Here is a 144,179-nt window from a genome sequence, read left to right as displayed (position 1 = left end):
TGGGAAAGGGGGGCGTGGTGCCAAGTGGGAAAGTTGTTCTGTTGTCCTGGCCACGAGTGTCAGGCGGGATGGACGCCTGTGGCCAGCTGAGGTCTGAGACCCTCTCAGGCCCTGGGTGGTGAGGGCAGTGGCCCTGGAGGACAGAGTGGTTTGGGAGAGGCCTGGAGGTGAAATCAAGGAAGTCAGCTCATGCAGAGTCCAAAGTGAGTTCAGGGTGACTGTACAGGGGGTGACTGCCTCAGGAGAAGGTGGGAGGGTTCTTCCCCACCCTGTCCTCACCCTGACGGCCACGCGGGTCACGATGGCTCAGTGAATGTGCAGAAGGACAGCAGGCTTTGGGCAGGGCTATGTGGTTTCTGATGAATGTTTGAAGGTCGGGGTGCCACCAGGGGGTACAGAGACTGAAGGCTGGGAGGGGCCTGGAGGTTGGTGTGGAAGAGACAGGAAGGGACAGATGAGTGGACGGAGCAGAGCACAGGAGACGGGGAGACTCAGGACAGGACATGGGGTCTCTAGGTAAGCCATAGAGGTCACCAGCACAAAACCCCAGGAAGAGCAGGCAGTGATCCAAGGGGACCAGGAAGGCGCCTCCCGGGAAGCGAGGGAGACGGTTTCTAGGGGCTGCTGTGGGGGGGGGCTTCAGGGGCTGCAGGGGAAGCCTCAGGGGGTGTCAGCAGATTCAGCAACTAGATTGTGACCAGTGCCACCAAAGGCCTAGAAAATGGCACGATTTGTCAAGTGAATCGAAATGTAAGCTAAGTAACCGCACCCCAGCTCCATCCCAGGAGGCCTTCCTGGGCCTCGCCATGGACGAAGGCAGAGACGCGGGTGACAAGAAGTGTAGTGCTGCTCGGCTCGTGATCATGTTCCACAGCCAGGCCCTGGACACACGTGAGGGCCCTCCCACAGCAGTGAGAAGTGCCTGGGAGGAGGTCAGAGGGCAGACCCCCCATTACAGGCCACAGTTCAATCTCGGTGAACTGAGCTGTGTTCCGTGTGCACAGCGGAAAAGCGAGTGCTCGATGGTGCGCATAGTACCCTTCCCTTTCGTTAACACACGTACAATAAGAATACCAATGGTTTACTTTGCCCAGCAGTGCAGAGTGAGAGGGACAGAAGGACAGGGAAGAGCAGGGGGGACAGAGGGACAGGGCAGAGTGGGGGGGACAGAAGGATGGGGCAGAGTGCGGTGGCATGAGGATGGGGCAGAGCGAGGGCTGCCCGCGCCAGAAGCCCAGCTCTGGGAAGTGCCCGCGCTACGTGAGCCCCAGGAGCTTTAGCCCCTCTTTGCCTTGGCTTCCACACCTGTGAAGTGGCAGGGAGATAGCCGTGCTAACCGGTGGTGTCATCCTGAGGGCCTAGTGAGCAGCTGACGGACCCTCGGTGGGGGACTGTCAGTCACCGTATGCAATAAATATACTGCAAAAGAGCTTTTTTCAAATCTCTATTTTCTAAAATAAAAACAGATTTAAGTTAAATTTTGGAAAAGAGCATAATTATTGTTGACATTGAAGAAAATGATTTTTGGTCTAAGGGCTAGAGAATGTCTTTCTCAGGGTCATTATCATTTGGAGTGATATCTTTGCTAGACCTTGGGTAGCATTAGGTAGTTGAGACCTAACCATTTTCAGATGCTGATTAGAGAATATCTACTATGAAATTGACCACTTAATTTAAGTTCCCCTAAATTGTGCATAATTTTTAGCAATTAAATTTCAGGTATTCTTTCATCTTAATTAAGATCTATTCTTCCAAAAATACAAATATGATTTTTTAAAGTAACAGAATTCCCTCATACAGTTTCATATTCCAATTTAAAAAGAGAAGATAGAATCTGGAGAGGTTTTATTAATTCCTGTGGGTTTAAAACTAATCTTCATTTCACTGTTTGATGACTTCAAATCCAGGTATTCCTGTGGCATTGGTGTGAGCAGCAATACAAACCCAGAGTGACCTGGGTGTATGCACTGCACCTGGCACTTCCCTGTGTTGGGGAGCAGTTGGTAGCATCTCCAGCCACGCGCCTCCTGAAGATCCCATTATGAGATGCGTGGGATACCTTCCGAGGCCATTATTTGGTACATCTAAGAAAGAATAAATATCAATACTGTGCTGTTAAAAAGAGAAGAATGCAGTGACTCAGGATGGTTTTCTTCATAGAAAACCTTTTATAATCTGAATGTGAAGCCTGCACTGTTCTGTGGGTGCTTCACAGCCCCTGACGTAAGGCACCCACCCCACCCCACTCCCACCCCCTATTATAATAGCCTACAGTCTTTCCTGCAGAACTTCAAGCTCACAGCAAAAGCGAAGATTGAGCTTCATTTTGTGAATCTATCACAGTGCCTCACCCACCGTAAGCTTTGGATAGGCATTGGCCACATGGGCTAAATCCCCAAGGCCCTTCCAGGGGGACACCCAAAGTAAGGCAGAGTGCTCCCAGTGGCTCCTGAGCCATGTACTATTCGGCACCATGTCTCCGTTCCCTTGATCACTCTCAGGGCTGGCCTCATGTATGAGGCTGGGAACCCACCACCCAAGGAGGCAGGAAGGAATCTGCCCAGAAATTGGGCACTTTGCATAGTCTCTCTTAGGAACCAGCTGGGAAGTCAAGGGGAAAGCCCAGAAGTTAACTGTGGTTCTGCATTTTACTTCTAGCATTCCTTGGTTGTTGATAAGTCTTTGAGAATAAAAGTGGGAGAAGACAATTAAAATATTCCCACTTACAATGAAAATGAGAGTTCCTGAGTGGAGACGCTTTCAGTTGGAGTAGAAAGAAGGGCCGAGAGTCAAAGGTCACCATTTCAGCATTTCACTGGTGCCGCTATTCTTTATCCTTCTGAGCCGACTTTATTTTATCATTTTCAATACCTATTTAAGTAATTCAACCCACTCAATTATTCCTTAACAAATTTTATCGATGACCTCTCTCAAGTGTGGTGTGTGGGCTGTGTGCTATTAGCCTAATGTGGCACAATTAATATCTTCTCGGTATTCCTTCTTTATTCAACAAGTAGTACTGGTAAAAGCCAACCCATCTTTTAAAGGTAAACCTTGTCCAGTTAAACACGAGAGTGAAATCACTATAGATCTATTATTTCTCGGAACAGAATATCTCCATTTGCATAAAATACTTTTCCTTTGACAAGGTGCCAGGAAGACGCACCTCGTGCCCGCTGCTCACAGTGATCTTTCCATGGCATTAAGAGTAGGAGAAATTACCATGGTGGCCTTCAAACTATTATTCTCTCCCTTGGCTCTCCTTAGCTCCTTCTGATTTGCAGTACCATGACTCTCAGAGAGCTCGGTCACCAAAATGCCCAGGATAATGGACAGAGGGGATCTCCTACATGATGTAATTTCACAGCGGGAGACCAGTTCACGGGTTGTAATATTAAGGTCATATGCTGAGACTATAACCCTTGAGTTGGTTGAGAAATAATGGCTGGAGTCAAAATTTAAATAAAATTTAAATCTGAACCAGTCAAGTGATCTACAAGCTGTAGGAACAAGTGGTCTAGCAGACCAATACACTTAAATACCAAGAAAAAATAGTCGCACTCTCAGGGGTGTGCTATAATGTTAGAAATAATACAGCTGGTTACAGCGAGCATTTTTCTTTAAAGCATAAGCAGACAAGGTGGTGTGTCTAAATAGAAAAGTCCCCATGTAATGGAGAAATGGGAGAATTGAACATTCAGGAAAAAGACTTTGTCCATCAATAAACAGATGTGATGGTTAATCTCAAGTGCCCACTTGACCAGCCCACAGTGCCCAGATATTCTGTCAAGCATTTTCTGTTGAGAGTGTTCCCTGAAGAATCAGCATTTGACCTGGTGGAGGAATGAGCAGGTGGCATCCCCAGTGAGGGGAGCCTCGTCCCATCGTCCCGTTGATGGAAAGCTGGGTTAGAACAGGCAGGCTCACCGCCCCTGGTGAGCAGACTTCCCTGTCGGCCTTCCCGCAGGGCCAGGGTGTGCCCGCTGTCTTCTGGATCTGCAACAGCTCTCCTGGGTCTGCAGCCTGCTACCTCCAACTGGAACTCAACTGTCAGCTCTCTCTCTCTCTCTCTCTCTCTCTCTCTCTCTCTCTCTCTCTCTCACACACACACACACACACACACACACACACACACACACACACACTCTTGACTCGGTTTCTCTGCAGAAACCTGACTGATAATACCGTGGGGCTTATCAATCAGGACAAGAAGGAGAGCCGTCCTGCCCACATCTTGTGAGAGGCTTCCAGCCTGCAAGGCCCAGGAGCAGCAGCAGGAAAGTGGCCCTCAGAACTCGCCGGGGCCTGGCCAGGGGCGTTTGCCAACACACATAGGACACTCCGGGGCCTCAGTACGCTTCACGTTTTCTGTGGGGCTCTTCCCCCGGCTGTTGAAGCACGTGACCATCATTTCCTGTTCTAAAGGGTCTGAAGGAGGTTTTGCCAGAATGAAGCTCGACATCTGAAGTGTCTTCCGCCTCCTGCTGCCACAAGCCCTGTCCCTGCCCAGTTAGAGAATAAAACCTTATGCTGCTGGCTTCCTGAAATAAAATGACTGTTTTCAAGCATTCAGCAGTCATGAGTATTCCTCCTTATTTTGTCAGTAATCTCTGTGTGTGTGTGTGTGTGTGTGTGTGTGTGTGTGTGTTTGTACATGTAATGAGCAAATATCTCTGTCTCCCTTCTTAGTCCTCTGTCATGCGACTCGGGATGTAATGACATTGCTAGGATGTTTATGTGCTGTTCCTGCCATCACAGTGTCTAAGTTCTGACACACCACAGTAAAGAGCAGCGTGGCTTGAGGATCGGCCTCCTCCTCTGGGGCGGGGTTAGTGTGCTGCCAGCTGGAGGCAGGATCACTATCAAGCCAGGTGGAAACAGGACCTTGTTGCTGTCTCCATCTAGACACCAAGTGTGGTTTAGGGAGAAGTGTGGGTGACGGGCTGTCAAGGGTGGACTTGGGATGGTTAACTTGACTGGGCCAGGGGGTGCCCAGCTATGTGGTTAAACATGACCTTGGGTGTGATGACGAGGGTGTGTCTGGAGATGCCAGTGTTTGGACTGGTGGACTTAGTAAAGCAGATCACCTCCCCCTGTGGAGGGGCATCGTCCTATCCACTGAGGGCCGTGAGAGAACAGAAAGCAGAGGATAGGACTTGCTCTTCCTGGTTCACTGGGGTCTTTTCCTGGGCTCAGATTGGAACTTGTACCATCTTCTCTCCTTGCCCTCAGCTTGCAGATAAACTTCTAGGGGGCATCTTAGGCTCCATAATAGCATGAACCAATTTCTTATAATAAATCTCTTTCTTCTCAGTGTGCGTTTATTCCATTGACTGTTACTCTGGAGGATTCTTACTTATACATCTGTCCTGACAGCTTAAAAAATGGTACAAAACATAGATCACAAAACGAAACTTCTTGACTCCTGCGCTTCTTATTTCTGGTGTGGGTAGTCCTCAGTAGACACAAGAGTTAAGGGGCCCCTTGTCTGTCAGGACAACTTGTCTAGAGGTCTGGTCCCATTCATCCTTATCCAGTCACATGAACTTGGACAGTTACGGAAGCTCTCTAAGCCACAGGTTCTTCTGTAAAGTGGGAGTTTAGCTAAGCTAGTTTCCTAGGCCTGCCACAGTGAAGTCCCACGAACAGGGTGCCTTCAACTACGGAATACGACCAGTCACCAACTGGAGGCCAGCGGTCTGAGGTCAGGATGTCAGCAGGGGGTTCCTCCTGAGGACTCTTGGGGTGGACGTGCCCCGTGTCTCTCCTGACCTGGTGGCAGCAGCCTTCCTTGGCCACTTTGGTTGGTTTGTGTCACTCTGCGCTCTGCTCCTGTCACCACATGGTTTTCCTCTGGCCTCTCATCCAAGGGTCCTAGTGACTACGGTCTGTGGGGCCTCCCTCCCCAGGTCACCTCTCCTTGCCTGGCTTCCCCTCTCCTTCCCAGCCCTTCCTACCACCTGACAGGTTGGATATTTGGTTTTTGAGTTTTTAAAATAAATTTTATTTTTTATTCAAGATTCAAAGTTTACACCTTGCACTTGGTTGGTATGTTTCTTTTTTTCCTTCTTATTCTTTTTTCTTTAGTTGTCAATGGACCTTTATTTTGTTGATCTATATGTGTTGCTGAGAATCAGACCCTGTGCCTCCCACAAGCCAGGCAGGCGCTCTTCCACTGGGCCACCACCCCAGCCCCATATATTTGGTTTTAATTTATGGATTTTTCTTCCTGCAACAAAATGTATGCTCCACGGGACCAGGGATTTTTACCAGTGTGGCTCACACCTGGGACAGGATGAAAAGATCAGTGAACAAAACAAAGAATGAACAGATAGACTGGGAAATTGAGAAGCTAAATAAAATGCTTAAAGTCTGAAATGTCCATGATTCACATCGAGGTTTTCCTATGTTGGAGCCCATGTTCCATATTAGTTCTGTCTTTCAAATCCTGCTAATGCTCCAGGTCCCCCATCATACACACGGGCACCATGGCTACAGAACTTGGGGACTCAGTAGAGTTGCTCCCAGAATGAAGGGGGCCCGGGTGCCGGGCTCTTCCTTTCCTTTACTCACCAGAGTCCCTAAATACTGCAATAGGTAAAACCATTACTTTTCCAGGATTAACATTTCTAGGAGAAAAAAAATAGCCTTATTGTCTGGGGCAGCTGATATTGTTTGTCCAAATACTTTGTGTGAAATGTCAGAAACCATATGCACAATTTACTGTCAGAGTTGGAAAATATCTGAGAGATTATTTTAGTCTAAAAATCCTCATTCGCCAATAGGAGTGTGCAGGCTTCCTCCCAGATGGTTGAAACACAAGCAATGCAGACGAACACTGCACACACAGTCTTCTGTATTTTCTTTTTCTGATTCATAAGATTCTTTATTTTTGTCTTCCTTAAAAAATCAGAAAGCTCTTCTATACTAGAGATTGTTCTACACTTCTTTTGTGTTTCTCGTATCAGTTATGAACATCAAGTACTAAATTATTTCTTAGTCATTTATTATTCAAAAAAATTTATCACAAGTCGCTTGATTTTTTATTTTATCTTTTCAGGCTCAGGAAATAGGACCTTTGTTACTATGTTTACTGAGCAATATTTTTTTCTTTTTGCATTGGAAGTACAATGGTAGGAACGAATCTATATACCATAGATTTGTGCCAGAGGAAGCGGCTGCCTTAATTGCACATATGGACATGCAATCAGCGCCCTGCAGGCATAGGTTCAAGACCTGGGGACCAGGTAAGGGACAGGCTATGGCTGTTTAGCCTGGACAATTGATTGGGATTGGCTAGTGATCCCTGGACATTGATTGGAAAATGTCTCCTAAGAAGAAAAGAACATGCATGGATGTTTGGGGTCAATTTCCCCTCCCAAGAGCAGCAACCTGTGATACTTATGAAGTAAAGGGAGCCAGGTGCCTCCACACCGGACACCCTCCCCCCAGTGCTGTGCTGGAAGGATGAACAGCGCCTCCTGCAGATGCTCATGCGGTGCGTGCGTGGGAGGGGAACTCTCTGGGCATGGCTCTCTCTGTATTTTGCCGGGCAGTCCTGTCGGGAGCCTGAGGAACAACAGAGAGGTGCCCTGGAGGCCCACCCGGCCACTGCGAGCCTGGGAAGCCCTGGGCTCCCGTTTGCCCTGGCAGCCCCAGGAGGGGATGCTCCCATCCTGGATGGGATCCTGGCTGTCATCACAAGCTCAGGAAGGCCTGTTAGGCCAGAAGGCTTTGCCAAATTTGTTGTTAGAAACATTTAGATTCTATATTTACTATCTGGAGCTCACCATCCCTGCCATCCCATGCACACAGAAAATCAGAGATGCCAACAGACGGGAGGGTGGGACAGTCCCTTTCAAAAATCTGGCCGGTTTGGCTATAAATGCCTGGCAAGCCTAGAGCTTCTCTGAGCCAGGCGGGTTCGGCCCTGCCTCCCGCCCACTGAGGATTCTGCCAGGGATTCAGGGTCCCTCCTTCCTGGGGGAGCCAAGTGCTTGTCTGCTTGAGCCTCTAAGAGAATCGAATTACCTGCTAACTGCCTAAACCTGTCCTGCGAGGACAGGGGGGCTCTCTTTCATCTCCACAGGCCAGGAGGGGACAAAGGTGACCGAAAGGGCAGATGTGGCATGGATCCCTGTAGAGGAAGGGCAGGGTGCTTGGCCAGGCTCCTGCTCTACCAGGCTGGTCCTGGCTGGAGCTCCATCCGGCTCCTGGGCGAGGCAACCCAGGCCTGGTTTCCATGGCAACCGTTTCCCTGGTTACAGAAGGGGCCAGTCTGAGGATCCTGGAGTGCAGGGTTTGGGGGGTGAGTGAGGCAAGGCGCTGGGTGCTGAGCCTATGTGTGTGATGGTGTGAGCTTGGGAGGAGGTGAGGCTGGTGCAGAGGCCCACCCGGGAACCTTGCGGGAGAGGGGTATTTGGAAGCAGGGCCATGGCACTCACGGTTCTGCAGGGCAGGCAGAGTGCCTGGTAGAAAGTGCTGCACACCTGCAGGCAGGAGCCCAAGGGCCAGGCTATGTGGCCAGGGTTGGGGCCCCCACCACCTGCTGTGCTCTGAGCCTGCTCTGTCCTGCTTGGATGGGAGAAGCTGGTTTTCGAGGGAATAAGCAGTCTTTGAAGAGTATTTCCTAGGTGCAATAGAGGTCCTAAAATCCAGGGCTAAGGCTCTATGACAGGTGATCACCGTGGGACCTTCTGAAGATCTCGCCAAGCCCTTTCCTCGGTGAGGCAGGAAACATCCGTAACACCCAGGTGAGAAGATGAAGCTCAGAGGTTCCTGCTGACCTCCCAGGGCTGGCTGCTTCCCGTCTGCCTGCCCCAGCCCATGTGCCCCGAGCCTTCCCTCACCCTCAGCCTCTGGCTCCTCCTGACATGGCTGCTGGAGGGGGCAGGAGCCCGCGAGTGGCAATTTCCTAGGAGTTTCTAACTATTTTCCATTTTTTCCAGTTATTTCCTATGATTTAAACCAAGCACGACAGAATAGAACAAACCTGCGCGGCCTAGAAGCAGGCGCCACTGGCCGCCCTGGGTGGGCATTTCCCTTTCCGGCAGCGGCAGGGCCCGGCTCTGAGCCTCTTGGGCTGTCAGATGGGAAGCAAATGTGTCCAGGCAGATTGGAAAGAAGGTGCATGGACTCCACCCACGAGTCCTTCTCCTCTCACCCCCATCACCTCCCATTTCTCTTGGGCCTTCCTCAAACAGCACCATCTGATGCCGCCCCTCCCCAGTGAGAGGCCAGACTTCCTCCTGGGCTGTGCCTGGGAGGCTCTGGAAGCACCTGCTTCCCTGGAGGTTGTTTCCTGTGGGAACCTCTTCACAGTGGCTGGGCAGACCCCAGGGATCACCCCTCGCCACCTTGACTCTCAGACAACCAAATTCATCCACAGAGCAAACCGTGGTCCAGATGGCTCTGAGGTTCAGGGAACCTGAGGCTTTGGTGGTCTCTGCAGAGTCCACAGATGGCCAGTAGGGAAATTCCTGCTGCCATGGTGAAAGCCCTTCACCACACTGGGCCTGAGGCCCCATGCCATGGCTCCCCTCATGCCATGGCTCCCGGGGCCTGGGCATTCACAAGATCTTCACCGCAGCCCTCATTGCAGACAAAGAGCACCCCCTTTGGAAATGAGAAAGGTGAGGGAGGAGTTGAGCTCCTTTCCCTGCTGTAGCCAGTGGAGACTCGGGGAGCCAAATCCTCTGGTTGAGTGAAGTCAAAACCGTGAGAATCTGCCACGTCTATATTTAACTCTCACCCACCTACACACACGGCTTTCACAGAGGTGCAATGAAGCTAATCAGTTAATGTTCATAAAAATATCTGGAGAATAAATCATTACTCATAAATGCTAAGTGCTATTAAGGATTTGGATAATAATATCATGATAAAATAAAAAATACCTTGAATTTGTTGCATGTATGAGAAATGAGTTTGGGGCTGCCTGTCTGCAGCAGAATGAGGCTGTGGCCGCATCAGGCTTCATGCTGCAGTTGTCGTAAGTGACCTGAAGAGACTATGAGTAGAAAGGCGGTCAGTACTCCTTGCTGTCCAGAGGTTTGAATGACACAGGTGTAGATGCCTTCAGTGAAGCTGGTTTTGCAGGTACCTTTGAGATGGTCCAGAGGCTACTCAGGCCAGCAACAGAGCAGGGTTTGGCCTTCCCATGCTCACGCTTCATGTCAGGATGCTCTGCTTCTTTACACTGGCATATGCTGAGACCTGGAATCAATAGACATGAATTTACTTAAGCTAACCACTAGTCACTCTCATTAATCCCAGTGTAAGCAAATGGACAATTCAGATTTTCTAATTGTTTCTCTTTTTGTAGGGCCTGAACTTTAATATTTCATTAAGTTTCAGGGCCAATCAAACAAGGGATTATAAATAAGAATTACTACAGAATTTATTAAAGACCCATCACTTTAGACTTTGTTAAATACAAACAGACTGCCCCCCATTGAAGTGAGTTTGCAACTTACAGAGCTCTTAGCACTTGCTAGTGACAAATCACTGTGCCAGTGGCATTACCCCAGATGATCTGGGGTATCGGGTCACTGTGAAAGCCATCAAGTCTACCCCTCCATGCTGAGGTCTGCATGTATAAAAGTTAGTGGCTCACTGGGAAGAGACTTCTTGAACCAGCTGCAAAGTGAGCGCGCGCGCGCACACACACACACACACACACACACACACACACACACAAAGAAGCAGAAGAAGAAAAGAGAAAATGGGTAGGTTTCGAGCAAACCCGTTCACATATCCATGCAAACAGCTCCTATTCTGAACCAGACCCACTCTGTTTTTAATACACTCCTCTGCAGAGAACAGAAGCCAGCCACGAAATGCCAGAGGCACAAAGGTTCCTTAGATGGAGTCAGGACTGGAAACCCACTTCTGAATCATGCATGTACCTCCACCCTCCAGGGAGCAATGAGAAGCTGCTGCGTGGGCGGGCTGGCATGGGTTTCAGATCCCGCACACTCTAAGGGCATGGAACAAGCTGGCAGAGAGAAAACGGATCCTCAGTCTTCTAAACAGACCAGTTGAAAAATGAATCCATCCCCTAAGAGCTCACAGGCCTAATTAAGATTTTCTGAACCTGATCAAAACGTTAATTACTTTGCACAAACTGAGCAAACATATAGATGTCACATCCTATGAATGTTCCTTTCTATTACTGTCCCGGGAAGACAGATAGAAATTAAAATAGAACGTCATTAAGTGGCAACGGGTCTCTTTTCTCCCTGTTCTTACGCGTATTGGATCTTTACTGATCATTGTGTTTTCTTTACAGCCGACCAGATAGGTTATTAAATAAAATTACTAATATTTATTGAACACCTACTCTTCTTGGGCACTTTACCTCTGCCCTATTATTTAATTTGTCAATAAACTACAAAATAGATTTGAGAATTTTCCTCTATGGGCATTTAAGCTCAGAAGGGCCTAGAACCTGCTGAGCTGTGCAGCTCAACCACAGGGGTCCAAATGCAGGCTTCTCTCACTCTGAGGACATAGGTTCCCATCTCCTTGTGCCACCTAGTCCTTACCAAGGGAGGGCAGGTTCCACTGTGACCAGGCCTGCTGGAAATGCCTTGGGACCTGGGGCTTGGCTGTGGCACCAGGAGAAGACACTTATTTGCACCTAAATAACACTGTTGCCTGTGTCTTCATTTTCCCTCACCTGGGAGTGGGTGAATGAGTCTTTAGAGAGACTGCAGCTACGAATCCTGGAAATGCACAGAGGGCCGTTCACAGAAACTAGTCCTGGCTCTGAGGCCACGGGTTTCCATGAAAGCCCGAGACATCGCCAGCCACAGGCTAGAGCTGGGAGTGCCGGCTGACCTCCATCACCCCTGCACAGCCAGGCCTACAGACGCCTCTCCTGTGCACACGGCACGCTTGCTCCTCTCTTCATAAATGGAGCTCTCTCCCTGACCCTTCGGGTCCTGAAACGACATTCTCCTTCTCTTCCCTCCTGCATGGAGGTCCAACCACCCACTTCCGCATAGCTCTGGAGCCCACCGAGCTGCCCTGAGAACTCTCCTATCTGGAGTCCAGCTGTGGATGGAAAGTGGTCTCCTGTCCCGTGGCTCCTCCAGAAGCCAGGACCAGCACACGGACTCACTGATTCCTGGATTTCGTGTAGATTGCAGAGAGTGAGAACTGGAGTCCTCTGGATGTCTGACCTGGATAACCCAGGGCCACAGGTCAGTTTGATGTCCATCTTCAGCAACCCACAGGCGTCTGTCAGAGCCTGTTTATGCTTGTTTTATACACGGTTCTAACAGACGTTAGAATTTGCTTTTTCATCCTTGTTATCTGGAACACACCTAATTGGAAGGGAGGAAGATGTGTTTTCATTCAGAAGCAGGCAAGCATCAGTGAGAAAGGAACCTAAAAACAGAACAAGAGGCAGAATATGGGAAAAGAACTAACAGCACTCCTAACACATCTGAGAAAGCAACTTGGATCCCGCGTGGTCCTGGGGGAGCGAGCACTGCGCTGAGAATCAGCACACCTAACCATGAACCAGGGGCGAGGTGGCTTCCCTATCCCTTTTTCAAGAGAGGAAAGGGTGCCACAGTTTAGCAAAAAGTGCCAGTCCCGAGGATGAGGCCTGTGTTACATCAACCTGCAGAGAATTCCTTGCTGCTTCCCTGTTTTTCTCACCCAAAGAAATGACTTTGGAATCTGTTCTGCTCTGACAGAAGGCTGGGACAGCAGAAATGGCCACACTGCGGCTTCCACACTGCGGCTTCTGCCCACTTGGGCCTTCCGTCCGCAGCGGGCACTCATTAGGAGACAGAAGCCATCGTCACCGGGCTTCAAACACAGGTCCCGTGGTGGTTTGGTCTTCATAAGGCACCACAGGCACTTTCTCTCACCCTCAACATGAATCATTTATGTGGCAAGAAAGGATCAGTCCCTCACACACGCGTGAAAGTGATAAAATAAAGTATGAAATTAGTATTTCTGCTTAGCCACGGCTGAGCCTTTTATTCACAGCTATTCTTTATCCAACAGGGACACTAAAACACTCACCTTCGTAGCTACCATGTGTCCCCACAATTGTCCTAGTTAAAGCTCACAGCCCTGGAAGGGCCAGGGGGCCACTGTTCCCATTTACAGATGAGGACAGTAAGGCCTGGGGACCCATACGACTTCCACAGAAGTCCAGTAAGGAGTTACCCACGGCGCCACACGCTGCCTATGAATCTGGCACTGGTCGGAGAGGGGAGGCCTAACGGGACGGGAGTCACCCTGCAGCCACATCTGGGTGGGAAGGGAGGTCCTCCAAATGTTGAAGCCCCTCCTGGGTGCAGACGCATCAGTGAACATGCTCCCATGTGAACACCGTCGGGCCCTGTGGGAAACACGGTTCCGGTGGGCAGCATAGTTGAGGGGTCTGGGAGAAACCCCGAGGAAAGGTGCTCTTGGTACAGCGTGCAGACCCCTGGGCTCAGGTGTCAGGGAACACAGACAAGGCCACTTCATCCCGCCTGGAGAGGGGTTAATCCTGGAGGCTGTGTGGCACCAGTGGATAAAGAATTAGTGCCAGGAAGAGACTAGGATACAAGGGCCTGGAGGGTAAGGACGTGGGGGAGTAACAAGACTCCCCGTTGGCTCTCCGAGGGGAGCCTGGGCTTTTCCCTGGGGCCCAGAGTTTCTCAGCCCTGCATTGCAAGCATTTGGGGCCAGGTCACCCCTTGCTGGGGCAGCCATCCTGTGCACTGCAGGTTGCTTGGCCCCTGCCAGACTGCCCTCCTTGATCCTAGGAGAGAGGCCTCTTCCTGCTGGTGGCAACCAAAGCCATCTCCGATGTCTCTGACATCCCCTTGGGGCAGACGTTCCCATGGACAGCGGCTTCCCTGGGTGGTGGGCCATCCCTGCAGACTGCTCAGCAGAGCAAGGCCACCAGGCTCCTTTGTCTTGCCCCTGTGGCGGCTTTGAGGAGAAGGATGTTCTGGAGGCCCAGGCACTGGTAGAATCCCGCTGCAAAAAGGGGTGGTAGCGGGTGTGCAAGAGGAGTTAGACGAGGCCGTGTGGGGAGATAAGAATTGGCAGCTCCCTGTTGATTGGGTGTTGACCAGGAATAGAGAAAGAAGCTCAGTTAGAGAAGAAGAAAGACTGCAGGACAACGTCGATGGCATGGCTGGGCAGATGTCATTGGGGCAAAGAGTGTGTGAGCAGGTTTGGAGGAGGAGCCATGAAGACCTAGAGACTGGGGCCAGGAGTCACGTTTTGGCAGTGGTTTCAGGGGCAGAAAATACTTCTCAAACTCAGCCAGAGAGCACCCTGGAAAGTCTCTGCCGGCCATGCAGCAGGTGGACACCACCTTTGTCCAGGGCTGGTTGCTGCCCGTGCTGGTGCCCCATGGCTACCGTCCCAGGGTCAGCACACACCCAGCTTCATCAGCCTGCAGTCAGACCCTGGAGAGGAAGAGAGCTCCTTCCGGGAAGCAGTGCTGAGTCAGAAGAAAGGAGAGTCAGACCTAAGGCGGCCCCGCAGGCCCGGGCTAGCTGCCTCTCTCCCCACCGGCACCCGGGGTCGCCGTCTGCCCTGACAAGCCTGTCCTCACCCTCATCCCGGCGCGCTCTCGGCCATGCTCTGATTCCCTCTCACACTCGTCTCATGGCCGTTGCACAATGGCGGTCGCCCATCCGTCTGTGGGCTCTCAGTGACACTTCGGTCTCAGCCCTGGGGGGCATCCCCCGAAGGCAGGGGCCGCGACTTCCATCTTTCAACGCTGCCCCACGTTCCCAACTCAGTGCCGGGAACAGGTCGGCACTCAGTCAGCCCTTGACAGCTACTTGTCGGTGACCTTGTCGGTGACCTTGCTGAACACGTGCGTGAGTGACTGAGGGCACAAGGAGCCATAGAGGGGGGGGCTGAGGGCACCTGGAAAGCCACCTCCTGTGGCTGCCCCTCGACCCCAGAAGATGGAGGAACGGGAGATCTGACCCGCGCTGGCCAGGGGCAGATTTGGAGGGACTCCAGCTTCCCCCTCATGATGAAGGCATAGCCTTCCAGGGAGCGGAATCTGGGAGCGGCCACCTTGCCTGCCATCCTGGGGGCCGGTGGCGTTGGGACCACTGACTCTGTGTCACACTCTAGAGGAGAATCCTCTCGTGTGAAAAAGGCCGGAGAACGATGGCTGACGGAAATGGGAGAGATAAAATAAGAGGCAAAAATATATGTCCTTGGTCTTATTTGTAATGATTCAACTGTGATCGCAACTTATAAATAATTCTTAGAATAAAAGTGTTTGGCTAAAGCGTTTTTTGGAAAGATGTTCAGAGTGCGTTTCATGGTTGGATGGGATAGCCTCTTCATACCTAATCTGCTCCACGAGCACAGGAAGGGTCGTGTTTCCAAACAAACGTGTTAGGTCTCCGTCAGTCTTCCAGAGGCCTTGCTAGTTAGCCAAGAGTCATTATGCCAAGGTCCCCATGTCCCCATGTCTCTAGGGTGGAGCCCTCAACTGCTCACAGCCAGACCCCCTTGTAACTATCTTTGTAAGAGAGTTCACTTGTCCTTCCTGTCCCTCTGACTGGCTTCTGGAAGTTCTATGTGGTCTATAATGTCTGCACTTTCTCTTTGAAATTCAGCTGCATTTTCTTGGCACTGCCTGGGTCGGAGCCTCTGTCAGTCAACACATGAGGCACCATCGACAGAGGGAACCAGCAAACCTTCAAGCTGAACAACAGCAACTGATTCACAGTGGGCAGACGGAGTGGGCACCTCCCTGTGGAAGCCTTCTCCGCGTGAGCTGGCAGCCCTCCTCTCAGTCTCTGCCCTGTTGGGGACGCCCTGTTTCTCAAGTGCTCCTTCTTCCATGGGGCTTTCCCTAGTCCACCTCATGGATCTGCGTTCACTTCTCGATCTTCTGCTCTCTTGTGCTTATCCTCCTTTTAACCCCTGTGAGATGAACAAATACAAATCCTTTAATGTGGTAAGAAAGAAGCGGTATTTGCTCCCTGGGGCTGACCTTTTTCAATCCCCATCTCCTACATGACTCTCAAATGAAAGAATAAATCCACTTAGAGACCTCCAGAAAATGCTGCTTGCCCCAGTGTCTTGCCCATTTATACACATTGTCTGTCTATTCACAAAGGGACACACAAGCACACACACACACACACTCTACCACTTTTGCTTAAGTTAACAATAATTCACACTAGTGTCTGTGGGTCTCCCATCTGATGACCAGTCCCTGTCATCAACTGACTGGGAGACAGACCCACAGCTCTGCTGGGTAAATCCCTGTGCCTACCACTTTATGGTGATGTACTGAAATAGATTTTAGATCCCTGCCACATGTTGGTCACATTCAGAGTTCTTTAGGGGAAAATACAGTCATACTTTTCTTTAAATGCCAAATATTTAACATACAACAAGTGCTTACAAAGTGTTCATTTAATTAAGTAATGAATGGATATGGGCTTTTAAAATTATGATTATGTTGGTAAGATCATCCTAAGCTGCAAACTCCTGAAAAGTGCCAACCACCCTCAGTGAAGAGGCAGCTCGGGGACCCGTACCTCCGAGGTGGGAGCTCCGGCAGGGACCTCCCCTGTGTCTGCCTCAGTCTCACTGGCCCCTGAGAGTCCGCCTGGTAGTGGACTCTCTTGGGTGGATCCTGAACCAGTGTCCATCACCCACGAAGTAATAGGGCTGCACTAGCTTGTCCACAGAGGCTGCTCCCACCCCAACACCCTGTGAGCCACCCCCTGAACAAGACATCGCCGTCTGATCATGTACCATTCTGCCTTTCCCGCCCCCGGGGTGACATGCTCCTGTGCCATCCTCCTTGTAGTCCAGTGCTGGGCTGGTGCTGGTTTTGCTTCTCTGATGAATGGAGAGGGTGAGGTGTTCAGGGGACAGTGACTTTCCAGGGGTACAGTGGGCGCTGGATCCGTATTTTTTCAAATAGTTTAATCTATTTTCGTTAGAGGAACCTAATGAGTTCACATGTCACTGAGATCCAGGAAGTGCCAGGCGTTCTCCCTAGGGAGACACCAAGCTCGACGGCTTTACGATGGAGGTTGTGTAGAATGGAGGCCACGGCAGGGCTTCCTCTTGCTGCTGGAAGACACCACCATGGCCCCTTGTTTCCTTTATGGGTGTGTTCTCACCATGTGGTGCCCAGAACCAGATGGCACCCTGGTTCAGCTCTGGAGACATGGCTTCAGGGTCAGGGGCGAAGGCCGACCTGAGGCCTGGGCACTGTCCAGAGGGGAGAGTCAATTCCATGTCCATGTCTCCAGAGAAAAGCAGGGCATCTAGATCCCAGCCAGTGTGCCAACTCTAGGGCTTTATTTGATGCAAAGAAATTCAGAAAGTTCAGCAAACCCACAAGTGAGAACTTGGCATTGTAAAGGAAGCTATGTCAAGAGCAAGAGATTTTGGCTACCAGGCGGACCCGAGAGGAGGGAAGATGTCCAGGGTGATATACAGTCATCCTATCATGTCAGGGCAGAAGAGATTTTGAAAAGGTCAGAGATTGGGCCCATTCAAATACATGATTAACTGTGCAGATGACGGCTGAAGAGTTAAATTTAGACCAAGAGACTGCCGCTCACGTTCGGAGGAGAACTTGAACATGAGAAAGTTTCTGGGAAGACTCTGCCAGGCGCTTTGAGTGACGAGCAGAAACAACAGTGTCTTGACATTCGTTCTGATCTTCAGAGGGAGCTGGATCAAATGGTGCTTTGCGAAGGAGCGCGTAAGCGGGAAGGAGCCGAAAAGCCGAGGGTCGTAGGAGAGCCGGCTCCGCCTGCAAGCACCTCTGCCAGCCTCGCTGCCCCGAGCCCAGGCACGTTAGTGAGCCCGTCCATGTGCACAGAATCACGTCAGGCCCAGTGAGGGCTGCACTACGCATCACAAGGACTGCATCCCTTCTCCCCAGCCACTTAAAACACAATGAAGGAAACCAAGAGGCCATCGTCGCAGACGCCCCCACCTACCACAGGAAGCAGAGTGGGAAGCGCCCAGCAGGCCAGCACCTCCACGAAATGTCCAGGGCTCTCCAGAGGCGCCTCCTGTGCTTCTCCACATGGATGGCACGCTCAACTTCTTCCACCAGTGGTGGTTGAGGTATTTTGAAGACACTCTGGAGCCACCTGACTCATGTCACTGATATGGTCAGTAATAACGAGGTAAAATAAAAAGTCAAACACACCTTCAGGAACCGAGATTTCCCACTGCTGAGGAGAGCCAAGAAAAGGTTTCGGAATTTGATGGGATTCCCCAAACTGCTCTGTCTCCAGCTTTCAGCTGGTGCTGAAGGTAGAAGGACACTCGTCTGCCCGCCATTTGTGGGTACACGATGCTCACAGTGGTTGAGCCTCACCACCCAGCATCATGGATGTGCGCCTCAAGTCACTCAAAAGTCTCATGCTGCATTCCTACTGTGTGCTGGACCTTTGGGGAGCTTGATGGGTGTCTGCACCTGCTTAATTTTCATGAACAATCAGCAAATCAGTGGATTCCACACTGACACTTATATTTGAACCTGAAGGCTTATTTATTTTACCATCCACATTAAGGAGACATTATAAAGAGCTTTTAAAAAGAAAACAAATAGCTCTGAGGACAAGGGAGTAGAAAGAGTTCCAATTTATCATTCGGCCAGGTTCAGCAAGCACCTCGTCAGAAGTCAGTAGCCCCTAATGAGGACAGCCTTGGTACTCTAAATAAATGCACCATCATACTTCATTAACCAAGACAGAAACCTCCTGATTTCCTGACCATGGGCTTTGGCCCACTTAGGGCTGGCGATGGTCTGTGTATGTGGGCGTTTGTGACAACCATGAAGCGATACCTTAGAAATTAATGGTAAAGTGAATAAATTTTATTGTGTGCAAGAGTGGCAACAAATTACCACTCGACACTGCCTTGCATTCATTCTAATTCAGAACAGAGTGACATTAAGACCGATACCGTTGCATAGATGCAGCCTGCATGTACTTGGGAATTTTTATAAATGTAGAATGCACCAAGTACATAGTGATCTGAATAAAAAATTACTAGATGTAGCCAAGAGGAAAGCATAAATGAGGACATGGAAGAGAACCATATAATTTACTGTGTTACATACTTTCAAATAAACTGATGTTAAAGCTATCACAGTGATGATGAGAATCAACTAGCGAAGTATCTGATTTATGATTTGCGGAGGATCCCCTCATTATCCTATGTTCAAATGACTACTTGAAGGGCCCATGCCTTTACATGAAGGAAAAGCATTTAAATTTAAAAACTCCCAGCAAGCCAACAACCTGTGTGGTTTTCTGAATAAATTGTTTCTGTTCTATTGGGCTTTGCCATGAATTATAATACCAATGAATAGTGAATTTAAAAGCCCCTTGTTTTATTTGTCTTCAAAAATTTAGCCAGTCGTTTTAATACAGTAAACAATTGTCTTGTTTTGGAGTATATTACAATACAGCTTAAACATACAAAGTAACAATTTTATAAATTCTAGACCCTAAATCTACCTCGGAGGTCATTTTTGTTAATTATGGCATATCACTTGTTGCTTTAGATATTTGAGCTCTTTTTATAGAGAAAAATGAAGAAAAGTTGACTTACACAGCTCATAATAACTGATTGTAAAGACCTAAAATGCTAAACATTAGCAAAATGAGTTGTAGAAGCTACGCACCAAATGCATCCTTTGGTTAAGGTAGTGATTGGGACTTTCTCTTTGGAGGGAATCACTATTTTATGGTTGTAATGGGTTATTTGAACAAAATTGCCAATCAAAATTCCCATATTTATGTCATGAAAGAGCATGAGATATTTTAAATTAGCAATGATGTCAGTGAATCCAATTGGAAAAGAAACTTTTATAAATGAGGTGTTTGATATACACAATGCTTACATTTCTTTCCTAATTTTTTGATGGTGTTCACGGGGGTAGGTGGCAGGTGGGCTGTGATTATACTTGAATTACTTTATCAAGTTCAGGCAGTTGTGAAGGAAGATGGATAGAAAATTGCACACAAAAATAAACCAAGTAACAATCATTGTATTAAAGCATTGCCTCCATTTAAGGAGGCAGCATAAATTAGGCGCACGGCTTCACCTTGGGAGCTATGCTGCCAAAAGAGGAAGGAGATTAAGTCCAGACAAAAGGGACATGCGCTTACACCAAAGAGAAAGGATGATTTGATGCCTAAAAACTTAAAGCCAGAATTCCTAAGTCAACATAAGAGTTCCTGTGTCACTGGAGGAGGCCGAGGGAGCCTCAGCTGGGCCCTGAGCATCCTGCCAGTCACTGTCGTCCTGGGAGGATGACACTCCTGTTGTGATTGGGCTCCCATTTTCATGCCTAACTCCACCCTTCTGCTGAGAGAAAGCCCTCCTTCTAGCACAGTAGGGGAAAACACCTCTCGAAAGACCCTGGCGCCATGGGCGGGTCAGGAAAGAACCATTTCAGCTTCAGCTGTTGAGAAGCCTTCCTAACAAACAGGAGAACACGGTCACTTTCATGTTCTTCCTGACTCACAAAAGGAGGCCCTTCATCATAGCAGGTGGCGAGTGGGACTGTGGTGCAGATGCCCAGTTGACCGGCTGTGAGGTAGGGATCTGAAGCTGGGGGAGGCCACCCTGCCTCGAGTGTCCATAAGCCCCCATGTCAGCACCGACACCTGTTCACCCACACACTCCGTCTCCAGTACATCTGTGTCCCCTCAGGACAGCCCCCTGCGCCTTGCACCAGCAGGCGCTCTGTCTGCTCTGCAGAAGGTGTGTTCCCGGCGCTCTGAGGCTGGAGACGAGGTGCCAGCCATCTCAAAGTTGGTTCCATTTCCCACTAGCAGAAAAAGAGGGAAACTTAGAACAGGTCTCACGAGGCTGCATGGCAGTGATTCATGTGCAGATATGAGATTAAGCAACCTGCACAAAATACCAGCACCATGAGCAGCATTCAGAAGTAGAATCAGCAAATCGCCAAGATGAGATAAGCCAATGTGGGTAATTTAACAACTGCTTAATATACATTAGAAATATCTACTCTCATCTCAGTGTAATTTGTTGGACATTTGATATTTGAGTCTCGTGGAGGAAATCTAGATAAATTACTATAAAATAGAATCAACAGGAACCAACAATGATACATTCACAGCAAGCTCAAGTGGATGCCTGCTTTTAAAACCACTTCAAGTTCATTGAGCAGACAAGTTTTTAATTTTAATACATGTATTGATTTGAGAAGGGCTATAAAACCATAATGAATAGACTTGGCCATTTGTCTAAATTATCCTCACTGTAAACCTATATACATAATGAAAAGACACTAATTGTGCATATTTGTGAATTAATTCTTTCAACTGATCAAGAAAATATTTTAAAAGTAAGTTAATTTTTACATAATACTTTTTACAAAATCCAATCCTTCCATCAGGAAATTATCCTGTGGTTCTGGGGTGCCACTGAGCCCTTTCTATGAAAGAAGGGTCACAGCAGCAATGATCCAGGACACAGAGTTCTCCTCTGAGCTCTGTTAAGTCACACCTCATCCCTCTCCTGGGACAGCAAGGAGTGTGGGAGTCCAAGAATGAGAGGGCGCTGGGGGTAGCGCATCTTTACCAAGGCACACGTGGGCAGGACTCTGAGAATCAGTGAGGCCCGGGATCCTCCTCTCAGCCTGCAGAGGGAGAGGAGGACACCTGGAGCCTCACCTAATGCCTTCAGAGTCCATGGCTCACTAATACAATGCTTGACTTGCACACTTAGGATCGAAGTGAACTACTTCAGACGGCAAAAGTCGAAGTTTTAAATTCCCCGCTGAAGAAAGACCAAAGCTAAAGTTCCCATCAAATGCCGTCCAAGCAAGAGACTTCTGATAACGTGATTTCTACGTTCCTTCAACCAGCGCCCATTTTACAGAAGATGCTAGGTGACTTTGGTGAAGTCACATCAGCTACTTGGTCGCAACGGGCCACACTGCCACCGTCAGCCAGAACACTGAGAAGTCAAGGGAAAGCAGGCAGGGAAGGCCATGTCCATGGGAAGGACATTCCGTGGAGAGCTCCGTCGCACGGAAGAACCTCACCGTGGTAACCTGGGGACTTTGCCCACCTGCAACAAAACGGCAATGGCCGTAGCTACTTAGGCATATTTCTATTAGTAAGGAGAGGGTTTTAAAGCATTTTTATGTACTGGTCGCAATTCATTGCTTTTTTTTTTCTTTACAGTAAGACAAAAATCAATGAACACTCTTTGAATTTTATGAACTCTCATGAAGGCAAGCGTGAATGTGTACACAAACACGCGCACACCAGCGTGCCTGCATGATGTCTGGACTCGCCCCTTCACCATGAGGAATGAGTCACCCTCTTGCACCGATTGCCCAAGGTTTCTAGGTTCACAGGTACCATCCCATTTCTCCCACAGCATTCTGGAACCATGAGTTGGGCGGTAAGTTTTCCTGCTGGGGCTACAAACTGAGAGCCAGGGCCCAGGGAGAGTGGGCGGCATGCCTGAGGCCACAGAATACCCCAGAGTTCACGGAAGGCAGCAGCAGGACTCTTTCTACCGGCAACCTCGCCTTTTAAAAAGAAGCAGAACTCTGTGTTCCAGGAGGCTAGATAACTTGGTGGAAACTGGGGGTCTCCAAGGTTTCCCCACATTCGTCCATCATACGTTCAAAGAAAGATCTCCTCATGTGCATGTCCTGCTGGCTACCAGTCATCCCGTCACCATGACAAGGGGTACACACGGCCCAGAGGGCATCTCACCACCCCACAGCAGATCAGAAATGAAGTGCACCGCATCTTCACACAGCTGGGCTTTGGCCGGGGGACAGAGGCCCCCGGGAGGATGCTCCCAGGCCACCTCCACCCCCTGGGACTCTGGGGAAGCCGGCCTCTCCAGCGGGTTGGCAGCAGGCCATTCTCACACTTGGATCCTTAGGTTCCAGTAGGGTGTATATAAAAGCTGATCTTTTAAAACTTAAAAAAATAATAATTTGACATTTACAGAAAAGCTGTGAAGGCAGAGCAGAGTTCTGAAGCCCAGGCGGCTCCCCACTGCTGACTCCTGCAAGAGCAGAGAGCACCGTCAGGCACCCTGCATCCCAGCCACTGGGCTCCCAGGTCCCCACGGCTTCGCTGACCTCCCAAATCAGGGCCCCTGTGACAGGCAGCTGCCAGTCTCCCCAGGCTCCCCTCCCCTGTGACAGGCAGCTGCCAGTCTCCCCAGGCTCCCCTCCCCTGTGACAGGCAGCTGCCAGTCTCCCCAGGCTCCCCTCCCCTGTGACAGGCGATCTCTCAAGTTTCCCTTGTTGTGTTTGTGCAGTGCTGGGGCTGGAACCCAGGGCCATGTGCCTGCCATGCAAGCGCTCTACCACTGAGCTCTACCCATGCCCGTCCCCACCCCCTTGTTGTGGTGACACGATGTCATCATGGGGAGTACTTGTCAGGTATTTTGCAGGAGGTCCCTCAATTTGGCTTCAATATTTTTTGTTTTTCATGGACAGAGTGGGATTTGGATTTTTGAAAAGAGGATCTTAAAAATAAAGGGTCAGTCCTGCCACCACTGTCAGGAGCAGAGTGTCACCACAACACCCCACAGTGTCACCTCACTGGGGCATGTCCCTGGGTGTCCCCGCTGCAGGGTTGCTCTCTTGCCTCTTTCATTCTGCAACTTGGAAGGACATCGCTGCATACAGCCCGCCCTTAAGATGAGGGACTTAGCTTCTTTCTCCCTGAAGAAGGAGTAGTGCATAACTTTTTGAGATCAAAAAAACAAAATAAAATGCCAGGGTGTGTGTTCCCGTTCTGAGGCTCCCACACTGTGTTTGCAGGACCTGGTTAGGGTCCCTCTGGTGGCCTCAGAGAATGGATGTGTTCCCCACCTCCCAAGCACCCAAGCCCACAGGAACAAGGTGGTGCTGTGCAGGTGCAGGGCCGGCAGAGCTGCAGGTGCTCGGTTTTGGAGCCCTGATGGTTTTCAGTCATCATCCTCCTATCCAGGGGTCTTAAGGACACCTGAGCAGGTCACAGCAGCCTTTACCTGGCACCCGGGACATTGTGCAGCCAGAGCGTGGTGGAGTTCAGGTTCCAGCACCAGCCCCACACCCAGCCCTAGGTGTGCCCCTTAACTCTTCCTGGAGGGCACAGAGCCCAGGTTTGCAGGGGCCAGAGGGTGGAAAGGCAGCAAGGAAAAGGCCAGGGCCACTTACCCTGTCCACTTAGCTGGAGTCCAGGGGAGAAGCCAGCTGCTTCCCACCTCGTGAAGCTGTGGACACAATCACTACAGCACACCTACTACTTTCCTACTTAGATAGAAGGAAGATTTCAATAGGCACCAGGGAGCAAGATAACCTCTGTTGGCCTTGAGATCTGACTCATGCCACAGGGGGACACATTGCTGTGGTCACTGGAGAGCAGAGTCTTTAAAGTCTCTTGGATCCTTGTCAGTGTGGTCTGCTGCTCCTCTGGTCACTCAAGGCCACTCGCCAACCCTAGCATTCCTCTCTGGATGTGGTGTCCTCAGTCTGTGACAGACACCCACGAGCCACCTCAGCCATTCCAGCCCCCTGAGTGTCCCTTCATGAGAAGGTACCTTATCCTGCCGTTCAGTCACTTGTCACTCTGTCCCCCTGCAGGGCTGAGTGAGGCCCCATGTCCCCCATGAAACAGCACAAACCCCCTTCTCTGAGCTCAGATTGCATTCGGCACCCATTCCTTCCCCTTCTGCATTCTACAGTAGTCTCACAGAGGTACAAATCTGGGAGAAAAGATTTTCTAAACAGTTCTCCAAATAGCTTAGGCAAACGTAGACAGGAACCCTGCAGTCACTCAGTGCCCAGAAGTCGGTGGAGCAGGCGAGTCAGGGAGAAGATCGTTGTGGTCAGATGAGGAAGCACTTGAGGGACTCTTTCTGAAGCACCTTCAGGTTCCTGAGCACAAGCAGGGCAGGCGTAGACATGGGCTCTCTCCATGCAGCTTCATCTCAAGGTGGGAGGAGCACGGGAAAAGCACCCACCTCCCCACACCTTTCTCTCTGGCAGACAGCAGCGGCCAGGTCACAGGCAGCACTGGAAGGGCGGAGGAGCTGAAGCCCCAGGTTTTCTGGAAGGCTTTGGCTTCCTTGATCATGACACTGTCCTCCTGCTGTCTCCTTGCTGAATGCAAGAGTGAGGTCTAGAAGGAAGGCACTCCCTGACCATGCATGGCCAGCGGGAGGATAAGCGCCAACATGCCAAGGTAGTGAGTGGACGGTTGGAGGAGCAGCTCCGTCCCTGGCTGCACCAGAGCTGCTGACCCGGTCCTGGTGCATCTAGGTCACCAAGGTCAAGACTTGGGCAGGTGCAGCCAGATAAGACCCATTCCACGGGGTGTGGATGCGCCTGACCCCTCCTCTCCACCCAGTTCCCAGCAGCCTCAGGACAACCAACGTGTCCTGTGGGCAAAGCTGTCAGCAGTGCTCCTGCCACTCCTGACTCTCTTCTGCACCTGCCCCCTGTGCTGGGAGTCCCGGATGTTTCATAAGGTCCCAAGGATAGTTTCGTTTTCTCCAGGTGTTGCCAAGGCCTGTTGGTTTACCTGGGATGAATCACATCCTCTCACTTTACTCTCACTTTATCCTTTACAGAGGAGAACAGCCAGCCCGGAGCAGCAAGGCCATCTCTGGGGGTCAGTCAGTCCTTCTTCCATCCCCTTAGAGGTCCCCTGGGGTGTCCCCAGGTGTGTGTCCACGACTCGCAGCCTCGGCACACAGATCAACCCGACACCTCAGCACGTGTCAGGGCTATGGACCTTCTCCTTGCTGCCATCCCATAATTCTCACCCGTAAGTGCCCCTTGACAATTAAAGTGAGGGCCACCAAGGGATGGAGTCTGCAAGTGGACACCTGTGGAGCTCTGGAGTGAGGTGCACATCGGGCTACACACAGCCCAGCCAAGCTGCTGCACACGCTGGGTGGGAGGACCTTTCCTGATGGCCAGAGGGTGACCGCCAGCATCTCGGGCCGCTGCCGAGCCCTGGGCCAGAGCTGAGCTGCGCCCCGCCCCGCCCCCCTTGACCCATTGGATTGCTTGCACTGGTGAGCCCACTTTCAAACCCCTCTTGAACAGGTGACAGAACAAAGGTCACTGTTGGAGGTCTCCACACAGCTACATGCAGATGTTGTGATTAATTTCATTGGAAATGCCAACTGGGTCCTCCCAGGCCCTGGGGTGTGGGGTGTCTGGGAGGCTGCAGGGCCACGTGGAGTCCCCTGCTGTAGCGGTAGCTGGGAGTGGCTCTCCCAAGGCACTGGGGGCTCCACTTTGTAAAAGCCCAGTGACACTAGATTATTCAGGTCACAGTTCCCTAGAGCTTGGCAAATAGCAACCGTATTTCCATTTTTTTTCCTCCTAAGCTTAACACTAGACTTTGGTCTTCCAGTTTTATTTGTTTGTTTTGATATTCTCTAAATCCCAGTCTTTGAACAATCTTTTATAGCAAAAAATGATCTAACCAGATACCTTCAGGTCTTCATAGGCAGCTGAATGCATGGACCTCGGTTCACCATCATGAAGCTTAGGAGAGATTGGTCAATTTTCTTTCTAAATAATTGCTATTTGAATGTCGAGTGTGGCTCCTGAAGATTAGCTTACTGGAAAGTCAGTATGGGAGAAGGCCGGGCCAATGCAGCTGAGCTTCTGAGCCCAGGATCAAGGCAGACATGCTTTCTTCAGGCGAGTCTTGACCAGTTCTGAGAAGGCCAAAGCCATTCTTCTGTTAGGGAACTCAAAACAATGAAGAAGTAGCCAAATCTGCAGTGTATGCCTAACACCCACACCTGCAAGGGGAGAAACCTCCTGATCCACACGGGGCCTCAAGCCCCGACAGCCAGGCAGGAAGGGAGTGGGCATGACCAGCATGCTGCCCATCACGGTCCCATCCCATCATCCTCAAAGATCCTCCCATCACTGTGGAGTCACCTGTTCAGTTAAAGATGTCAGCAGAGCATGCTCACACAGAACACACCACCGCGGAGGGCAGACACATGGCACAGCGTCCACACCCCCTAGAAGATAGCCCTCTACCAAGGAGAAACACAGTGGCCCCAGCAAAACCCACTGCTGGAGAAGAGTCACAGAACCTGCCAGCGCGCCAGGAGGGGGCAGCTGGGTGGTGGGCACAGCTGCTGGCCTTGCCGTCCACCAGGCTGCGACCTCCCTGTGTGTTGCAGCACAGCCCCTTCATCACCCCTGGAGACGAGGGCTACTATTATCCTGATTTGAGAAATCGTCTGCGAAGGAGCTTAAGTGGCTTTTTCAAAGTCGTTTAGCTCCAGGAAAGCCCTTCAGGAGGAAAACTGCGGAAGAGAAGGCCGTGGCTCTGTGAGGTGGACATGTCTGTTGGTGCACAGCAAATCACCGACCTCCGCGGCCTACATCACTTTTCACGTTTTTGAGGTGGTTTCAGGAATCGAGGGGCTGGGAGGTTCCGCTCTGGGGTCCTTCTTGAGGACAGTGAATATCCATCCCGCGTTATTCACCAGAGGCGCAGCCGCCTGCATCCCCAGTGAGCGGTCCAGGCAGGAACCTCCCCTTCCTGACACAGCCACACGAGTCACGTAGCGTCCCTTACCCACGTTCTGCTCATTGGAAGTGATCTGCCAAGTCCAGAGGGGAATTAGTCTCTACCTTTTGAAAAGAGGAATGTCAACAAATTTGCAGGTGTATATTAAACACACCACAGGGACCAAACATAGGCTAGGCAGGGAAGTCACCTTGAGACAGCAGCGTGTGGCAGAGGCCGGTATGGAAGGGGAAGTGGAAGTCACAGCTGGAAAGCTAACTGACCACCCAAAGGGTGGATCTTGAGTTCCCGGTTTGATGGGGATAGCTTGGGAAAGGCAGAGGATTTCTACTGAGGATTTTTAAGGAAGGAGAAAGTTCGATTAAGACAATTACATAATAAAAGTGACCTGGCGAGTGCATTTGGAGTGTATGAGGTGACAGGTCGTCTCCGTGATGATTGCAGCTGCATGGACCAGTGTCCAGTGTGGGAAAGATGAGAAACACTGTCCCTGACCCTCTCCAGCTCTGCCTCAGCATAGCCTCCAGACCGGCTGCTTCAGGGCCTCAGGTCTCCATCTCAGCTCCAGACTCCGCTATTCTTATGAAGCAAAGCACGTAGTCGGATATGTGTGGGCTGTGGGGCTGCTGACCGTGGTCCACCTAACCTGCCCTAAACCCCCAGTGGCACATCAGGAATTGTGAGTTTTATCATGTCAACCAGAGGGTCTCTCAGATCCTCAAAGACCATGAGATAGGAGGGCACAATAAAGGACAGAGTGTGCAACAGGGAGGCAGCAAGTCTGGTGGTGAGGACTGTGCCAAGGCTGCTGTGGGGCCAGGGCCACTGAGGCAGTCCCTGAGCTTGCCTGGGGGCAGCCTGGCAGTCAGTCACATAGGACAGCTAAGTTAGAGACTTCCTTGTTCCATGTAAGCCGGGAGCCGCCACACAGTGTGCTCCACCAGGGCGGCGCTAGAGTCTACAGGGAAATGACGGAGGGAGCAGGCAATGCACAGCAAGATGGCCACCAAGTCCACGTCGGGGGCCACCATCACCACTCCAAGCATCTCACCAGCTCCTGGCCAACGCCCACTTTAGAGAAATGGATGAGTCTCGTTTCAATAACTCCTGAGGTTCCTAGGTCGGTATTCCTGGCACCATGCGAAATTATAAAGTGTTTGAAGTGTCTTTCTCCATATTCAAAATGCCTAAAAGGAACTGAGACAAACATGTAAGATGATATAAAAGTTGAAACTGACACGGAATCTTTACAAGTATAGATGTGTATGCATGTACTACATCATAAATATTGATGTATAGCTATATATGTGCAGGTACGTCTATGACATCCCCATGCATATTCAGAATCTCCGTGTCTGTGTGGAGTCACCAACAGAATCACAGTGGCTGAGGTAAAATGGTTCACCAGTCAGAAAACTAGAAAAGGTCTGGACAGACATAGTTTTGATTCCAAAATAGATTTTGGATCAGTTTCTATGTTATTAAACTAAAGTGCACTATGAATACACAGGGTTTTTCATGAAAAAGGAAATAAAGTTGCAAAAGAATACATTCAGAGTGTTCAAGTCTTTGTGTTCCTTAATTTTTTAAACTTTTGATATTTAGTCCGTATTCTTTCACTCAGCTATGGAATTTCCACATCTTTTTATTAAGAAAAATGTAAGAAAAAGCCAAATGAGGATTTGGTGTGTGATCTTGGAAACTGCCGCTTTCCTCCTTGACCGCGTGCAGAGTGCTGGATTTCAGGCTGCTTCTTTCTAGATTCATGCCGGCGGAACCCAGAGCAGAACCCAGAGACAGCTGGCGAGCTCAGGCCTCTGCCTCTCCAGGAGGCGGGGAGGAACACATCTCCATCATGGCTGGCCTTCATGTGCAGCCTGTTCAAAACCGGAACTTGGGCTGGCAAATTCTGGCCCAGGGAGGCTCCCAACGCTGAGCCCTGAGCAGACCTACCAATGTGGTGGGAACAAGGGTGTGTCCAGGTCAGCACAAGGACAAGAGGACCTGCCCAGTGACTGTTCCTCACCATTCCTGTCAGCATCCACTCTATTCTTAGGGACTTGCTCTTTATTCTGAGACAATAGGTCACACTGGTTTTGACCTTTGGTTGTGTGCACAACTTTCCACTGTGAGATGCACATTCTCTTCCAAAGAAATGGTCAGTGTCTCTGGAAGTGATGTGTTTATGAGACCAACACAGGTGTGGACATTTTTTTAAAGAATGCAGTGAATTCATATAACGTAACTTGATCAATCCCACTCTTATGTATGATTGTAACACACCAATAGAAAGGGTAATAAAAAAGTAGCAGTGTCTGGGAGTGGGCTAGGGAGACTCCTACCCGATCCTGCCTGCCTGGCCTGCAGAGGACGGTCAGCAGGGCCAGCGTTCTCCAACCGTCATGGGGGAAAGACCAGGAACTGGGTGAAAATCAGAGTCACACATTTTGAATTTCTAAAATGTTTACTTCTTAAATTTGATGATATTCAATTCCCTAGGCACCAATTCACTAAAATTTAAACCATAACTAGAAGATTGTTTACTTTAGAATATAAAAATATTGATGACAAAGTAATAATAAAAGCCCCACTGCTCTTAAATTGTCAAAGAACAGAAGCACTTCTGTGCATTCCATCCATTTCCAGGAGAATAGCCTCCTACGGAAAAGAAAAAAAAAAGACTGTGCGAGGACAGGATGGTCCCCGCTGTCTTGCAGAGTCAGAGGTCAAAGCTGTGCTACTGAGAGGCTGCAGGACTCACTGGGTTTAAACGGGTGGATAAAGGCTCATGGAGAAGCCTGAAGAGATCGTGCAATTTTAATGCTAAGTGGCTTCGCAATGGGACAATGCCCAAGGGCCATGTCTAACATGACCACCGGCTGATGACTGATGCGAGATCGATAGGGACAGACAGGCAGCTGGGTCGCTGGGATGCTCTTGTGCCACCAGCATGAAGCAGTGCTGGTCTGGGCGTGAACCCAGGGCCAGTGCTCTGATCCACCTTTCTACCACAGCCTCCACTGCAGCTGCGTGGCCCGTGGTGCCCACCAGGACGGGAAGCCCCCAGGAGGCAGTGCCAGAGCCGCCCATCGGCTGCACTGCAGCAGGAAGAGGTGTTCCCAGAGCTCTCTGGGGTGGGAGCAGGGCAGGCACTTCATGTCCACTCTATCTTCGTGTCCACACTGCCTGAGGTCAGCTCAGAGAAGCCCTCACTGTGAAACCAGGGATGCAGCACAAAGGGTTTCCAGACCAGGCATCAGAGGGAGCGGGCAGTGTCACAGAGGGCCCGAGCCCTCCTTTCCTCACCTTGTGAAGCCCGAGGCCACAGGGCCAGTTAAATCCTGCGTCCTCGCCAACATACACTCAGGCCCCGCTGCTCTCGGAACCCGCATCTCTCTTGTGGATCGGAGTTTCTGCCTGGAAGCCGACGCCCGGATGGGGTCCTGGGACAGAAGAAGTCAGCACAAGTCTGGTGAGAGTCAGGGTGAGGCTGACAATGACCGTGCCCACGCGCACACAGGCCCTCGCGATGGCCGACCTCCAGTCAGGAGGGGAGAACTGGGCACCGTTAGCCCACCTTTCCCATCAGTCCATCTCTGAACTTAAAAGCTGGCCATGAAGAAGACGAGCAGGGGCATGTCAGCCAGAGGGCAGGCAGGTCCAGGGCCAGGCTGCGGCCGACACCCCACCAGGCAGGGAACCCTTCAAAGGAGCAGCTCTGGGGACGCTGGGCCACAGGGAGGGACATGTGGTCTGTTTCCAGCTGCCCCTGAGTCTGCCTCAAATCTTATCAAACTGGAAAGTTTTCTAGAGCCAATGGATCTCCCTCGAATTCCTCTGCCCAAGTTCCAACGGAAGCATTTCCTTCCTCCAGCACTGGGGAAATCTCACCAGATTCAGAACGTGCACGAGCTGCTGGCTGTGTTTCTACCTTCTGGCAACAGAGACACGGACGTGGCCACTGAACTCAGCAAAGCAGAATTAATTCCTAAAATACCGTGTGACCTCTGAAAAAGAGGAGCTGTCCTCCCAGGTCTCTGTCTTAGCTACTCCACAAACCAGTGGTCCCCAGTCTAATCCACACAGCTCACCTTTAAACACACACCTGGAGCCCAAGGTCTAAAACAGGCTCAGCAACGGCCTCTGTGTGTGTGTTGCGCACTTCTTCCACCTGACCCCACCTGTGCTTTCCCACTCCCCCGTAGGCCTGAGGTGTGGCTCCAGAACCTTCCAGACAGCTGGAGAGACCCTGCCTCAGAGCACAGGAGGTGAGTGGAGATTTGAGGAGCATTCTACTGAGGATGGGAGCAGCGGGTATGACGGGGCCACGCAGGCAGTGGCTTCCCAGAGACCCAGGAGCACCTTCTCCCCTGGAGCCCTGGTCCCTCTCTCTCATCTCTCTCTGGATCTGACGAGGACACTCCTGCCCAACAGAGGAAGGACACATACACACTGTCCTCCCTGGGTCTCGCCGGCACTCAGTGGCCAGGTGGTGGGAGTGGGGTGTGACAGTGCTCTTGCTGCTATAAAGATTAAATATAAGGACTGTATTTTGTGAGTTTTTTTTATCTATTAAAAAAGAGGGAGTCGTGCAGCGTGGAGTGAGTGCTGAAGGAAGGCAGGGCCCTGTAGAAATCAATCTCCTGCTTTTATATACCCCCAAATTATCCTCATAAAGAAGGAGCCTCCAGCAGCCCTGTCAGTCACGATAAGGCGATCAGTCTGAGATTTATTATGAGTTTCCCTTTCATGTGTTCAGTGGAGAACATCCCACAGGTGTGTTTATATCACTGGAGATAGATGGAGATTAATTGTGTGCCCAGGCGCTGAAATGCATTGACAGATTTTCTAAGATTTAAGCTGTGTGAGGTCTAATGTTGTTGTTTTTCAAGGATTGTCCAGAATGCTCACACGGAGAAGGAATATGGTGATCTCAGGGCCCCAAAGGAAAAGCTAACTGACTTCTCATGTACCTCTAGGAAATGGAGATCCACCTTTCACCTGGAAGCCCAAGACTGTACTTCTAGCGACCCTGGAAAGCAAAATGAGAGAGTCTGGGGTTGAGGCTGTGCCCAGAGAGCTCTTCCATCAGCCCTTCCCACCCAGTGCGACGTACTCACCCCTAAGCTCTAGTCCACAGTAGCCTGGACCCCAGAAGGGAAGTGAGTTAGCATTTAAATGCAAGTAACTTCAAAACTTCAACCCAAAAGAAAGTTAGGCTGGAACTCTGGGCCTCTTACCTCCTGGCGTGGGCATCCCATGTGCGGGGGAACGGCTCCCTTTTGTGCCTGTTGGCTTCATTTGTGCGCAAAGACTGTACTTTTGCATGATGACCTTGCTTTACATTGTGCAAAACTCATTTCTTCTGACAGCTCTTGGGCTCTTGTAAAACTTTAGGAGGAGCCCTGTATCCATGTCTGCTTTGGTCACTCTGGGGAAGAACATACCCAGTAGGTTAGCCGATGGGCAGGGCCTCGAGGCCATGTGGGAAGGCTCTGTGGGTCTCCTAATCAGCCCACTCAAGGTCAGTGGAATGAAGATGTTTTCAAAGCTTTTCTTTGTGCACAAAGAAAACTGTGAAATTAACTGTCCAACCCCAGGTAGGGGTGCAAAGATGAGATGTCTGTTCCCAGGGGCTGATCCTTGGAAGAGCTGGAGACATCGATTCCTGCAGGTCAGAACAGAGACAAGCCTCCCAGGTGTTCAGCACACCCAGGTGGGGGCACCCCCCATTGATGGCCCATAACACATGGGGCATGCGCTGTCCTGGGGGCTCCCTGGGACTTCCCTGAGCAGAGGCTGCAAACCTTATCAAAGAGACTCCACACAACAGGATTTAGAATTCTCCAGGTATGCTTCACAAAATGGACACCCAGCTCAAAAGCTTTTTCTGGGTTAATGACCCAATTAGGCAGGTGAATTAAACAGAGAAAGAGAAGTGACCCATCTCCTGCTTCAGTTATGAGCTCATCCACAGGACAGGATGGAAAATAAAGAGGAGAGATGTGCCATTGCCTTACCTTTTCCTCTCTGATCAGGTTGCTCACTTGAGTCGGTAGAGGAGGACTGAGACAACAGCAGCCGTTTTGCAGCCATGAGGTATCCATGAGGAGGCACAGTTATGGCAAAGATGGCAGGAAGGAAATAAAGAAAGGGTTAGATAATCTAGGTCCCCGGTGACACGGAGCGCTGCTGTCCACGCTGTGCCACTTTACAGTGTGTGCAATCCCTCCATTACTTAGCCATGTCAGGCAAGCATCCTGCCATTTGCATCAACATGCCTGCTGTTGGGATGGTTTTAATGGACCATGAAAGCAAGTGCAGCTTTTGGAGGGGGCAGACGCTGGTGAACATTTTGAAGGGAACAGATGTGCAATCTGGGGTTTAAAATGGTAAGTGAGTCACCACTGAAAACCCCTCATGACTGCATACTTTAAAGCTTAGAAACAGAATCCTCTGATATGCTTATCAGATTCCCCCAAATGGCTAACAACAAAACGGCATAGTAGTTCATGTTTTCCAGGTGCAGCCAGAGGTTGGGCAGGGAGATGAGGTCAGCAGCCCAGGCTGAACTGTCGCTGCGCGGAAGGTAGAGACACCAGCAGTGTGGCTCCTGGGAAGGACCCTGGGGCCTGGCTGAGCACCGTCTCCATGCACTTTCTCCATGTTGCTTCTGTGTGGAATTAAGTGACTTTGTGTGGTTTTGTTCATTTTTAAAATTTTTAGTTGTAAATAGCCATTAAATCAAGTAGCAAAATAAGCTAAAATCACAAAAGCACATCCTGATTGCTGTAAGATAATCCTTAAACCAAACTCTTCAAAAATAACAAAACATTGTTCTCGCTGCTATATTGTTACCAATCTTATGCAATTATATGTGTGTGTGTCTGTGTGTGTGAGAGAGAGAGAGACAGAGAGAGAGTTACTTAAACTACTGCTTTGAAATTCATCTTGCATTTTGCGTCTTTTGTGAATGTTTCATGTAATACATCACTTTTACGTTGAGAGTGTCCTCAAAAGCTCTTGCTGGACGCCTCCCATCCCAAACCTTGGTAATTACGTTGTCTGTTCCCTACTGAGACCCGAGTTTCCACGGGTGCCTACCTTCCCCTGCAGGGAGGCTGAGGGAGAAGACTTTTCTCTGCTCCAAACCTGCTCCTTCCTGGCCCATCACCCCGACGCCCCCCTTCCCTAGTGCTGCCCTGTCTTTTACGCCCACTCAGTACTGTTTAAAAGTATTGAAAGAGAAACGAGGTTGTAATAGCAGCAGGTGGACAGCAAGCCCTTTAGCTGGTGTTTACATTAAACCATCACCCACTGTTCCCACTTCATCACAACTGCAGTGTCCAAAACCCAAACAGTCTTTGGATGCTGAATCAAGGGTCCCTCCACTCATCTCCCACCCTGGATGGAGTCTCCGAGGGTCGAGCGAGCAGAGGTAGGTATGGTTCTCAGCGGGCTTTGGGAGTCAGGTTCTGCTTGTTCTTCCATTGGTCCATGTCTTGGAACAGGCTGATGTGGAGGAGATAAGACCCTAGAAAAGCACTGGTGGAAGTCCCCACCTGTGTCTTCGTCACTCCAGGTTTGCAGGGTGGTCTGCAGTCTCCGTTGGCTTTGAGGAGGTCCCGCCGGAGAGTGCTCTGTGAGGCCAGGCCAGGACCCAGGGAGGTCCCAGCCTTGCATCTCTGGACAGATGGCATCCTCCAGGAGCCTGGTCATCCCACGTGGCTGGCACTGCCTGGGCGTCTCCAGGGGCTGTTCTGTGCCAGGCGGCTGCTTTCCGCAAGGGCTCACCATTCTCACCTGCACTGGACTGGAGATCTGGGGAATGTCCTGTTCTTCACTCTCCTGCTGGCATGCCCGATCCATCACCACGGGGCATGATAGAAACTTTCAGAATGCAGCTTCCCCTCCCGCCCTCCATTGCTCTCAATAGAAACCCTGCTCTTTAAAACAGGCAGTTGTCCAATAGCAGCAAAGGCTGTTGACCAGAGCCTACAGTAGGCCAGGCTGAATGTGCCCACTTTCTCTTCAGCAGAGACAGCCCCAGGCCCTTAGGAGACAAAGGCAAAGCTGCAACTTCTGCTCCAGCAGAAAGGTGCTCATCTGAGGAAATGGACCTGCCACGCAGCAGAGAAGCTGCACAGGAGCCTCTGGCTGCAACACCCCTGAGGCCAGGTGCTTCTTGAGATGTATCAAATGACAAGTGGAGTCCTGGGCTCAGTGAGATGAGGTAGCAGAGCCCCTGGAGGAAGGAGAGGCCCGGGTGATTTGGCAAGTCTAGAAGCCGGCCTGCAGCTCAGCCTGCCCTGACGAGGTCTCTGACCAGCAGGTTCCACATGGTGTCCAATCCACCTGTCCAGGGAGGGTCCAGGGCTGATCCGTGCCAGCAGATCAGCACCTCCTGGCACACCACATATCTCCTCTTCTGAAACTTATTTTTTTTAGCCAGAGAGACTGTCAAAAAAGGCCTCAGAAATGATGAGGAGTGTCCCTAGCACACCAGCTCAATTATCAAAGAGGAAGGGAATCACTCTTCCTCCAATTGACCTTTCTACCAGGAACCCTGTTTAACTTTGTAATTGTTTCAAAATTACTATAATTTTACAAAATGGGCCATGATTTTCTTATAAAAAGCTCAAAGACAGGCTAAATCAGTAGGCCAACTTTAAATATTTACTGTTTTGACATGGAGCAGTTAAGGCTCTGTTTTGATCTGTTACCCTCTGCTCTATTTTAATCTGTTAACATTGAGTAGTTCAGTTCTCTGGTCTGTAGCAAGCAGGAGCCAATCAAGTTGCAAGTTCAAGTGTAATCTGAACGTCTGGGTCCTTGGGCAGAACACTTAACCCCGGGGGTCTGTAGGAAGAAAGGATAATACTGACCCACCCTGTGGGGCTGGCAGGAGATTAGCCAATCAATAACTGTTGAGTGGGTTGAGAGTACGAGGTGCTATGCAAATGCTGGGTAGCATCATTATTAATGCTTCACTTAAAATTAGAGCTTGCAAAGATAATAATTTTTTATCTAAGAGCATAGTGGATATTCCAGAAAGAATCCTTTATTTTAACACCTATTTAAATCATAAAGGAAATGTGTAACGGATACTTTGATCCTACTGTGGAATAGGTACAATAGTAAAGCTACCATTTATCTCAGAGTGGACAAGCTAATAAAAATCTCCGGAAAGGAAAAAAAGGAGTATGTTTTAGAGGTTGCAAGTCCACAAGGGCCAGGGTACCACTCAGTCTAAACATATAGTACCATTTAGATTAGTCAAACTTTAGAATAAAAAAAAAAAGGAATAAACTTTTGCTAAAGATTTACTATATGATTACTTGCTTTCATTACTTCTTGAATATTCTAAAGCTGTTTCATATATCATTGAATGACATAGCTACTCTAAATATATATGGCAGAGCTGACCCTCACACGACACACGAAAGAGCTCTCATGCAAAGAGCTCACAGATGTAGGAAGGAAAATTCACCAGTGGCCAGATTCTAACCGCAGCAGACAACCCCTCCAGTGGATTTGATGTATCATCTATACTTTACAAAGAACAGTTTTAAAACTGACATTTAATTATACCTTGTATTCATCTGAACTTAGCAAATGTGGGTGGGTAGAATTAGTTTATAAAGTCCTGTTGAAAATGGAGCACAACATTTTTTTTCTTGAATATTCCCCAGAAGAATGTGTTGGTAGAATGCTTGATGTTGATGCCCTGGAGAACCTCTAGCTGTCTTCTTCAATGGGTGTTCTGTAAGACACACCCATGTTTCCTCGGGGACTTCTACTCTGTGCACTTGGGACCTTGGGCTGAATCCTGCTTCAGTCCCCACGTGTCTTCAAGAACACAGGTGGCGGTGAACCAAAGAGGAGGCCTAGAGCAGGTCCTCATTGGGGCATGCTGAGAGACGCCTACAGCAAGTGCGTGTCTGGCACTTCTACCCGTTACCCGTAGAATGACATTCAAACCCAGGCATGAGCGCTGGGGGAAGTCACAGCATCCCCTACACCACAAGATGCAGAAATTTGTCCCCTTCTTCACGTGGGCTGAGGGTCAGGGGAAAAGCCATGCCGGCTTCTGAGAACTCGACGTGGGCCAGGCAGCAGTAGGTGTTGTCTCATCCCCATGGTGACGTCCTGTGAGTGAGGATGTCGGACCCGGAGCCAGCCGCGTGCTCGGCTGAGGTCAGCTCCCCAGTGCTAGGCCGAGGGATGCCACCCCGCTCCCGCACAGTGGAGCGACGGAGCTCTTCTTGTTTTTATTCTAAACCAAACTGCAGCACAGCAGTCCCTCTTTCCACAGCTCAGGGGCCTGAGGCTAACCTGGTCTAAAACTATCCCATGGAAACTCTCAGAAACACACAATCCTGAAGTATAGAGTAACTGCTACTATATTTACACGACAGTATTTATTCTATTGTTGGTTGTTGCTGTTGATCTCTTACTGGGTCTAATCTATAAGTTGAGCTGTATCACAGGTACATATACAGAGGACACCCAGTGGGCTCAGGCTGGCTGCTGTCTGCATACCCTGGAAGGTGCACCTGTGACACAGGTGGCTGCGGCGTTGTCTCCTGTGGGAGTGTCAGTCTGCAGGGTGGGCAGCCTTTCAAACCACATGCTCCGTTCCCTTCTAATGTGCCTGGTGTGACGGATACCTGCTCCTTTTTTTGCTAACAGGAAAAGAAATCCAAACATTCTCTAATGACTTGTAACGTTGCCTTCATAGTCAAGCAAATAGTCTTAGCTCCAATTACATTTACTACATCAGAAAACAGAATATGCTTGATTTTGTCCTTTAGACATAACCTAATGACAGACCAATATTGAAAGTAAGCAATTGCCTGAAGTCCATTTCAATTCACAGCATCCAATATGTCTAGTATAAAATAATAAAGTGTTCCTAGAAATATTAGAAGGAACACCATTATTTAATTACCATAAGGCCTTCCGGGACAGAAATAAAACATGATTTAGGGGGATGAGCAGTGGGGGCCGGGGCCGATGGAACTGAAAACACATTATACAGATGAAACGTGAAATGCTAGTGGAGAGAGCAGATCGCGGACCAGCCAGCAATGATAGATGGAATGCTAGAATAAAATAAAACAATAAAAAAGGAAGAGTGAATTCTACAATGATGTTTTGTATTATTGAGGCTGAAGCAATAGTAAGTCATGAGGGAGACAACACTTGAAAGATTAAATAACGTTCTTCAAAACCAGCAGGGAAAGAGTTCGTGGGAAACTTTCTGATTCTTACTTCTGAGAAGATGACAAACTCCTTTTAGTGAATCAGGTTAGCTGATCAACCGCTTTGACCATGAAGGGCACTGGTCAACAGTGGTCATTGACCTTGAAGGGAAGGGCACTGGTACAACAGTGGTCCTCGACCATGAAGGGCACTGGTACAACAGTGGTCCTTGACCTTGAAGGGCACTGGTACAACAGTGGTCATTGACCATGAAGGGCACTGGCTACAACAGTGGTCCTCGACCATGAAGGGCACTGGTACAACAGTGGTCATTGACCGTGAAGGGAAGGGCACTGGCTACAACAGTGGTCCTCGACCATGAAGGGCACTGGCTACAACAGTGGTCATTGACCGTGAAGGGCACTGGTACAACAGTGGTCCTCGACCATGAAGGGCACTAGTACAACAGTGGTCCTTGACCATGAAGGGCACTGGTACAACAGTGGTCCTTGACCATGAAGGGCACTGGTACAACAGTGGTCATTGACCATGAAGGGCACTGGCTACAACAGTGGTCATTGACCGTGAAGGGCACTGGTACAACAGTGGTCCTTGACCGTGAAGGGCACTGGTACAACAGTGGTCCTCGACCTTGAAGGGCACTGGTCAACAGTGGTCCTTGACCGTGAAGGGCACTGGTACAACAGTGGTCCTTGACCATGAAGGGCACTGGTACAACAGTGGTCATTGACCATGAAGGGCACAGGCTACAACAGTGGTCATTGACCGTGAAGGGCACTGGTACAACAGTGGTCCTCGACCATGAAGGGCACTGGCTACAACAGTGGTCCTTGACCTTGAAGGGCACTGGTCAACAGTGGTCCTCAACCATGAAGGGCACTGGTCAACAGTGGTCCTTGACCTTGAAGGGCACTGGTACAACAGTGGTCCTCGACCATGAAGGGCACTGGTACAACAGTGGTCCTCGACCATGAAGGGCACTGGTACAACAGTGGTCATTGACCATGAAGGGCACTGGTACAACAGTGGTCCTTGACCTTGAAGGGCACTAGTACAACAGTGGTCCTTGACCTTGAAGGGCACTAGTACAACAGTGGTCCTCAACCACGAAGGGCACTGGTCAACAGTGGTCCTTGACCTTGAAGGGCACTGGTACAACAGTGGTCCTTGACCATGAAGGGCACTGGTACAACAGTGGTCCTTGACCTTGAAGGGCACTGGTACAACAGTGGTCCTCGACCTTGAAGGGCACTGGTACAACAGTGGTCATTGACCTTGAAGGGCACTGGTACAACAGTGATCCTCGACCATGAGGGGCACTGGTACAACAGTGGTCCTTGACCATGAAGGGCACTGGTACAACAGTGGTCCTCAACCATGAGGGGCACTGGTACAACAGTGGTCATTGACCTTGAAGGGCACTGGTACAACAGTGGTCCTCGACCTTGAAGGGCACTGGTACAACAGTGGTCCTCAACCATGAAGGGCACTGGTACAACAGTGGTCCTCAACCATGAAGGGCACTGGTCAACAGTGGTCCTCGACCATGAAGTGCACTGGTACAACAGTGGTCCTCGACCATGAAGGGCACTGGTACAACAGTGGTCCTTGACCTTGAAGGGCACTGGTACAACAGTGGTCCTCAACCATGAAGGGCACTGGTACAACAGTGGTCCTTGACCTTGAAGGGCACTGGTACAACAGTGGTCCTCAACCATGAGGGGCACTGGTACAACAGTGGTCCTCGACCTTGAAGGGCACTGGTACAACAGTGGTCCTCGACCTTGAAGGGCACTGGTACAACAGTGGTCCTCGACCTTGAAGGGCACTGGTACAACAGTGGTCCTCGACCATGAAGGGCACTGGTACAACAGTGGTCCTTGACCATGAAGGGCACTGGTACAACAGTGGTCCTTGACCTTGAAGGGCACTGGTACAACAGTGGTCCTTGACCTTGAAGGGCACTGGTACAACAGTGGTCCTTGACCTTGAAGGGCACTGGTACAACAGTGGTCCTTGACCTTGAAGGGCACTGGTACAACAGTGGTCCTTGACCTTGAAGGGCACTGGTACAACAGTGGTCCTCGACCATGAAGGGCACTGGTACAACAGTGGTCATTGACCATGAAGGGCACTGGTACAACAGTGGTCCTCGACTGTGAAGGGCACTGGTACAACAGTGGTCCTTGACCTTGAATGGTACTGGTACAACAGTGATCCTCGACCATGAAGGGCACTGGTACAACAGTGGTCCTTGACCTTGAAGGGCACTGGTACAACAGTGGTCCTTGACCATAAAGGGCACTGGTACAACAGTGGTCCTTGACCTTGAAGGGCACTGGTACAACAGTGGTCCTTGACCGTGAAGGGCACTGGCTACAACAGTGGTCATTGACTGTGAAGGGCACTGGTACAACAGTGATCCTCGACCATGAAGGGCACTCGTACAACAGTGGTCCTCGACTGTGAAGGGCACTGGTACAACAGTGGTCATTGACCATGAAGGGCACTGGTACAACAGTGGTCCTCGACCGTGAAGGGCACTGGTACAACAGTGGTCCTCGACCGTGAAGGGCACTGGTACAACAGTGGTCCTCGACCGTGAAGGGCACTGGTCAACAGTGATCCTCGACTGTGAAGGGCACTGGTACAACAGTGGTCATTGACCATGAAGGGCACTGGTACAACAGTGGTCCTCGACTGTGAAGGGCACTGGTACAACAGTGGTCCTCGACTGTGAAGGGCACTGGTACAACAGTGGTCCTCGACCATGAAGGGCACTGGTACAACAGTGGTCATTGACCATGAAGGGCACTGGTCAACAGTGGTCCTTGACCATGAAGGGCACTGGTACAACAGTGGTCCTTGACCTTGAAGGGCACTGGTACAACAGTGGTCCTCGACCTTGAAGGGCACTGGTACAACAGTGGTCCTCGACCATGAAGGGCACTGGTACAACAGTGGTCCTCGACCATGAAGGGCACTGGTACAACAGTGGTCATTGACCATGAAGGGCACTGGTACAACAGTGATCCTCGACCATGAAGGGTACTGGTACAACAGTGGTCCTTGACCTTGAAGGGCACTGGTACAACAGTGGTCCTCGACTGTGAAGGGCACTGGTACAACAGTGGTCCTCGACCATGAAGGGCACTGGTACAACAGTGGTCCTCGACCATGAAGGGCACTGGTACAACAGTGGTCCTTGACCTTGAAGGGCACTGGTACAACAGTGGTCCTCAACCATGAGGGGCACTGGTACAACAGTGGTCCTTGACCATGAAGGGCACTGGTACAACAGTGGTCCTCAACCATGAAGGGCACTGGTACAACAGTGGTCCTCGACCGTGAAGGGCACTGGTACAACAGTGGTCCTCGACCATGAAGGGCACTGGTACAACAGTGGTCCTTGACCTTGAAGGGCACTGGTACAACAGTGGTCCTTGACCATGAAGGGCACTGGTACAACAGTGGTCCTTGACCTTGAAGGGCACTAGTACAACAGTGGTCCTTGACCTTGAAGGGCACTAGTACAACAGTGGTCCTCAACCATGAAGGGCACTGGTCAACAGTGGTCCTTGACCTTGAAGGGCACTGGTACAACAGTGGTCCTTGACCATGAAGGGCACTGGTACAACAGTGGTCCTTGACCTTGAAGGGCACTGGTACAACAGTGGTCCTCGACCTTGAAGGGCACTGGTACAACAGTGGTCATTGACCTTGAAGGGCACTGGTACAACAGTGGTCCTCGACCTTGAAGGGCACTGGTACAACAGTGGTCATTGACCTTGAAGGGCACTGGTACAACAGTGATCCTCGACCATGAGGGGCACTGGTACAACAGTGGTCCTTGACCATGAAGGGCACTGGTACAACAGTGGTCCTCAACCATGAGGGGCACTGGTACAACAGTGGTCATTGACCTTGAAGGGCACTGGTACAACAGTGGTCCTCGACCTTGAAGGGCACTGGTACAACAGTGGTCCTCAACCATGAAGGGCACTGGTACAACAGTGGTCCTCAACCATGAAGGGCACTGGTCAACAGTGGTCATTGACCATGAAGGGCACTGGTACAACAGTGGTCCTCGACCTTGAAGGGCACTGGTACAACAGTGGTCCTCGACCATGAAGGGCACTGGTACAACAGTGGTCCTCAACCATGAGGGGCACTGGTACAACAGTGGTCATTGACCTTGAAGGGCACTGGTACAACAGTGGTCCTCAACCATGAAGGGCACTGGTACAACAGTGGTCCTCAACCATGAGGGGCACTGGTACAACAGTGGTCCTCGACCATGAAGTGCACTGGTACAACAGTGGTCCTCGACCTTGAAGGGCACTGGTACAACAGTGGTCCTTGACCTTGAAGGGCACTGGTACAACAGTGGTCCTCGACCATGAAGGGCACTGGTACAACAGTGGTCCTCAACCATGAGGGGCACTGGTACAACAGTGGTCATTGACCTTGAAGGGCACTGGTACAACAGTGGTCCTCGACCTTGAAGGGCACTGGTACAACAGTGGTCCTCGACCTTGAAGGGCACTGGTACAACAGTGGTCCTCGACCTTGAAGGGCACTGGTACAACAGTGGTCCTCGACCTTGAAGGGCACTGGTACAACAGTGGTCCTCAACCATGAAGGGCACTGGTACAACAGTGGTCCTCGACCTTGAAGGGCACTGGTACAACAGTGGTCCTCGACCATGAAGGGCACTGGTACAACAGTGGTCCTCAACCATGAGGGGCACTGGTACAACAGTGGTCATTGACCTTGAAGGGCACTGGTACAACAGTGGTCCTCGACCTTGAAGGGCACTGGTACAACAGTGGTCCTCGACCTTGAAGGGCACTGGTACAACAGTGGTCCTCGACCTTGAAGGGCACTGGTACAACAGTGGTCCTCAACCATGAAGGGCACTGGTACAACAGTGGTCCTCGACCTTGAAGGGCACTGGTACAACAGTGGTCCTCGACCATGAAGGGCACTGGTACAACAGTGGTCCTCAACCATGAGGGGCACTGGTACAACAGTGGTCATTGACCTTGAAGGGCACTGGTACAACAGTGGTCCTCAACCATGAAGGGCACTGGTACAACAGTGGTCCTCAACCATGAGGGGCACTGGTACAACAGTGGTCCTCAACCATGAAGGGCACTGGTACAACAGTGGTCCTCGACCTTGAAGGGCACTGGTACAACAGTGGTCCTCGACCATGAAGGGCACTGGTACAACAGTGGTCCTCAACCATGAGGGGCACTGGTACAACAGTGGTCATTGACCTTGAAGGGCACTGGTACAACAGTGGTCCTCAACCATGAAGGGCACTGGTACAACAGTGGTCCTCAACCATGAAGGGCACTGGTACAACAGTGGTCCTCAACCATGAGGGGCACTGGTACAACAGTGGTCCTCGACAATGAAGGGCACTGGTCAACAGTGGTCCTCGACCATGAAGTGCACTGGTACAACAGTGGTCCTCGACCATGAAGGGCACTGGTACAACAGTGGTCCTTGACCTTGAAGGGCACTGGTACAACAGTGGTCCTCAACCATGAAGGGCACTGGTACAACAGTGGTCCTTGACCTTGAAGGGCACTGGTACAACAGTGGTCCTCAACCATGAGGGGCACTGGTACAACAGTGGTCCTCGACCTTGAAGGGCACTGGTACAACAGTGGTCCTCGACCTTGAAGGGCACTGGTACAACAGTGGTCCTCGACCTTGAAGGGCACTGGTACAACAGTGGTCCTCGACCATGAAGGGCACTGGTACAACAGTGGTCCTTGACCATGAAGGGCACTGGTACAACAGTGGTCCTTGACCTTGAAGGGCACTGGTACAACAGTGGTCCTTGACCTTGAAGGGCACTGGTACAACAGTGGTCCTTGACCTTGAAGGGCACTGGTACAACAGTGGTCCTTGACCTTGAAGGGCACTGGTACAACAGTGGTCGTTGACCTTGAAGGGCACTGGTACAACAGTGGTCCTCGACCATGAAGGGCACTGGTACAACAGTGGTCATTGACCATGAAGGGCACTGGTACAACAGTGGTCCTCGACTGTGAAGGGCACTGGTACAACAGTGGTCCTTGACCTTGAATGGTACTGGTACAACAGTGATCCTCGACCATGAAGGGCACTGGTACAACAGTGGTCCTTGACCTTGAAGGGCACTGGTACAACAGTGGTCCTTGACCATAAAGGGCACTGGTACAACAGTGGTCCTTGACCTTGAAGGGCACTGGTACAACAGTGGTCCTTGACCGTGAAGGGCACTGGCTACAACAGTGGTCATTGACTGTGAAGGGCACTGGTACAACAGTGATCCTCGACCATGAAGGGCACTCGTACAACAGTGGTCCTCGACTGTGAAGGGCACTGGTACAACAGTGGTCATTGACCATGAAGGGCACTGGTACAACAGTGGTCCTCGACCGTGAAGGGCACTGGTACAACAGTGGTCCTCGACCGTGAAGGGCACTGGTACAACAGTGGTCATTGACCATGAAGGGCACTGGTCAACAGTGATCCTCGACTGTGAAGGGCACTGGTACAACAGTGGTCATTGACCATGAAGGGCACTGGTACAACAGTGGTCCTCGACTGTGAAGGGCACTGGTACAACAGTGGTCCTCGACTGTGAAGGGCACTGGTACAACAGTGGTCATTGACCATGAAGGGCACTGGTCAACAGTGGTCCTTGACCATGAAGGGCACTGGTACAACAGTGGTCCTTGACCTTGAAGGGCACTGGTACAACAGTGGTCCTCGACCTTGAAGGGCACTGGTACAACAGTGGTCCTCGACCATGAAGGGCACTGGTACAACAGTGGTCCTCGACCATGAAGGGCACTGGTACAACAGTGGTCATTGACCATGAAGGGCACTGGTACAACAGTGATCCTCGACCATGAAGGGTACTGGTACAACAGTGGTCCTTGACCTTGAAGGGCACTGGTACAACAGTGGTCCTCGACTGTGAAGGGCACTGGTACAACAGTGGTCCTCGACCATGAAGGGCACTGGTACAACAGTGGTCCTCGACCATGAAGGGCACTGGTACAACAGTGGTCCTTGACCTTGAAGGGCACTGGTACAACAGTGGTCCTCAACCATGAGGGGCACTGGTACAACAGTGGTCCTTGACCATGAAGGGCACTGGTACAACAGTGGTCCTCAACCATGAGGGGCACTGGTACAACAGTGGTCCTTGACCATGAAGGGCACTGGTACAACAGTGGTCCTCAACCATGAAGGGCACTGGTACAACAGTGGTCCTCGACCGTGAAGGGCACTGGTACAACAGTGGTCCTCGACCATGAAGGGCACTGGTACAACAGTGGTCCTTGACCTTGAAGGGCACTGGTACAACAGTGGTCCTTGACCATGAAGGGCACTGGTACAACAGTGGTCCTCGACCGTGAAGGGCACTGGTACAACAGTGGTCCTCGACCATGAAGGGCACTGGTCAACAGTGGTCCTCGACCATGAAGGGCACTGGTACAACAGTGGTCCTTGACCATGAAGGGCACTGGTACAACAGTGGTCCTCGACCATGAAGGGCACTGGTACAACAGTGGTCCTCAACCATGAAGGGCACTGGTACAACAGTGGTCCTCGACCGTGAAGGGCACTGGTACAACAGTGGTCCTCGACCGTGAAGGGCACTGGTACAACAGTGGTCCTCGACCATGAAGGGCACTAGGTTCAACAGTGGTCCTCGACCATGAAGGGCACTGGTACAACAGTGGTCCTCGACCTTGAAGGGCACTGGTACAACAGTGGTCCTCGACTGTGAAGGGCACTGGTACAACAGTGATCCTCGACCTTGAAGGGCACTGGTACAACAGTGATCCTCGACCTTGAAGGGCACTGGTACAACAGTGGTCCTCGACCATGAAGGGCACTAGGTTCAACAGTGGTCCTCGACCATGAAGGGCACTGGTACAACAGTGGTCCTCGACCTTGAAGGGCACTGGTACAACAGTGGTCCTCGACCTTGAAGGGCACTGGTACAACAGTGGTCCTCAACCATGAAGGGCACTGGTACAACAGTGGTCATTGACCATGAAGGGCACTGGCTACAACAGTGGTCATTGACCGTGAAGGGCACTGGTACAACAGTGGTCCTTGACCATGAAGGGCACTGGTACAACAGTGGTCCTCGACAATGAAGGGCACTGGTACAACAGTGGTCCTCGACCTTGAAGGGCACTGGTACAACAGTGGTCCTCGACTGTGAAGGGCACTGGTACAACAGTGGTCATTGACCATGAAGGGCACTGGTACAACAGTGGTCCTCGACAATGAAGGGCACTGGTACAACAGTGGTCCTCGACTGTGAAGGGCACTGGTACAACAGTGGTCCTCGACAATGAAGGGCACTGGTACAACAGTGGTCCTCGACCGTGAAGGGCACTGGTACAACAGTGGTCATTGACCATGAAGGGCACTGGTACAACAGTGGTCATTGACCTTGAAGGGCACTGGTACAACAGTGGTCATTGACCATGAAGGGCACTGGTACAACAGTGGTCCTTGACCTTGAAGGGCACTGGTACAACAGTGGTCCTTGACCATGAAGGGCACTGGTACAACAGTGGTCATTGACCATGAAGGGCACTGGTCAACAGTGGTCATTGACCTTGAAGGGCACTGGTACAACAGTGGTCCTTGACCTTGAAGGGCACTGGTACAACAGTGGTCCTTGACCTTGAAGGGCACTGGTACAACAGTGGTCCTTGACCATGAAGGGCACTGGTACAACAGTGGTCCTTGACCTTGAAGGGCACTGGTACAACAGTGGTCCTTGACCATGAAGGGCACTGGTCAACAGTGGTCATTGACCTTGAAGGGCACTGGTACAACAGTGGTCCTTGACCTTGAAGGGCACTGGTACAACAGTGGTCATTGACCATGAAGGGCACTGGTACAACAGTGATCCTCGACCTTGAAGGGCACTGGTACAACAGTGGTCATTGACCATGAAGGGCACTGGTCAACAGTGGTCCTTGACAATGAAGGGCACTGGTACAACAGTGGTCCTCGACTGTGAAGGGCACTGGTACAACAGTGGTCATTGACCATGAAGGGCACTGGTCAACAGTGGTCCTTGACCATGAAGGGCACTGGTACAACAGTGGTCCTCGACCTTGAAGGGCACTGGTACAACAGTGGTCCTTGACCATGAAGGGCACTGGTACAACAGTGGTCCTCGACCATGAAGGGCACTGGTCAACAGTGGTCCTTGACCATGAAGGGCACTGGTACAACAGTGGTCCTCGACCTTGAAGGGCACTGGTACAACAGTGGTCCTTGACCATGAAGGGCACTGGTACAACAGTGGTCCTCGACCGTGAAGGGCACTGGTACAACAGTGGTCATTGACCATGAAGGGCACTGGTACAACAGTGGTCATTGACCTTGAAGGGCACTGGTACAACAGTGGTCATTGACCATGAAGGGCACTGGTACAACAGTGGTCCTTGACCTTGAAGGGCACTGGTACAACAGTGGTCATTGACCATGAAGGGCACTGGTACAACAGTGGTCATTGACCATGAAGGGCACTGGTCAACAGTGGTCATTGACCTTGAAGGGCACTGGTACAACAGTGGTCCTTGACCTTGAAGGGCACTGGTACAACAGTGGTCCTTGACCTTGAAGGGCACTGGTACAACAGTGGTCCTCGACCGTGAAGGGCACTGGTACAACAGTGGTCATTGACCATGAAGGGCACTGGTACAACAGTGGTCATTGACCTTGAAGGGCACTGGTACAACAGTGGTCATTGACCATGAAGGGCACTGGTACAACAGTGGTCCTTGACCTTGAAGGGCACTGGTACAACAGTGGTCATTGACCATGAAGGGCACTGGTACAACAGTGGTCATTGACCATGAAGGGCACTGGTCAACAGTGGTCATTGACCTTGAAGGGCACTGGTACAACAGTGGTCCTTGACCTTGAAGGGCACTGGTACAACAGTGGTCCTTGACCTTGAAGGGCACTGGTACAACAGTGGTCCTCGACCATGAAGGGCACTGGTACAACAGTTGTCATTGACCGTGAAGGGCATTGGTATAACAATGACAAAATAGCAGGTGGATGACCAGAGTCCCTTCAGCACTGGACACTGTTCCAGGGAGACTGGTGTAAAATGCACTGATAAGAAGCGCACATGATCTCGTTAGCAAGCAGGATCAAAAGCGTGCTTGGGGTACCAGGGAGGGACCCAGAAGGCCCCCTACCACTAAGTCTCGGGCCTAGGCCCTCTTGTTTTGTTTCCATTTTTGCTTTTGTTTTGTTTCTGATGCAGGGCCTCAATACGTGTCTGAGGGTCTTGGTCAGCTGTCACGCTTGCCTTGATCATGCACTCCCCCTGCCTCAGAGTTGCTGGGCTCCAGGCGTGGGCCACCTCGCCTGGCTATGCTGTGACGGACATCTCCTCCTGTGGGGGTGTCTCTCACTGTGAAAACAGCTGCTTGTTGGGCTCACGTACCTGACTCCTGGCCCTGCACTGCTGCAACAGATTCTCAAACTCACTCCAGCTGTGAACAAGCCAATCCCTTAGTTATTTTTCCTGATTTAAAAATATTTTGATATGAATTATTTTATATAAAATTTTATACTATAAATTACATATTTATATAAAATTTATATTTTATAAAAATTATGACTAATTTTTCCACTGAATTGAGGTTTCTTTAATTTGAAATAACAAAAAAATTTAAATAAATTTAAACTCTGTAAAGTCTCATAAATATCAAACAACACTTTTTAAAATAATGATGAGCATCCATCAGAGGTGCTAAGTCACTTTTGGCCTAGACTCCTGAGGGTGACTTTCTGCCCTGCATGCCACGGGGCAGCATCAGCGGGAGCTGCCCACACTCTGGCACAGCATGCCCAGCAGTCCTTGTGGGGACACTGCTGGGTGTGGTGGCAAAGAGCAAGAGCCCATACCTGCAGACCATCTTCTCTGCCCAGGTACACCACGGCCAACCACAGGGGCGGAGGTCATCACTGCCCCGTGCCTGGGGGAGGCTGGAGAGGCACACCAGGACTCCCTCAAGCAGCACTGAGTCCCGCGACACAGAGGAGCAGCCAACACCACCCCTGGGCAGTGGATCCATTGAGAGCTTTTCAAGTAACGGAGCCGACATTGACACTGCCTTCCTGGACCTGGCAGATGCTGTCAATGTGGAAGCCAGAGCTGTCTTCCAAGGGACAGAGACTATGACACAACATGAACCTGGGAGCTAGAAATGCACGAGAGAAAAATACTCATGTCCAGAATCCACCCAGTGTCTCAGACAGTAAGACATGTGGGTGGTGGGACTCATCCTGAACAGTGGGCTTTACCAAGAAAATAAGGAGACGGAGCAGCGACTCAGGCCTGCAACCCCAGCAACTGCAGAGGCTCAGGCAGGAGGACTGCAACTTCAAGACCAGCCTCAGCAAGCAGGGAGACGCTGTCTCAAAATAAAAAATAAGAAGGGCCTGGGGAGTGGCTCAGTGGTAGGTGCCCTTGGATCAATCCCCAGTACCAGAAAAGAAAGGAAAGGAAAAGAAAAGAAGAAGGTAAAAGAAAAAGGAATGCCGAGTGAGACTGGTTTCCACTCAGCTGGAGACTCCTCTCACCATCCTGTGTCAGGGACTCTCATGATGGCCAGAAAGGAACACAAGGGTCCCCTGGAGTGTGTGACCTCTTAGACACTGGTCTACTTTCTAAATATCTAAACCCTGGAGATGTGGTGTCTCCCCCTAAAAACGTGCCTCTAACTACAGAAAGCCCCCCCCCCCCGGGTTCCCCTCACCAGTGGCACTGGAGGCCCCAGGCTGTCCCTGGATTCCCCTCCCTGGGGGAGAGCTTTAGCCAACGTCCTCTTCCACCGCGCGTCAGCTAGAGGCACTCCTGCTCACTGAGAGTCCTCATCCACGGGCACCGCGTCCCTGCCCACAGGAGCCCACAGGAGCTCTCTCAGCAAAGGGAAGATACTTGCTTTGTTCTTCAATTAAGCTGTGAGGTTTCTTATAAATCTTAAAATCTAGAGAAAAAATACACTACTTAAATGCAACTGACCTAAATATGATTTAAAAATAAAAAGTCAAATTGATGGATCTGAAGAGGTGCCTCAGCAACCCAGGTGGGTATGTCTGTATGAGGGCGCTGTGCTACCAAGAGACAAGGGTTGCGTGGTGAGGATTATGAAGTGGAGGGGAAGTGCAGAAGCAGTCTCCCCTTACAAAGCGGCCCCGCCCAGGACATGCTGAGCTAATAGATGAAATTAAGTGAAACAAGAACACCAAACTATAAAAAGAGAAGAAAAGACGAGACAGGTAAAAATATCTCCATGATCTCTAATTAGAAAGCAAGTTCACATACATAAAGTTAATGAAATAAACCACAAAATATTATTACTAAATCTAATTACACAAAAATGTAAAACTTCTTCATATCCATAATGTCACATAGAAAATTTTAATTTTTTTTTTTTAGGAAAATAGCAGGTAAGAAAAATATCTTCAACCAACAGATGGACAATAATATATAGGACTTCAAAGGATACTATTTAATAAGAGGAAATATTGTTTTATAAAAGATGATATATAAATATTTAATAATGATATAAAATTCTTAATCATATTAACATCAAAATTTGAAAATTGAAAAATAAAATGAATGATACACTCCTAACCTTGCATGTAATTTGACAATTAATGTATATTCATATCCTTGATGTCAACCCTTCCGTACTATAAACAGTTCTTAGATAAAAAGAAGATTTTGAACGTGCACTTTCAAGCTCACTCATTCCGATGTCCTGCTTTAAAACCGTGGAAGCAGGAGAGTGACTAGTCCCCACCTGGTAATACCCGATGCGCTTCCCACGTGGCCAAGTGCACAGGGCAGAAGGAGCCCGTCCTGAAGCAGGTTCCAGAACCCCGGGTAGGAGGGCGACTCCACATGGGTCAGAGCGTCTCCTAGGTCGGTCAGGAGATGGGGAGATTTATATTTCCCTAAAGTTACTGGTAGTTTCCAAGCTTTCAGTAAGGAAGCTGTGCTAAATTTGGAATTAAAATGGAATGCTGAGTAACTTAAAGTGGTCACCCTGAAGGCCAGCGTGGTGCAGCGGGCGTGAAAGCTCTCGCTGGGCAGGTGAGAATGAATTGGTAAAATCCGTCAAGACAACAGTGCGTCGCTATGAACTTTAATACCCCGTCCCTGTCCTTAGAGCCACGAGTCCGCATTTAGAAAACTAACGAAAGCATATACTAAAATTCTTAAATATCAGAAAACAAATTCCTATTCCTAAAAATAATGAAGATCACAAAGAACACATTATGAAAGCTGATTACACAAAATATGGAACTTTATAATACATAAATTTCATAAATAAAATTTTAATAATGCCTTCTCAAACAAATAACATGTAAAAAAATGCTTTCAATAGTAAGGGCCTTCTGACTATATAATTATGTGAACTTTTAATTTTAAAAATATAACTATAATGAATATATTTATATGGAGATATATATATACACACATATATACATATATACATTTATGTTGGGTATACTTTGGTAGTGATATTTATCATAAGAAAAATTCAAGAATCCCTAAATGTCTACAAATAGACATTAGTCACCTTGCTGTGACCTTTATACAGTGGAGTATTCAAAGATTACCTAGAGAACAAAATCTTAATTAAGTCAAAAATTAAAATGGACAAAAAAGTCAAGAAAATATAGAAATCCTAAGGTACATATAATGAAAGATTTCCATTTTTATGTTCATATGTTTGTACATTTCTGTTTTTTCTCAAATACACTTTTATAAATAAAAATGTTTAATTTTGATCAGTGTGTATAAAAGATCACACTAGAGCATTAATGTATACAATTCATACATGCTAACCAAAAATTTTTTTTAAAGAAAGTTTTTAAAAAGTTAAAAGAAAATACCAGTTGAGGTTGAAATAGAATTATTAAATAATTTTAGTATTGAATTTAAAAATCTGATACAACTGGAGATCTCAAAGAGCAGTCTTCTTGACCATGTTGATTTACTTCTCGCAGGTGGAATTTTTGCCCATGTTTTTTATCTCATTATGCTAATGGGCTCATCCTCAGAAATCCACTTAAGACAAACCATCACAGGCTGTGCTGTGGCACATCCGGGGAGAGGGCAAACCTTCCTCGACAAGTCTGCCAGCTGTCCTTGGAACAGGAAGCAGTTTTGAGGGACCCACCCATGCCAGTATCCCTGCTGGCAGTGGGCAACCCTCTAAAGGCATTTGAATGAAATTACTGCTTATGACATTGACTCACTGAATTACACTCCTGCACACAAACCATCAGGAAGGTAGTAAAATTCACACTTTTCAGCCCAGCGGAAAAGAGATTTGAGAGATAAGCAAAGCTGACCAGGCAAGGCTCCCAAGGAAGAAGCCAGGCACTGGAAGGGTTGGGCTGTGGATGCCCACATGCCCCCTCTACCGGCGCCAAGTCAACCATGCTCTCCGGAGCTCAGTAAGATGATGAGAGCCAGCACTGCCAAGCCTTGCCTGACTCAGCTACACACATTCCTCTTCAGGTCGTGGTTCTGGGTCAAGGACATCACGGAACCATGCATGACCTGAGAAGACAGAGTCCTGTGAAAACATGTCACCTGAAGCCTCAAAGAGGGTCACTGCCTTCACAGTGAATGATGAGATGCGTTGAAAAAGCAGTCGTGGAGTCCTGGTGGCGTGATCCACCAAAACACTGGACAAGGCCTTTCAAATCTGTTCCTTCCCTCATCTGCGAAATGGGTAGAATGATAAACATCTCAAAATGTGGATTCTCAGGGTGAAACTCTCTAATTAGCCCGTTGTAAGCTGTAAAGTATTTTACAAGAGAAAGTGTCATTACACTGATTCGTGAAATATGGCGCTCTGTCCTCAGCCAAGCATCGTGTACTAGAGATGGAAAACCATGCCAGCACATCACCTAGGGCTGTCAGACACCAGGGAGAGGTCCCTGCATCAGCCTGCTGGCCCCTTCAGGATCAGCCTTGACCTTGGGCACCATTAGGGGCCGGTTGACGGTGGAAGGAGACTTGTAGCTCACACCTAATGACTGCAGCATCTTGGTCCTGCACCAGACAGTCTAATCTGAAATTAGGAACTTCTAATTGCGTTTCAACATACTGCAGTTAGAAAAGAGGGTGCCACCAAACACCATTTGGGAGGAAATGTCACAGGCAGAGTGACTCAGGAAGCAGGCTGGACATCTGTGAGTGGAAATGTCCTTCTGAGCATAACCAGTACCAAAATGCCGGGAAACCCACAGGTTGCAAAGGAAAGTGGTTCTGCCTGCTCACAGGTGCATGTCCACAGTTACAGTAGCCTCCTTTGAAAGGCGAGTCCTTCAGATTTACTTTTGGTGACTTGTCTTGTGGTTTCATCACAACCTACATGGAAACTCATGACAAAAGGCATGCACTATGTGCCCGATTAGCAGTGAAAGACGGGAAGAAGGGCGTGGGGGGTCTTTCTTTCCTCCCCCCTTCTTCCGTCCTTGCTTGCTGTCTTCTTGCATTCAATGTATGTCTTCTCACATGCCATGTTTATGGGGACACAAAGAGGAAGCACAGCTCTCTATTTCTAAATATAACACAAAAGTATATAAAGGAAGCACCAAGTTTATTACATGTTTTGCTGAAGATTTCAGAAATCCTTTCTATAGTATACATGAAGGAAAATAGGTGAGGGTGCAGGGAATACTCAAGTCTGGCCTCTCCTGACACTGGCAAAAAAGACACATAATCCGAGGCTGTGTATATCCAAATTCTTCATATAAAACACCTGTCCCAGGTGATAGGAATGAGGAGGAAGGGGCTCTGCCAGAGTTCCCGGAGTTGGGGCTGTGGGAGGAGAGGTGCTTGAAGAGCTCAGTGTCTGGAAACGTCATCACCCGGTGGTTCCAGACACACGGACGCAGCACAGCACTGGGGCTTGTCTTGGATCCCATTCTTCAGATGACACCAGCTGTCTAGTAGCAGGTCCCGAATACAGTGCTGAGTCCTCTGGGGGTTGAAAGGATATGGGAGACATGGTCCCCTCCTCAAGAGGCTTACAGTCAAGAGATGAATGTGGGAGGGAGGGGTGTCATCCTCTCCTGCTGACAGATGTCAGAAAGATCAAGCGACATAAATAGCGTGCTCAGAGGACAGAAATATCAGTCCTGGCAAAGGATCAGCATGGCCTATGGCAAAGGTGGCTCAGGTTGGCCGTGGGAAGAGAAGTCGGGATGTAAACATGGAGGAGGCATCGTGAGCTGGAGGAGGAACTCAAGTCAGGACAAGAGGGGGTCTGGGCCCCAGGACCTGCCGAGTGCCTGCCCTCGGGAGCCAGAGGGCAGGAGGGTTAGGGTGCTTCAGGTGTGGCATGGCGAGGAGAGGGCAGAATCGAGTCCCATGTGCCACAGCTGGCTCATCTGCCCTGATGGCCCAAAGTAGCCGTCCTCTGGTCTGGACGCAGCAAGGGCCAGCACAGCGAAGGCCCAGAGGAGAGCCCCTGAGCACCCTGCGATTGCCCCCCAAAGGTATGACCTCTCAACAGAGCCCGTCAGCTGCCTGGCGTGTGCTGTCCTGTCTCCTAACACTGCTGGGGTGATGTGTTTCGTGGGGGGCAGCCGGTCCCTGAGAGCAGGGCACTGCTGTGGCCCGGGCGGCCTGCCTCCCTCAGCCTGGCACCTCACTGCCTCACCCCACCCTTCTGGAAGGTGCAACCTACAGTTTAAAGGCAAACCATGAAGAGATGACGGTCATTGCACTCACCCAGGGTGATCAGGATCGCATAACAGACAGCCGCGAGAAAATCCCAAACTCCCAGCCTCTGGGAAGCTCGTCGGCATGGGCCATTCTGTCCCAACACACAGGCTCCACAGAAAAAGGAAACCGTGGATACATGGTTCTGCTTTGTTTTATTGCCCCCCTGGATCAGAGAGGACTAATGAAGAAGAAAGGGGGCAAAACGAGCTGGCTAGGTATAAAAAACTAGCCGAATAGGATGGTAATAGACAATTACATCATGCATCGCCATAGCAACCGAACTTATAAAATAACAATTATGTTAGCAGAAGTTATTTGAAATGGCTTTCTTGATAGTTGATATACAAGCACAGTGAAAAGATGAGACAGATAAATAGAAAGATTTGTTCTTTCAATTGAGGTTTGATTCACTATTTGTCTCTGTTCTTGATTTCCCCCATTATACTCTGAACTTCTTTAGAGGAAAGAAATATCCCTTTGTCTCTTTGATGGAATAAAAGCAACGCTTAAACCTCCCTCTACCTTTCTCTGTTTGGGAAGAGCTCTACCATTATTTACTTCACTCAAAAGAAGCCGAGCGCACTTGAGCAGGTGCAGCTTGTGTGACAAAAGGAAAAACACCAGGGCACACGCTTCGCAGATCGAAAAGTAAAGTAAAAATAAAGAGCGTTGCAACAGTGAGGAGCTGACTTCCGCTCCCAAGGCGCCGATGGAAGAGGCCTGAACGGTGCTCCTCTCCAAGCTAAACCTCATTTTTGTTCAAAAGTCCACACCATAAAAGAAGCCTAATAGACTGGATGTATCTTCTCATATTGGATCTTTGTATTCAAATCAACCTGGTAAGTATTTTGCTCCAAAGTCCTTTTAATGTTAAAAAGGCCTTTGTTTGATCTATGGAACTAAAACACTCCTAATAATCCAGGTACCCAATAAACTTGAACTTCAGCCAGGTTTTTTCCTCCCTCCTTCTTGCTCGCTCTCTTTCTTTCTTCCTTTCTTTCTTTCTCTTTCTTCCTTTCTGGAGAAATGTGGAAAACATTAACGAAAATTGTGTTGGTCTGTACAATTTTATCCTGCTAGAGACAGGTTTTATGATACATTTAGCCTTTTAAATGACACTAATAGTCTCCAGGGACACATGGTTTTTCCTCAGTGCAACAATTAAGTCCACTCCAATGCTGTTTGGATAAGCTGAAACAATTCAGTTACTGTGTCTGCTCCTGGGTAGGACTGTGAGCCGTAAGGGACACCGAAAGTGACCTAAGTAATACAGTTTGGGCCAACTTTAGATGTGTTTCAAGCTATTTGCTTTTTCCACGTCTCACTTTCTTATTTTTCCTCTCAATTCTAACAGAAAGGGAATAATCAGGCCTTCTGAAGTGTCTGTGGGGCGGAGGGGTGAGTGGATAATGAGCATTATTAATCACACTTGCTCACCCCCGCCCCTGTGCAATTTGAAATGTGTTTCCCGATAGAACCATCAAAGATTGTTTGATTTATTTACTTTATCTTTTAATCAAGGAAGTTAGAATGAAGACGGGTGTGTGATTACACATGTACCTTTTGCTTGCTCTTCAGGTCAGAGGATTTGGATAGTTGGAAGTCTGGGTTCAGAGTATATATTTGTGTGTTGCTTAATTGTGAAGCTCAATTATAATCAAATTATTGCTCACGGAGAAAGAAGGAAGTCAGAGGAAGTAATTTAGTGAATTCCAGATCTACACATTTGACTTAGCTCATACTTTTAATCACTGGGAGAAAAGTAGCCTTCCAGGAATGTGGCCACTTCAGTGCGAGGTCCCCAGGCAGGATTATTCACTCTCTGACTTCAGATCTGTTGAAATTGCCTTATTAGAAAAATCGCGGGCAAAAGTTTTTCTTTTCTTTTCTTTTTTTAATGGAGGCACATGTTCCTTTGTGCCATGGAAAAGAAATAAAGATTCTTAATAACGCAAGAAATAAATGGTCTCAAGGTTTTGGAGCCTTGGGGTGATACTGTCCCCAGGGTATTTGCCTTCAAGATCCAGAAGAGACTTCAAAGCGCAGTAAAAGAAAATCACCAAACCCAGGAGCCAAAGCCTGGTCTCTTCGGAAGCCAGCTCCTAATTGCCAATCAAGTTGAAGTCAGGACAAACATATTTTTACAGGTAGGGATATTCACAATTTCCTTTTAATGTATTCATTTAATAATATTCAGGAGACCATGGAGAATCTCATCGCTGGCCCAGGGTGAGGAGGAAGCCTGACGTCCCGTTGCCAGCCATGAAGATCCCATCCTCCTGGAACCCAGTTCTGAGCCTGGAACCCAGTTCTGAGCCCGGAACCCTTGAAGTCCAAAGCAGGCAATACATGGGGCGCTCTCAGACACCCCTTCACAGGGTCCTGCAGCTCCACTGGAACTCTGTGCTGTGTGTGTTGGCATCCCCTCTCTGCAGGGAAGTTAAGATGTCCCCTGCTGGTCAGGATGTCCTTGCTGACACCCAGGTGCTTAAAAAGTGTGCCTTAGCACCAGGCCTCCCAGGATTCCTGGGTTCATCGTCACGTGGAAGCTGCCATCTGCCATTGAGTGCACTCTGATGGGGAGCGAAAGCAAGCACCAGAGGAGTAGAGAAACAGGGGCCCACGTGGTGTCCGGAAGCCAGGGGAGGAAGCCCTTGCAGGTCTGGAGACACACTGAGTAAGCCCAGCATGTCCCCCTCACGTTCCCTTTCACAACAGAGAATGGAGTATGTCTTCAGTATTCTAACTGAATAATTTGAAAAAAAAAATACATGTCTTTGTGATAGAAATTAAGAAATGTATTCAGCCAGTGTTGGAGAAATGGCAATTTCTTCAGCAAGTTTCAGGCTCCAAACTGCAATGCAAGATTTTACTGTTTTCAGCAAGAGAGCTATAAAGATAAATGAAAACGTCTTAAAAGAACTTTAAAGTAGTCAGAAAGGCAATAGATTTTTTAATGCAATGCATCTTGAAGTAATTAATTCTTGTGAAACACTTTCAAATTTTCTGTAGGAATGCAATCTCTATGGTAAATATAAAGTGGTAAGTTTTAAACTTATACTAGACCTCAATATGGAGAAGCTAAATGTACATTTTCTTTCTTTCTCTCTGTAATTGGACAAAGAGAAAGTTGGTTTAGTGCCCAGACTAATATTTTATAAGAGAAGATAGGGATCAATACAATTTTCAAGCTAAATAAGCTCTTGCTCCTGTTTTTATTTCTCTTGCTATTTAGGAAACAAAATGACTTCAACGTTTCTGTTCACGTTTTTAAAAGAGCCAAGGATCTCTAAACCAGACGCTGCTGTCACTGCAGTGACAAGGTCCACCTAAACTTCTCCTGGGTGTTAGAATTTTAGAACATCTATTCATATTTAGTTAATTTCACATCCTAGCTAGGTATCTCATTCTAGATGTCTTAAACTTGACAATATTCTCACCAAATTCACCAAATATTTGAACATATATGATAAGCCAGGAATCATGCAAAATACTGAGAATTAAAAATAAATAAAACACTATGTATAGTGGAGGAGCAGGGGTTGGTTAGCACTTGGTTCAATTATCCGTGGTTTCTAACAAAAAAAAAAAAAATGTTGACCCAAGTTGAAAACTTTTAATTCTAGAAAAAGATAAGGTGTTACTGGTCATAAGTTTATTATTTCAAATTTCTCTAAAATTCTAAGTTTAATCTGAAAGCAAGATCACAACAAAATCAAAACTCGGGGGAGTGGTGTTAGGCAAGAGCCACTCAAGCAACAGCGGTGGGAGCGTGCCGCTGGAGCAATCCCCTTTTCTTGAGATCTCACAACCTGAAGAGAGTTGGAAGGAGAGCACAGACTTGGAATAAGCACGTCAGGGGGCCACTCTGACTGCTCCTCTTAGCTCAGTGTCCTTGTGGATGGTCATTTCCTAGAGGCTGAGCATGGAGTCCCAGTGGCTCCATAGGGATCTCCGGTGACCAAAGGAGGCAGCCTGGGAAACTCTGGGCCTGGCAGGGCAGTCACTTGGTTGTTGCTAGGGACAACTCAGCGGGTGTTATTCAGCTGCCTTTATGGCTATGAAAAAAATGATAATTTCTAACCTAACGTGTGATTTGGAGACTTTGGAATCACAGAACCCTGATGTGGTTGAGTGAAGTGACCGTGGGGGCAGGTATTGATTCAGGAACTCTGGCCTCCAGGAATGTGAAGGAATAGTATATTGTGATTAAGATTGAGGCCAGATGTTATGGCAGCTGAGGAAACTCATACTAGCACATGCTTACAAAGTCCCAGGTGAGTGCACAATAAGACTCCACCAAGGGGCCTCAATATTAGCACCCCTGTGCAGTGGAAGGATAGCCAGGGAAGAGAGGGGCGTGAAGGGTGCAGGGGTGCATCTGGGGAGGACCCCTCACCTGTGGTACAGGACCTGCCACCATCAGCTGGGAGGCCCTTCCACGGTGTCCCTGGATCAGGGCATGGTGCCAGGCTGGAAGCCTGAGAGGAGTCTCTGGCCCAGTTAGCCACTGCGTCCACCGCCTGCATACATGCCCTTGACTCTGCCCACTCTGCCTGCTCCTCTTGGACATAGCCCAGGTTCTAACTCACCTGGATTACCTTGACAGTCTCCTGTTCCAGCCGCAGCTCACCTGTCACCTGCCCGTGTGGCATCCCGCATGGCTCTCTCGCCTGACGCTGAGGCCCCTCCACACTGCCCACACCACACAGCTCCAGCCCTCTTGCTGAGCCAGGCTCCCAGGCTAGGCTCCGGCCCTGCCAGCCTGCCCAGCCGCAGACAGGATCCCCAGGTCCTCTGGCACCCGCGCTCCATCATAGGCCTTCCCACTTTCTCCTTCCTCTCCTGGAAACACTTTTCCCAGTCTCCCACATCAGGTTTCCATTAATGAGCTATTTTCTTTAAACAGTGCCCCTGTTGCTTCCTCTTCCATGAGCTCCCATGTCCCTCCCTCTCCCCTTCATCACTGAAACACGTCACGGGGTCATTATTTTATTGATGACCATCTTACTACTGCACTGTGGTCAGGGAGCAGGTGGGATTGGGAGACCAGGGAGAGGCACCCAAGTATTCCTGTGAACAGGTTAGTCATGATGACCTTGGAGGAGATAAAATCAGGCGGAGAGCCTCTTGATTGGTGGAACTGGGCAACGGCAAATACCAGAGAGACGCGCTGACACTGTCACCCCGTGGAAAACTCCCACCCGGCATGCCTCTGAGGCCAGCACCCAAACTGCAGCTTTTCAGCAAGCTGGGACGGGACGTTCCACGTGAACGTGACACAGGAGGACTTCCACATGACGAAGAACAGCTCACAAGTGGCTTTTCAGAAGCATAAGGGTGAGGAGGACTCAAGGCCACCCTGGGGGAAGAGCTGGCCCATCCTCTGCACCCCACGGGCTTGGATGGAGAGTGAGGGAGCTCAGAGTAGGGTCAGAGCTCAGGCACTGACCTGATGGGCAGCCTCAACACCTTTGAGCAGCCCCGTCAGCACCGGCAAGGCCACGTCTGCTCTCTGGTGTGTAAGTGAGTATCATAATCTGTCCCTTCCAGGAAAATTGGGCGACGGGGAGGAGTGGGCTGCACGTGGCCGCCTGAATACCATGCTTCACACCTGTCCATAGAAAAAGGCTCAGCTCATCGTTCGAGAACAGTGCTGGGCAGATATTCTCTGTCAAGGGCCCAAGAGTTGGTGTTTTGTGCTTTGTGGGCCATGTGACCTCTGCTGCAGTACTCAGCTCTGTGGCAAGAAAGCACCAGAGACGGCGTGTATATGACCCAGCCTGGCCGCGGCCCTGGAGATCACCCAGGGAGCTGAAACCTGAACTCCACTTGATTTCCACATAGTTCACAATATTATCCATCTTTGGTTCTTTTCACCAATTAAATGTAAAATCATCACCAATCACAGGCCACACACAGCCTGGATTGGCCCACAAAGCCCTCCAAGGAGAATCACTGTGGACCATTAAGAGTTGGATAAGAACAGCCACGAGGTGAGTCAATCAAGACTCATAAAGAACATGAAAATGATCGAACACATAAATTACAAATACACTTGCAAGTATTAAGGATGAAATATAGAATGTGGAAAACATATATTTAAAACACAAGACTTGTAAATAAGTTAAATTAGAGAATCCTGAAGTGTAATGGAGAATTTTTAGAATCACAGCTCTTCATTCTGAAAAAACAAAGGAGAAAATTTTCACTGTTTAAAAATCATCTTGTACATTTAAAAATAATATTGTTCATTATTAGTGGTCATTTAATTTCAATGGAAATTAAAATCACAGTCATAAAAAACATGAATATCACAGGTGGAAATCTACATAACTAAACCAAATCCACAAGAAAATTTATTTCCCTGTCTAAATTCTATATTGAAAGAAAACAAATGAAGTGTTCAACTCTCGCATTAAGAAATGATTCTGTGCCTTCTTAATATAAAGAAAGCAGAGGAAATGTCATTGCTGTGGACGAGGAAGGGTATGGCCTCCTCCTCTCCTTTGGACAGCGCCCTGAGCTTTCCGGTGGACCTGATGCCAGGCGGCAAAGGCTGGTCGTGATTGGGCTCTGCAATGTCCCCAAAGTCTCCTGTGCTCAGAGATGGGGCTCTGGGGACCTGGTTAGATCAGCAGAGCTCGACCTCATCCCTGGACTCACCCCCTGGTGGCTGCGTGGGCTGAGGTGGCGTGGGGCCAGTTGGAGGAGTGTCCAGAGGGTTTTCCTCTCTCCAGCCCCTCCTCTCTTTCCTGGCTGCCGTGAGCTTTCCTCCGCCCGCCCTCCCACCATCATGTCTCTGCCTTGAAGTTGGGTGACCATGGACTGAATCCTTGGAAACAAGGAGCCAAAATAAATCCCTCCTCCACTAAGTTGTTCTGGTCAGATGTTCTGATCACATAGATCAAAGCCAACCAGCGCGGGCATGTGACGGGCACTGACAGCCCTCCCTGGTGCACAGCCCCGCCCTGGGGAAGAGCTGCACCTTTGCTTCTTCTCACCTCCTTTGTCAATGTCATTTTGACTCTCTGTCAGGATAGAAACTCTGGGATCTCACCATCTGGGTCCCCAGCTCCCGTACTCAAGAACAAGCATGTTGGCAGACAAGGCCCGTTGGCTTCTCCTAGGGTACAGAAGCTTGATCAGTGTGCACGGATCAAGCAGTTGATGGCACTCACTGATTTTAACAGTGCTTCCTTGACTTGACTCTTGGTTAGTCTTGCTGCTGGGCCCCTAGGAAGTCTTGATTTCTGTTCTTTAGGAACATGTCTGCAGACTTCCTTTGATTTCTATAAGTTGCATAATATTCTCTCACTAAAGCCATTTTTTGCTTAGATTACAAATCTATGTTGCTTTCAATTAAAGAATCCCAGTCGTTAAAGGTGGGGATGGTGCCATGACTGCAGAAGAGAAAAACAAAGTTCAGAGAACATAGGGAATTGTGGGCAGTAACACCGCCAGCAAGTGACAGTGTCCTTTCCAAATGCCTGGTCCCCATGCAGAGCCCTTCTGGTGAGGGCGGGATACCACTCCCACTGGGCTTATTCCCAAAGCCACCCAAAAGCTCCACTCAACTGTAGACGCAGTGTTGGAAAAATTTGATGCAGTCAGGTAATTGCTAAAAGAGAGGGAACTCGGTCGAAACTTGAGACGTTCACATTTCCTTGTGTTTTAGTCCCTGTGTCCAAGGACACTGTCTTGTACATAGTGGTCAATAAGATAGATTTGCTGATCAGTTATCCAAAAGATAGGGGCCATTTGAGTTCTGTCTAGCTAGCCAGTCTCTTAACTCAGCTTCCAGGGCTGCTTGGACTTTTCTGGATTGTGCCTACACCAGCTCTTTGGCCTTTAGTGCTTCTGCCTGTCTAGCACTCTTCTACAACAAGCTCTCTGGTCTCCGGGATCCTGTGTCTGAGCTTGTGACGTCACAGAGCTGGTCTGCTGGACCTGCTGCTCAGGATGAGACACTGCGTCTGAAGCCTGGATTCCAGGATCCGCCCCCCCTGGTTCCCTCTGGTGTGCAGGCCTGGGCCAGAGCACCTTCGTCACTGGGAACCTGGGCGTCACCCCTCCAGGAGGCGATGAGACAGTGAGAGGCACTCCTGGGTCCTCCCGGGAGGTCCTGAAAGGTCACCACCTCTTCCCTGGTGACGCTGCTCTCTTCCTTCCTTCAGAAACTCATGCCCTGAGGTGCTTCTCCAAACGTCTACTTCCTGTCCCCTCTTGGCCTCTCAGATTCTGCTAGTGTAGACGTGTGTTTCCCAAAGCAGCGTACTGTTCATTACAGCACCAACTCCTTGGAGATAAAGCGAGTCGCTCACCTTTGGGTCCCTGGGGTTCGGGAAAGTCATTCCATAGTGAGCACTTCCGGTGTGTTGAATGGATGAATTTGTTAATCAGTACACCCAAGGTAACTAGTACCTGTGCACGCTGCATTTCTAATGTATACTTTATTCTACATAAAATATTCATGTCAATAGCGATCTCTATTTCATGCCAAGGTATGACATTTGTCTAAATGTATTAATGTGTTGGTGAACTTGTGGTCTGATGAGGCAGTTTAACTTCAATTAACTTCAATGAAGGTAATTACAGCTATCAATTCATCCCCAGAGGACACTGTTTGGCACAGCAGTAGTGAAAATCGGGGGGAGAGGGCTGTAGGTTGAAATCTGCAGTCTCTGTGGGCTTTGCAGGGGAATCTGGGGTTGGAATGGGACTTGCAGTTCTCATCATCTGCCTCCCTAGCCAGTGGTCAGCTGTTGGCCACGAAGCAGAGCCTCAATGCCCGCTCCTTGTGCTGTCAGGACATGCTGCATTTGATCTCCACAAGAGGCAGCTCCAGGTTGGAATTAAGGGAAAGACGGAGGTCCAAGTCCCCGTGGTTTTTCGTGAAAGTAAAGATCACTACAGGATGGGACCATACATGCAGTGTGTCTGCAGGACAATCCAGAGACACAGAAAGGTGAGTGCGCTTCCTTTCCGAGCTCTGCTCACGTTCGATTCGACTTAAATAGTCACCACTGACTCCCTTCCCTCTGGCCACTCCACTCAGTGCTGGCCAACCATGGACAAGTCATTTCCACGCAGCATCCAAGCCTTGCTCAAGGTGTGTCAATAGCGATCTCTGTTTCAAGCCAGGGTATGACATTTGTCTAAATGCTGTTAATGTGCTTGAGGTCTGATGAGCCAGTTCAAATCAAAGTGAGCAGAACTTTCCTGGGTTTCAGGGCTCCTCTGTCCTGTTACTTCTCCTCAACGCCTGTAGGCATAGTCACTGTTGATGGTCTCCTGCGTTGAAGCTCGTCTGTCACACAGTGGAGGTAACAGATGCTCCCAGTGCTGGCTGCGGAAGATCACACCAACCTCGAGACAGTGCTGGCCAGCTCTGTGTATGGGTGTCATGAATATTAAGCTGGAGGCATCAGCCTGTGCTGTGTGTGTGTGCTCGCACACGCGCCTGTGTCTGTCTGAGCGGGAGGTCCATTGGGAAATGGTCCCTGACCAAGACATGCAAATCCACTCCTCACGTGCATCCCAGGCTCCACGGGACATCGAGCCCGTGTTCTGGGACTTGCTCAGCTTCTGAGTCGTGGAACTCTGCAAAACAGACAGACCTCGGTGGAACCTAACGTGCCGAGGGAGAAAGCCAGACGCAGAGAGGGAAAAAACTGTCCAGACGAAACAATGGCACAAATAAATGAGAGCTGGAAGTCGTTAGTGCCAATGACCCTCGTTCAGCTCGTATGTGACCAAGTACAGAAATGGGGTGGGGATTGAGTTGCTGAAAAATTCAACAGATGGAGAGAACTGGGGCAGATTAATCTCCTTCTGAAAGGCTTAATTTGAGGTGTGGGGAAATACATTTCTATGTCTCATATTTGTAGTTTCTCTGATGAGCAGCAGTTTTTAGTGAGAGAGAATGGAAACAGCAAATGGATTCCGTGGGCGAGAGGACAAAGGACGGATGCCCCCTACAACAGGTCCTTTGCAGGTAAAAGCAGAAGGAATGAGACTGCTGCTCCTGCGCCTGTGTAACAGAGCACAGTGTGAGCCCTTCGCGTGCGGGAAGAGAGCCTGGGTGTTCCTAGTTGGCTGCTGCTTCACCACAGGCCCCTGTCTGGCAGCCTGGAGACGGTGGGCACGTCCCCGTGGGTGGTCCCGCCCTAGCAGACCTCCGTCCTGGGGCATGCAGCTGCACCATCTAGGGAACCTGGGCTCTGGAGACCACCAGCCAGGTCCAACCCTCTGCTCTGTGTGACCACTGTACACCTAAGGACGGACTTGACCTCACGAAGCCTCTGGTAGGATATGAAGAAACACGGTGGCAGTCATTAACAGGTGTCACTATTGTTCTTACTGCTTCCGCAAAACTAATCACACTGAAGGAACCAGGCCAGTGTTGTCCGTGTCTGGCCTTCACCGTCCAGGCACCAGCTGGGTTCATGGACCCATCTTACTGTCTTTATGTCTGCCTCAGAGGGACCTGAAGTGCCCACACCTAAGTCTCTCACTGGAGTCCAGCGGGTCCTCTCTCCTGCTCGCTCTCCGTGGTCTCCCAGGATACAAGATCTCATGGGTCACGTGATCACCTTCAAGAACACCATTGTCCTGCGACCCTGTGCCTGCCCCGGGCTTCTTTCTGCATTTCCTCTCTTCTCCTTGAAACTTGTCCTGTGGACATCAACGGGCACTTCCACTCAGCCAAAGGTACTGGGGGGTGGGCTTCCCTCCACCCAGCAAACCTCCTTCTCTCCCCCCCTGCCTTGCCTGTGGAGTAACCATCCTCCAGCCTCCCAAGCAAAACGTCACATGCTACCCCTTGGCACAGCTTACGAAGTCCTTCAAAGTCTGGTCATCTATGACTTTTCCAGCCTCACAGGAGTAAGTACACGAGCAGCACTGCCCACCCACCCCCCGCCAAAAAAAAAACAACAAAAAAAACCACGAGAATGAAGAAATGTATTCATGCAATATTCATGCAACAAATTATCACCATTAAAGCATACGATGCAGAGAATCAAGTGCAGACCAGGCACCTACCTGCTGGGTGAGAAGTCGGGAAGCTGGTGGGAACTTCAAGGGATGCTCTCTGGTCCTGGTGCCCAAACATGGTGGGAAATCTGTTTCATGCCCTTGGACTCTGATAGCCCATCTCTACTGTGCAAGCCACGGGTAGACTGTTTACTATGTAAGGAAGACAGGCTGGCAGCAAAACCTCCACAGGGTGAGAGAGATGGAACTGCGGGCAAGGAAGCAAGGCTGGACAGTGGGGAGGACACTGCCGGGAAGGAGGCAGTAGGTCAGGGGAGCAACCAGAAAGTGCACCATGGAGAAGCATTGTGGGGAAAGGGTCATTGCAGGAATGGCGGGTTAGGACTTGGGGGCAGGGAGAAGGTCTACAATCAGGAGGCGGAGCACAGGAGCAAACTCAAGTCCTGAGTTGGACAGGCAGGGGCAGGGGAAAGTGTGAGAGGTGCGAGCTCGTCATCTCAGACTTGCACCAATGGCGAGTGGCTGCATCTCTCCGCATCGCTGCCAGCTTTCGATGCTGTCACTGGTTTATTATGGCTGCTTTAACAAGTGTGTCCTGGTATCTCAGATGCTCCTAATTTGCGTTTTCTAAGGCTGGTGATGTTGAACATCTTTCTTGTGCTTATTTTTCATTTGTGTACCCTTCTCAGTGAAAGGTCTACTCTCATCATTTCCCCTCTTTCCTTCAGGTGGGTTTGGAAAATTCTCTATGAATTTGCAGGAGGAGTCCTTCATCAGATGTGACTTGTGGTGGTCTGTCCATCTTTGTCGCAGGGCTTTCCACAGAGCTAACCTGCAACTTCCCGGTGCTTCCCTCTTGAGAACTGAGTGGCGGGTCCTTTCATCCAGCTTCTGTCCTGAAAATGTCCTTCCACGTGTCCTCTGAGAAGGTTCACAAGGAAGTGCTGTCCATTTGGGTCTCGTCCATTCTGAGTCACCTGGGCAGGAGGTGAGGTCCAGCTCAAGGTTCTGCCTTTCCTGGGGAAGGCTTTCCTCCTCCCCTGAGTCACTGCAGCACCTTGGTGAAAGCCAGTCGGCCACACTGGTGTAGGACCCTCACGGTCCCCCATTGCTCCGAGGACCTGTATGTGCAGGCTCTGCTCATGCCCCCGTCTCCAACTTCAAAGTTATTTTAGCTTTTCTCAGGCCTGTACTAAAATGTGTACATTTTAGAATAACCTTGTCTTCATTTATAAAGTCTTACTGGAAATTTGGTGAAAATTGTCTTAGGCATAAATATGAATTTAGGAAGAATTCATATCTTTTCTACCTTGAATTCTCCAATTCATGAGCAAAGATTTCTCCATTTCTTTAGATTTTCTTTGATTTATTTCTGTTAGCAACATTCTATAATTTTTGGCATGCAAGTACTTTGTTATCTTTCCACCATTTATATTTTGGAAGCTCCTGTCAGTGGTATTGTGTTTGTAGTTTGGGTCTCCACATCCATCTTAGTATGTAGAAGGGCACTTGATTTTTCACACTGGTTTGGCATCCCGTGAACTTGGAGGTCAGCCCTAGGAGGTTCCTTTTGGTAGATTCCTTAACATCTCATACCCAATCATGCACTCTACAAAGAGAGATGGGTTTATTCCATTTTCTGATCCATATGCACTCTCCTCCCTTGTCTCTCCTTATTTGATGGCTAGAATTCCCAGCATCCTGGTGGGCCATAGCTGTGAGCAGGGCATCCTGGCCAAATGCTCAGTGGTAGGGAAAGCCCACACTCTTCCTTCATTAGCCATGTTGCCAGCTCTGCATTTAGTAGGTGGACATTCTTCATCAAGCTGAGAGCATTCACCTCTACCCTAATTTTCTGGCCATTTTTATCATTCCTGGGTATTGAGTTTTGTCAAATATGGTTTTGCCTTAATTGATATGATCATGTGATTTTTCTTCTTCAGCTCCTATGCTAGAGAGCTTTTCATCACCGTGACACATGCCTGAGATAAACAGCTCAAAGGAGGAAAGGTTTGTCTTGGTTCACAGTTTCAGAGGGTTCCTCCCTTGTCTGTTGGCTGCATCACTCTGGGTCTGAGAATGCAGGGCATCATGGCGGGTGGGCAGGATAGAGCAGAGCTCTCAGCTCACAGCAGCCCAGAAACAGAGCAAGAGGGAGGGAGAGACCAGGAGCAAGATGTGTCCCCAAGGGCACACCCCCAGTGATCATTCCTCCAACCATGTCCCACCTGCCCACAGTTCCCACCATCTCCCAGGAGTCCATTCAGTTATCAATGGATTAATCCACAGATGAGGTCAGAGCCCCCCTAATCCAATCACTCCCCCAAAGCCACACCTATGGACACTGCTGGGCTGGGGACCCTGCCTTCAACACAGGAGCCTTTGGGGGAATATTCCAGATCTAAACCATAACAATTCATTACTACAGTAAATTACATTTATAATATTTTAAAGCATTAGCCCAGGCTAGCTTCCCTGAAATAAGACCCACTTACATGTATGTTGTATGTTGCTGAATTGTGTCTGGAGTACTCTGATGACGACTGTGGCCTATGTTCCTGAGATGTGCCCGGGAGGTCTGCAGCTGGCTGGCTTGGTTTTTGTCAGTGTTATTGATTTTTGTTTGAGTGTTAGATGTCTCACGGATTTTCTGTGTTATTATTCTGTTTTCAGTTTCACTGATTTCTGCTCTTATCTTCATTACTTCCTTCTCCTTTTGTTCTCCCTTTTTAGCTTCATGCACGAAAGCTTAGGTTCTTCCAGGGTTTTCTTCTGTTCTCCGATGTCTTTTTGTGCACTGAAGCTCCCTCTCAACAGCACCTCAGCGGTGTCCCACAGACTTCGTGGAAGGGTTCATTTTTATTTAGCTCATTTTCACCCATTATTTTCCCTGAGACTTCCTCTTTGGCTCAGGGGTTATTGAAGGTGTGACGTTTTGTTTCTGTTGTGGATTTCCGGCTTGATCCTGCTCCTGTGGTGGGCAAAAACCGTTTCACGGATCCAGAGATGGTCCACCTCTTGTATCTTCAGCAGGAGCTTGGAAAGCTGTGCCTTCTGCTGTCGTTTGCCAACATAGTTGGTAAAGTTGATTGGATTCTGCTGGGTGACAATGGTGTTAAATCCTTCCATGTTCTTGATGACATTTTCTCTAGTCATTCAAGTAATCAGTGAGAAAGGGGTTCGAATTTTCCAACTGGAATTATGAATTTGTCTCTTTCTCCTTTCAGTGTTATCCATTTTGGCCCCACAAATTTTATATTTCTGATGTTTGATGCAACTGAATTGCTCTTTTTGATGAGCTGATCTTACTATTCACGGGGCCCCTTTCTGTTCTGTGGTTTGCTTTACTCTGAGATACACTTTACTGGGCACTAATGAGCCACTCCTCTTCTCTCTTATGTTCATATGGAATATAGTTTTTGTCCTTTTAGTTTCCACCTACCTGTGTCATTACACTGGAAGCAAGATTCCTACAGATGAAATATAGTCAGGTCATCTTTTAAGTTCATTCTGTTGACTTCTGACTTTGGTACCTTTGATTAGACCTGGGTGTGGATGTAATTAAGACAGCAGGGCTGCAGTCTGCACTTTGGGTTTATATATATATATATATATATATATATATATATATATATATATATATATATCTGCAATATTCATTCCCTCTGTTTTGGGTCTTTGTTTTCTTTCCCCTGCTTCCCTATGGGTCATCTGGGTTTTTTATGCATCTATTATAATTATAAGCAGAGCTTTGCATCGATTTTTAGTGGCCGCTCTGGGTGGCGCATTGGGTATACTTATCAGTCTGCTGGTGTCGGCACTTCCCACCGAGACTGCAGGAGAGTCCTCGTCCCCATTATCCTGTGGCAAACATCCCTCTGCACTCACTCAGAACGGCGTCAGACAACGCCGCAGCTTTGGCTCTGACTGTCATCCGTACGCTGGAGAACTCAAGAGGAGAAAGTCATCTCGGGTACTGACTCACAGTTTTGCTTTCTGCCGTGAACTTTTTTTTCCATTCCAGATATTCACGTTTCTTTCCTTCACCACTGACTTTTCTTAGAGAAGTTCCCTCAGCCATACCAAGGCCGGACTGCTGGGGACAAATTCCTAGTTTTCCTTCGTCTGGATGTCTCGATTCCTCCGTCATTACAGATGAATCTTCTTGAATAGAGGATTCTGGTTCTTCCCTCTCAACCCTGGGAAAACCCACTGCCCTCTTCCTCCAGTTCCCTCCAAGAGACCCCCTCACATGAGCTGCAAGCAGCATGTTTCCATGTCTCTAATTTTGAGATCTTTTCTTTGTCTTGAGTCTTCACGAGTGCGACTATGTAGTGTCTTCTTGTGGATTTATTTGCATTTACATTGTTGAGGTGTCTTAGCTTCTTGAATCTAAAGTTTACTTATTTCCTCAGATGGTAAGGTTTTCCTCATTATCTCTTTGATCTAAGGATTTCCCAGACCTCTCCTCTTTCTTCTCTCCTCTGGGATGTTGATGGCACAGATGTTGATCTTTTGCTCAATCCTATAGGTTGTTTAGGTTCTGCTCACTTTTTAATTACTTTTTTTTCAGTTATCTTGTCTTTGTTGTACAAACATAGTACTTTCTATTCTGTCAGATTCACTGATTCTTCCTTCTCAGTCCTTCTCCCTCCACCATTGAGTCTACCCATTTTTAAATTTTGATTGTGAATTTTCCATTTCTAAGATTGTGAAGTTCTTCTTGTTTCCATCTTCTGCCTTGTGGTTGAAACAGTGTCTGTGTTTGCTGAGGTTGTCTATATTTTCATCTGCATGGACATGTCTGTGATGGCCCCTGAAGAATATTTTTGAGGTGCTACTTCAGAATTCTTGTCAGATAATGAACATCTCTGTCACCTCAATGTTGGTGCATGTGGATGACCTTTTGTCATTCAAACTGAGACTCTCCTGGCTCTTGATGAGTTGAGCTACTATTTGCTTTTTAAACAAAGGCACTGGTAACTGCATACTATGTGCCTCCAGATCTTATCTGAGCTGTCTATTTTAGCTGGCGTTTCTGCCGTTTCTCTGATGGGGGCCGACAGCACCCTGGCTGAAGGGGGGCAGTGACCTCCACAGTGCAGAGGGACTGGGGCCCTTGATACTGCTCATGAGGTGGGTCTAGGTGCCCACTCACCTGTGCTGGCCAGGTGGTGGTTTTCTGTGTACTTGGTTGGTGTATAGAGGGTAACATCTACAAGCCCCCTGCCTTCCCAGGTCATTGAGCGTGGGCTTTACTGGGCCTTCTCTGTGTATGCAGTTGTACTTCTGAGTCACTGGCTCCTTCAGCCGAGTCTGGGACGAGGCAAAAGGCAAACCCACACAGTGCACCAAGCATCTTCCCTTGGGCACCAAGGTCCCTGACTTGTGTGACCCTCACTGCAGAGTTTTCCTGTTTGTTATATGTACAGTGTCCAGGGTTTTCTGTTGTGTTAGAGAGAAGTATAGGGAGCCATGTTGCCACAACATCTGGAAGTGGATGTCCCGTGGGTCCGTTTTGAAATATGTTTTCAGACATTTAAAAATTCTCAAAATTATACCCTATTTTATGGTCATGAGGCACTAATCTCAGAAATAAAGAGCAGAGCTTTAACAAACCTCAACCCTCTGATTAACAAATAACTAAATAACACAAATTAAGAGAAATAAAATAATTATAGGACATTTAAAACTAATGATAACAAAAAATTTGTACCAGGTTGTCAAAGATACAGTCCCAGGGAAATCTATAGGTATGTCGCATTAATATTTAAGCAGGAAAATCTGAGAATCAATTACTTAAATGTTTAAGTCAGTAGGTTTTCAAGTGAGAACAGGGAAGATAAGAGAAAGAAAATAAAGATAAAACAGAGATCAATGAGTCAGAAACTAAGAAAAAAAGAACTTGTACTTTTAAAGATACATTCAAATTCTCATAACCTCCAAATACATAGACAAAAATTTGACAGAAATACTCAAGACATTAAGTACTTAATTCCCATAAATATAGAAAATTATTTTAAAAGGAATTGTTATTATAGAGAGATAAATATTTTGAATTATTAAGAATACATTTAAAAATTTTACATTAATAGTAGTGATACTCTTATAAAAGCAATTATTCTTTAGAAGAAAATTTCTGAAGTTGTCTTACAAAAAATAAGAAAGTCTTCAAAGAGTAAAACTGAAGTGAATACAACAGAAACAATCTTGAAACTATCTTTAACTTCAGATGTGTTTTCTACTTGCAAGAACAGGAAATCCTCACACCTTTGTAAGTATGGGTGGCGTATTGAAGCAGAAGGGGTTCCTCAGTCCTGGCTCACCCCCCGCACAGGGAACTGGGACGGGCCCATGGGTGCCCCACCCTCAGAGAGCTGGCACCCAACAGGAGGTGAACACAAACACAGGGCCACAGGTACAGACGGAGCCTGCCCCGGCCTGATGCAGGGGTCCTGTCTTCGGGAGGCTTGAGCTGAACCGAGGTGGAAAGCAGCTTCCTTGATGGTAGGAGCATAATCCCGGCAGACGGGTGTTGTCAATGGAGAGCAGTCACTGTCTCAGGCGTGCAAGGAGGTCTGTGACTTGACAGCGTTATGGAAATCGTACTGTTAGTTTAACACAACAAAACATGAGGAACAGCTAGTGTATTGGTTAAGTAAAACTGATATGAGAAGTAATATCTTATATTAATCTTTATTGAGATAGTTAATATTTACTCAATAAATAAAATTCACAGTATCAACTAAAAATAAGGAGGAAAGGAAGAGCTCATAAACAGTGAGTGGGTCCAATAAGGAGGCAAATTATGAAATAAGTCCATGCAAGATTGGTCATTCCTATAGCACTAAGATCCTAGAAGAAGATAATGATAGAGAAAAGATCGCTATTTAATTTCGATCAAACATATGATACCAAAGAATAAAACATAAAATTAAAAATAAAATTTTGAAGATATTTAAGCATCCTGAAATACATAGAATCTTGACTAAATCAAAAAATTAAGACCGTATTTCTCTATGGGTTGACTGAACATTTTTAAAGATACTATCTATCTATAAATTAAAGCAATTGCAATAAAAATCATCTAGGAAACCCTGAGTGGGTGAAGATGGTAAGGGCGTTCTGAGAAGCAAGGGCAGAGTGACATGCCCGTGACCTCGCCAAACGTCGGTCAGCAGACCTCTGGCCAGAGAGGCCCCCTCTGCAGCTCCAGGCCCTGCACATGGCAGCGCTAGATGACCCTAGATCATCCTCACAGAGGTCATCAGTTAATTGTACAGCAACAAGCGTAGTTGTGCCTCCTCCACACCATACACCACAGCAAACAACAGAAGGATTAAATAGTGGATTGTAAATCCAGGAAAGAAAGGCATACAACTGAAAGGAGCCGGAAGATTCAGAGTAAGTGGGAACTTTTACTCGGAGAGCAAAGGAAGACAATAATGAGGAGGGTGAACGTTGGGTTGCAAGGTTTGTAATAGGCCTCCTTGGTCCATACTCCATCGTCTAAGGCCAAGGCCCTGGGAAATAAAAACATATGGCAACTGAAAACCTTATGTTTATCAAATCTCATATTTTTTTAAAAAATTGGCTTTGTAAAAACAAATCTAAAGTGTTGAAATTTTTTATAATAAAATCAATTTTACTTCAGAACTAAATGGTATGTAGACGCACATAGGTACACATATGTAGCTCAGATACATACAATAGAGACACATGTATTATACGATTCTTATCTTAAGTTAACACGGGAACATAGAATTCCACTACTGGACAAGGGTGAGAATTGCTAGAATTGATAAAGTCCAGGAGTGATGACTTCAAACAGAAAACATGCTACTGTGTGCCCCGAGCCTGGCTGTCCTGCTTCAAGAGGCTTCTCAGAGTGGACCGCATTTCCCCTGTTGACTAGTGGTGCTGCTGGCGAGCTGCTTCTCCCCAGCGACTGCGAGGGACATGTGGAGACCAAGACCCAAGAGCACAGCCACGTTTGCTTGTGGGGCGGTGTCCTGGGCACTTGGCCCTGTGCAGTCTTGCATCTGGTCATCTCAGAAGTCTTGAGTCAGCCTGTGCTGGAGCCCCAGATGCTCTGAATAGTCAAGTGCAAGTCTATCAAGTGTGGAAACTTCTTCTCCAGCTCTTTTGATCATTTTACTAATAAAAATGCTATACTTTTAAACATTTCCATTCTATAAATACAGGCCCAAACTATCTTGGTAATTACTGAAATTTTAATTTTAAAAAATAAATAAAAGCTATAGATAACAAATCATCTGCTTTACTTTGCAACTGTGAGGACAAAACAAACAGAACCGCGGCTCCCCGTCATGGTGACCTTTCGGGCTGGAGCTGCGGCGCACGGAGCTGTCTTCATAGGTTCCTTCTCTTGTGCCTCGTCTTTGCGCCTGTCCCTTCCTTTCACCTTCCACACCCTTTAGAAATGACATGAGAGTCTGGCAGCCCTACTCCTTGCCTTGAGAGGATCCTCGTGGAGTCTGAGAAGTTCAGTAAACAAGGAGCGGCGCGCAGAGCCGGCGAGGCGGCTGGCTGTCAGTTTGTACCTGACTGCACATCACCGCGGAGCCCAGACCTTCGAGAAGCCTCTGGGTGGACCTGCCTGTCTGCACGCGGCCTGCTCCCTGGAGCTGCTGGAGTCGGCTCTGGGAGCCCCCCTCTCAGAGCTGCCTGGTCGCATGTCAGCCGGGAGAGCTGTGGGTGCGCGGCGTCCTGCGAGCCTTTGGATGTGTCAGGAGAGGCAAAGCTACATCACGGAGCTCTGCCAGGCCGCGGAGTTTCTGACACCTGACACACAGTCTCAGTCGGGCTGGTCACAATCATAAAGTGCTTCATTTCCCCCCTGGCTCTTCCCTCCGCTCTGACACCACGTGCAGGAGGGGCCAAGTTTCAGCTGTCAGCTCATCGGCGAAGAATATGCTCACCAAAAAGGGAGAGAGAAAGCAGGAAAAGAACTGGAAACTTGAGGCAGGACAGGAAATGCTAGACTCTTGATAAAAATTTGGCAACCAGGACACATAGAAATGGCCTTATCCAATACATGCACCAACTAGCTCTGTTCCCTTGCCCTGCCACACTTTCCCCGATAATGACAGACCCCCAGGAGGAGCTGCGAGGGGAAGCTGTCTGCTCCTAGACCACATCAATCATGCATCCTGTGTATTCTAGAAGGGGTCCCTAAGCCTGAGCGGGAGGCAGGCCTAAATCAGCTCACAGCAGAGCATTGGCCATGGCCACCCAAGCGGCCCCAGCTCCCCCCCTCAGTGTGCTGCATAACCCCACCAGCAGGGCAGGGAGGGGCAGGGCAGGGAGGGGCAGGGCAGGCCTCCTGCAGGACAGGGCTGCAGAGAGCCCCGGACACTGAGGGAGCACTTGCCATTCTCCCACCTCAGATGGAGAACAGCTGGGAGGAAGACAACAGGAAGAAACAATAGGAAAGAAGAAAGGGAGACAAATGGCTGAATCTAGCAGAGATGAGTGTAAACCCATTACCCTAAAAGCAGACGTAAAGTGAAGCCACGTAGATATATAAGGCACTTACACTGTAGTAAAATAATGCTAAGATTATGGAGCTGTCGTCCCCAGACCTGTCGCGGGGCCTCTCTGCCACTTGAGTTGAGGAGACAGGCAAGAGTCACTGGGCAGAGGCAGCAGGGCTGTGGGGCTGTGTCCTCCACAGATGCCAAGGCCAGCTGTGAAGGGCCCTGCGGTGCCTGGCTCACAGGGACAGGTTGTCAGGTGGCTGGGGCCAGCCCACCTCACCCCAAACCAAATAAAGTCACTCACACTCAGTGTGAAGCACAGAGGGCACATTCATATAAGGGCCACTTTCTGAGGGGTATAGGAACCATTTGGAAAAGGACGACAGTGACCTCAATGGAGGTGCAAGGGCAGGGCTGGAGGGCAGGGGCAGGACAACACTGCTGCCCTCCTTCTGGGCCGTCCCACGCAGGTGCCAGCTTTAGGCTGTCCAGAGGTGACTTTTCTAAGTTTTATATCCCATACTTTGCTCTTACTGACCTGGAAAAGGACACAGTGGATCATTTTTGCAGTGAAAAAATCGTCACTGTTTGGAGGAAAATATAATTTTCAAATTATTCTTTAAAGTTTTCTAATATGCAATTTTTAGTTTAAAAAAAAAAAAAGACAACTTCATCCCTGAGCGGAGGGAAATGCAGTTTCTCTGACTGCAGAGCGGCCGGTGGCCCTAAGGGCGCCAGCGGGCAGGGTTTGACTTACAGGGATGACATCATAATTCCGCAGCCGAAGGCCCTGTCTACCTGACATGCTCGACCTGCTGGGGGCTGCTGGCTGTCTCCGGCTGCTGCAGCGCTATTGTTCAACCTGGAGCTGGTTTACAGATAAAGGTGGCCCTGTCAGAAGTCCTGAATAGCTCCCAGCTAATTGCTGACCCTAACAGGCCCAATTAGCTGCTACACGCTCAGCGAGGGGCCCCTGGGACCCATCCTTTCTCACAGGCGCATTGTGAAGCAGGCCCCACGCTGCTACCTTGGCTGTGGGCTTTGTAGTCACCTTTCAGTAGATCAAAGGTGACTGGAAAGAATGATGCTGAATCAACAGGCCCTGTGCAGCCTCGCATATCACAGAGACCCCGAAGCGCTGTGGTGACGGGCGGGACACAGAGTGGCATTTTCCTGCGGGTCTCAGAATGATGCCTGGACTGCGGCAATTTGATGAGATAATCTCAAGCATCCAGTTCTGATGAACTCCCCGATAATCAGCTACAGCAGGTGCTGCCTCCCCAGTGAGACTGGGTGGGTGGGAGTCCAACAGTCGGGGACGTCCCTCCCTTCTCCATCCTGCCTGGCAGGAGCCAGTCCACCCACAGATCTCGGGCTCCTTCCCTGAAGGAGCTCACCCTCTTACAGTCGTCTGCGGTGGTGTGGGTGCCTCCACAGGCAGGCGAGCAGAGGCACGGGAGGCCCCAGGCCTCCCCACAGTAGCTGGGCGTCTGCTCCTGGGCTCTCCTCTGCTCTCACAGGTGCCTGGAAACATCATGCAAGAGAGGAGCTCGCCCTCTCTCTGGGCTGGACCTTCCTCTCATTCTCCTTGCTTTGGGCCACTTGAGTACTTTTCAGTGAATCTTGTCCTTAGGAACTTGGTGACACACGAGACCATCCCTGTATTTTGTACTGATTTTCTTAGGAAAATTAGTTCAAAGGATACTGAATATTGACACATGTTGCCAAACTGTTTTCCAACAGAATTGAAACATTTTTTTTCTTTTTTTTTCTGCAGCAATATTTGAAAACAATTTAACAGATAGTTACCAGGAAGCAGTGGATCATCATTTTTGGAAAAAAAATCACAAAACTTTATTAGATTGTTATAGTGATTGAACTTTTCCCACGTTTGATCATAGTTGTGTGGAATTTTGCTTTTCTTTTATGTGCTGCATCCAGGTGTCTATGCTTTTAATGGTTTTCCTAATCGATTGCATGGTTTCTTGGTATTGAATAAATACTTCCCCATGTCAGCTATGCCACTCAGTGTTGACGGAGCACATGCATACGTTTTCAATTTTTACATAGTCAAACCTACTCATTTTTGTATTTATTCCATTGCTTTTAAGCTTGAAAATCTTCTTCCACACTAATTATTGTATTTCCTCTTAGTGGTCCCCTAGTTCTATTCACCTGTTTACTTTTTGAAGATATGTGGAATTCTTTATATAGCATTTGGTGAAGATCTTAATTATTCGACACTAAAGCAAATTTCTCAACAGTATTTTGTATCCCGCCCATTCCCCATGGAGACAGTTTATTCTCTGAACAGTAGCCTGAGTCCTTATGTGAACCATGCCTTATCTCAGCATTGTGTCGTCCTCTGATAGCTCTGCTCTGATCCTGACACCACGCCATTTTAATAATTTTCATAAATTTTAATATCTGATTAGCATGACTTCCTCATTACTCTTTTCAAAAAATTATAAATATATTGATTTCGATCATTTAAGATGATTTTTAAGGTTTCATATTCAGATAAAATTACTGTTTGGATTTGGATGAAATTACGTTAGCAGATGAACTGACCATAGGGAGGTTGCTCTGAATGAAGCAAGCGTGAGTGAAGGACACCCTTCCCCACTCTGCTGTCCCTGTAGAGGACTGGGGGCTGTTCCCTGGCTCCTGAATCTCTGATGGCTTGTGCTGGGCTGTCACCAGTCACTCTGGGGGAGGGGCTTTGTACAGGGCGGAGCCCGGTCAGCTAATGGGCACTCAAGCCCAGCCAGCCTGCAGGAAGATGGGAGAGCCCAGGAACAGAGACTGACCTGTCCAGATAAGACCTCCTGGTCCAAGTGCTCAGGTTCCACTACTTCAAATGCATGAGTCAGTCCGGAGGGACAAGGTGAGCCAACAATTTTAACAATCACCAAGATTTGGTTTACTTTTCAGCAAAAATGTAATAATATACACAAAATAACTGGTGTAATAGACTGAGCCACATCCTTAAGTTACGTGTTGAAGCCTTAACCCTCAGTGTGTGTGGTAACGGGCCTTCAGAGGGGCGTGGAAGTCAGGTGAGGTCATGCAGAGGGTCGTGTTGGATCAGGCCCACTCTGGTGACATCATTTCAACTTGATGGCAACTATGAAGACTCAGGTTCCACAGCGGGTCACACTTACAGGAATCAGGGGTTAGGATTTAACTTCCGAGATATGATTTGACCATAGAAGATGTTGGAACTGTTAATACCACATGTGCACCAAGCATGTATGGCAGCACGCGTCAGTCATGTAACTGGACCCTACAGGGCAGGCACCCCAGCCCGGCTTGTGTAGGAGGAGCAGTGAGCAGCCTCAGCTCCCACTGCAATGTGCCTGGGCCCTGGGGGTTCCTGAGTGCTCAGGGGTTTGCCTGGTTTGGGCCTCCCTGCAGGACTGAAGGCCGGGGCATGCAACTTCCAGACGGTCTTGCTCACCTCAAGATGTCGGAAGGGAAGTGGGAAGGGCAGGCCCATTTTGTTAGCAGCCAAACCTCTGCAAGGCCCTCTTTACGCTTCCCAGCCCTTGGTTTCCTCACGTATAGACGAGTTGGCTGTATGGCCTTACGGACTTTCTGTGATGGCTGAGGGTGCCAATGCCACCAACACTCCTGGCACAGCCCCTCTGGGCAAGTGCATGTGAAGGCAGCCAGTGTGGGACTACTGCCTGGTGCTGTAGGTAGGACACCCAGGCCACTCCCAGGAGCATCCTCCATCCCAGGGTTCATACCAGTCTTTGAGTAAGAGCACTCTTCCTCTATGTTCTGGAACAACTTGACTGTGAGACTCATGGGCTTCTTCAAAGGCAAAACCACCCAGACTGAGACTTCTATCATTTGTGAGTATTTTCTGTTTATTTATCTTCTTCTGCCGTCAATTTTGTGAATTTGTATTTTCCTTTCCTTTTTCGTAAGTCTCTCTGGTTGGCTAGAAGACTGCTGCTTGTGGTGGCCTCCGATGGCTGTGAGAGCTCCCGCACAGCTACGGTTTTTGCTTTTCACCATTTCTCGTCATTGAAGAGCAGCTGCACTGTGAAAACCTGCGCCTTTGCATTCTCCACTCTAACATTGTTTAAATTAAACAAAAGGGGGAAATGTTAAGGTCTGTAAACAAGTCTGGATGGCGCCTGGCATTTTGCCGGAGGAAGTGGTTTGTGCAGTAACGCCAGCGAGCCATTAAGTGTGGAGATTCCTGATTGGTTGACTGCTGTATCTAGTTTATGTTAATTAAGATAAGCTGTGTGTAATGTATGTATACCCCTCCGGTCCTACAATAAATGGCTCCCACTCCTGCTGTATGGATCTACACAAGTTGCTCGTCACCTCCTGGTTATTTTGCTGCAGCCGGACTGCGGCACTCATATACAGAGGCCGGAAGTCTGAGGTCAGAGTGTCAACAGGCTGGGTCTTGTGCGGCTGCCGGGAATCTGCTCCAGGCCCATCACCCACCTACTGTGGGTCCCCGCAGCCTGAGACCTCTCAGCTTGTAGGAGAGTCTCCCCACCTCTGCCTTCGTCTTCCCCTGCAGATCTCCTTGCATGGCTGTGTCCAGTTTTCCCTCGTTAGAAGGACACCATCTTATGGAATTAGGGATCTACCCTGTACCAGTTTACAAGTAGGCTGTTCTGCTTTTACTACTGAATTCTGAGTGTTCTATACATACTCTAGATTCTACGCTTTTGTCAGATATGGTTTGCAAATACATGATATTATATGTAAAGAGATAATCAAACTAAAATAAAAAATAAAATACCCACAATCATGGCCAGTGTTATGGTTTAGATATGAGGTGTCACCCAAAACCAAAAAGACACCTGCAGGTAAACATTAACTCTTGTGTGAGACAATTTGAGAAAGTTCAAGGCAGGCACGGTGGCACACACCTGTAATCCCAGCGGCTTGGGAGGCTGAGGCAGGAGAATTGAAACCAGCCTCAGCAAAAGCGAGGCACTCAGCAACACAGTGAGACCCTGTCTCTAAGTAAAATACAAAATAGGGCTGAGGATGGGGCTCAGTGGTTGAGTGCCCCTGAGATTAATCCCCGGTACAAAAGAAAGAGAAAGTTCAGAGGTGAAATTATTGGGTTATGAGAGCCTTAAACTGTCAGCAAATTAATTCCTTGATAAGGGTCAAGTGAATGGTAACTGTAGGCGGGTGGGGGAGGCTGGAGGAGGTGGGTCGCCGGGACCGTGTCTTGGGGGTTTCTAGTTTGTCCTTATGGAGTAGAGCCTCTCTCCTCCTGGTACGTGTCCCGAGCAGCTGTCCTGTACCATGCCTTTCCACCACGACACTCTGCCTCACTTCAGCCCCATGGGATGGAGCTGGCTGTCCAGGGACTGAGACCTGAAACCAAGAGCCCCAATAAGCTTTCCTCCTCTGATTGTTCTTGTCAGGTGTTTTGGTCACAGCATCCAAACAGTTGCTAAAACAGCACAAGATTTTATTTTTTTCTCTTTCTGTGAAGTTAAAGGTCAATATAAAACACTTGGAGAGAATATAGGAAATCTAAACAGCATCAGTCAATTTGACCTAATTGACACATACAGAATTCTCCAAAAAGACACCTGCAACTAAATGTTTTTTTGCAAATACAAATGCATAAGGAGCAAACTGAGTCAATGAATGTTCAACGAGTTTTACAATCTTAAAACCTTACAAAATGTGATTTTTGACCAAAACAAAACCAAGCCATGAATTAGTAAGAATGAGAAATCTAGAAAATCCCCAAAACTACAGAAAATAAGTAATTCACCTCTAATCTAACCTGTGGAACAAAGAAATATTTATAGGAAATTTTAAAAAGTCTTTCAAACTAAATAATAAGAAAAATGAATATCAAAATTTGTGGGACAAACTGAAGTATTTTTTAAAGAGATATACTTAGCTTTAAATGCCTATATTAGAAAAGTATAATTATATAAGTTTTCATCTTAAAAATCTAGAAAAAAACAAAATTGAAGGACACAAATAATAAATCAATGAATTAAAATCTTGAAATTTAAAAAGAGAAAGTTTTAAAAGTCAAGATTATTTCCAAAGAACTAACAAAATTGTTCAATCCCAAGTAAGAGAGTTTAAACAAAGAAAGACACAGCAGATATCAGAAGTTAAAGATTAGAAATCACCCCTGATCTCACAGATTTAGAGAAACGATAATACGAGAACATAGTGAATACCTCTGTGTCTGCAGCTGTGAAGACTCAGCCCACATAGGCTGGTTCTCTGAAAGACACAGACCCCTGAGCTCATTGCAGGAAAAGGAGACCCTCTAAAGAGGCCTCCATCTGCTAAATACATCAGTTCAATAATCATTTAACCTCCTCAAAAAGAAAACACCTGTTTTAGCCAGCTTTTTTGCTGCTTTGGCCAAAAGACTTGATAAGAAAAATTTTCAGGGAGGAAAACTTTATTTGAGCTCACATTTTTAGAAGTCTCCCTCCATAGATGGCCAACTCCATTCCTGGGGAAAGCAGGACACCATGGTGGAAGGGGGGATGGAGCTGAGAACATGGCACCAGGAAACAGAGAGGGCCTTCCTCATGAGGGACCCCAGAGGTACTCCCCCAGGGACCTATCTCCTCCAGCCACACCCTACCTGCCCAGAGTCATCACCCAGTGAATCCATATCCGTGAATTAATCCACAAGGCTATACCTCTCATAATCTAATAATTTCATCTCTGAACTTTCTTGTATTGTGTCATATATGAACTTTTGGGGGACAGCACAAATCTAAACCATAATAGCACCAGGCCCCAATGTTCTCAATGAAGAATTCTGCCAAATGTTAAAGAAAGAGATGCTCTAATGACTGCAAGTCCCACCAGGAAACAGAATCCTAGTGCTGCTACTGCATCCTACAAAGCTAGCATCGCCTTTATTAAAACCAAGCAAAGGAGTACAAAGAAAGGAAAACGACGGACCCCTATCATAATGAGCATAGTTGTAGAGTCCTGAACAAAACATTAGCAAATCAATTCTCACAGTAGTTTTGGAAGTGGTCAGACACCAGGGGATAGAGGGTTTATCTCAGGTGTGCAAGTCCAGTCCAACAACTAGAAATCGGTTCACATGAGCCGTTTTACAAACAGGCTAAGAAAGAAAAACCATTTGATCATATCAGGGCAGAAAAGCATTTAAGGAATCCAACAACCATTCACAATACAAACTATCAGTAATTCAGGAATAGAGGAAAAGTTCTTCAGCACAGTAAAAAGTCTACAAAACCTAGAGAGAACATCATGCTTGGAGGCAAGAGACTGGATGTTTTTCGCCTAAGATCAGGGGCAAGGCCATACTGGTAACCCCATGTGCTAAGATAAAACAGAGATGAGTACAGATCAGGAAGAAAAAAAAAATGAAATCTCTTTACTTGCAATGACTTGATTTTCTATGTAGAAAATCCTCAATAATTACAACAAAAAACAAACAAATGAACAAAAATCAACCCCTGAAACTGATTGTTTATTGCTTAATTACTTAAGCCCTGAAAGCAAGATTGAAGAGTGAAGGCAGATACACATCCCTACGTACCAGCAATGAGCAGTCACTTTTTGTTTGTTTGTTGTGTCTTCTGCAGGGCTGGGGTCAGACCCAGGCCCCCCCTGTAGTCCATGCAAGCACTCCACCACGGAGCTACACCTGCAGCTCAGCAATAAACAGTAGAGATTTAAAACATGATATCAATTACATTAGCACCAAAAAATGAAATACTGAGGTATAGATCTGTCATAACGTTCACAGGATCTATATAAAGATAACAATAAAACTGACTGAAGAAACAAAGAAGACCTGAACAAATGGGGAACCTTCCAAGTTTATGGATGAGAAGACTCAACATTAAGATGTCAGCTCTTCTTAATGTGATCTGGAGTCAATGAAATCCCAAACAAGATCCAACCAGGCTCTTTGTGGATATCGACACACTGATTCTAAGTTTGTATGGAGAGGCCAAGGCCCCAGACCAAGTGACGCTCTACTGACGTGGAGAATCCACACACCTAACGTTGAGAGTTGCTCTTGAGCTCCTGGAATCTCACCCGCGAGGCCCCGTGAGAGGACACACAGCAGGTCGGAGGACTAGAGCAGAGTCCAGAAACAGACACCCAACAGACCCCAGGGGACTGCAAGTAACTGAAACCTAGAAAAAAGAAGAGTTGAATAAGGGGAGCTATCTGAATTATACGAACTTATTAAAATTGAAAACTTCTACTCTGCAAAAGTCAGCTAACGTGTAGCCAGGAGTGGGAAAGGGTCATGTTTCTAACAAACGAGGTTGGAATAGCTGCATGTGTGTATGCAAAAAAGAAAAAAATCTAGACATACACCCTACACCTTTCACAAATATTAGTCACAATTGATAATAGACCTAAATATAAAAATGTACAATGGTAAAATCCCTAGAAGAAAACAGGAGAGTATCGAGGTGTCCCTGGTTTTGACGATGAGTTTTTTGAAACAATAACTACAGCACAGGCCATGAAAGAAGTTGATATCTTACCCCTGTATCTGCAGGGGTTAAATCCAGGCCCCTCAACAAATGCCGAAACCTCGGACAGCTCCAGGCCCCATGAACAAACACAGTGGTCCATGTGCTCTGCTCTCAAGGGCAGAGTCACCCCACAGTACCAGGGTCAACCTGGCCTTCCGAGTTTGCACCCCGGGCTACTTGGCATCACTGCCCTAGTAAGTAGGTAAAGGCGTTTAGAACCTGAGCACTGGGCTGACACAGCAGTGGACCTGGCCAGCAGGTGGCTATTAGCTGACCAATGGAGAATGGGACACTCTGCGGGTACACTCCTCGGCAGGCGCAAGCAGCGGCGCTCAGAGTGTTGCATGATTTAAAACTACCTTAGAGCAACTGCTTATTTCTAAAGTTCCCATTAACAGTTCCAGACCCCAGGAGACTGCAGGTAATTGAAACTTTGAAAAGAGAAAAGTTGAATAAGGGGGTCTATCAGAATTATATGTACTTATTAAAATTAAAAAGAAAAACTTCTACTCTGCAAAAGAAACTAATAAAATGTAGATAAGCCACAGATGGGGAGAAAAATTTACAAAACACCTTGGAAAGACCTGTATTCCAACTACACAAAAACACTTAAATCTCAACACTCAGAAAACAAGCCCCCCAACTTCCTAAAGATCAGCAAAAGACCTGTGTAAGCCCCCTAAGATGAACAAATAGCAAGCATGCATCTTAAAAGATGCTCAAAACCACGAAATACCAGCAAAATATGTGTATATGCAAACAATGAGATCTTTCAACACCTGCCTGGATGGGAAAAACCCAGGACTGGAAACAGAATGCTGGCATCCATCTCGTTTTATTCCGTGCATGTTTGGGGGTTCTGGTTTTCTGGGTGGAGTCATTAGTCTCGTTTTGTTCTGTGTATATTTGGGGGTTCTGGTTGTTTTGGGGGAGTCATTAGTCTTGCACAAGCTCTTCCATACAGCAAAGTGGAACATCATGATTTTCCTTTCGACCACGCTGACTGGAAAGTATTTCCTTAAAGTTTTGAGGGAGCTGCAAAAGGGCATCGGCAGCAGGAGGGCCAGTGAGGTGGTCAGGGGCAGGACCAGGGCAAAGGAGCACGAGAGGGTCTTCTGTTGACACAGGCTCCTGGACACCAGCGGGGGACCCAATCAGACAGACTCTTCCATAGAGGTGCTCCTAAGAGGGGATCAGACACGTGGACAGAGCACACCCATCAATAATAGTGAGGAAAGCGTGGACAGGGGAGGAGATAAAGGGGGAAGTCCAGGGACCACAAAAGAACAGGCCAAACTCCCCCATTGGATCCCGGCTCCAGGGCCCCTGCCCCTCAGAGAAGTCTGTCTCTGTCCTTTTACAATAAACCTGCTGCTCGCTTGCTGTCTCTGCGTCCTTCTTCAATTCGGTGCCAGTGGAGACAGCAAACCCAGTACCCCAGATGGTGACGGTTTTCACTTATTTAGTGGTGCACCTTTTGATGAAATCCATTTACTTTGAACGATATGAAGTAAATAGAAGTACTTCCTATAATTAAAAATTATTGCAGATGTTGTTAGCTATCATTTCAAAACCAGGTGAAGGCTTCTCTCAGTAACTAGTCGTTGAGAAAGGGTCATCTGCGGTCACTGTCTACGAGAAGCAAGGACTTGAGCAGTGGCCAGAAGGACCTCTCAAGCTACTGTTATCAGCAACATTTCTCACTGAGGTCAAGTCAACAAATGCTGATTGACTGCTCCTTCTCTGACATTATTCCAGGACGATTTATAATCCAACCAGGAACTCAGAACCATCTGTCTGGCTCATCGTACAGCCTGAGATGGCCGGGAGCCCAGCACCACCTCTCGCCCCCTACGTCCGCCCTTCCACCTCCCGGGGTAAGGTGCAGAGCCATGTGTCAAGAAATCATGAGGTGACAGCACTCACGGAAGCAGAGCAGATGTGCAACTGGGGCACCCAGCCTTTGAGGGTGGTAACCAGCTTCAGGGTTAGGAAGGGGGGCAGCAGCAAGGACCCAGCAAGTCTTAGCTGTCTGTGTCTTCCAAGGCTGGACAACATGCACACACCTGTAAGTCATTTTTCCTTTGTCATTCTTGTCTCTGGATACCTGAGAGAAGGTGGAGGCCATCACTGGGCCAGGGGGCAGCTGACACAATGTCATGACAGCTCCAAACTAGACCCCCTGCCACAAAACGATATGCTTAGAAAAAGCAGAGTGAAGGAAGATGCTGGATTCCAATGCAAGCTCTTTGCAGCCCAGCCCTGGGTGAAGGCTTGCCCTAAACTGCGTCTTACCCACCTGCACGATGGGAGCCCAGCTGCCCGGGCAGGCCCTCAGCAGCTTCTTCATCACTAGCTGTTACTTGAGGAGTGAAAACAATCTCCAAGATCAACTTTGGTTGAAATTTTTAAAGGTAATGACAAAATAAAAATTCTATTAGATTTACCCTCAGCCACTTTGGAGAGCTGCCAGATTTGATTACGTGAGAGAAAGAAGGGGCGATGCATAAATCTCTGTGTCAATCAGATGTCCTTCCTGATCCAAGAAGCTTCCCCTGGCTCTCTTCCAGGGTTTCTTGCGTCTAATGCCTGGCTCAAGACAAATGCTAAGTAATTTACAATGTTACTCCAAGAACACCAAGGATTTTTCAAAAATGCACAAGGATGAAATATTCGTTGCTCCTAAAATAAAGTCCCTTCTTATGGATGCAAGTGTGTGCATAGCAACGACCAAAGGTAAGAAGAGAACTGTCTAAGCAGGCTTCTGCCAAGGACAGAAAGCGTTTTCAGACACCGTGATTATAAGGAAGAGGTGAATTCTCCCCAGAAGAAACAGAACCGTTTCCCGTTGGAAACCCACGAGAGGTCATGTTCCACCCACCAGAGCCACCCACCAAAGACCAAGAAGAAGCACCACGTTCCACTGAGACTCAACAGACTGAGCCAATTGCCGACAGTGCTGCTGGCATGTTTGGATGCACGTGTGCAAGTCTATACAAAACTAGAAGCACAAATGACGGAGTTCTTCATCCCAGTGGTGGTTTTCTGCAGTCTCTCTGCGGTGGAGGGCGTCCTGAGCTGTGGACGTGGCAACATGAGGTGTCCCGTTGTGCTCAAAAACTCCGAACAGGAACTTCACCTGATGCTTCAGTGCCAGAACATTCTAACCACAAACCCACCTCCTTAACAAATGTCTTCTCTGATTTCTAAAGATTCTTTAAGAACACAAAATACGACTTAATTTTATTAAAAAAAAAAAAAAAAAAAAAAAAGGAAGGGTATGGGAGTCTACTGCTACCAGCTCTTTTTCTATGCAAGTTTCTGGAACGGTGACTGTGAATTCACACTTTCCTCAGTGGTGCCTGGATCTCTCAGTCATGCCATGGGCTGAACTGTTTCTGTGTTCATCCTGTTTGACCTCTATGATAACCAAAGAGAGACAAATTCTTCAATGCTCCTCTCATTTGGAGTGGACTGTGTCCTCTCCCCGGGAACCTGCACAGCTCCTGTGAGCACAGGCACATGGAGAACAGAGGTGATTCCATGCCAGCTGCAGCCTGAAACTGCGTCTCTGGCCTTGGGGTGAGAGGAGTGCCAAACAACTGTGTAAGAAATTGACCACCCATGGCAGAGAGCAGGTGGGAGGCCCAGAGACACATGAGGAGGGACCCAGAGAAGCCCAGCCTTCAGTAGCGTTCCCAGACAGGCAGAGAGTGGAGTTCTCTTGCACCCTCTTGACTCCCATGGTCTTCCAGTCAATTGTCCAGAGAACCCCCAGTTTAAGACATGAGAAATGGCTGTCTCTTTAAACCATAGGTTTAGGGATACTTTTATATAGACATCTAAAGATGACTGGAGTGACCCCATGCAGGCTTTGACACTACTGGGCAAATACTTCAGGCCTTTAGGGTCTCTGCCTGGGCCATGGCAACCACCTCCAATGTCACCGTCACCCACAACCCTCCTGCTGTGTTCCTGATGATCTGAGGCCCAGGACAGGAAACAGAAAGTCTCAATTTGCAGTCCCAACCCCTAATGGAACCTTGTACCCCAGCCCTGAGCAACAAGGAGTTTCCCTGTGATTCTGCGGTTGGGAGACGAGGAAACCCCTGTCTTTGGGGCATTGTATTCATTTCTATAATATGTTTTCCAGATACCGAGGCTTATTTTCTTGCCTTTGGTGTTCTTATATTTTCTGAAATATAAAGCCCAGTGTGACCTGGAAAGCTTCCCTCACCTGTTCCAGACAGGGCTCTTCCACTGATGCTGTTTTTCCTTCTGACAGCCTCATTCCACTCTGGGTCTGCGTGGAAACGTGTGCTGTAGAAAGGTGCAGCGTCAGAAAGCATTGCTCCTCCTTGACTTGGGATGTGTTTGCATCAAAAAACAGAACTTTTCGTTTCTATTTAAGTCCACAGATCTAATTTAGCTCATTGCTCCAAATTGTTAAAACATTTTTTGCCTTCTAATTATGTTATCCATCATGCATTGCTTTAAAGTTGTAACTTCTCTAGAATAAAGATGGGAAATCCTTATGGGCTCACACAAGACGATTCTCTGAGTTAATACAGATTTTCTGAGTTAATACAGTTAATACAGACGATTCTCTGAGTTAATACATATGTGTGCTAGTTTATTTATTTGTAATAAGCCTGACATCTGAAAGTTTCTAAAGCACTTTTTTAGCATGCGCAGAAGTTAAGCTGCTTTAACAGTGTGATCTAGTGACTCCAACAAGTAAAGGAACTTTTCTCTTTTTAAATAAGTATAACACGGGTTATCGCAGAGCAAGGGGCAGCACGTTCCCCGAGATCATCCAGAGGAAGCTCTTCTGTCTTCCCCACATATTTCAGACAGTAAGTGCTTGGTCTATTGCAATGTATAGAACAATTCATACCTAGGAAAATGCACAATAGTTCCTACTATCACGAACTACTGGGTTTTTGTTAAAATTCCTCTGCTGTGCCAATGAAGTTTTACAACCTTTTTAAAAAGTCAAATTACCTACCAACCAACATTTTGCATTGTGAGTAACTGGATATGTCTCTTCAGGATGCTTTAGTCTAAACAGGTCCCCAACGTCCTCTTTATTTGGCTTTATGACATATTCTTTTTACGTCTTGTACAGTGTATCAGATTCTGGTTTCCCTAAGAATATCTCACATCCTGGATTTATCGGAAGATGTTGCTTCATTGTTTCTCCACTTGCTATTTCCCTCACTCCTGAAGTCAGATACAAAGGCTTGCTGTAACTCGGGTTAGAATTGGGGGCAAGAGGACCTCATAGGTGTTGAGTACACATAGCAACACCTAGGGGAGCATGTGCTGGTAGACTGTCCCCCTGTTAGTGGCAGAAAGTCTAACCATTTGTCAAAGTGCAGTTTTCACTTTTCAGTTAGAAAAGAATCTGTGGATTAAGATAATTTGCAGTTCTAGCGTTCGATTATGATCCACAACTGAATAGATTATTTCAACCAGGGTTGTCCAACAACATAAGAGAGGTCATCAGTGGTAGCCATTGGGATCTCTCTCTATATTTTCAGTATATTTATATTCATGGATTTCAATGTATCCCATGTTTATAAATCAATAAAATCATTTTTCTTGTTGCTTAGATTTCCTCAGAGTTTGCCTAGTAAGCATCACTTTAGGCTCACTGTTATCTTTCTGTGACACCCTCATTGGGTTACGAGCACTTCCTTGATTTCTGGCACAAAAAAAAAAAAAAAAAATTCTAGGCTCACCTTCCACTTTCTCTGCCCAAGACCTTGAATTTGCTTCTCTTCAAGGAGTTCAGATTCCTTCCAGTAGGGGATGGTGATTGTAAAATGATCTGGATACAAGACAAGCTCATCACCTGGAGGGTCAGTGCTCACAGGCCAATCAGTAAGAAAGCAGAGATGAATGGACAGATGAATAGATGGGTAGATAGATGATGGATAGAGGGATAGACAATAGGTAAATGGATGATGGATAGATGATAGATAAATGAATGGATAGACAATAGATAAATGGATGAATGGATAATAAATGAATGGACAGATGACAGATGAATAGACAGTAAAAGATAAATAAAAGCATCAATAGATGGTAGATGGATAGTAATAAGTAATAAATGAATAGATAGATGATGGATGATAAAAACATGGATAGATGATAAACAAGTGGAGAGATAATGGATGGATTAGATAATAGATGATAAATAAATGGGTAGATAATGAATATATAGACAGATGATAGTGATAGGCAGATAGATAAAACATATGCATAAATATTGCTCATAATATTAATATATCTTTTTTATTTTATATATAAGTTGTTTAAAATTTATTCCATCAACATTGTTATTAAAAATAAAATCACTGAGCCTAAATAAAGACTATTTGTCAGTTATTGTTTTATTTTTAAGAACATTTTCCAATAAGGCTATGCAATTGAGTTTTATGATCAAAGGTCACTTGAAAAATTTCAGCTGAATATGCTCTTAAATTCATGTTTCAACTTCTCTTTAACTCCACTCTACTTCCATTTCTAAAATTATATTCTAAAAAAATTATGATTCACAAATAAAAATTAGGAAAGAAGTTTTGATTTCCATCTCCACCTGGGTTGTCCTTTCTTACCCGCATCACAACACGACACGCCCCGAGCCACCTGGTGCTGCTTCCAGTTCACACCTGTGCCTGGATCCTCCTCACGTCTGTGTCACGCCCGCTGCACTGGGGGTGGATTGAGGTTGCAACTCGTTCTGGACATGGCCTGGCTGCGATGCTCTGCTCGTACAATCCTGTGAACTTGCACCTCAGTCCACGTGTATCTGGGTGAGTTACCGTCCAGGCCATGCTTAGAGGTGGTTTGATGGGCCAAAGGGGAGGTCACACGTGATGTTGCTAGATAATGAGGAATTATCTCTACAGACCCTTTATACATGGGGTGTCTGTTTTCCACAGCTTCACCGTCCATATGTTCTTGAACTTATTTTCACAAGGGAGTAGAGAAGGAAAGAATTCGCAAGAAGTTTTAATTTGCGTTTCTCTTTTAAAGGATGAAGTTGCACATTTTTTTTAAAAGAGCGAGAGAGGAGAGAGTGAATTTTTTAATATTTATTTTTTAGTTTTCAGGGGACAAAACATCTTTATTTTATTTTTATGTGGTGCTGAGGATCGAACTCAGCGCCCTGCTCATGCCAGGCAAGCGCGTTACCACTTGAGCCACATCCCCAGCCCCACACATTTTATTTTCACATTAAGAAAATATTTAGGATTCTTTTAAGAGTAAAATATTTTATAAACTATCATCATAATTTAATAAAGCAGGTGTTTGTTTATACAGCAAATTTTCCATTTTCATTTGTTTTTAATTTGTTGGGTTTTGGTGATTTTATAACTTGATCATAATTGTTTAATATTCCACAGGCATTGAAGAAGAAAGGCTCGCTATCTTACAGAAAGGGAACTTGGAATATTACTCGCCAACTGCTTTTGTTTTTATTTCTGAAATTAATTCACTACTTTTATGGCCAAAATATATTACATTTTGATTAACCTTGACAAGAAAATAATTGCTAATTATTCTGGAGGATTTATCAGTCAGATAATAATTCTACCACTATCTTTTCTCACATTCTTCCCTTTTTATTGAAGTGATTTTGGACTATTCTGACCTTTTTTCTTATTTTAATTGTAAATGTCCATATACAGCATATTTCATAAATTACTAGTTTTGTTTTAAAAAACATTAGTGACCACAATTGTTCTCCAGTGACAAGTTTAAAAGTGGATCCAAGGCTCTCACACATCTGATCTATCACTTTCTTGTTCATTTTTTTTTCATTTTTCCTTCTTCTTTTAAACGTCTTGTTACAGTTGTCTGTATAGTTCTCAAAGCCAATTCAGATTTCAACTGATTTCTCACCTCATACTATAAAAGGAGGGCTTGGAAACATTTATACTAAGCCCTGAAAACAGTGCCAATCAAGATTACTATATCCAGAAAAACTATCTTTCAGAACTAAAGATGAAATAAAACCTTGCATGATATGCACAAACTAAAAGAATTCATATCCACTAAGTCTGCACTAGAAAACATACTCAATGAAATATTTCATACAGAAAAATGAAAAATAAAAATGAAAGACAGCACAGAAGAACAGTCTATTAAGGGAGAATCAAATGTAAATTAAGCATTAGAAATAAATCAAAATGGCAGGAAGTAAAACTCATTTCTCTATAATAACACTGAATGTAAATTATCTAAAGTATCCAATCAAAGGACAGAGATTGGCAGATTGGATTGAAAAACAAGACCCACCATATGTTGTTCGTAAGCGACACCTTAGAGAGGAAAACAAACATCGACGTGTAAGGGTCCAGCGAAACGTCGGAGGAAGAGACCACCAAGTGACCAACTCACGCAATAGCAAAAGGGGTTTACTGAGGATCCAATCCAGCGCTCTGAGGCTCCGTGCTCACTCAAGAAGGGAGAGCAGCCCAGAGCCCAGAGCCCAGGTTAAGCAGTGCTTAAGTACACTTTTTGAGGAAGGCGGGGGCTTTGCATACATCAGAACAAATCATCATGAGGCTCGGGAAAATTGAACAACAATTCTTAGACTTGATTAGTTCATTCATTGGCGGGAACAGATTGGGCGGGGGGCGATTGGTCACTTCTAAGTGGGGTACACATTCAAACTGATTGGTTCGGGCCCTGTATGCCTACGTGACAAGCTACACAGGGTCCCAGGTTATTAAACAACCAGAGGGTCAGTGGGAATATTTACTGGGCAGTTCGGGTATTGTCCTAACAGCTACAGGAATTTCAGGTTTTGGGGGTAGCAGAGGAACTTAACAATACCTGGTCCTTTACTTTTTAACTCAGGCCTTGCAGCTTAGAAACTTTACAATGCCCAGTCTTTTACACTTTAACTTTTACACTTTTACTTCAATTTCTTTTACCCTTACAGACGAATGATGGTGAAGGGATGGAAACATTTACCACAAAAATGGAAACCAAAAGCAGGCTGGAGTAGCTACTCTCATATCAGACAAAGTAGAATTTGAGCCAAAATTAATCAGAAGAAACAAAGGAGATCACTTCCTACTGGTTAAAGAGAAGCATACAGCAAGATATAATGACCGTAATTATTTATCTCCCAAACAGGGATTAATCTACCTACACAAAACAAACCCTTCTCAACATGAAGAATCAAGTAGACCACAATACTATAATATTGTGTGATTTCAACACACATCTCTGACCAATAGACTGGTCATCCAGACATAAACTAAGTAATGACACTTCAGAACTAAAAAATACTATGGATCAAATAGATCTAAGAGACATCCACAGAATATTTCATCCATCTACAACTGAATTCACTTGCTTCTTAGCAGCCCATGGAACCTTCTCTAAAATAAACTGTAATTTAGAACACAAGGTAAGTCTTAGCAAAGAGAAAAATAGAGATAATTATTTGCATCCTTTGAGATTATAATGGAATGTTGAGAGCCACCGCTGGTCAGAATGAAGCCTGGCATTTGCCAGAGGGAATGTTTGAAAGGTGATGCCAGGGAACCATTGAGATGATGATTTGAGTTAAGTTATATATAATTGCTGTGATGCTGGATTGATTTTATGTATATTTGACCTTTACTGTCAGGCAATGGGGCAGCTCTTGCTGCCTCCGGCGACCGCTACTTTGGAGTTCTCAAACTACTTTGGAGTTCTCCTGGGGATTCCTGGACAGTTCCCATTGGTTGGGGAAGTGCCAGAGGAGGGATTTCCAGTGTGGGGTGTTGCTGGAAGGGCCGCATGGGTGGCGTTGGTGGAAAAGCTTGGGTGCAGTGCCGGTGAGAGTTGAAATAAAGTAATTGCTGTTTGAACCTACAAGGCTTTGTGGCGGCTCAGTTATTTGGGCCCAGCCAGACTGCGGCAATGGAATAAAATTAGAAATCAATAACAATATAGAAAAAAGGAATTATTTTAACACCTGGGGATTATACAATACACTTTTAAATAAGGAATACGTTATAAAAGACATCAAGAAATACCCTTTAAAAATTCCTAGAAACAAATAAGAACACAGATGCAACATATCAAGACCTCTGGGACAGCGTGAAAGAATTTAAAAGGAAAGTTTATAGCATTGAATGACAACACTACAATATAGCAAGATCCCACATAAATAATCAAATTTTATACCTGAAGACCCTAGAAAAAGAAAAAATAAACTAATTGCAAAATCAGTAGGAGATATAAAATAATTATAATAAGAACTAAAATTAATAAAATTGAGGAAAAAAAACAATATAAAGCATCAATGCAACAAAGACTTGGCTCTTTGAAGAGATAAACAAGATTGATAAACATTTAGCAGAACTATTCAAAAGAAACAGAAGACCCAAATCAACAAAATTGGAGATAGAAAAGGAGATATCATCATAGAAACATCTGAAATTCAAAGGATCATTAGAAAACATTTTGAAATTTGAGATTTGAGATGTTTTCTAATCTAGAAAACATTGACAAATTTCCAGACATGTGACCAATTTGAATCATGAGGATATAGAAAACCTAAAGGAGGAATATCAAGCAATGAGATTGAACCAGCAATTGAAAGTCTTTCATCAGGGCTGGGTCTGTAGCTCAGGGGTTAAGCACTTGCCTCAAATGTGTGGGGCACTGGGTTCCATCCGCAGCACCACATAAAACAAATAAATATTGTGCATCTGTCTAAAAAATTTTTTTTTCAACAAAAGAAACCCCAGGATCAGATGAATTCTCAGCTGAGTTGTACCAGACCTTTAAAAAACTAATATGAATCATCTTCAAATTATTTCATGAAAGAGAAAGGGAAAGAACTCTGATGAGTTCATTCTCCAATGCCAATATCACTCTGATACCCAAACCAGACAAAGATACATCAAGGAAAGAAAACTGCAGACCCATATCTGTAATGAACATAGATGAGAAAAATCCTTAATAAAATATTAATAAACTATATTTAAAAACACATCAAAAAGATTATGCACCAGGATCAAGTGAGTTTCATCTCAGGGATGCAAGATTGGTTCAACAAGCAAATCAATAAATGTAATTAATCACACAAATATAATTAAAGACAATAATTGCATAATCATCTCAGTAGATGCAGAAAAAAGCTTTGACAAAGTCCAGAATCCATTTATGTTAAAAATGTAGGAGAAATTAGGGAAAGAAGAAACTTACCTCTACATTATAAAAGCTAATTACAATAAACCCCAAGTCAAGATCATACTGAATGGAGAAAAGCTGGAAACATATCCTCTAAAATCAGGAACAAGAGACAAGGATCTTATTCAATATAGTTCTTGAAACTATCTAGAGCAATCAGGCAAAAGAAGAAAATTAAAGGAATACAAATAGGAAAAGAGGAATTTAAATTATCTTTTCTGATGACATTATCCTATACATAGAATACTCAAAAAACTATACCAGGAGACTTCAAGAGCTCATGAATTTGGAATAGTACAAGATTAACATGCAAAGATCAATAGCATTCCTATACTTCAATAATGAACCTGCTTGCGATCAGGAAAACTAACCCAGTCACAATACCCGCCCCCCCCCCAAAAAAAACCTCTTGGGAATAAGTCCAACCAAGAAGATAAAAGACCTTCATAGAATGAAAACTATGGAACACTAAAGAAAGAAATTGAAGAAGAATCTAGAAGGTTAAAAGACCTTACATGTTCTTGGGTAGGCAGAGTTAACATTATCAAAATGACTATACTACAAAAAGTAAGATTCAGATTAAATGCAATGTCCATCAAAATACCAGTAACATTATTCACAAGAGTAGAAAAGTATCCTAAAATTCATTTGGAAAAACAAGAGATCCTGAAAAGCCAAAACGATTCTGAGCAAGAAGAGCGATACAGGAGGCACCTCAATACCCAGTCCCAAATGACTCCACAGAACTGCAGTAACAAGAAAGGCACGGTGTTGGTGTGGTGTGAAAACGACGGTGGAACGAGTCGGACATCGTTACCCTGAGTATGCGTATGAAGACACGAAGGGTGTGAATATACTTTGTGTACAGCCAGAGATATGAAAAACTGTCCTCTAATGTGTAATATGAACTGTCATGCATTCTGCTGCCATATATGACAAATTCGAATTAAAAAGAATAAAAATAAAAAGGGCTGGGATATATATTTAAAAAAAAAATAGACATGAAGACCAGTGGACCAGAAGAGAGGACACACAGACAAACCCACATTTATTGGAGAAAAGACAGCCTTGTTGACAAATGGATCTGATAAAACTGGACGTCTATACATAGAAGAATAAAACTAAACCCTATTCTCTCACTCTGCACAAAAATCAACTCAAAGTGGACCAAAGACCTAGAAATTAGAACTGAAAGTTGACAACTGCTAGAAGAATATGTAGGGTTAATACTCCAACATATTGGTGCATGCACCAACTTTTTTTTAACAAGAATCCTGAAGCTCAATAACCCCAGCAAAGGAAACAACGCTGTGAACAGCCACCCTGCAGAATGGTTGAATATCTTTGCCAGCTACTCCTCTGTCAGGGGGTTAATATTCAGAATGTATAAAGAACTCAAAAACTTAACACCAGAAAAACAAATAACTCAATTAATGAGTGGGCAAAGAATTAAACAGACACATCTCACAGGGTCCCAGCTTTTAAAAGTTTAGTTTGAAATATTTAGCTCTTTAAATTTTCCCACAAGTAATGCAGGGCAGGTGATCAGGCTGTTCTGCACATCCACACTGTCAGCCCTCTGTACTTGCTATTTCTGCATCAGCAGATTCAACCAACCATGAATCCAAAACATTATGTCTGTACTAAACATGCACAGAATTTTCTTCTTGTCATTTGTCCCTAAAGTACAAACTATTTCCATAGCATGTACAATATGATGGGGATTAGAAGTAACCTAGAGGTTATTTAAGGCTACAGGAGGATGTGGGTGTGGTGTAAGTAGATGCCGCTGGAGGGCAGGCAACTGAACATCTTCAGATCTGGGTATATGCAGGAGGTCCCAAGCCATTTCCCCACAGAAGCCTGGAGGCAATTGAATGCACCTTCTGTACATCATCAGTAAACAAGAGGTCAGCCAACAGATGCTGCCAGCCAAATGAGACAAGCAATAAGTCTGGGAGAATGAGGGGGGAATTAACTTTCCTAGAACACCCCTATGCTCTGAAATTCCTGAGATGTTTGGCTGTAACAGAAAGTGTAGCTTCTTTTGTTGCTCATCTTCCAGTTTTTCCTGGCTTCCAATGCCCTGCTTTCCTAAGGTGCTGAAATGAATTCTGCCCTGTCAATAGCCAGTCTTGGAGGTGCTGAAGGAGGCACTGCATATGAAATGCAGAACAGGCAAAATACGTTTAATAACGTTAATATAGACAAATAACATGCACAGAGTTATATCTAGCTGCAATTTAATTAGATTAATTTAGATCAATATAATAGCAGTGCTATATTACCCTAGTTAGATGTGCCTTCTCTTAGAGACTTGGACATATGTGCGCTCTCTCTCTCTCTCTCTCTCTCTCTCTCTCTCTCACACACACACACACACACACACACACACACAACTTAAAAATGGTTTACAACCCTAAAACATTATAATAGAACATGGAGTACCAGTGCAATAACATCAATTTCACCATGAACACACCATTAAGAGTGGGAGTTTGTAGGACACTCGAGAGACACATAAAATGTTACCCTACTAGGGAAAAATTTGATAATATAGACTGAAAAATATCCCTACTGTCAAAAAAGTGCTTACTTCACATTAATCCCAAGTTTAAGTCTGGTCATGATTACACAAAAATGAATTTACCAAACAGGTTCTGGAGTTCACCTGATGAACAAAACAGGCTCAGTGTGGCTTGAGTGAAAACCTGCACAAGTCAGGTTTCCAACACCCACTAAATCACGGCAGGGCCTGGACCACGGGCATCCTTGTGCACCTTGCAGGTGGCAGGGCCCCAGGCTTCCTTAGCCTTGGGAGGGGGAAGGGTGTCCCCAGGCACAGAAAACAGCCAGCCAAGTGGAATTCTGGGCCGGGGGAGGAGGCCACTCTCCAGCTCCCGAGGTTGGCTTTTCATAAGGGGCACTGCCTGGCCTCTCACTATGCCCGCATGGCCCCATGCAGGAGGACCCAGAGACGCCAGGACCCGTGGACGACAGCAGCAGAAGCTCACCTGATGTCAGTGACAGCTGATTTGAAACTGCTCGACACCCACGTCCAGCTCTGATGCTCACAGGCCCCCCCACCTGCGTCCAGCTTGGTCTTTGTGTGGAACCCCTGAGGGTCCAAAGTTACAAAAAGGCCATACAGAAACTCACAAATATTAGGGAAAATAGGCACTCGGTCATCACTTCAAAGATTTCACTGAATTTAGAACTGCAGGAAGGAGGGAGAAAACGTGCTGCAATTAACGTGGGTGGACTGAAGTGTGCTGAGGGCCAAGCCCAGAAGAGTCCCCTGCCTACAGATCAACAGGGAAGCTTGTCCTCCTTCCTCTCTCTCCCTTCACCCTGGACTTGGAGCTGTCTGTGCCCTGACGGCTGTGTCTCCTTACTCTTGTGACCTCATTTGCACTTGGGTAAACACTGACCTCTGTTTCAAGGGGAGCGTAAAGAAATCTGATGATCACCTGGTTTCTGATTTCATCTTCCTTTCTGGAGTTAAGAAATTCTGCTAAACGCTCGTTTCTGCAGCTGAGCACACTGAGCACACTGTGGTGGATAGCGCGTACACACTGCAAGCAACTTGACGTCTTATGTACAGTGGGAAAGATGTGTCTAATGTGTTTGCTTGGCTTCTACTTGAAGATCGCTAAAATAGATTTGAATAATTATCAAGCATTGCCATCAGTATGCTTTTTTGAGTTATAATTAAAATGTATCATTTTATTATACTTTCATTTTTTTGCTCTAGAAAATGTTGAATTGTAACTGCACATTCAAGTTTAAATTAATGTACTCCTTCAAAAAGTAATTTGAGCCATCTTTCACCTATAAATATTATAATTTGGTGATGGTATGTGTGGAACAGAATTTGTATAAATATTTAAATGAGTGCATGGAAAATGTTAAACACTTATCCTAAATTTAAAATTTGAGTGGTACAACCTCTCTCAGAAGTGGTGACAAACATATCAATTTATATTTATCCAGAGCTGGCAATCCTGAATGTAAACTGCCAGATTCTTTTTCTAACCCCTTTCTGCGCCCAGAGTAAAGATACTTCTGTGAAATTACATTCCTGATCACTACTGGGCTTCTTAGCCTGTCCCCCAAGTCTCCATACTACAAAGTGTATCTGGGCACCCACGAGGACAGTGAGCACAGCGGGCTACAACACCAGTCAGTAAAGGCACAAGAAACATGGGGTTCCATTCGAGGGGCCCAAGTATACTGAAGAGCTTGGGACTTTCATGTTACACAAGGGTTAATGTTAGCAGAAGTAGTCCTTTTGGGTTTCTCCTAGAATAATAAAACAGGGAACTAACAGTAAGGGTTTGAGGCTGGGAGCAGAGGTGGATGGCAAGGGCCAGGATTGGGCTGAAGCAGGTGCATGTGGGACGACTCAACACCGTCAGCATGATCCTGCAGGTCTGCGACTCGCTGCCCACCCGTGTTACTCTCATGTCTGCAAAGGCTTTGCCTGGTCAGAAAACATAAATGCTGCCAGCCCAACTCTATCAGAGTCTGAGAACCCTTTCACCTTCTGCCTCTAGACCGTGAAAGTGAGTGGACTCTCTGAATCCTGGTTGGCAGGTCCTGGATAAAGCAGGTACCAAGATGAGCCAGCCCAGCATGGTTGCAGGTGCCCACTAGAGGGGTGTGGGTTTGCAGCAGACCCCAGAGGAACATACGAACGGCGGTGTAGTTCCCCCACAGGGGACAATGTCTCTTAGAAAACGTGGGTGTGACGTACAACACAAGTGGAATCCCACCCCTTGCTTGAACAAGATCTGTGCAAAATCACCTTCACTGTATCTCCACGTGCACCAGTCAGCTCCGAGTTAGAGAAGTGAAGTACCTGAGATAGGCCACATAGGAAGTCCAGAAACTTTTCTGGCTCAGAGTTTTGAAGGCTCAACGTCCAGGATGAGGCAAGGAGAGTACTGGCTTGTCCCCATGAGGGCGGCAGATGACACTGGAAAGAGTCTGTTTCAGTAAGCTGTCACTTGCAACCAAGAAACAGAGAGAGACAGAATCCAGGTGGGTCCCTTCATGCCCTCTGAGAGATCTCCCCCAGTGACCTCCTGCCAGGACCTGCCTCTGAAATCTCCCCAGCATCAGCTGGAGACCAGGACCTTGCCTGTGGACCTTGGTGTCCAGAGCATCCAAGCCACGGCAGTGCATGGCTATGCACTTAACTTGCCTGTCCAGGGCTGCCACTCAGTTGTCCTCTCTCCTGCTGAAACCCAGCGTCTTCCTGAAGCCATTATTAGACAGAGGGGGAGACCCTTGATCTAGACATAACATGCTTGAAACTTCTCAGTGCCACAGTAGTCCTTCCCCTCCAAAGAAGCCTTGGAGCTTCTATTGCAGAGTAATTAAGAAAGAGGAGCCTAGTGTTTTAAGCCATGGCCTCTTGAGCCAGAGAAGACAGGTGCAAACCCTCTCCCCAGCACCCCTGACTGGACTGTGACTTCTTGCAGGTCACTCAACCTCTCTCACCATGATTTCCTTCTCTGCAAAGGAAAAGTTCATGTAGGACCTTTCCCACAGATGTTTTGACTTGATTATCTGTAAAGCAATTAAAATTGTCCCTGGAAAATAAAAAGCACTATATTATTAGCCATTGTCATTATTATTCCTGGCCAATGTTTTCTATTAAATTGCAAATAAATACTCACACAAATATAGCTTGTACATTTGATTACTGGAAAGCAGAATGGAGTGTGAAATGGAGTGTCACCCAGACAGGTCCTGGTCCTCACACCGTTGTTCCCCAAACCAGGGAAATCACTCCTAGCATACAGAGAAACAGCTTCTGAAGCCACTGCCCGCCCCTGGGGCGCACACTGCCCTGGAAGGGAATAGGCTCCGGGACATGGACCACAAGCTGGGCGCTGAGCGGAGACTCCGGGCAGAGCAGTGGCCAGAAGCTCCTCGGTCTCACCACAGTGACTTCCTCACTGCGAGGTGGAGAGCAGTGACCATCTCAAGAGATCAACAAGGAGTTAAATGGTCGCTTACCGTATAGCACAGTCACAGCCTGGTACCCAGTTCATAATAGATGCTCAACAAATACTGGCTCTACTTCTTATACTCAGTTTGCTCTTTCCTTTCAAAACAACCCTTACCTACTAGAAACTGAGGAGAGAGAAGAGGGGCTGCAGTTTCTAATCTCAGGGGGAAAAATCACAGATCATCACTAATGCCCTCAGTAAAAGGTTGACGAAAGGCCACCTGCCAGCATGTGGAAACACGGCAGAAAGTCTACTGGCTCGGCCAGAAGCAGGGCATCGGGAGACGAGCAGGGTACCCAGCTGTGGGGCTCCTGTCGCTGAGCTCAGGCGCTGAGAGGGATGAGAGCCCGCACCCCGAGTGCTGATCCAGTTATTGAGAGCCTGCCATGCCTGGCCCTCAGGACCAGTAGTCCCTAACCACATGGAAATCCCTGCTTCTGCTGAACTTGCATTCTGATGAATCAGACTTTCTACAAACAGGAACCTTACTATTCTTCCTTGCTTGGTTGTTAGAATAGTTAAAGAAGGTAATGTGTGGAATGAGTCACATCAGGCCTGTAATTTTTAAGGCACTTAAGAAATACTGGTGGTGACCGTCAGCTGTCATTGTCTTTTAGCAGTAGCCCAGGAGTTCACAGGAGCCCATCGGCCCCGCCCCCTTTGCTGCTGATCCTGCACCACACTCCTTCAGCAGGGCAAGGGAGGGGGGAGAGGCTCCAAGGCTGACATGGAGGCCCACGAGTAGCCAGCGCTGACTGAGGCGCTGAACAGGCATCCTTCCTGTGCAGCAGGGTCCTGCAGGTCTACTCTGTCATTCTCGGGTCCAGATAAGCACATTTGGAAACCGGAGTAGGGTTGGACGTGTGCCACACACCAGGGAAGGCATCCCCTACTCGGAGGTGGACTTCGCCGGTGGTCATAATCCAGAGTTTGTAGCCTTCACTGCAGCATGACCACGTGGAATTGGAGGTCACCATCTGAAGTTAGGGGTCAAGGACGCTTTAAAGCACATATTTTCTGGTGATGCTATTTGAGGTCTCTTAGTTTCTTAAACACAGAGCACTGAGTTCCTTTTAATAAAAATAGATTTCAGGGGCTGGAGTTGTAGTTCAGTGGTAGAGCACTCGCCTAGCACATGTGAGGCACTGGGTTCAATCCTCAGCACCACATAAAAATTAAATAAATTAAATAAAGATATCATGTCCACCTACCACTAAAATAGATACATATTTTAAAATATGTTCATATTTTATTTCCCTTCATTTTTAAGTTGATTTTTAAGATACTGCTAAAAATTATATGAAGATGGTCTTTTTTTAAAAGAAATTTCAACTTTTCAAAGGTACCTATTGAGATTTGGGATGAAGGACATTAAAAAAGCATTCTCCATTTTAATTTACTCACACAGTAATGCTACTCCTCTAACAAACCCCCAGGATTTAGTTGACCATCCCAGTAATGGCAACAGACACCATTAACAGCTGTGAAACGTCCGCCATCTGAGAGCAAGTCAGGCGAGACTTCAGCCGCGTGACCAAGTGGAGCCCTGGAGCAGTCACATGCCGGCTCTGTTCTCTCGACCAGGCAAAGACAGACAGCTTGGAAATTGTTCTCCTTGCTCAGGACTCTAGCTAGGGAGGGAATCACCAGGAGACTTACGGTTAGGATCATACAGAAGATTCCAGGCTCCTGAAAAATCTCCCTAGAAATTGGGGAGCATGGAGATGCGTCTCTAACGATGGGGACACAGTGTTCTTGGACAAAGGGCTCCCTTCCCACAGGGACACACCCTAGGCTTCCTGTGGCAAACCTGGCATATCCGACTCATGGGAACTAAGGTTTCTAGCCAGGGAAGCCAAGGCCAGTAGCTATTCATCAGAAGTGATTTCCAGCACGGCTTCACAGTTGTAGGATCAAAAATACACCTCTCAAAACAGCTTTCTCCAGGGAAATCAAAACTTAAAAACACCTCCAGCCTCAAGCATGTGAGCATCATCTCAAGACGTGGCAGCCACATCGTGACGGGCGTGTGGGTGCGTGGAGACCCACGTCCTGCACCCCCACCCTCAGGCCCTGAAGCACCATCCTGAAGCAACTGCTCAGAGCCTCTGAGAAACAGAAGGGGCGGAGATTACTCAGGCAGGCAGACCCCACCCCAGGCAGATGCAGAACTCACCGCCACTGTCACTCCAGCTGGAAGACAGTTTCTCAAAAAAAGAAACAAAGAAGAAACGAATCTTACAAAAATCAATGGAAGCCCAGTTGCAGAAGCATTGCCTCTAACTGGACATTTGTTCCAGATTTTTCAGAGACTGGAGCCAGCAGGAGGCTGGAGGCTGGAGTAACAACTTCAGGGAACCAACCGGAGGCTCTGGAAGGCAGGGAGGGGCTTCTCAACTTCCTTCCCGGTGGAGTCTCAAAGCTGCTCTGTCCCTGCGGCTGCTGCTGCTGGTGTCAGTGACAGAGGCACCTGGACAACCCCAAGGAGGTGTCCTAGGTCAAGCAGAGGAAAGCAGGTGAGGAGGAGAGGCGCCCAGCCCACCTGCAGGAGCAGAGTGCTCCCCGAGATCCGCTGCTCCCTCACCCTGGGCTGGCTCTGACACCGGCCAGCCCCACCTGGCCACGTGTCCATTTAGAAGCACCTCTCCCCCATCCAATTCCCCACCCTGCCACTTCTCAGCTGCATCCTGCCGTGTGGGAGCATCTGCTGGCTCTGGGAAGAGGGTGGACCTGTAGCTGTCACAGGAAGGTCAGAGCGTTTTGTTGCTGAGTTCTCGTCCACTTGTGAGAGGCGTTCTTGTTCTGAGGGCCTCCTGGCTGGACAGCACTAAGGGGCATTTGGATCAGAGTCAGGCTGATGTTCATGGAAGAAAATACTCCGCAAGTTAAAATCCCTGCTGCTGGCATTGAAAGGTATTTGGTAAATAATCCTCATTTCACAATATTTCTTTCAATTTTTGTCCAAATCACTGAAGATACGGAATCCTGCCCTTCTCCTCTCTTAACACAAATTTCCACACTAAGATCCATTTGCTTCAAGCAAGGACATCTATTTGTTTATAATTCCTCTTTGTTGTCTTTATCAAATCTTCCTACAGTCTCCCGTTTCCTGGCATCCGGTTTAATGATTCTTCTCCTAAAAGTCCACTGTGGGCAACCTGTATTCCTGGAAGGCCATGAGGCTCTTAAACTTTAGGGTCTTAAGACCCACCCACCAATCATATGACAGTGCATTGTCCAGGCTCTGACCCTGAGGATGTTAGTACAAGCAAGCATCTAGAAGTTTGTATTTTTTCCCAGGTGACTTTGATGTGGCAGTCCCAGGTCTCTATATGGGACTCACTGAAAAAGAGCAGATAATAGACATAAAACTGCATTTTACCATGTTTTCAACTTTTACACTTATCTTCCATATCCCAATTAATCTGTATGTTTAATTATAAAGTTGTAGGGTATAGGTTACCACTAGCCCTAGAGCATCTTTGAGAAAATCAGAAAAAAATGGCTCTTGCTTCAAAGTGCTGTTCCCCACTCCAGGAAGTAGGGTCACCTTGGCAGAGTGCAGTATGGAGCTCAGTCCCCACCATGTGCTTGGCCACCAAGTAGTTTGAACCATCACTGTGTTGCCTGGCTTTGTGTATAGGCAAGAGAGGAGAAAAACTAGCCTTCACTGATCAAATTTGCAGTACTTTGATCCTCTGAAAGGCTTAGATGCTGAAATTTGGCCCAATGTTAGAAAATCTCAGCCACATAATTGTGCTCATGCAAATCACATTCACCACTAATGCAAAGAGAGGGAGAAAGGACACACCCAGAGGGCTTCAGAGCATGGAAAGGGGAGAGGACGGAAGGAGAGGACGTGAGTGGCACTATTTCCTCAGCACTGAGGAACCAGTGCCTCGGGGCGCCTGGGAGGAGCAAGGCGCTGTGGCACCTGCCGCCGTGGTGCTCAGTGGAGTTATGGAACCAACCACTGAGAGGACGGAAACGCCTGGATGAGGTGCTGCCGCGGGGCCATCCTGTCGGCTGCGGTCCCCTAGCTGAGGAGGGCCACCAGCACTCCCTCTTCGTGCTATGAGGCTGCTGCCCTGCCTGGCCCCTGGAGAGGGGACAAGAAGGAGTAATGGAAGCAAAGGCCAGGTGGCCGCTTCTGAGACATTTGCTGAGTGTCCCGGGGGCCGAGGACCCACACCCCCCGAGGAAACCAAGGCGGCAGGGCTGCTCCCCTGGGGAACTGCTGTCCAAGGCAGGGGTGGAGTCTGTCCGAGGAGCGCCACCCCTGGAGCCGCCTGCGCCTGGGTAAGTGCCAGCACCCTCAGCCCTGCGCCAGTGCGGGTCCAGACGGCAGAGGCCTGAGGGGCTGACGAGGCAGTGCTCCCCGGGGAACTCCGGGTGTGCCCAGCTGGGGTGTCCAAGCTCCCCCAGGAAGAGACTTGACCTTCTGTTGGGCCCTCAGTATCCAGAACAGGCAGAGCAGGGCCTCAGGAAGGGGGCAAGAGGGAGGGGTTGTCCGGCCTTCACAGAGGCTGCCGTTTGTTCCTCTCTTGCCTTCTCAAAGCCCCCAGGGGGGCAGGCGGGAATGAGGGTGTGGGAAGCCAGCGAGTGGAGCTGTCCCACCCTTGACAGCGTGGGAAGGCCCACAGGCAGGAGAACCGAAGTCACCTGGGATGGTGACTTTCTCTAAAGAAAGAGGCGAACCCAGGGGCACCTTCCCCTCTAGTCCTTTCCCCCTCCTGTAATCCCCCTCCTCACCTTTTTACTTTTAATGTTATATAAACTTAAACATGACCAAAGTTTTATTTTAAATGATTGCCATTCTTCCTGATTTAAGGTCCAATGTGCAGCCTTGTAAGTGTCCATGTCACGCCTCATCAGGTCACACCACCAGAAAGAGACCGACTGCATAAGAATGGGTCACCTGACGACCCCAGGAAGGTGCGTGGGTCAGAGTGCAGCGCCTGCCCACCTCCTGAGCCCACCACCAGTGCCCAGGAGGCCTCCCAGATGACTCCCCGCCCACGCCCCTCTAGAGTGACGTAGCCACCCACCTGTTCAGAACCGGTGCTTTGCAAACAGAAGACATGCAACTCCTAGGAAATAACCCTTCTGTCCTGAGTGCTCCGTCCCCACAGGGCTGTCTGGCATGGACAGATCATCCCAAGAGGACACGTTTACTCCACACAAACTGGTGCCCAATTCAGCCTTCCCCCACCCGGGCAATCTCCAGGGACCCCCCTGAAATCCCAAGGCACTTATTTCCTTCTCTGCTAGGATCACTGAGATTTTTATTAACAAAGCACCCAGGACAAACTGTGACCTTGGAACACTCCCTCGGGGACCTGGTCAGTCACTGCACACGGAACACTGGCCTGCGTGTGCTCAGGGAAGGCAGAGAGGTGCCTACCTGGTCAAAAGTTCCCCCAGTACAAGTTACAAACCTCTCTCCTTCCCGTTGGTAATTTCAAGATGTGCATGTATTTAAATATGATCCTCCATGAATTCACCAATTTTTGTGCTACATTTTTGCAGATGTGTAAAGAAAATGTAACTTCTGAGAAAAGCAGGAGAATTTATGTTTTATTTTATTTTAGACTATGTTCTCCCCACAGGAAATTCAATAGATGTGGGGAAGTTGTCAGAGGAAAAATGGAATTAATTTTTTTTAACACATAGTAAGCTTTAGAATTCTTCCCTCCTGGTTTTGAAGGTATTGAAAACTCTGTAATAGCTAATTAATGGTGAACAAGTCACATTAACAGAGCTCTGCTGAACTCAGATACGAGCTAAGTCCCCCAAACCCACAAGCAGGGCTGCAGCCGGTCACACCGGCTCCTTCACCTGATGGGAAGCAGTGTGCTAAACCCATCTGGGGTTGTGTCTCAGGTGGAAGGAAACCACAGCCTGTGGCACCCGAGGAACTGGCTCAGTGAGTCTCCTACAGGGTGTGACGCTGGCGTCTGCAGACCTGAACATGAGAACTTGAACCAAGGGAGAAGTAAGTGGACGCTCGTTCTGCCCCGGGGCCCTCAAACAGGAGAGAGAATTCAGAATTGACACTTAGAGCAGATCCAGTAGATCTCTACACTTACAGAGGTGGCAGAATCTTCTCAAAAACCATTGGGAATCAGGAAAGGGCTTGCTTTTTGTATAGCTGCAATTTCCTGAAAACACAGACTCCATACAGCACAGATTCCAGCCTCCAGGACTTTTGATAATCTCAGCAGGGTGAAGATCAAGGGTTTCACTGTTGGCAACCTGCAAATGCAGTCTAAGCTTTTTCTTTCAACGAGAGGAAGAAATAGCCTAATAAAATTCTTTCCAAAAGAAAAACAGTTAACAATATTGAAAACAGGGCTGATTTGGGCTTGTGAGAATTATTGAAGTATTTTCCAAGGTTGTGTTTCTGAGATGTTCTTCCTCTCCCTTCCCCCCTTCGTACTTATATGTTTAAATGTATTCATGCATATATTTGTATGTCTTTTCCTTTCTGTCTCTTTGGTTCTGTTTGTACTGCAGCTTCAAATATGAGCCAAGTCTTGTTTATGCCCTGCTACGCAGTTATTCCAAGATTATGAGCCTGTTTTTGGAAAAAAATTTTTTTCTTTTTTAAATTTGGAAAGCATCCTGTTCTGTAGTATTTCAGATTTAGAACTCCATTTAGCTGCAAAATGAAAACAAAGAGATAAAGCTCAGTCTTATGTGCTTCAAGTTGGGACGAATCTCAGCCACATTCCATAGATTATTTTGATTTAGTTTTAACAAAATACTGAGTTAAATCACTCTAATGAGCTGTTTCTGTGCCCCTCTTGCACAAGGTCATTAGGTCCAAGACAGCACCTTTCTGCTCTGTCTCCACTATTTCACGTCAGGGATGTCAAAAAAGACTCTGGTGGTTTTCCACAGTGGGGAACAGGACAGAACTGCTCAGGATGGGAAGGGAGATTTGTCACGGCTCCCAGTGGTTCCGGACCCTGACGGCTGGGAAGTCAGGCACGTGTCTCCTCCTGAGAGGAAAGGTCACCACCTTCCCTGTGCTGGCTCCGGGTGAGCTCCCTTCACAGCCTCCTCTACGGGCACCTTCCACACGTGCGCTTCCAGGGGAGAGAAGAGAGCCCTGGAATTAGCATACATGTTAAAATATCTGTCATTAAGTGAATTGCACTTTTTTTTAGGGTAACAGCTGTCTTTTTAATTAATGAGAGTAGCAGATACACGGTGCTCACGAGATACAGCCGCGCACACCACGTCCCCCACCGCAGGCCGGGGCCTGCTTCCGGTTTGCCAGGGGATGCAGACAGCAAGGTGAAGGCGACCAGGTACCTGACTGGCTGAGAGTTCCAGTGTGATATGCTAATTAGAGGGGAACAGCTCCTGTTCTGGTGGCCAATTAGGGTCTGAACAACCTCATCAGTCCTTGGAGCAGTTGTTAGCATGACTAATTATTTTTCTCCAGGTGTGATTTCTGTGAAGCTGGCAGCACCTGAGTGCCGATAGGCGGCTCGCTCTGAACGCTGGAAGGACCCAAGCAAGCAGCCTTTGTGGCAATGCTTTGTGTGCAGGTCCAGGTTCATGCGCAGCAGAGCTGACCACAGTGGACGGCGGCACCCTGGAAGTCCTGGTGGGAGGAGGACAGTTACGCCCTTCAGCACCCAGAAAGCTCTGGCATGCCTCCACGTCCATCCTGAAGGGGCCCTGGGCCTGCTGCCACACCTGCAGGACACCTGGAAGGCCAGTCTGCTGTCACAGCAGGGGTGACCCTCAGAGGGACATGCAGTGAAGGCACAGTCACCACATTCAACCAAATGCAGGAGCTTTTCCTTGTCCAAGCCCAAGACCTAATCAGTGGGTCACTATGAGCAAAGATGGCAGTGATTCCCATCTGAATGATGCTTTAATGCTGGTCAGCTAGACTACTGGGCTCACTGATAGTTACTGATAAAATCATATCAGGGGAATTCTTGCTTTTTTATATACATATAGCTGCTGTCTCTTAAACAAATGCCATTGAGTGCTCTGGGGTGTTCATGAGTAGAGCATGTATTTGAGCCACAGTCAAATCTTAAAAATGTTTCTAGCAAAATAAAAGACCAGATTAGGCCCAGGGGATCAAGCGGGAAAATTTACTGACCAGGAAATCTTCTGTAGCTTCAGGAAACGTGTTTGTAGGTGAATTTGTTTTAAAGTGATTTTCCGTGTCCATTCTGGGTTCTACAGGGACATACCAAAACCAGGAGAAGCAAGTCCAAGAACCATATTAAAAATAATTTTTAAAAATCCCTTCTCTCTTCTCAGACTCAGCAGTACCTCGCATTGCCACGGGATCCGCATGTCAGCCCCGGGCAGTGGGCAGCAGCCATGCCAGCCACCTCCCTTATATTGTAGCCAAGGTCGGGAGACTTTTTGGTCCAGGGCCGTGTCCTGGGAGCAGTCATCAGTTTGCTCACAGGGCCTGGGCGAGGGACGAGGCGTGAGAAGGGCCAACACAGATGCAAGAGGGTGACCTTGAAGAACCTGGGAATCGTTTTTCCCTCTGAGCATTGAACTACACTATCCACACAAGACCGTCAGAGCCCAGCAAAACAAAACCCACCTAGGAGACGGGCTGTCTTCATGTCCGGAAGAATTAATCACGCCTGTGAAATACGTCTCGGGGCTCGGGGAGAACCTTTGGCATAAGGAGTAGGTCCAAACTGAGAGTTCAGGAGGGGCTTCTCATGGCCTGCTGTGAGACTCACCTAAAAGTGACTCTAGGAGGGCGTCCCCTGTCACCTGGACCAAGAGCCGAATCCGCCTAGCAGGTGTGCCCTCTCATGTAGCTAGCTCTGTTCCCCAAGCATCCTTCTGATGGTCTGACTTCCCAAGTAGCTTGTCCACAGGGAGAGGATGTGTTGGTCAGGAGGAAGCAAACATCTGGTCGGCTTGACACTTAGATTACTCACTGTAAATTAAGGAGCTGGCACTCTTCTCCTGTGTCAGTCTCCTGTGAGATGTGCTAACTCTAGTCAGTGTGCTTGAGCCCCATCAACTCAGACCCTGAAAACCTCCAGCCAGTGGATTGGAGGGCCTGACCCGAGCCAGGCAGGAAGGCCTCGCCACACAGTTTCTGAAGGCCCCAGTTAAATTAAAATGTCATCTGTGAAGATTAACACATAAATAATGATATTTTCAAAAATTGGCCCTAAAATTTTAAGGCAGTGTGATGTAATCCAGAGACTGTGGGTCAGCGGCAGGGCTGAGTGAGCAAGCTTCGGTGATTAATGGTTGAGACCATGGACAAAAGGATGGGTAAGCCAGGGGCCACTGAGACCTCGGGCCTTTCTCCTGCCATGTCAAGGTAGGAGGATGTGGGCTGGAGCATGTTTTATAATGAGAAATCACCTCGTGAGCTTTGAGGGGCTAAGAATCAACATAGAGAAAGCCTCTTGAAAGAACTTTCCAAGTAGCTACCAAGCTTTTTCCCCAACTGGTATTTCTTTTAATGTTCTGAGGATAACAACAGGCAACACAGATCACCAGCTACATAAGAAGGGTCGGGAAAGCAGAGGCAGGGCCATCTACAGCTTCCTCAGGGGTAGTTTGTCATTCGGTGGTATACTGCAAACAGCTGCCCAAAGTGTGGGTACATGTGGACACCCCAGTATGTGGAACACCAATCCAGGGCGGATTGCTGGGTCTTCAGCAGCCTTCTGGTTTAGCGTGGATTTGCAGCAGAGCTGTCCTCTCCCTGCAGTGCCAGGTGGGCTGCCCAGGGGGCGCTGTTCATGTGCAGCACGTGTAAATGGCAGCCTTGCAGAGTGGAGCCCTGGGGGAAGAGTGGTCAGAACAGCACCTTCCAGGGAGCATCTTGAATCACAGAGTGAGACCCACAGGCGTGGAAATAAAGGGAATGATGCAGCCTCCCATTCTAATGGCTCCATTTCCCATTTTCACATCCATTACCTTCCTTGGATTGAGTCATTCCAATTCTGCAAAACCTCAGAAAAATTGCAAATGCAGTTCCCTCTGACTGCCGGGTGGAGAGTTCACGGTGCTCTTCAGCTTACCTCCATCAGGTGACCGGGTCCGAATTGCATACACTTTCCTTATTAGGAGGGACGGGTGAAGGATGGGCCCTCTGTGCCCTCCCTGGAGGGCGGTGGGCTTGGGTGCTGGCTGCATCCCTGCATCACTCAGACAGTTGTCTGTTGGGGAGAGCAGGAGTAAATCACATCCACAGATAATGGCACAGTAGGGACAGTGCCTACGGGAGGGAAAAAAGAACAATACCTGAGTCATTTCATGAGCTATTTTCAGGAAAAAGAGTATTTGGAAATTTCAAAGACATTTGATAATTCTAAACAGCTCGTTAAATTACCCTGCTCACTCCAAAAGAGAGAGTGCTTCCAAATCTGCATTCAGATTGCTAGGGGGAGCATCAGGAATCATTCCTGCACAGATTTTTGGCGAGCATCAGGGCGCTTTTTTCTGAAGACATTCCCTCTATTGCCTGCTGCTCCCTGCTTCATAACACTTGACAAATTCACAGTTCTTAAAAGCCCCCATAAATGTTTTGTAAATTGCTCCATTTTATCAGGGAGTTCTCTGAGCCTTGTCCCTGATATTCACCATGTTTTCCCTCTCCATCCCTTGTTTATCTTTATTTTTATGCATTTTCCGACCTACAAGGCTGTCATTATTAGCATCTGCATTCTCATTACTATTATCATGATGTTAACCACAGAAAAGATTTCCCATCTGCAAGCTGCACGTTCCCACAGTCTTGAGATTCTCACTGCTCTGACAAACTAATAAAAAAATGAATAAATAAAGCCATGTAAGGAGAATTTTTAAGACGCCTTAAGGTTCCGCTGCTCCGGGACAGATACACATGCACATCTTCATTTCTGGTGCGTCTCATACGCTAAGCAGGGGCCAGCTCACGACTGGGGCATGAGGCTGAGCAACTGCACAGGATTCCGTTCGGATGGGAGTGATGTCCAGTAGGCAAGTGGGAGAGACCGGGGAAGGAGACAGAGAGGAGGAGAGGACAGCGGATGACGGCGTGCAGGAAAGGGGGCAGGGAGCCGACAGCGAGTTAGGAAAATTGCACCGGAGACCTGAAATTATAGACCTGTTTGGAATATTAATCCTCACAGCTGCAAGAAGGAGGCCAGCCGATTGAAACTTGTTTGGAATACTTTCCTGGACAAGTTCTATTAAAAATGAGATAGTGTACTGTAAATACAGAACCGCGCGCTGCAGCGTTTTGTCAGGGCCCAGGCACCTGATTCATTCCCAATGGCACAATCTGCGGGATATTATACGGGGACTGTAAGGAGCAGCCGGTGCATGTTTCCATCACTCAGAATTGCCACCTTTTTAAACACAGGCATGTAAATGAAATATCTTCCCAGTCAAGCCAACCTCAGGCCTGGCACGGAGCAGACGCTGATGCACGGCCGTCTGCCCTGCAAATCGGAGTTTATGCTAATGGTACGTATCAATCCCTCCCCATCCCACGGTCCGCGTTTGCTCGAGAACTTGAATGCTGAAAAGGAACCAGGTCAGCCAAACAGTATCCATATTAAAAGGAAAAAAAAAATCCAATGTGAAACCAATTTTCCTTGTGGTTGGTCGATGTTTAATTTCTACCCTGAAAGTCCACTTTTCAGAGATTATCTAATAATTGCAGCAGCAAAAGGGACAGGTAATAATAATACGTAAATAATATTCCCATTTCTCCCAAATCTTCCAGCCAGTAGTCATGCTGATCACTAAAATATTTCGCGCTACTTTAGAAAGCGCCTGCACTTCCAGGGGTGGGTGGGTAGTGTCAGGAGATTCCTCCCCAGATGACACAGAGCGGGCCTCTTCCAGCCAGTCCACTGGTCTCATGCTGCCCAGGGAAATCTCGGAGCTGTTCTTCGAATTCCTCATTCATTTCCAGGATGGCGGCATCTGACGTTAGTGGCATTCGCTTTAAATCACAGCCTGAACACTGGATCACACTCCGGCAGGGGCAGGACCCTGTGGCTGGGAGGGACCGGCTTCCTGGGCTGAGAGCGTGGTGAGTGTCCTGCCAGAGCAGCAGGGAGGTGGCGGGAAGGTAGCAGAGAGCCTCGCCAAGGAGTGCACCAAGCCAGACTGGTGCCTGGGTCGCCGAGGGGGCACTCTGGGTTGGAAGCTGCCGACACGTCCTCAGGGCCACCCACTCTGTGCCCTGCACCCAGCTTCACGTCTAATTAGTCAAGCGCATCCCTGGCTGTGAAGGGTCAGCTGGGAGTTCAGCAGCACCGAAGCCCGGGCTGGCCGCTCTCCCATCAGCCTGCACTGTCCCCTCACGTGTAAGCTCAGGGAGCCCTGAGCCAAGGGCCCCACAGAGAGCAATTCTGGGAGGGAAGAGGAATGGCTGGAGGGGAAGTGCCAGCACTTGGTGGCTCTAGAAACAGAACACAGAAAGAAAGCAAAAGGCGCGTGGGAGCTCCGGGTGGAAGGTCACCAGACTCACACCTCCCGGCCCTGAATCACCTCACCTAGCTGATCCTGAACCCAGGTGCACAGCTGGGGACCCAGCAGGGGTGTGGGGTTTCCCGGTGGGGAAGGGGTGGCCTCCTCCTGAAGGCTCTCTGTCCCCTGGCCATTGCTCCTACTCAAAAGCCCTGGGGACCCTCACCCCCAGCTGTCAGAGCTGTCAGAGAGCTCTCACCACGGAGGTGGCAGCCAAAGCAGGACCCCAGCGCGTGATCACACTGTCTCTGTTGTTGGAATCGGGTCACATCCTGTGCAAGTCCTTGGACACGGCAGAGTTATTACCAGGTTGTAAATCCATGGTTTTAACATTTATAAAGCCCAGTGAACTGCTAAAACCCAAGTGTGGCCTGGGAGCGTGACGCTGAGAAGCTGTTTGGAAAGCCCTCCTTCCTGATGAGTCACTGGGGTGGGCTCCGCGCCCCATGGGGGAGGCCTGCAGCTGCCCGGTGGGGCCTTTGGCCTCAGGAGCCCGGGGGTGGGACTGTGTGGAGCAGAACCCACCTTTCCAAACCAGCCACCACCTGCAGTGGGCTGAGCAGGACCCAGAGATGTGACCGTGTCCTGACCCCAGCACATACCAAAGGGGAAAGGGCCCTAGGAGGAAAGAGACTTTCCAGATTTAACTAAGAAACATCCCAGATTATTCGAGTGGCCCTAAATTCAATGACAAGTTTCCTTTAAAAGAAAGGTGGATTAATGTCTGAACAGAGGTGGCCACATGGAGACAAAGGCAGAGTGGGGCGTCGCTGCCACAAGCCCAGGCAGCGGAGAAACCAGGATCTGGAAGAGGCAGGACACGCCCTGGGGCCTCGAGGAGTGCCCCCCGCACCTGCCCTCAGATCTGGCCTCCTGCCCTGGGAGCCACGCGTTTCTGTGGCAAGGAGCCACCTTCGTTGTGACGTGTCACCCCATCCCAGCTGGTCCCTAGGGAACTTGTTTACCCGAGGGCTCAACTTTTCTCCAGATTCAGACTCACCCGGTCCTCGTTAGGTCAGGGAGAGGCACATCCTGATGTAGACTGACTGCACACTTCTCCTGCGGACAGAGGCTGCCAAGGTCGCGCTCACGCAGAGTGACGTTCCAACACTGTGTCACGGCTCACTGCTCTCGCCCAGGGTCCCCAACGTTGTTGAAGTCCTAACCCCAAGGTGACGGCGTTTGGAGATGACTGGGTTGTGGGGGGGAGCTCCCACGACTGGACTTGATGTCCTTATAAAAAAGGCTCCAGAGAGATCCTCGCCCCTGCTTCCTCCGCAGGAGACCACAGAGAGACATGCCCCTCTGATCCAGGAAGGAAGGGGGCTTGCCAGGCCCTGGATCTGCAGTACCCTGACCGTGGACTTCCCACCCTCCAGATTGGGTGACATTTTCTTACAGCCACCCCCAAAGCCGAAGACTCTCAGTAATGTATACCCAATTTGAATTTCCAAGTGTTCCATTTCCAAAACTAAAATACCTATGTTCCTATTACTTCACATTTGTTCCTAGATACAAAAAAACAGCCCGTGCTATACGTTTGCAAATTTAAAAGCATCATTCAGAGGCTGATCCCAAACAAAAGCTCTGAGCCAAGAGTGATTTCTTGCTGGTCCTCCTAAAGAGTGGACAGGACATGAGGAAGGAGGTTTTGAGGCTTCCAAACACCAAAGAATCAAACAAACATCCAGGTGAAGTCCCCAGAATGCTGAGCCAGAGTCCAGCACAAAGCAGAGAGTAGGCCCCCGCGGTTGCGTCCTGTGGGCTCCTGAGCACCTCCTAATGCCCAGAAGCACTGAAGAGACCTAAGGGGGGGGGGGAGTCCTCCCTGAGCTGGAGGACCAACCAGCTGCTCACCTCTCTGGGCCTCAACGCTGTCCTCTTTAAGATGGGTTCCAGCAGCAGCTGGTGTAGAAGGATGTGGTAGAGCTTGAGTCGGGTGCTGTGTCCATCACTAAGGAGCGCCAGACCCTCACAGCCAACACCTGCCCTCTGGGTAAGTGCGCGGCTCCGAGAGGCCTGCACAGCCTGGCCTGCAACTCAGAGGCCCCTGAGCACATACAGCCCACCCCTCCCCAGGCCACCAGGATCACGGGAGCCCAAGACCCAGCGATGCAAGATTTCTCCCAGTCTTCACGCAGCACTGAATTTCTGTTTCAGTGGTTTGGGATTTTAGTTTCAAACTTATAGTATTTAACATTCCAAGGATTTCCTTCTGAATTTTACTCAGATATCGCTTACTGTTCCTTTCACCTGAGGCGGAATTTACACGACACAGAATGAGCCCTTTCAAACGTCCACTTCATACCCGCACACTATTATGCGATACCCCCGCTATCTGGCTCCAAAACATTCCGTCAACCCAGAAGGGAACCCTACACCTGCTAGTGAGTTCCTCCTCGATGCCCCAGCCACCGCCCCGGAGATCACTCCCCTGCTTGCTGTCTTGGTGTCCCGGTTCTGACAGGTCACGCTTGGAACCATGCAATGCGGGTCATTCGGTGTCCAGCTGCTCTCACGCAGCAGCTGCTCCAAGGTCCATTAGTTGCAAAGAGCATCTGCAGTGGGCTGTTCCTGTTTGGGGCTGAATAATACTCCATTGCTCTATGGACCAAAATCTGTTCACCCGTCATCTTTGGGCAGACACGAGGGTTCTTTCCACTTGGCTGACTGTGAATCCTGCTGCTGTGAATGTGCAGACAGGGGCCTGAGTCTCTGTTTTCTATTTTTTAGCCCAGGACTGGAATTCCTGCTTCTTCTGGTAATTCTGTGCTTACCTGGTGGGGACACCAATTTGCATCTCTGCTAAGCGATCGAGGATCTCCACGGCAGCTGTGCCACTTCTCTTCCCACGAGCAATGGGCAAGGACCTGGCTTCTCTCCCTCCCGCCAGTGTGCGCTGTCTTCAGCTTGGTTTCCCACTCGCAGGTTGGCTGAGGTGAGTGGGCGTGGTATTTTGGTGTACCTAGATGTTGACTTCTGCAGCCACTGAGGGGGCTGATCATCCACGCATGTGTTGTTTGGCCACAGGCATGTCTTCCTTGGAGAAGTGTCTGTTCAAGTCCTTTGCCTATTTATTAATTGAGTTGTTTGTCTTTCTCTTCTTTAGTTATAAAAATTCTTTATATATTCAGCATACAAATCCTTTATCGGGTATGTACTTTTCCCCCCTTCTGTGGACATTTTTTATTTTCTTGCTTTATTAAATTTTTATTTCCCACGTCATGCCTAATTTTTTGCTTCCCTAATTCCCTTGAGAGGGGTTTTCTTATGAAATTTCTGTACTTCCCCAACTTGACCCTCTAGGGCCTGGATTTCCTCCACTCACAGGAAGGTGGGAACTCTGAATAAAAGAGAAACTACTGGAGGAGAGTAGCTTGTGAGTCCAGACGAGCACTGAAGAGCCTGCCCTCGAATCTAAATTCTAGCTCCACGTCTCCCTGGCTGTGCCTGCTGGGCTGGTTCCTGGACATTGCTGGTTCTTATTTCCCTCTGTAATGGGGCAGCGATAGTAGGCACCTCATAGGATTGTTGTGAGGACCACAGAGACAAGGCGTTTCATGAGTAAGTGAAAAATCCGCCTATCTGTAATGGTTTGGGTGATGAGATGCCTTCGGGAGCAGATGGGAAGTAGTGGTGCACGCCTCTGTGGTGGCTGACCTGGTGCAGTCTCCGGTGGAAATGGTGTTTCCCTAATGTCAGCGCAAGGACCTGTGCCTGTGTGCCCTGTCCAAAGAGACCCGCTTTCAAAGAGGGCCACCTCCAGGCTCTGCTCTCGGCAGCACTGCAGAGCGAGTGCATGCATGGCCTCTCCCAGGGCCAGATGCATGAGTGGCTGACCACCAAGCGCCTGCCCACTGGGCTTCCTCTGTGCCAGCTAGAGACTTAGAAGGAAAATAGGTGATAGTGATGACAAATTAACCAAGAACCTCAAGAACCGTCAATTAATAAGCAGCTCGTGTGTTTTTATAATTCTGCTAAGAAGAGAAAGAGAAAGGAGTGCAGAGCTCAGGGCCCAGGGCCAGCAGTGTGCAGTGCAGAGCCTTCCCCTCTGAGGACCAAGGGCTGGGCCCTGCTGACCAGGAGGATGGCCTGCCATAGGACAAGGGTCAGATCAGCAAGCACATAGAGCATCGAGAGGCTGGGGTCCTGAGGAAGCCCATGGGGGCACCCCCAGTGTGTTCCCGATGGACAGCTCGTGGCAAGCCAGGAAGCCCTGAGGGGCAAGGTGTGGCCCGGGCTCTACTTGGCCCGTGGTCTCCCCACGTGGGCTGATGAGCCTGTGTAAACCTCGTCCCAAGGCTGCGGCCGACGTCCTTGCTGCCAGGGAAGGCCAAGACAGCGGCAGAAACGGCGACCCCATACAGGCCACGCTCAGTTCTCGGGCCAAGCTGGCAACCACCCGTCTCCTGAGCTCCTGTGGCCTCGGCCCAGGGAATCGCCTGTGCCCTCTCCTGGGGCCGCCCTCACACTCTCGGCCTGTGGAGCTCTGGTTCTGTCAAAGCCGGAGTCCCACCATGTCAGGGCCCTCCTGGGCTCACAGCCAGGCCACCGCCCATGCTGCGCGGCTGTGGGCTCTCAGCCACACTGCTACCTGGCACTGGGGACTCTGGCCCTCCCCTCCACTCCAACCATAAGGCCACCCGGGACCTGCCAGGTGCCTTCCTCACATAGGACAGACCTTTGTCCTGCCCTGGGTCCAGGTCCTGAAGTCCACACGCCGCTCTCTCCTTGCCCACCTCCAGTTCTTCCACGTGCTCGCCACCTCTCCACACGGTGCAGGGTACGTGTTCGTGTGGTTACAGCTGATTATCTGCTCCTCCTGGTGAAGCTCATCTCAGAAGTGGTTTCTTCTTCAGTCTATTGCTTCACTGATGTAATCTCAGTGAATGACCAGTGCCTGGCACGTGGAAGATTCCAGTAAATTCATTTTCGATAAAATATGTGTTAGATCAAGTTTCCATACTCAGTGCAGTGACTGTGACAAGCTTCTCACAAACGTGTGGTGGTTGAATGAAAGCAATAAGACAACAGTTCACATTCTCCATCACTCCCAAATGAGCCTGACATGGGGAAGGTAACACCCCAAACAAAGCCACCAGTGCCACGAGGCCCAGGACAGGACGTATTGCTAGACCTGACCTTAAAACACAGAGCTGGGGCTGGGGCTGTGGCTCAAGCAGTGACGCGCTCGTCTGGCATGTGCGGGGCACTGGGTTCGATCCTCAGCACCACATAAAAAAAAGTCGTTGTGTCCACTGAAAACTGAAAAATAAAAATTAAAACACACACACACACACAGAGCTTGATTGTGATTATTGTGAAAGATACTGCTGAGTAAGTGATCCTAGGGGAACCTCATAAACGCAGCTGTCCACTGCAGGAGTGTCCCCGTGCCCTCTGGGAGCTGTCTTTGTCGTCCCCTGCTGGACAGGTGCAGCAGCTCCCAGGCTCTGGAAGCGCCCCTGTTCCTACCAGCTCTCCTGGGGGAAGTCCCAAACCAAGGACACTGCTCCACAAGGTAAGTAGGCCTGCTGGCCCCAGGGACCTCCGTGGCCATCCCCCCAGCAGTGCCCCATCTCTCGCTCCCACATGTGCTCGTGTGACGTCTTTCCCTGCTGCACAGGGACGCCCCGACTCTGCGGGGGCCGCTGTGGCAGAGGTCCTTGTCCTCGCGCCTCCTTTGCTGCTGCTCCACCTCATCTTTTAGTCCACATCCTCCGTGACAAGGATGTCACCTCCCTACAGCAAGTCACGAAAATCCTCCCTTATATTCTCTGCTTCCCATTTTGGAAGTTACCGCATCATGTTTGTCCCAGAGAGTCCTCTGAGCACCTGGACCTGCTGCAGTCCCCGCCAATCCATCATCTCTCCCCTGCCGGACACCGTGAGCAGAATTACTCAGGGCCTCAACTCCTTCTGCCCACTGCAGGATGTCAAGACTGTATGCTGCATGTCACACGTAAATCTGCATGTGTGTGCAAACTGCACACATGAGCGAACCTGTGTGCACATGCATGTGGTAGACAGATCTAGACACTCTGTGCTGTAGGAAGTTGGAGTACTTACTTTCTCTGGCCGCTAGTCCTGCCTTCCGTGGGGAGTCATCCTCCTTCACCTCTCAGGGCTACCTGTATTATTGCTCACATTAGTGGCAAACTCTGTCACTTTAACTAAATCATTTTGTTTCATTTTTAGGGTGATTTCTCTGACTATACAGTTTTATTGAGCAGGCGTCTCCCCCTTTCACCTTTTCAGCACGTTAAGCACATCATCCTCTGGCTGCTGGTCTTCATAGTTTCTGTTGGAATTCAGGCTCGGGCTCACTGCTGTGGCTCTGTCCTTTCAACGTGGCTACCCTCAGCCTCCTTTTGTGCAGTTTATGTACAACAAGACTGACGTACTAGACATGGCTCTCTTGACCTTTAGCGTAACTGAGTCTTGTTGAGCTCCTTAAACCTTGATGTTGATGTAGCTCATCGAGTTCTCTTCTCTTCTTCCTCCTCTTCCTCCTCCTCCTCCTTCTTCTTCTTTTAAAATTCTTGGCCCCCTTTCCACATATTATTCCTTTTCCATTACTTCTCGTAGGTAGTGCCTCCTGGTTCTCCAATCATACCTATGTTGGGCCTTCTGAATGTATCCCATGTCTCTGTGACGTCTTCTTTTCCTTTTTTTCTTTTTAAAATTTTGAGTATTTCCTATTTTTTTATAACTCATCAAGTCTACTTTCTATAAAATTCAAGATGTTTTCAACTCAGCCAGTGACTTCTCAGTCCCAAACACTGAACCAGGCCCCGAACCTCCCCCGGGCTATTTTGCACCGTCCCACCCTGTGACCCCGACTCAGGAGCTGGATTTGTTTCTGGGGTGCAGCTCGAGCTTGTTCACTTGCCAGCCACGAACAGCAGCCTCCCCCACCCCGGACCTTGCAGAAGTCTTCAGCCGGCGGCTTTGACTTCCTGCTCAGTTTCTCTGTAGAGAGTGGCTCTACACAAGTGCAGCCCAGGAACTGGCCAGTAATCTGAGAGATAAGGCCTTCAAATGTTTAGATTTTCCTATTTTGTTTCTCTCTCCATTTTTTACCTCCGAATATCAATTGCTCCTGGGGCCTCAAGTCTGTCCTTTGTTTTCTCAGTAAAATGGCTGCTATCTTCCTAGATTCTCTTCCCTCTGAGCTCTCCTGAGGTGGATGTAGAGTTGATTCTGTTCTTCCAGGAGCTGTTGCCCTCCAGCTTGTCCACACGGCTGTTCAGTTTTCCCAACAGGAGGGTCGACAGGATTATCGCAGCTTTGGGACTGTGTTGGGGTAGGGAGTGACTGACTCCAGTCTCCTCCACCCAGGCTGGAACCGAGATCCTGTCTTCTTCGTCACCTGGGAGGAGGGGAATCTACCTTTACTTAAGTCATTCCGTGAGCTTAAATCCATTTCTTCCCTCCTGAAACACTTCGTCCTTAATTCCCTCTATTTTTTTCCTCCAATGAACTGATTGTTCACTGAAATTGAAACAAATCTTAAGCTAAAAATAGGCAAACCACCCAACAAACAAAATTTCTGTGCAGATCTCTCTATTTCCTTGCTTCATATTTTCTTTCTTTTTCAAATCTGTTGTACAAAACGCTTGAGAGTCCTCCCTCAGCCTCAGGGCTCTGCTCCCCTCACCCTCCGTGTGACGGTGTTTGTGGGAAGGCCTTCAGAGATCATCAGGTCACGCGTGCAGGGCCTTTAAGAGACTGGGGAGAGAGTCCCCCGTCCCTGACACGTGCAGAGAGAAGCCGTGAGAAGACAGCCCTCTGCAGGCCAGGCACAGGCCCTCAGCAGACCCCCACGCGGGCACCAGGCTCCCTTCCTGTTTCCGAGCCCTCAGCCTGTGGTTTTGGCTGTGGCTCTGCCCGGTTCCTCTTCCCCAGTCTGCTGCTTGAGATGCCACAGTTCTCTAGTTCCTATCATCACAACAAATGCCCACTGGTTCACCTCACCCCAGTCACTTCTCATGTCACTGTCATGTTCGCCAGGACGAGTCTTGAGGCCACAGCCTCTCCCGTGTGGCCTGTGACTAAGACCCCAGGGGCATGCCAGGCCCCTCTGTGCAGACTGAGCAGCTCCTGTGCTTGGGGCCTGCACCGGGCACCTGGAGGAGTAGGGTCACTGCTGTGCCCTGACCTGCCCAGGGGCTCCACTTCTCACAGCTGATCTCATGGACCACCTGGAGGGTAGCAACAGGGTGCCTTTATTAATGAGTCACAGCAACAGCAGCAAAAGCATTACATGAGCTGGCTTTGTTGAGCAGTGTGGTAGAAAAGGAGAGTGTGGGCTGAGGAAGCCTGCAGACACGGATTTTGCCACCACCCACGCCTGTACCTCTGGACGTCACCTTCTTCTCTGAGCCAGGGTGACCCATCCGTACTTTGGAGACAGATTTGAGGAACTTGGTGGTTGCCTCTCCCGGGGCATCAAAAGTGCTCACAAATTGCACTGCAGCTAGTGGCAAGTTACGGACAGAGGTAGTGTCAGTGTCCTGTGGTAGCATCCATGGACTGCTGGCTTAAACAAGGGGACTTTGCTCTCACCAACTGCCAGCTAGTGAGAGAAGTCAGAGCCAATGGGCCAAAATGGGGGTGTCCACGGGCCACACACTCTCTGGGGGCACTGGGAAAGTGTGAGTCTTGCCTCGCTGGCTCCTGGTGGCTGAGAGTCTCTTGACGTGTGGCCCGTCATTGCAGTCTCTTTTGTGTTCACATCATCCTCTCCTTTCAAGTCTCTGCTTCCTTCTTAGAAAGACACCAGTGACTGATTTGGGGTGCACCAAAATAATCCAGAAAAATGCCCTCGTCTCAAGGTTCTTAATTTAAGCCCAATTGTAAGGATCCTTTTTCTGAAAAGTTCCCATTTACAGATTCCAGGGATTGGCATGTGGGTATCTTTTTCAGTCTACCCCAAATTAAGCCACATACAGAATACATCCATTCTCCCGCTCTCCCCTTTCCCAGGATCCTGGGCACGGCTATCCCGGCTCTCTGCTTGGGATCTGCCAGGCTTTGCTCCTTGCTGGAGTTGGAAGTCACCTTCCAAGGTCACGTGGCTGGTGGCTGAACCTAGTGGTGGTCTGAGGTTCCCCTGCTCTCTGCCCGCCAGGCAGAACTGCTTGTGGTTCCTGGCTAACAAACAGCCAAACACAACTCCATCCATGATGAAAGCAGGGTACCGCAAGGTTCCAAGGAGTGTAATCTCTCCATTTTCACAAAGTCTTTATTTAAAAAGCAGATAGTTTATATAAGTCAAAGTTTCACAAAAATATTTTTACCAAAACAAAGATGTAGAAACAGAAACACCCTCAGTAGATTTAATTAGCTGGTTTTCTTACTATTAGATATCAGAGCTTAAAATTATTGGAGCTCAGTGTCCAGCCATTAGGGATAATCGGGGCAGATGCAGCCCTTGGATTGGCTTTGGATATCATCTCATAAGCAAGAGAAAGCCTTAGAGAACTTTTACTAGGGGGTGATCTGATGAGCCAATAAGATGAAGACTGATGTGGCTGCAGCACGCAGAGCGCACCAGAAATCTGGACGTCAGTACCAATGGCCTGACAGAGGGGGTCGCAGTGGATTTAACGTTAGAGACAAGGACAAGGGAGAATGAATATGGACTGAAGTCATGTACCTGTTGGAGAAAGAGAGAGGGAGACCTAAGACAAATGCAAGATTTCTAAGATGGGTGGTGGGGTGAAGAAGGACGGACCCAGCCTAGAAGGAGGTCCTCAGGGTGAGCCAGGAGGAGTAGAAACGAGGACCCTTGGCACGGGGGATGGCAGCGACTTGGGAAGGTCTCTGGAACATTCCTGATGGAAGGTTAGGGACCTTGTCAGCACATCTGGTTCGGTACAGCAAGGCACACCGTGACACACCGCGAGTGCTGCTTACAACAGGTGTCATACTTAGGACGTGTGCTGTCCCCTAGAGGCTCATCCCTGAAGTCTTCTCCCCCAAGACAACAGTGGTCAGAGGCGGGGCTTTGGGGTCTCGTCTGGCTCCTGAGGGCTCTGCCTCGGCAGTGGATTGATCTCTTGATGGGGTCCTGGGTGAATGGACCACTGGGTGGGGGTGGAAGTTGCAGGAGGGGCTGTGAGGAGCCCTAATGCTCCCGCATCTTCCAGGGCTTCCTCTCCACTCCATCTGCAGCGCAACCCCGCACAGCTGGGAGCCACCAAGTCCCCATGAGTGGTCCACCGCCCGAGAAGGGTGGTCCCATGAGCCTCTTTCCTTGAAGATCCAGTTAGAAATATGTAGCGAAGATGACAGATCAACACTTCGGGGGAAAGAAAACTTCCAGGTAAGTTTCCTAAAATACAAAGGATAAACGGGAACAAGCTCCCACAAGACTGATGTTACCTGAACCCTGTGTGATAGTCTCAATATATCCTCTCGTTCCACCCTGTGGGGCTGGGGCATTTTGAAATACCGTGGGAGTCAAATGTCCTTGAGTGAGCAGTAATTCAGACTCGAGTTGATAGGCGGATGAACAGGCAGGCGAAAATTCAAACCAGTGTTGCTTTGTGGGCAGAAATTCAAGATGCTTAAAATGTATTAAATGCCCAGGTGGTGTTTGCAATAAATAGACCTTCCAGCGACACAGGGAGCTCAAGAGAACATTATGGTGTGGACATGAGGTGGCCCTCAAAGCTCCTGTTGAAGCAGGAATGTTCAGAGCTTAACCTAATCGTCCAGCCTAGTGGAATGGACTGACTGGGTGGTCACTATAGGCAGGTGGGGTGTGGCTGGAGGAGGTGGGTCACCAGGGTCTTCTCCTGGAAGGGGCATCTTCCCTGTGCTTGCCGATGCCCCATGAATTGAGATGCTCTCCTCACTGGGCCTTTCTGCCATGATATGCTGCTCACCCTGGGCCCAGAGCTATGGGCTCAGCCTTCTGTGGACAGAGACCTCTGCAACCCTGGGCCCCAGATAGACTTTTCCTGCTCTAAGTTGTTTATGACCAGCACTTTGGTCACAGCAATGCCATCGCTAACTAACGCTAGATCCTGCAGCTATGTATCTTCTAGCCTGTCCTCAGGTTCAACCACCCTAGTGTTAATGGAGTTGAGCACAGGGTCTGTCCACCCTCCCTGTGAGGACACGTAGCAGCACCCCTGAGCAGGGCTTCCAATGCTTTCTGTGTGTCTGCCATCACCTGGTCACCTGGGGCAGGAGTGGGAGTGGGGAGGGGTCCACGTCTTTCCAACCCAGCCTCCATGCAATCATCCACCCATAAATGTGAGGAGGAGAAGAGAGAACATAACCCAGTGTCTCACTGCGGGAGGAGCGGGAAGAAGGGTGGCTTTTCCGGTCAGAGAGAGGTCACACTCTGCTGACCATCACCAGCATGGCCAGTCCCTCATCCTGTCTGACCCAAGAGGCTTTCACTTTCAGGAGAACATTTCCAAAGCTGCCACTCCACTTCCCGGGGCCACGGGAAGGTGAATTAACTAAGGTCAATGTGAACTAGGGGGATTTGGACCATAAGAAATAAAAAATAAAAATAAAACAATTTTAAAATCTCGAGAATATTGGAAGAAACAATACAAAAAAAATCTGCCAAAATAATCAGTTCCAGGATGAGGGTGCTCAGTGGCTCAAAGCCGCCCCTGAGATCAACTCCTCTCCCCTCTCCAGACGCCTCCGACCGCTCTGCTGAGGTCAGGAGGCAGGGGGTGTTCTGAGGGCCACACTGTGCCCACAGCATCTGCCGATGGGGAAGGCACAGCTCCTTCCTCGGGTTTCCTTGGGCTTTTTAAAGTCACACAACCAAGGAGTCAACTGTATGCAACGTTAATATCCACTCTCTGTGCCATTTGGTGAGTCCGGGGCCTGAACCTGCACGCTTACAATAACCTTCACCATGAGAAAACCCCATCACCCAGAGCCCACCCTGGCTAGGCCCTTCTCTCCCCAGCTTGGAAAGCCGCCATCTACCGGCGTTCTCTGCCCTGGGTCTGCTGGTCTGGGTTCCCTGTTGGGGGCACTAGGAGCCCTCGGGTCTGGCCCGGTTGCCATGGCGGGTGGAGATGTCCCCTGTGGCTGCACCCACTGCTGACACCTCTGGCTGTCGAGTTGCACAGAGGTGGTGCCCCATCTGCTCAGATGCTTGGTGTGTTTCCAGGTCGAGGTGGTCGTCAGGAAAGCACCCACTAGCATTCACAGGTCCCTGTGCAGCACGGGTGTTCACCTCGGTGTGAACTGAGGCAACTCAGCAAATAGGATCACGGGGTGCTTGGGTGGATCACGTTTACGTCCTGAGACTCCCTCACCCAGATTCCCAAGTGTGGACACGTTCTCCTCTCTACCAGCAAGGTTACAGCAGCAGTTCTTCAAACTCACCAATATTTGTCCTTCTCCACTCTTCTAACTTTATTTGTGCATTTTCCTTATAAATGCTGTTAGGGACGCCCAGCCTGAGGCTGCCACCCCTGGTTCACAAGACAGAGCAGCGTCCTTCCAACGCCTGTGGCCAGGGAGGTGGGATCGTGAGAGCTTCAGGTGGATTTGTGAATGGCCTGGGTCTGGAAGTGCATTTTGGATTCTGCGGGGAGGTGCACCTAAGAGGTTCTGTTAGGAAGGAACAAGAGAATAGCATTCTTAGGTAGAGAGCCACACGGGCCTTGGACTGTAAGAAATAAAAGTCCTGGTACATGGCAAGTATTGTGTATGTGAAATGTGCCTATGTATTTATAAATACTTAATAAAATACTTGTATTCAGAAATACGCATATTGATGTATTTAGAAACTGCGTGTAAATCAAAGCCGTGTGGGTCAGGGGTGGACTTCTCTTCCTCACACAGGCAGTCATTCATCCCTTTAGCACTGGATCAATAAGCAATTACTCACCACCGCGTTATGAAGAGAGAGTTACCAGGAGAGAGGGAGGCTGGCCTGTGGTCCCAGCACCCCACCCCGGCGAGCCAGCACAGCCTGCCGGAGCTTGACCCACTGTACCAGAGGCGCAGGAGCCGACACTGATCTCCCCAAATCTCCACAATTGCATTGTCAAAATGCAATTTGTAAACACTGGATAGAGAGGTTTGGAAGTATTCTCTTGACAGATAGTGCAACCTTCTTGTGCCATAAATTGACGAAAGTCATACTTAATTATGGATTTAGTGTGCCCTTATCCCAAAAGTTAGAAAGAGAACAAAAATAACAGAATATTTAGAGAAACATACACATAAAGCCCAATAATATTCTAGAAATACTAGAATACAATACACCAGAAAAGTCATTATATCTGTATTTTGAAAAAGAATGGAAGAAAAATAAATCAAAGCAGTGACTTCGAGGTCACATGTCAGCCAATGCCCAGATCCTTGGGCCAGCAGTGCCCTGCATGCCCCTGGAGCTGTGTGCACTCAGCACTCTGGGGGAAGTGGGCAGAGGCCACGTGCTGTACCTCCCGCCCCAAGGCTGGCTGCTGGAGAGTGAATTCTGTCCGTTTCCTGTGGTCACCGTGGATGTCGTGGGTAGTGATGATATATACATAACCAGGTGCTGTTCTTAACTAGGTATCATTCCACCCCTATTGCTCCAATAAATCTAAATGGCGTCTTAAAGCAAGGGAGACATAGCTGCAGTAACATTGACAGAGGACCTGGCTATTAAGCTGTCTGCAGACTCTGGAATCAGTGAAATGTTTGACAGCGCAGGGACAAATACGTATTAGCAACATTGCTTAATCCATGTTTCAAGGGCAGAATTTGAGACCATGCCTTTGCACCATGCAGCTCAGATTGCTGGAAGGATACTGTCATAAAAGGACCGCCAGAGGCCACGCCATGGCCAGGATGTGCATCCCTTGCCCTTCCCCGGCTCGCCAAGCCCCCTCAGGCAGAGCGTATCTCATAAGACAGAGGGGCCTGGCTTAGGGATGAAGAAAATAAATACAAGATAAAACAACTTTTTTCAAAGGAGTCATCAGATTCACCCCCAGGGTCCTGGGCCCCTGTTCCTGTTCCTGGGGCAGCGACATTCCCGGGGGAAGGGTTCCCACCCGGGGGCTCTGAGGTCTGTGCTCACACAGGAAGCTAGACAAGGCTCCAAACAGGGAGTTTCCGCAAAGGTACCAAGTGTCAGGTAGGACGTTGCCCATGATTGACAGCACATAACATCCTACCACATCCCCCTTACATTTCTCACTTTTCCCTCAGAGCCAGCATTTTAGTGACAAGCACCAGTCTGCCTGGTTATCCCCAAGGGACATGACCAGAGGGACAGCAGTGCTGTGTACTTGTGACCCCCACTGCGCTTCTGTCCCTGGGTGCGTTTGCACTCCCAGATTCGGGCAAGTGATCTTGATGATGATGATAATATCCACGTCCTTACTTCATAAAGGTGAGAGCAAAGGGGGCCTAGAGGAAACCCAGGGGGCGTGGTACCGACATCCCGACACCCCAACATCCCATGGGCATCGACCGGCATGCCGGGCGCATTTCTGTTTCTGCCTCACTTAGGGAATCCCTTCCTCATCCTTTGTGCTTTGCAAACAGGAAAAATGGTAGGTCAGCAACAAGGTGTTCTGCAACGCCTGGGACAAAGCTGTGGAAATGCAGGAGAGCGTGTTGGCTGCAGAGCTAACGGTCACTCTCGGGGAGCACCTGGTCTGCAAGGTGCTGGGTGTCTGCAGGCTTACCTGCCTGGCCGTGCCTGCGACGTCTGCTGCAGTTTCCAAAATGTTGGTTCAAACACTCACTGAGCACCTCCTACATGCCACTCAAGACAAGGCATTGGGCGGGGGGCAGGAAGGCGAGTGAGGCAGCCCCGTCTGGATGACCACCGTGTGAACGTGGGCAGGATGCTGAGGCAGGGCTGTGGGGCCTTTCCTTCGACCCCCGGCTCAGCCCAGCACCTGGACTTACATCCACAGAAGTGCGGGGGCTCCCCCTTCCTGAAGCCCAGCCAGCCCCACTGGGCAGAGGAAGGAGGTCGCCCAGCAGCCTCTTGCCCATTACCCTCAGCCTCAGAGAGGCGCCCAGGGGAGACTGTCATGGAACCCAAACACACGCTTCTGCTTCTTGAGACACACAGAAGTTTCTCGGTCGTAATAACTATGCAAAATAGGAGAAGCAAAAACTCTAATAGTAAATGAAATAATTTTCTTTTCTTCCCCCCTTCCCTCCTCTCCTCTCTCCTTCCTCCTTCCTTCTTCTTCCTCCCTCTCTCCTTCCTCCCCTCCTCCCTCTCTAAGGAGCACACATGTGTTACTGAACACCAGCAAGTGTCCCAACTCAGATAAAGTGACTCTGGCTGTCATCTTAGTAGGAACCAGGCCCCGTGACTCACCAGATGGCCACTGCAGCCAAGGGACGTTCCTTGACAGAGTATCTGATGTGACACCACACACTGCCAGGTCCTCAAGCATTCTGCCAAGTCAGCCTGGTCACCTGACCATGGGGCCCTCTGGTCTCGGAGTTGCCGTGGCCAATTTGACCACAGCACAGCCCTTGAGACGGTCCCCTCCCAGGCTAGCCAGGCGAGCCACATCTCTCCCTCCAAAGTCACTTGCTGATCTGTAGTGGGGGCCTTACCAAGCAAAGCCTGGAGAGCTGGCTCTGATGGCATTTCAGGTCCCAGGAGACAGAGGGGCAGTCCTTCTGCTCAGGGGAAAAGGAAGCTAAAGTCAAGACATGGAAAGCTGGTGGAAAGAACAGAGCAAGGAAACCAATTTGGCCTATTTATTTTTTTAGTAAATATTTTTTTTTGTTTAGACACCTTCAAATATTATCAGAACAAAATCAAGTATACCAGTGTCTTTATGCAGTGAAAATGTAAATGCATTGACTCCTCAGATTTCCAGTCGCATCAAACTATATAATGACTCAGGAGAAAACGTGACACACAACACAAGAGGCTCCATGCTCACCAGGCTGCTGACTTTGGCTCGTTGCTAAGAGGTACTGGGTGACCTGCACGCGCGGCAGGCTGGGCTGCTAAGAGGGGCCCCCCTGCAGGTGAGCCCCTTCCCCACCATCCACCTGCGGATATGCAGGGGCTGAGGACTCTGCAGACAGTCGGCAGGGAGCCGTCCTGGCTCTCGGTGCTGCCAGCATCCACTATGGTCAGCTGCCAAGCACATGGCCCCCAGGCCCCTGGCCCCAGGCTGTCCGTGGCTGATAATGTGAGCAACAACGGGCAGCACGCAGCAGGACCGGCCTCAGCCAGTGCCCGGAAGCCAGCGCTGACAGGAGACTGACGGCTCCCTTTCTGCAGGCAGCAGCTGGGCGTGGACAGCCAGGACGCGGGACGCACAATGTCTCCTGGCCTGCCACGCAGCCCTCCGCCCTGCCCGCACCCCTGAGCTGGCAGAAGCAAGAAGGGGACCAGAACGGGGGACCCCCCAACCTCAGTGTGGCCAGAGAGACCCGAAGGACAAGAAGGGGTGGGCTCCTGAAGCTTCCTTTCTCCCCAGCTTGCTCTCGTCAAGGAGATGAAATGAAGAGGCGGCTATGGAAACATGGTCTGATTCCAGAAGAAAAACCCACTAGTGCCACATCCATCCGCAGGTGGCAACGGCAGGGACTTGGCCAGTGGCCGCCAGCCCTTTCCCAGGACCTAACTCATCCTCACTGCAGCCTCAGACCCTACGGACAGAGCAGGGAGAGGGCCAGATGGACCCAGGGCTGGGAGCGCAGGGCCTTTGGGAACAGGTTTCCACAGGGGCCTCGCCCATCCCCTGTGAGGACTTCTGGGGGTGTCCGTGGAGCCGTAGCTGCCAGCCTCAGCATTGGAAGGGTCTCAGAGGCCGATGGGGACACTGTGCTGTTCCTGCTTGTGCTGACCATGTCGCAGGAGCTGCCTGGCGGGGACACCACAGCAGGGACAGAGACAAAGCCGCAGAGTGAGGCACTGCCAGGGTCAGAGGCCCAGGCTGAGCTGCTGCACCGCAGGGAGCACTGAGCAGGGGCCTCAGCCCTGTCCTCCTGCCCTGGGAAGTGGGGCTGAGGTCCCTCTGCTGTGGGCACGGGCCACAAGGGAGAGGCCAGGGCGGTGTGGAGAGGGCAGAGCAGTTCCACAGCACTGCTGCGCGTCCCGGGGAGGAGCAGGACCCGCTGCCCTTCAGGAGGACTCTGCAGGGGGTAGGACAAGGAGAAGGTGGGGACAAGTTTGTCGGGAATCTGGGGAAGCACACATTGACCTCCGGCGGTGCCTCCCAGGCTGGGGTTCCAAGGAAGGGACCACTCCCCGCCCCCCGGGTATGTGGGGTACACCCTCCAGCCTTCCTAAGCTCCAAGGAGGCTTGACTTCTGGAGACTCCTCAGGCTGCAAGTCGAATGCTTCCTTGTGACAGAATGTCCCTGAGCCCAGGAGGTTGAGGCCTAGAAAGACCACAAGGCCAAAGCAGGCCACTTCCCAGGCAGACGTGGGCGCTGGTGCCCCTGGAGGTGGCGTGAGGTCCTTGCTCGTGGACGGTCTGCATGCTGCCCCTGGTGCAGGACCAGCCCAGCTGCAGGGCCACCTCCACACAACTGCACAGAGCTCGTCCCTCATCTGCGTTCAGCAAGGAAAACACTTAAGTAAAATTCAAAGGGAGAGAGGAATCAATGTGTTTGTTAGAGATGATGAAGGAGAAAAGGCCCCTGGAAGTCCTCTGGCGTGTGACAGAGGGGCCGAGTGTGAAGGGCCCAGCCCGCCTGCGCAGCGTCCTTGCTGGTCAGCTGGTGACAAGCATCTGTGTCTCCAGCAGCCTGGACACGACTTCCGGGAGGACACTCCTCTTCATGGAATCCGCTCTCTGCCCCGTGCTCATACTGCAGGTGACAGGTGACGCACGCGCTGGTGTTAGAAATCGCCAGCTAATTAGAATCTCAGCTCTGACTCTGCTCTGCGCATTCTACTATTGACAACCAGGCTGCACATGTGTCAAAATCAACTCAGTTGTTCTTGTCAAAGCTACTCTCCCCTTCTGGTCAGCTCTCGGGACTCTGCTTCTCTAAGCAGCTGACCAGCTCGAGGATGACGTGTTTACCTGTCATTGAAGTCGCTTTTTTCACAGAAGCATTTGTTGAGCTTGTCTTGCCAAGAAGACCCCCAATGTGTAGGAGAGAAGGGAGGAAGCTGGGCTTCAGGAAGGAACACGGAAGAAGAGAGGGGTCTGCTTTACCTTGGGTGACAGAGTTTACTCATTTCAACAAAGTGTAAGTCGCTCGGTCCACACAGGAGTGGCTTCCTCCAGAGCTTGCATGCCCTGTTTCCGTGGGGTCCTAAATACAGGGCTTTCCCCAGCTTATCCACATCCAGCCACCAATACGCTTGTAACTGAGTGCCCAGTCCTCTCCTACACCATGTCTGTCCTTCCACCTCCAAATAACACTCCACTCCCCTGCTGCTCAGCTCCATGGGTGCCTCCGTGGCCCCTGCCGTGACTGTCTAGGGCCTGGGTGGCCTCCTAGCAGGGTCCCTCTCCCCCCTGGTCCCTGCCACACACCACAGCTAGAAGTTCTCACCTGAGCCGCTGACTTCTAACCAGAGTGCAGGAAACCTCTGGTTTTAACTCCGTAGCTCAGTTCAGTTTCTCCTCCTCGGTGAGCCCAATCAGCCAGGCCCCTGGAACGCTACCCTTCACCATGTCCTCCCTAACTGGATGAAGTCCCGAGGAACTCACAAGTCAGTAAGGATGTGGATACATAAGTAAATCCATCCAAGGTGGACAATGGAAAGTGGGATCATAAGGGAAAAACAAAATCCTGAAAAAAGATTTTTATTGGAAAGGATGACACAAACAAGATCTGAAAGAACTGAAAGCCAGGACACCTGGGAGAGTGCAGGACCACCAGCCATTTCCTTTAGCCACAGCCCCCCTTGTAAGACCTAGAAATAGTGAGGCTTCCCTACCCTTCAACAGGCCTCCCTCAGCAGAGGTCCTTGTCTGCAGCAGGACCCGGCGACAATGAGGCCCCAACGTCAAATTGACTGTAAGCAGAAAAACCATCACTAGAGCATCATCTGTGGCTGCTCTTAAAGTGTGGGGGGCGACAGGGAGGATGAGGGGGATCCAAGAAAAACTTCACAGGAGAGAAAAGAGCAGAGCCAGCCTGAGCCCAAGATTGATCCGGAATCATCCTCCAGAGGAAAGCATTATTTATGCAAAATAAAGCCGTCCTGGAGCTCAGACCCTGCCCAAGGCCGGGAAGGCTTGAGCCCGAGACTCAGTCTCTGGTGAAGGGCGCTTTTCCAGGGCAGAGCATCCAAAGGCCCGTGAGCACAGTGTGGGTGGTGGGTGGGAGACAGGAGATAAAGGGATGCGCGTGCGCACTGGGGGAACACTCCACTCCCCCGCGACACAAGCCAGCACAGGAGGGGCAGCACTCCCAACCGCCCGAAAATCCTCACCAGTGGCCACCTTGTTTGCCTGTCACCATTCGGCGACCACCATGACACTGACACCATCTGCAGTGACACCCAGGGGATGCTGAGACCCCGGAGAGGCTTGAGGAGTGACAGGATCACTCCTTGCTCTCTAAGCATACCCCAGGGGAAGCTAGTTTCCAAAGGTAAGAATCGGACCTCAAGGTGACGTTGAACTTCAGAGAGGAGGGACCTGCAGAGCCCCCCCGAACCAGGCGTCGCAGAGCACCCCCAGGACAGATCAACCACAGCATGTGCCTCCTGATACCAGGTACCAGCAGATGCATCAGTTGTATTAAACATACATGATCAGAATCTAGTCGTGAGGAACATCAGACAAATCCAAGTTCACAGCCTGTGCTCATGGAAAACATCAAGGCCATGAGAAATAGAAAACACTAACGGGCCACTGCAGGTAAGAGACCGAGGGCCCCAGCAACCAAAGCAGCTCCTGGTTCTGAGTAGGGTTTTTTGTTTGTTTGTTTCTGTTTTTGTTTTACTGAGAAAGAGCCTTGTTAGAAAGATTGTTATGATATGTACATGGGTATACGTTGTTCTATTTATATATCATGTATTATATACTACATCTAGGGAGAGAAAGGACTCTAAAGCAAATGTGGTAGGATATTAACATTTGAGATGTGGGAGTGAAGGACATGTAGGTATTCTGTGAAGTATTTGCATGGATTTCCTAGAAGTCTAAAATCATGTCAAAATCTAATAAAAAGTAAAAACATAGAAATTAGAACCTATCACTTCAGTAATGTAGTTTAGTTCAGGGACTTACCATTGATTTTTGTATAAAAATTAATTTCCCATTAAAATAAAACCTGTATGATTATTTCAAAAGCTTGCACAGGGTGCTCTTTATTTTTATGTAAAACTACATGTACCTACTTTATTGTCATGGAGTTTTAGACTAATACCCAATTCCCAGTCTTCCTTTTTTTGCTTTTCCTGGTAATTCCACTTCTAAAACGCCTTCAGTCAAGGTTCTAACAAGCAATAGTTGGGTTTTTGGAGGAGGCTTTCTAAAATTTTTTTTCTATGACGATTTCCAACACCTTTGAAGCTGATTGAATACTTACCAGTCTTCATTCAGATTAGTAATATCTCTTAATTATGGACCATCTGTAAACTTCATGAATCTGTTGTTTCATCTCCATATTTTGGATCATTAATTAAGAGATAAATTAAAGCTAGTCCAAATAGCCGATGCAGATTGGGCAGGAGCCCTCCTCGCTGCTGCTACTCTTTCCACAGCCTCTCTGAGCCTTGCTTGTAATGACTTGTGCAGGACCACTGGAGCCCTGTGGGACGTTTGTGTCTTCCACAAGAGGTGTTTGGAACTCCCCCGAAGTGCTCATACTGAGTCCTACAGACCCCTGATACCCGTGGTTCATGATCTGGTGCCAACACAAAGGCCGTCATACTGGCATTTCACAAGTAGCTTTTAAATTAGTTAAATGCATCATCAACTCTTTTTCTTTTGAGTAGATGATACAAGTTTTATCTTTCCACGTCTATTCGACTATGTTGCTCGCCCCAGGCATGTATCCTTGAAGTACCTACTAAGTTCAAGACACTTTCTGTGGTGCCTGAACTGGCGGGGAGAGAAGGGCAAAGCCCCCTATCTGGGGGTGTGGGGCCCCCTCTGGCCAGGGAATGAGAAGGTCCCAGACCCCAAGCTCAGGACCAACATGGGGAAGTTTCTGGCAAACTCAATCAGCTATGGTCTCAAGTCTCTCTCCATCCCCCAGAGAAAAACGTAGTGTTGCCCAGAGTTATGTCACTTCCCAAGAAGGACATGCCAGGAAATCTCTCTCAAGACCTTGCTTCAACGTTTCTTGGAATGAGAGCTGAATTCCACACTGTGAGCCATTAATACCCAGCTGGCCTCCTAGGCCTTCCCCGGGACAAACTCTGCTGCCAGAAATCCCTTTCTTAGCTCTCAGACAAGCAAGTCTCACAGTGAGCTTCTTCCTTGTCCAGTGAGGCGTTCTAATACACCAGACAAGCAAGTCACACAAGGTGATCACATTCTATCCCATGTTTCTTAGAAATCATTAGGAACAACAGATAAGTATGAACCAATCTATGGTAAATTTTAAATGAATTCCTTTATTCAATAAGCATTTATTAAGCACACACATGTACAAGACACTCTACAACTAAGAATACAGAAATAAATGAGCATATAATTTAACTTCTAGTCTCATGTTTGAAAAGATAAAAGGAAATGTATTGATTAATAGTGGATTTTTACTAGGTTAACTATACATGTTAAACAGTATACAAATATATACCGGAGTATATATAATATAGAACAAAGCTAAATTAGTGGAGGAAAAACTAGAATGAGGAAAAAAGAAAATCAAAATTAAGACAATGAAACTAGGAAAGAAAAAAATAGGTGAAGTAAAAATTGTAAGTACTATAGTGGGAAAAGATCAGAATATATTATAATTCAAATTAAAATAAATAGACCAAACTACAGGAAATGGCAATGTATGTGTAATTGGATTTAATAATTATCCAACTATATTCTATTTACATAATATGTACTTAATATAGGATAGTGAATGCTTAAAAGTAAAAGTATTTAAAATACATAGCAATAAAATAACAAAATTGGTATTGTTTCATTAATTGAATTTGTAATATCATAAAGCAAAAAAATTAACTTTACTAGATATTGCAATTCATTGAGTAGATAGAAACCTTCCAAATTAATATGCTTTAAATAATATCGTTTTTAAAATCCATGAAGCAAATTTGATAACACTACAATGGAAGATTCACAAATCTACCACAATAAAGGCATTTCTAATATATATATATATATATACATATCAGTATGGTTATTAGCAAAAAAAGTCAGGATATCAACTATATGAACAGCAAAATTAAAAAGTTTAGTGTATCTAAATATACATTATATACAATAGCTGTCACTTGAAACAATATTATTTTCAATGATGAATCCAAAAAAAGATGTTTCTCACACCTCAAAAAATGTTTAGGAAAACTAAGTAGATACTAGTTTATAGGACTTGAACTACCTTCTTAACTTTTTTTTTTTTAAAGAGAGAGAGAGAGAGAGAATTTTAATATTTATTTTTTAGCTTTCGGCAGACACACATCTTTGTTTGTATGTGGTGCTGAGGATCAACCCCGGGCCGCACGCATGCCAGGCGAGTGCGCTACCACTTGAGCCACATCCCCAGCCCTTCTTAACTTGTTAAAGGGTATATGAAAATTAATAGTAAGCATCTTTAAAATAGTTAAAAGTATTTGAAGCTTTTCTTCTAAATCAAGAATAAAACAGAAATGCCTGGTAATAATTTCTCTTCTATTTAGTATTGTTTTAGAGAGTCTAGCCTGATAAGTTAAGAAAAACAAATTACAAGATTAAGAAGAGAAAGAAAAAAAAATCATTCTTATATAATATTATTGACCACATAGATGCCCCCTTAATCTCTAGACTAACTTTCTGAATTGATACATGAATCAGTAAAGTTGGTGGACAAGAAACCAGTACACTAAAGTCAATTGCATGTCCATACATGAGCAAATTCCAAATGTGTAGTTAAAAAGAGATGTCATAACATATCAACAACAGTATAGGAATCAATACTTGATTTCAACTTTGGTGGAATTTTAACCATTACCTATATAATAATACAATCACCTACTTAAATCATAGGTACAGTTAGCAACTACTTATATAAGGAGATATACCCTACTTAGGTATAAGAAAGCTGAACATAGACACTTCTGGCTTCAAATGTTTTTCACATGAAGAAATTTTAGTTAAAATGGTTTATCACATAACACCCCTCCCCCAGTCGACATATTTCCAATTTGTTTCCACGTGTTTTTTCTGTAAGTAACTAAATAGAGTTGCACCTGCTGCTGGCCATGCAGCCACACATGCCTGCTGGAAGTCCATCCTTCCTTGTGCATTGTGGCTGGGCGGTGACCGGCCGCGGCACTTCTCTCCTAGCCTGCCGGTGATCAGCCACTGCACATCTGCTCTTGGGCTCACAGGGAGAGCAACACAGTTCTGCGTCTCCTTGCCTCCCAGTGTCAGACCCACAAGTCCTTCCTGGAAACGGAAAAGGGAAGGGGAAATGCACCAGGCACCATGGAAGTGCAGTGTCCTCGTTCCCTAGTGTGACAAACCACACCAGGCTTGGTGGCTTGGAACCACAGACTTATTCTATAGCTCTGACGTCAGAGGTCTGGAACGAGATTTTCCCAGCTGAGATGCAGGGGGTGGCAGGTCGGGAGAGGGTCTACCCCTTGCCCCCTCCAGCGGGGCTTGTCTGTGGCCACATCACCCCAGTCTCTGCTTCTGTCTTCATCTCAGCTTCTCCCGCCTCCGCCCTCTCTCCCCGGGCTCCTGTGACTCCGTCCAGTCCACCTGGGAAACCCAGAACAATCTCCTGTCCCATGAGACCTGAGTTTAGCACAACTGCAGAGGCCCTTCTGCCTTGGAAGGTGAGATTTTGGGCTCAGGTAATGAGGACGGGGACATCCCGAGGAGTGTGGCAGGTTGTGGGGGAGGAGGCCGTTTTGTCCTCCACATGCAGCAAAGAAACAAAGTGAAGGTTCTGGAGTGGAACTGGACGTGATTAGAAGACAGCGGACCCTGAGAGTGTTGCCGCCACCAGTGTTTGAGAGACTCCAGGTGCAGCCAGAGGACGGCAGTGGAGGCGACCCCTGGGCAACAGTGAGGAGGGGTCCTGAGGAAAGGATGAAGGTGCCCCCAGGACCTGGAGCCGGGAGAACTTCCACCCAGACTCTCCGAGACACCCAGGACCATGAGCGTGCAAAGAGCAAACCATGGGAAGCGCATCGGAACGGAGAAAGGAGCTCCAGCTCTCCCAGGCTGAGTGGCTCTCCCCGCAGGACACGTTCTAGAACGAGCCAGCAAATCCGTGCCAACCACTCGAAGCTTGTTGCAAAGAAAGAAAGTCTCCCAGGGTTTCTCAAGTTTTAGATTACAGTGCACTAAACAAACATTGGTTTTACTATTTCTTACTTCCTGTACATTTATAGCTGACAGTAAAGGCAGTTTTCATGTTTTCACAAAAAATTTTAAAGGTCACAGAACCATCGTCATTACTAAGACCGCTTTGTGTGGCTTCAGCTTGCAGGGTCATTTTTACAGTTCCCCACAGCCTCGCACATGAGGTCGGTTCTCTAAACGGACGCGCGGATTCCGCGTAGGCCAGCCAAGATACCCATGGGCTCCTCATGGAACTCCAGCAAGCGCGTCTCCATTCCGTGTGGGAAAACCCCAAGGAACAGCCAGGACAAACCTGCGGCAGACAAGCCCGCCCAGGCGAGCTCCGTGGGCATGCCACGTGAGTCAGGAGAGGAGGTGTCCTGGTGTGGGCCCAAGGACAACGGGACCCTTTGAACAGGCCACGTATCCACAGGACAGGAAGGACAGACGTTCATTGTTCCACACAGGAAAAGCAACTGGGCTTGAAAGGCCATCTTGAACATCTGGAGAAAGTCGAGCAGTAATCCTGAGGCCTGGGAAGGGGACCATCTCTTCCTAAAAAAGACCCCTGACGTTCCAGAGGAAGAGACCCATAACAGGACTCTGGTAAGACCTTCCCGTCATCCAGGAGAGTGAGAGTCCATGAAACGGGGGGAGACGCGCCCTCAGGGAGCTCTAAGTTTCCGTGTCCAGAGTGGGTGAAGAACGTTTTGAACACAAGAAACTGGAGAAAACCAAACCAGATACAGAAGTCAGTTCACAGAAAAGAAAACTGACTGGATAGTAAAGCCATGCTGTGTGGACACTTATCAGTTATTCAGAAAGTACATTCGAGGGCTGGGTTTGAGGCTCAGCGGCAGAGCGCTAGCCTACCACATGTGAGGCCCTGGGTTCGATTCTCAGCACCACATAAAAATAATGATTAAAAAAGAAAAAAGGTACAATACCTTTGTGTCCAGCTACAACTAAAAAATAATTTAAAAAAAGAAAGAAAACATTCTAAAACTACATTCTCCAGAATGGCAAAATCAGTGAATCATAATAATCATTACAAGAAACAAAATGAGGAGAACTGTCGTGTGCTGCTGATAGTATGAACATGCACAAGGAGACAACTCGGCTGCATCTGACAGTCTGACTTCTGCCTGCTCAGAACCCCCAATTGTACCTGTAGTCTCCGATGTCACAGTACACACTCGTCCAAGGCACACCAAGAAACAACCATGCAAGGGACAGAGAACACGATCAACATGCACAAACCAAGGCCCACTCCCACGTCCCTGCGGGGGGCTGAAGAAACACACGTTGTTATCTCCATCCAATGTACTGACCCACACAGAGGCCAGAACCAAGCTCCTCCGGGTGCCCTACAGAGGGATATCAGAACAGCCAGGGAGGAAGAAGCCTGGGTCTCAGTATGAAGCCACACAGGCACCACTGACCGTGCACTGCTGGGAAGTCCTAGGCACTCAAGGAAAGGAAACGGAACAGAAGCCCAGTGGTGGCTGGACCTCCGCAGTGCACCATGCAGCAGAGGCGCGGTGGGGTGGGCGGTGCTGGGGTGATGGACTTCCAGGTTAGTAGGGCACCCAGAGGTGTCTCTCATGTTGGGAAACACGTCGAAAGTCACGCACCATGTGACCTGCAGTCACACACACACAAGGTCATAACCAAGCAGAGGAGTTCCTGTAGCCTGGTGACGTCATGCCGTCGGGAGGCGGTAAGGAAAGGCGGGACTTACGGGTCGGAGGTGAAGCCGGTGCAAGCAAACCTGCCCCACTGCCTCCTGTCAGAAAGCGCAGCACCGCGTCAGAGCCCGATGCCCACGACTTGGCGAATTGGCTAGTGTGTTGTCACTGCCAGCTGAGGGTGTGCCGCTTCGACTTGTGAGATGTTGGCTGTGAAAGGACGCTCCGGGCGCCCGCCTCGCAGAGCTGGTTACCAATCCCTGACTGCGTGCCCTTCCCCCAGGCTGGGTTCACCACCTGTTGTTTTGTTCAGTGTGGCCCTAGGAATAGGCCTGTGTGTGTGTGTGTGTGTGTGTGTGTGTGTGTGTGTGCTACCATAGATACATAACCTGGATATTGGAGTCTGAGGCTATCCCATCTCGCCGGCCTCAGTGTGATGGTGTCCTCAGAATGACAAACGCCTGCCAACAAGTTGCTCAGACTGTATCCCCATCATTAAGCACCGTGTGACAGACAGATGATGTGTGCATGTTGTTCTGTGGCTAATCTCTTGCGAGATCACACTTCCAGGCTTGTCCTCTGTGGAACACACACTCCAAGCCATGCATAAGCAACCTGAGTTCCTTCAGAATCAGATCAACAACCATCAGTCTGAAAACTGAGTCAAGCTGTGTCCCCAGGATCAAGGCGTTCCTCTACAGCCTGGGCAGTAGCTTCTGCTGGTCACGTCGCCCTCAGGTCAGAGCCAACCTGAGACAGCTTTGCCTTTGGCCTCTTTCCCTTCTGGAACAGAGTGCTGCCCGCTACATGATTCAGAAGCCCCTAATGCTGCCCAGTTGGCTGTTTGCGTGACCCAATAGATGCAGCTACTGCACACCACTGCACTCCCTGGGTGTGCAAATCCACTCAGTAAAGGTGTGATTGGTTCTTCAGTGACATACGTGACGACGACGATTCACTGGTCCTGGCTACAGGGTGTCTCCCTGTGATCATGAGTGTCCGACCGAGTCCAGCTCATCAGGCAAAGCCCCCCTCCACCCCCTTCCCGTGCGCAAGATGCAAAGGGCTGTTGGCCCACAGCAAGGGATCAACGAGGGCTTGCCCTGAGTCACTAGCTGTACCTCAAGTCAGGACGGGATGAGTTTCTCTCTAAAGTCCTGGTTGGCCCCTTGAGCAAGACCCCACACACTTTCTGTAGCTCCTAAGTGGGGTTTGTGAATAGATCTGTTCAAAACTTTGAAAGAAGTTCTGCTGAATGAAATGATTTGGAAACTTCACTCAGGATAGAGACTCCAAACCTGGAGAGCATTTGAGTGGGCACCATGCATGAAGCTCTGGAGGGCCACTCTGGCTCCAGTGTCCCCGCAGTGGTGCAGGTCTGCAGCCCCTGTGGCCCCACGTCTGCCACCCTGCATAGTGCTGTCTCACACACCAAATCTCACTGATCCTGAGAAGCTCCAGTGTGGAAGTCCCACCTCCCCACTGGAGCTGAAGACATACAGCCAAGGAGCTGAGCAAAGGCGAAGGGTGACAGTTGCCTACCGGAGACCGTGGGGGATGAAGGTCTTTCCAGCGCTCTGCAGTGCGAGGCTTTGGAAGACTCAGAATTCACTGGCTCACATGGCCTTCATGGCAGGGTTGAGGACAAGGTGGTGTCGGGGATCAGCTCTCTGGAGAGAGGAGGAACTCACCTCAGATAAACCAGCCCTTGTCTAAGACCTAGGGGACACTGCGGTCACTGTGCTGAGATTCAGAGGGCTGAGACCAGCCCCCACGTTTGCTGGCCCATCGGCCCTCAGCAAGTCACTGTATTTTCTTAAATCTGGGTTTCCTCACCTACAAGATGCGACGGCAATGCCTATCCCACATGAAGCTCTGGAGGGCTGCTCTGGAGCTCCTAAGTGGGATTTGTGACAGGCAGGGGGCTCTTAAGAATCAATCAATGAAATATTTTAGCATGTAGCTCAGTTTCTAGCACCCAGAAGAGTGCCCTGAACACTAACACTCAGGGTTTGGCTGTGGTCGGAACCTCGTGTCCTCTGTGGAATCCTAATCCCCAGCGTGACGGTGGAGCTTGGTTGCATCATGAGAGGAAGCCCTGAGCATCAAGCCCCAGGGAGCTGTTCTGCCTCTTCCACCAGTGGAGACACCGCAGGAAGGCTCCGTCTAGGAGGAGGGCCCGCAGCAGAAACCCTACCTGTCGGAGCCTGAATCCTGCACTTCCAGCCTCCAGAACTGTAAGAAATAAACTGCTGCTGTTTAAAGCCTCCTGGTCTGGGGCACTTCATTACTGCAGGCTGAACAGATTAGAATGCCATGCAGGCTCAGGCCTCCCGGCTCTTCTGCCAGTGTTCCTCCCACTGTCTATAGGAAGTCACTCATGGTTACACACACGCTCATTTTCCTAGCACGCCAGTCCCTTGGAGGGCCTCATGTGGACAGCACGGGCCTCAGAAGGCTAGCAAACACCCTGGCTTGTTCGTTCAACAACAGGATTTTCAACACCAAGAGCACAGAGGTGGAGGGACACCTAGGGCCTGCTGCACAAAGACCAGACAGCTGACCATCGCCTCCGTCCTGAGGAGAGAGAGAGCCTCATACCCCAAAGTCCAAGGCCCAGGAAAAGAAGAGAGGGAACACTCAGATGGGGACAGGGCGGGTCTCAAGCCTCAGAGCGGCCTTTCTGAAGTCCATGAGCGGGCAGGCTCCAGGTGGCCAGCTGTCCCCCCTCTGTGAGCCGCTCTCGGGAGCCTTCCCTGGGTGGGGGTGTTTGCAGGAAAGGCGGGGCTGCCTGGGTGCCCCACACAGGCCTTGGGAAACCCTTTTCCACATGGCCACCTTGAGGGGCCCTGGGAATGCTGGCCTGCTGCGGAGTGTTCTGGAACCAGGGGACTTGAACCCTGGAGAACCATCAAGAGTCAGTGTGTGTGTGTGTGTGTGTTTGGGCATGTGTGTGGGCAGGGTCATGTCACACCTGCTGGTACCTGCTCTGTTCCTTTAACCACACAGGGCCTGAAACAAGGGAATCATCTGGTGTTCGTGTTCTGGACTCAGTTCCTGACTCCTCCCCGGGATCTACTGGGATCAGGAAGAGTCCCTCGTTATATGTTGTTATATCCAAATGATTCAGAAACACCTGTGCGCAGAGAGGTATGTTCCATCTTTCTACGTGTTGGGTAAACAGACAGCATCATCCATGAAACGGGTCAAGTGCATGGGGCTGCATGGAACAATTAGATCCCCACCCATGGTCGGAAACGTTACTGACCAATGCACTTCGTCACCACTGTTGACATAGCTGGATTTCCAGAGCGTTTTCTATTTCAAAAACTCAGAACACCAATCAGAAAAAAATTCTGAGCTTGCTCCGGAGCTTGGGCGATTCTCCTACTTCTGTTGAAGATGGTGTCTGGTGCCTTTTACCTCCCGACTCTCCAAACTGCCTCGTTTATCAAATATTTATTTTGTCTGGCAAGCACAAAGACCTTCCTCTATTCTTGCTTTCCTTCCCCCTTACAGATTTGTGCCGCCTTTTAATTAAAAGAAAAGTTTAAGATGTAATTCAATGTGTCAGGGAAAAGAAGGAGAAAGGATCTATGAGATGGGGAAAGAAAGTCACATATTTGCAGATTTTTAATGAAGAGGTTTTTAAAACATTTTCTTACATACACAAAGTCGATGCTTCGGTAGGTAAGTTGTAAACGCTCCTTTTCGTTCCATAATTATAAGTGAAATGTTCTTTAATGTGCAATAATAATGTTCAAGCTGTGCTATTTTG

The sequence above is a fragment of the Callospermophilus lateralis genome, chromosome 17, assembly GCF_048772815.1.
Source record: "Callospermophilus lateralis isolate mCalLat2 chromosome 17, mCalLat2.hap1, whole genome shotgun sequence".
Classification (NCBI taxonomy): domain Eukaryota; kingdom Metazoa; phylum Chordata; class Mammalia; order Rodentia; family Sciuridae; genus Callospermophilus; species Callospermophilus lateralis.
The sequence above is the reverse complement of the archived record's forward strand: the minus strand, read 5'-3'. Positions refer to the sequence as shown.